Source organism: Cydia fagiglandana, chromosome 17, assembly GCF_963556715.1.
Source record: "Cydia fagiglandana chromosome 17, ilCydFagi1.1, whole genome shotgun sequence".
In the NCBI taxonomy this organism is placed as follows: domain Eukaryota; kingdom Metazoa; phylum Arthropoda; class Insecta; order Lepidoptera; family Tortricidae; genus Cydia; species Cydia fagiglandana.
The window spans coordinates 17,611,866-17,754,707 of record NC_085948.1 but is presented as its reverse complement, the minus strand read 5'-3'; the positions used below and the strand labels follow the sequence as shown (position 1 = coordinate 17,754,707).

Here is a 142,842-nt window from a genome sequence, read left to right as displayed (position 1 = left end):
GTGATATAATGTCATTATATCGCATTATGGACCCAACCATTTGCTGCGTCCTGCAACACCGATGACGCTGCTGTATGTGTCCCGGTTACACTACCTTACGAAGATCGAGGAGATCGTGAAGTATGTATACGAGCCAAGTCCGGATTCATCCTGAGGGTCGTGAAGTTGGAATCTCGACACAGTGTGAATTTTAATTCTTTTGTGCTGATCGTTCCGACTGAACATGTAGCGACCTTCACTAAGGAGGAGTTTTGGCCGAAGGGTCAAGGGTGTCAAGTTCCGGCGCACAGACGTAGATTTGACCGATTTAGGTGGCCAAAATTATTTTAGGGTTTAGATTAGTTCAAAATGGGATAAAACATTATAAAACGTGATTATATATTAAAGACAATTACTTTTTATCAATTTATAAAAATAAAAAAAATAATTAAAAAAAATTAAAAAAAGGTAAATTTTGCTCTTGTATTTACTCTAAAATATTTTTTCGAGTGAGAACTTTTCTCCCCGAAGCACTAGGTTTACCTACCTGTAAAAGATTTTTTATTTTTAATCAATTTAAAAGATAAGGAATTTTCTTTGAAAGCGTCTAAGTCCTAAGGTTGCGGCTAATTTAGTAAACAACATAAAGAAGAATAAGCATTCTATTCAAATATATACAATACACTACAGGGACGCACCCTGAAGTACAACAAAAAGACGTTTGAAAAACCAAATCTATGAAAAAAACAACATTTTGTGAAAGGTTATATTTAACTGGCTCAAAATATATGATAAACGTCCAAAATATAATATATAATGATTTAAATATATAATTTCTTCTAACTGGATTCCATTAATAAAACTTTATGAAAATACCAGAGAAAATATATATACACTTTGGAAAACATGTAACTTTTAGGAGCGTCGAGAACAGAAACGTGCGCTCTGAGCGATAGTCAAAGTTCGACTGACTGTTGTGCGGCTCAGGTTTGACGATATGGAGTGTGGAGGGTACCACAATATACCTGGGTCTATAGGCTACCCCCACGTGATAATTTTTTAATCAATATGTTGATTTTTGCAAAATCAACATATTGCTAAATCCGTCAAATCTACGTCTGTGCGGCGGTTCCGCGGCCGGCTCCCTGACACTGCGTGGTTGCGAACTGCATCGCAGCCATAATTGTTTGTTTTTTTTTAGTTTTAAAATATATTTTATAATAATATGTATGCTACTAGTGTTAAGGTATTTATCTATGGGCCAATAGTTGCCTGAAAATAAATATTTTCATTCATTCATTATTTGTGACTTTTTCAAGCACTTTTGGTTGAAAACGGTTACCACATTGTCGGTTGTCGATAAGGTTGATTTCGAATTGAAACTATATCGGAATAGCGCCTTATTGACAATAAGTACCCTTTTGATTGAAAATGATATATTTACACTGCTTGATAACAAACGTAGGTTTGTATACTTAAATTTTAATTTTTGTCGCCAGATTGGCAGCATCTCCGTTAGTAACACTCGAGGGTCACCAGAAGGGCGTCATGGCGTTATCCTGGTGTCGTCAGGACCCGGACCTGCTCCTGTCAGCCGGCCGAGACGGTCGGGTGCTTTGTTGGAACCCTAACAACACCCAGCCGGTAAGTTCCAGACCTTAACTATATCATTATGATTGCCAGTTTGAAGGTCGAAAACTCTCACAATGGAAGGAATTAGATTTTCATAGGTATAGGGAGCAATATTAGGCCCCACAAATTTAAAAGACATTTTAGTATACGGCTGGGATACATACGAAATAACGGAAGAACCTAAACTTATCCCGATCATCCGAAACTTGTACCTTATCCTAGGGATCTTAAAGTCCATAATTCCATGGTGGCTAGCTGCTAGTGGAAATGGCACGGCTAGAACAGTGGATGTTTGACGTCACATGGTGTGCGCGCGGCTCTATACATACCTATAGTACCTCTTTAGTTCAATGAAATTTAAATCGTATTCAATTGGAGCAGAGTTGCTTTTACTTTGTTTCGTTCAATTTTCCAACAACGCAAAATTAAGTTCAAGTTTTAGTGGCAAATTTTAGGTTACTTATTTGTATGGCTGGCCGTTGACCATTATCATCATCATCATTATTCTTAAGAGCCTAGCTCTTGTCGGTGGAGTAATCGCCATTCCGTTCTTCTCTCTGCCACTGTTTTGAGCTCCTGATACGTCACTACGTTAATTTTCTCTTTGGCCTGGTCAATATATGCACGTCTCGGTCTTCCTCTGCCTCTCTGTTTTTCTATTCTGCCTTCAATTATATACTTTATATAAGAATCGTGACGTATCAGGTGCCCCAACATGTTTCCCCTTCTGTCTTCAATTGTTTTTAGCAGAGATCTCTTCTCACCTACCAAATTACCACCACCATTGGCCATTATACCATTGACCATTGTTGACCATTATAGATTGTAATTTAAAAAAAAGTCTATTATTTAAAGGGTGTTCTGTCTAGATCTTTTTTAAAGAACTCCCTTCCTTATCCCTAGTACTTAAAGTCCATATTTCCAGGGTGGCGAGCTGCTTGTGGAGGTGGCACAGCAAGAGCAGTGGGTGTTCGACGTGTCTTGGTGTGCCCGCGACCCTAGTTTGCTGGTGTCGAGCTCTTTCGAGCAGCAAGTCACTGTGCATTCGCTGTTGGGCGGCGGAGGCAGCGCGAGGCCGGAGACTGTAAGTTTTAATAAGTAGTTTTGACACTTAATGATGATATTTCTGATTTTATGAAATTACCTTGTACTAACTAACTGTGAAATTTAGTTTGTTTACGTGAATTTTTTTCTTATCAACTATTTTTTTACGAATAAGTTAGAAATCGTTAAACGATGTGCCTCATTTTTCTCTTTTGATAGATTTCCAAATAAATTAAATTGTCAGAAAATTTAATTACTTTACCTATGTACAGTCATCATCAGATATATCGGAGCGGGTGAGGTGCTTACAAATATCTGAAAACGCCTCTATTGTTCAAGGCGATTTAGATATTGTAAACACCATGGCCGCTCCGATATATCTGATGGCGACCGTACAGTCAAATGTAAAATGGTTGCATACAACTTACTCAAAAATATGTTCCAAAGTTTTCACTTCGCTGACACATAAGGTATGGCACGTATTTTTGAGTATGAAGAGTGCACACATATTTTTACACCTGATTGTACCATTACGTTCCGCGATTGTTACGCTAAACGCGCTGGGGTCCTAGTTAAATTGATCGTTCCATACCGTACTTTAGCGTTTTCCAAAAAAAATTTAAATTTCATTCATGTCTTCAAAATATTGACTTCTTGGGCTCATTTTACTCAGAATCATTTGTACATTCACGCGTAAAAAATGTGGCGCAAGATTTCCTATTCAGATTGTCACATTTTTGTATGACTTTTTTTTTATTTGTATGAATGTGACGTACTGGATAAAAAAAATTTTCATACAAAATTTTGGGACATTTTTTATGTATGAGGTGTGAACGTACAAGTGATTGTGAGTAAAATGAGCCCAAGAAGTCAATATTTTGAACATATGAATGAAATGTAAATTTTTTTGGAAAACGCTCACTTACGCTACGGCATGTCCAATTTAGCTAGAACCGAAATGGCGAAACAATCTCGGAGCGGGACTGTACCTGGTCTATTTTTGGCCGAGTTCGAACGGAGATGACGGATCATGGTCGATCGGGAGCGTATGTCGGTTTGTCGGTGTATGAACAAGTAGGATTGTTGCAGAGCGGGCAGAGCCAGTCGAACATATTAGAAGCGTTCGGCGCGGCGTCGCTGGGGCGGCTGCCCGCCGTGGCGCGCCCGGCGCCCGCGCCCGCGCCGCGCGCCGTGCTGCCCAGGGCTCCCCGGTGGCTCCGGAGACCTGTTGGAGCCAAGTTCGCTGTGAGTATTGTTGCAGAGCGGGCAGAGCCAGTCGAACATATTAGAAGCGTTCGGCGCGGCGTCGCTGGGGCGGCTGCCCGCCGTGGCGCGCCCGGCGCCCGCGCCCGCGCCGCGCGCCGTGCTGCCGCGGGCTCCCCGGTGGCTCCGGAGACCTGTCGGAGCCAAGTTCGCCGTGAGTATATATACCGCCGACCGGGGTCGATAGGGATGGCCGGGGTGAATACGGACTAAACTTCAAACGTGATTTATTATTATATAATTATAGGCGAGCGGCTATTTAGCTGAGGAGCCTATGTCCATTATTATATAGTTTGTAAAGTCATATCACATCACTAGTCACATCCGTCTAACTTATTGTTTAAAAGCCCCTTGTCCGATCTGTTTTTAAACACATTGACCGAAGGAGCAGTCACGACATTATCCGGTAAACGGTTCCGAGCCGCCACGACACGGTTGAACAAGGAATAATATGCAGCTTTAGTAGTAGCGGGAGTGCGAACAATTCTTAGGCTGTGACCCCAGGTCTCGCGGCTAATGGTTCTCATATTGATTATTTCGTGAATGTCAGTGAGGTTGTAACAGTGAGTAACAATCTTAAAATTTACATAACGATTTCTTAATAACTACCCTCACGAATCGTATCATTCAAAATCTACTATTATTTTCAATCGAATATAACAATTTATCTTGGTATTTTTTTAAATTATCACGTAAACCCTATTCACCCCGATTGACGGTATGTATTTTATTCAAAATATAAAAGTCCTTTCCTTGTCCTGAATTGACGAATCAATTTTCTTTCAGTTCGGCGGCAAACTGGTCACGTTTGAGAAATGTCCTCAAGAAAATCCACAGAAAACTGTACATATTAGCCAGGTAATTGTTGTATTATTTGTTGAAACAAAAATATTAACACAATCAGTTACATTACTGTATGACTCTGCTGGTTCTATTCCGGCTCTGGAAACCTTGGCTACTTTTTTCGCGTATGACATCTATTTCAGTTTATAAGCAAGATTAAGCCTTTAGTAAAGTTTAGTGGCTTTATAATAAGAGTAAACACGTTAAAATTTGGGATTTTTATTTCACTATCCAAGAAAAGTCTAATTCTCAAAATACGCAGCGCCTAAACTTCGTTTTTTTTAGCATTAGAAATTAGGTAAACAATCTTGATGTGTCTTTTAATTGAAAAACACATTTTAAAAATAAGTTACGGCAAATATGTAACAATTGTGAATCTAATACGATCATTTATATTCTTCTGCTTTCATAAGTAATAGTTATTGATTTTTAAAAAGCGTTTTTCAATTAAAAGACATGCCAAGATCGCATACCTTCTTTCAAGTTCTTTCTAATGCTAAAAAAAACGAACTATAGTCATGAACGTATTGGTTTGTTATTCCATACATCGCTACATTTAATAGTGTGAATGTGTGTGATGCAGGTGGTGAGTGAACCAGAAATAATCGAGCTGGCGGCCGAGCTGGACGGGGTTCTCAGTTCCACTCTGAGCAACGAGCCGGGCGCCATCGAGGCGTTGGCACAGTGAGTAAATATTCCCTGAAACTACATTCTATAAAACCAAACCCTAAGCGCCACTTCCACCATTTCACTAACCCGGGGTTAACCGGTTAAACCTGGAGTTACCGGGCATTTTCATTTAACTTGTACAAGTTAAGCGCTCCAGTCGTGTTTCAGTAACGTCTAACCGTTACATTTCTGACAAAATGTATGGGATTTGACATTGACCGTCAGTTTTGTAACGATTGCTAACCGGCCGTTAAAGGTGTTCAATTAAGTGAAAATGCCCTACCATGGTTACCAGTACAATTTGACTCTGGGTTAACGGTTTAACCGTTTAACCCCGGGTTAGTGGGATGGTGCAAGTGGCCCTAAGGCTGCGTTTCCTATCTGCTATGCTATTATCTATACATCTTATAAAACAAAGTCCCATACCGCGTCTGTTTGTTAGTGTGTTTTTATGTTCGTGATAAATTAAAAAACTACTGAACGGATTTTCATGCGGTTTTCACCTATCAATAGAGTGATTCTTGAGGAAGGACACTGGTTTAGGTGTATAATTTGCTAAGGGCCCCCCACACCTAGCGTCTTTCGAGCGTCGGCGTCTGGTCAGCGCTACTCTATGGCCGCTGCTCGACGCAACGTCGACGCAACTGCGCAGCGACGTCATTTTCCATAGCGCTGACCAGACGCCGACGCTCGAAAGACGCTAAATGTGGGGTGGCCCTAACCCGTGCGAAGCCGGAGCGGGTCGCTAGTTTTTAATTGTAAACTTGGCTTTTTTTTCAAGGTTCTTTTCGATTACAGCGACTGAGTTTATAGTGTTTGGTTATCAGGTACTGTCGGCAAAAAGGCGACGCCGCGAGCGAGCAGAACGATCGCTACACGTGGTTCTTCCTGCGAGCGAACTTCTTGCCCAACTTCAGGAGCGAAGTCCTCAATCTGCTGGGTAGGACCGCCATTTTCTTTTAAGCTTTTTATTATTTATTTTCTTTTGCGTGGTTTGCGTTAAGCCATCAACATCAAAAGTAGCGGATAAGATTACACGTCAAAAGTATCTATCTATATATGTAGAATAATTTGAGTTTAGCGGATACTTTTGAACACGTTGGTTATATTCGCTATGATATTGACGGCAAATAAATTTTGTAATAAAACCCCCAGCACACAATATGGTACAGTATAGTTTTAGTAAATAGGGAAAATTTATCTATGAATGTTCTTGTATCTAACCCCAAGCTAAATAAAAAAATACTAGTTATTTGTTATCCAGGATTCAAGCAAGACGAAATCCCGTCTAAGTTCAAAAGTGGAAATCTCGCCGACCAGACAGACCACGCTGGGCTGAGCCGGGTAAGTTAATGTCTAAAAGACCAGAGAAGTGTTTAATAAAGAATTAGCAGCCATAGCTACAACGCCACGTCTCTCAGTATTACCAAAGACATATGTAACTTCGTATAAGATGAATAAAGTCTAAGGAAAAAACGTGCCTCGGAAATCAAGATAAAGTCATTCTCGGATAAATGCCGCACACACCTTTTAGTCTATCCTCGGCTAGATGGCGTGACGACACCGTTTCATATTTAACAATTTTAACACAGATATCAGTGAATGAACATGGATCAAAATGATATAAAAATAAATAAAATCATTCAACCATGTATATACATTTTTTTGATCATTTTATATGTTTTCATTTTGAGTTTTAGTCGTGTGTCGATAGATGGCGGTAAATGTACTGTGACTACAAAATGTACAATGACAGGACCCCCAAATATACATTGATTGAATAAGATGCGTACAATCTAAGACAATTTCGTGCTTCGAATTTGACAGGTAAAACAAGATGGCGCTGTACAGCTCCATACATTTAGCGACTCTGATTGTCAAAAGTTGACGTTTGACAATTCAGTGCGCGCGAAACATATGGCGCAGTACGTATTTTGCATGTCAAAATAAGGTGCCCGTTTTTTTCTTAGTCTTTACCTCTCTATTACAATAAATTCTCTTTGGTATTACTGGACAAAATGCTAGAAAAGTTGACATTATTGATGCTATTTCTTGTGTTATTAATGTATCCCCTGCTAACGGCCTAAAGCTAATGTTATATAATATTTCTGTAACTCTAATCTCAACCTTACACTCACCACATAAGGTTTACTATAACTTCTGTGTTCCGTGTGGAAATACCTAATCTTGCGCTCGTAATTAAAATTAATAAAGTCTATATCTCTTTGCACACTACTTTATACAAATTTACTGTATACAACTCTATTTGGACACCCTAGACAGACCTGAAAGGTTATATTTTTTAAGGTTTATTTTTTTATGGTAAATTTGTAATTTAAAAGCTCAGTACATAACTATAAAAAATTTAATAGTTGTTGTAAAAATATGTATTCCTAATAGAGTTGTGTATTCTAACAAAAAATAAACATTCAATACAGTAATTATCTGGAAAAAGCTGATGGATGTCATTTTTTTCTGCATAAAATGAATATCGAGTAATTTCGAAAATCACCTATAATTGCATATTCACATTTGAGTACTATTCGGAATCACCCGAATAGGCTATTATATACTCTATTTCAGACGTCTTAAAGTACAGAAACAATTAAAAACACAACCATCAGATTTCTCCATACCATAACGCCGTAACTCCCTGCCCACTGCCACTGTAAACTATACCCTGCACCAGTGTACATAAGGTCTGTTTCAACACGCGCTCAGGGCGAGTCCACGGAGACCGACGCGGAACTCTCCACTGACACCAGCACTGATCTTTCGGTGAGTTCGGGCGACGATGTAGCGTAGCTCAACGATTGTGGACTTTAAAGTTATATGCATATGGTTCAAAATTAAACTTCAGTACTGCGATAGTTTATGAATACACTTGCTGTGGGATTTAAATACGAGTTGCGACAATTTAAGCAACATGAAATACAACATTGCAAGGGTCATAAATATCTGTACAGATGTAGTTCATAATTATTATCCATCGTATTTTCACGGAAACGTACGAACATGTCTTGCTATTCCAGTCAGTCTGGGTACAAAAAGTACTGAGGGAAGTAGCATGACAAATACGAACGTTTCCGAGAAAATACGATGGAAAATAACTATGCACTACATCTGTACTAACTTTAACTCCTTGATAACCGTTTAGATTTATTGAGAACTATTTCGTTCGGAGTCAAAACATTAGTCAGCAACAGAAGACTATAGTGTTTTATTACGTAATAAAATCGGTTATTAAATTAAATATAATTTTGTCGTTGAGCTGTTACACATTGGGTGTCATCTAAATTCTTAACTAACTAATCAGGCTTACTGACACTAACAACATCTTTACAAAATTTCCTCAAAACAGTAAATAACGCATGCACATTATGACGTATATTTATGCAGTTTATTGGAAATCCTGTTCTAAACAAGTTCAATATCATGCCTAATATCGAGCCTCTTAAGATAAAAAAACCGGGCAAGTGCGAGTCGGACTCGCGCACGAAGGGTTCCGTACCACAGTGCAAAAAAAAAACTAAAAAAAAGCAAAAAAGAACGGTCACCCATCCAAGTACTGACCACTCCCGACGTTGCTTAACTTTGGTCAAAAATCACGTTTGTTGTATGGGAGCCCCATTTAAATCTTTATTTTATTCTGTTTTTAGTATTTGTTGTTATAGCGGCAACAGAAATACATCATCTGTGAAAATTTCAACTGTCTAGCTATCACGGTTCGTGAGATACAGCCTGGTGACAGACGGACGGACGGACGGACAGCGAAGTCTTAGTAATAGGGTCCCGTTTTACCCTTTGGGTACGGAACCCTAAAAACTTAAATACTTACAATCACTTTAATGTTCGTGCCCCGAGTCAGCACAGGTGTGATCATCATAATTGTATTATAATTGAGTGTGTATTCGTTGCAGGACGCACACACACTGATGGAAAGGAAACTGGCTAATTTGGATCTGGAGCCACAAGCACAAAATGTCGTCATTCCCAACGGAGAAGGTATTTCAATCTTTTATAGGTATTAGGTTATTTGTATCGTTGCAAAAACGTGTACAATGCAGGGCTCAGAAACTGTTAATTTTTCAACCGGTACCGTTCATTCGCCCGGGATTGAAAAAATTTCGTTTCCGTTTGTGGTTACCGGTTAAAGAAATATTCTATTGAGATACTTGTTTATGCCAATTCGTTCGCCTTTCGTTTTTGTGGAACGAAATCAACCGATTAAATTGAAAATATAGAAGCAAGATAGAATGAGTAAGTTATTTTTGTCTCTTTCACGCATTACCACTAGTTTACCGAGAGTCTCCGAAAGTCGAGAATAAACGGTATTATAAAATTCCGTTCCCTCTTCTTACTGGTTAGAAGAGAGAACGTAACTTTTTAGTTCGTGTTCCATCTATTAACCAGTTTTTAATGAACGAAATAATATAACGGTTTTGGAACGGAATTAACAGGTACATATTTCAATACCGGTTCCGAGCCATAATGTACGGCTGGCCTAAGTGCCGGTTACACCAAACGGTCTGTCACCATTAAAGCCTTCACTAAGGGTTGGTTGCACCAAACTGTTCGTATTGTTAAAGAGTTCGCTAAATTTTTATGTATGGAAAGTTTCATAGTGAAGCGCCGGGGCGCGCCGGCTGACGTTGATCCGTTTGTCAAATGCGGTTGATGCAACTGGCCCTAAATGTTATCGTATGGGAAGTTTCATAGTTGACTGCTGCGTGACGTTGATCAGTCTGCTAAATCTGGTTGGTGCAACTGGCCCTAAACGTGTTGAATGTTGCCAGATTCCACAAGCCTCATCTGCCGCGCGCTGGTGTGCGGGAACCTCGAGGAGGCCGTCGAGCTGTGTCTGGACGCCAAGCGGGTGGCGGACGCTCTCATCATCGCCTCTCTGGGTAAATTATTTTTGAACACATTCAGTGCCAGCGCGAGCTACGCGCTACGAGCGTAGCCGATAACATGGGAAAAACCGTATGTAGCGAAAAGCGCCTATGAACAGTGAACTCCCCTAGGGAGTCGCTGGCAGTTAAAGTGTTAACTAGCGACCTGCCCCGGCTTCGCACGGGTAGAACCTCAACTAATTATACACCTAAACCTTCCTCAAGAATCACTCTATTGATAGGTGAAAACCGCATGAAAATCCGTTTACTTAGTAGTTTTTGAGTTCAGAAGTGGAGAGCTGCCATAGGAAAAATTAACAAGCGGAGTCATGATCCTCAGCACTGAGGGACCGACTTAGAAGAGAGAGAGTTTTTGATTTAATCTCGAACATACATACATACTAAAGACAGACGCGGCGGGGGACTTTTGTAAGGTGTAGTGATAGTCTAATTTATGTCCCATGTCTGGACGAAGAATTTTTGCAGGTGTTTGAATATTCTAGGTGTACTTTAACAATTAATTTAACTACGTCCAAGACCACCGGTGGACGGGCAGCAGCGTCCCTCAAATTCGGTGTACTCGACTGCGATCGCCAACCCGCCTGCCAAGCGTGGCGATTATGGCATTCACCCCCCATAAGGGGGAGGCTGAGGCATGAGGTGATGATGACTTTAACAATTTAATTTCTCCACAGGCAGCCAAGAGCTCCTCTACAAAGTCCAAAAATACCACCTAGCGCACTCCGGCCGCGACCCCGTCGCTCTAGTAGCCAGTAGTTTGCTGAACGGCCGCTGGGAGGCGCTGGTGTCTTCCTCGAGCCCGTCCTCGTGGAGAGATGTACTGGCGGCCTGTGTCACTCACACTGAGGGCGCCGAGCTACAACATTACTGCGGTATGTACCGACTACACCATAGTGGACCTTATATGACGGTAATAAAGTCTATGTTGGCTCGCCTGTGGCTCTGGTAGCCAGTAGTTTGCTGAACGGCCGCTGGGCGGCGCTGGTGTCTTCCTCGAGCCCGTCCTCGTGGAGAGATGTACGGGCGGCCTGCGTCACTCACACTGAGGGCGCCGAGCTACAGCATTACTGCGGTATGTACCAACTGCACCATAGTGGACCTTATATGACGGTAATAAAGTCTATGTTGGCTCGCCCGTGGCTCTAATAGCCAGTAGTTTGCTGAACGGCCGCTGGGAGGCGCTGGTGTCTTCCTCGAGCCCGTCCTCGTGGAGAGATGTACTGGCGGCCTGCGTCACACACACTAGAAGGACCTACCTAAGAACCTAGGTATTCCTAAATTCGCGTGACCTATACAGTCGACTCTCGTTAATTCCAACCTGCTATAATTCGAACCTCTCTATAATTCGAAGTACATTTTTAAGCACTTGGTAATTCGAACAAAAAAATCGTCGCTACGTAACAAAACGACGCGTTAATTCGAACTCATAGGCGTCAAACACTCGACAATTCAAAGTTATCAGATTGCAGATGTAAGTGTAAGTAGTACCCTACATTTTGAGACAAGTTCAAGTTCATCGTTGCACGAGCGTTTGTTATTGTAAAATCATTTCCGGCACTAGGTATTTCTGATAAAAAAAGTTATTGATCAGCCTCAGCAATGTGCTTTGAAGCAAACTAATATTACAGACTTCTTCCCAAAGACTAGTAATTAATTCACATTATGTATGTACCTCTAACCTTTGGATATTGTTAAAAAAATTAGCAGTTAATAAATCATAATTGATTATTATTCAATAATTCGAACTTACATATTTTTTCTCTCAAAAATTTCGAACTATTTGATATTTCAAACTCTCGATAATTCGTAATATTTTTAAAGTCCCTTGAGTTTCGAATTAACGAGACTCGACTGTATTAGGAATCAACTCCTACACTAAAAAAATATCTTTATTATACAAACAGCAACACTCTTAACTGTCCATCGGTGGACCTTATGTCTTTTTACAAGCTTTTATTTACTTTCACCTGACCGTTGTCTGTCTGTCTGTCTATCTTTCTGTCTGTCTGTAATCAAATCTTGCAAGTTAAATTTGATCCACTTCCCGGTGTCCGATTGAGCTGAAATTTTGCATACATACGTAAGTCGGGTGACAATGCAATATTATGGTGTCATCGAGCTGATCTGATGATGGAGACCAGAGGTGGCCATAGGAATTATGTGATAAAACAACGAAACCTAATTGTGTTTGGGGTTTTTAGAATTGTCTCGATGAGCATTAGTTGCCTGTGGAAAGAAAAGTACAGTCAGCGATAAAAGCTTGTACCAAAAATAAAATTATGTAATAAGGTTTACGAACTGTCAGTTTAAGAGGTGGCACTAGTAATCAAAATTTCTAATACTCCCCCGTTTCTTTGAATTCCTAATTGTGTTGTGTCCAAACAAAAGACCCACTTTCGCTTGCCCTAAGGATGCTTCGACAGGTTATTCGTATAAAGATACAAGCGAATCTCGTCCTTATGGTAAGCGATGAAGTGGGATCTTTGACTAGACTTCGACACAATTGTTTTTCTTTTATTGTAGAAATGCTCGGCGATCGCCTCTCAAAAGAAACCGACCCAGCGCTCGCAGAGGCGGCAACAGTGTGCTATCTAGTGGGCGCATCAGCCGACGCCTTGTTGTCTCGCTGGGCGGCGAGGCGGCGGGACGGGGGGGCACACGCGCTGGCTAAACTGACGGAGCTGGCGCTGCTGATGCGGAGAGCGGCGGCCGCTAGAGGGAGAGACACACAGGTGAGACAGAGACAGCTACAGTGGCCAGTGCCGACGCCTTGTTGTCTCGCTAGGCGGCGAGGCGGCGGGACGGGGGGGCGCACGCGCTGGCTAAACTGACGGAGCTGGCGCTGCTGATGCGGAGAGCGGCGGCCGCTAGAGGGAGAGACACACAGGTGAGACAGAGACAGCTACAGTGGCCAGTGCCGACGCCTTGTTGTCTCGCTGGGCGGCGAGGCGGCGGGACGGGGGGGCGCACGCGCTGGCTAAACTGACGGAGCTGGCGCTGCTGATGCGGAGAGCGGCGGCCGCTAGAGGGAGAGACACACAGGTGAGACAGAGACAGCTACAGTGGCCAGTGCCGACGCCTTGTTGTCTCGCTGGGCGGCGGGACGGGGGGGCGCACGCGCTGGCTAAACTGACGGAGCTGGCGCTGCTGATGCGGAGAGCGGCGGCCGCTAGAGGGAGAGACACACAGGTGAGACAGAGACAGCTACAGTGGCCAGTGCCGACGCCTTGTTGTCTCGCTGGGCGGCGAGGCGGCGGGACGGGGGGGCGCACGCGCTGGCTAAACTGACGGAGCTGGCGCTGCTGATGCGGAGAGCGGCGGCCGCTAGAGGGAGAGACACACAGGTGAGACAGAGACAGCTACAGTGGCCAGTGCCGACGCCTTGTTGTCTCGCTGGGCGGCGAGGCGGCGGGACGGGGGGGCGCACGCGCTGGCTAAACTGACGGAGCTGGCGCTGCCGATGCGGAGAGCGGCGGCCGCTAGAGGGAGAGACACACAGGTGAGACAGAGACAGCTACAGTGGCCAGTGCCGACGCCTTGTTGTCTCGCTGGGCGGCGAGGCGGCGGGACGGGGGGGCGCACGCGCTGGCTAAACTGACGGAGCTGGCGCTGCTGATGCGGAGAGCGGCGGCCGCTAGAGGGAGAGACACACAGGTGAGACAGAGACAGCTACAGTGGCCAGTGCCGACGCCTTGTTGTCTCGCTGGGCGGCGAGGCGGCGGGACGGGGGGGCGCACGCGCTGGCAAAACTGACGGAGCTGGCGCTGCTGATGCGGAGAGCGGCGGCCGCTAGAGGGAGAGACACACAGGTGAGACAGAGACAGCTACAGTGGCCAGTGCCGACGCCTTGTTGTCTCGCTGGGCGGCGAGGCGGCGGGACAGGGGGGCGCACGCGCTGGCTAAACTGACGGAGCTGGCGCTGCTGATGCGGAGAGCGGCGGCCGCTAGAGGGAGAGACACACAGGTGAGACAGAGACAGCTACAGTGGCCAGTGCCGACGCCTTGTTGTCTCGCTGGGCGGCGAGGCGGCGGGACGGGGGGGCGCACGCGCTGGCTAAACTGACGGAGCTGGCGCTGCCGATGCGGAGAGCGGCGGCCGCTAGAGGGAGAGACACACAGGTGAGACAGAGACAGCTACAGTGGCCAGTGCCGACGCCTTGTTGTCTCGCTGGGCGGCGAGGCGGCGGGACGGGGGGGCGCACGCGCTGGCTAAACTGACGGAGCTGGCGCTGCTGATGCGGAGAGCGGCGGCCGCTAGAGGGAGAGACACACAGGTGAGACAGAGACGGCTACAGTGGCCAGTGCCGACGCCTTGTTGTCTCGCTGGGCGGCGAGGCGGCGGGACGGGGGGGCGCACGCGCTGGCTAAACTGACGGAGCTGGCGCTGCTGATGCGGAGAGCGGCGGCCGCTAGAGGGAGAGACACACAGGTGAGACAGAGACAGCTACAGTGGCCAGTGCCGACGCCTTGTTGTCTCGCTGGGCGGCGAGGCGGCGGGACGGGGGGGCGCACGCGCTGGCTAAACTGACGGAGCTGGCGCTGCTGATGCGGAGAGTGGCGGCCGCTAGAGGGAGAGACACACAGGTGAGACAGAGACAGCTACAGTGGCCAGTGCCGACGCCTTGTTGTCTCGCTGGGCGGCGAGGCGGCGGGACGGGGGGGCGCACGCGCTGGCTAAACTGACGGAGCTGGCGCTGCTGATGCGGAGAGCGGCGGCCGCTAGAGGGAGAGACACACAGGTGAGACAGAGACAGCTACAGTGGCCAGTGCCGACGCCTTGTTGTCTCGCTGGGCGGCGAGGCGGCGGGACGGGGGGGCGCACGCGCTGGCTAAACTGACGGAGCTGGCGCTGCTGATGCGGAGAGCGGCGGCCGCTAGAGGGAGAGACACACAGGTGAGACAGAGACAGCTACAGTGGCCAGTGCCGACGCCTTGTTGTCTCGCTGGGCGGCGAGGCGGCGGGACGGGGGGGCGCACGCGCTGGCTAAACTGACGGAGCTGGCGCTGCTGATGCGGAGAGCGGCGGCCGCTAGAGGGAGAGACACACAGGTGAGACAGAGACAGCTACAGTGGCCAGTGCCGACGCCTTGTTGTCTCGCTGGGCGGCGAGGCGGCGGGACGGGGGGGCGCACGCGCTGGCTAAACTGACGGAGCTGGCGCTGCTGATGCGGAGAGCGGCGGCCGCTAGAGGGAGAGACACACAGGTGAGACAGAGACAGCTACAGTGGCCAGTGCCGACGCCTTGTTGTCTCGCTGGGCGGCGAGGCGGCGGGACGGGGGGGCGCACGCGCTGTCTAAACTGACGGAGCTGGCGCTGCTGATGCGGAGAGCGGCGGCCGCTAGAAGGAGAGACACACAGGTGAGACAGAGACAGCTACAGTGGCCAGTGCCGACGCCTTGTTGTCTCGCTGGGCGGCGAGGCGGTGGGACGGGGGGGCGCACGCGCTGGCTAAACTGACGGAGCTGGCGCTGCTGATGCGGAGAGCGGCGGCCGCTAGAGGGAGAGACACACAGGTGAGACAGAGACAGCTACAGTGGCTAGTGCCGACGCCTTGTTGTCTCGCTGGGCGGCGAGGCGGCGGGACGGGGGGGCGCACGCGCTGGCTAAACTGACGGAGCTGGCGCTGCTGATGCGGAGAGCGGCGGCCGCTAGAGGGAGAGACACACAGGTGAGACAGAGACAGCTACAGTGGCCAGTGCCGACGCCTTGTTGTCTCGCTGGGCGGCGAGGCGGCGGGACGGGGGGGCGCACGCGCTGGCTAAACTGACGGAGCTGGCGCTGCTGATGCGGAGAGCGGCGGCCGCTAGAGGGAGAGACACACAGGTGAGACAGAGACAGCTACAGTGGCCAGTGCCGACGCCTTGTTGTCTCGCTGGGCGGCGAGGCGGCGGGACGGGGGGGCGCACGCGCTGGCTAAACTGACGGAGCTGGCGCTGCTGATGCGGAGAGCGGCGGCCGCTAGAGGGAGAGACACACAGGTGAGACAGAGACAGCTACAGTGGCCAGTGCCGACGCCTTGTTGTCTCGCTGGGCGGCGAGGCGGCGGGATGGGGGGGGGCGCACGCGCTGGCTAAACTGACGGAGCTGGCGCTGCTGATGCGGAGAGCGGCGGCCGCTAGAGGGAGAGACACACAGGTGAGACAGAGACAGCTACAGTGGCCAGTGCCGACGCCTTGTTGTCTCGCTGGGCGGCGAGGCGGCGGGACGGGGGGGCGCACGCGCTGGCAAAACTGACGGAGCTGGCGCTGCTGATGCGGAGAGCGGCGGCCGCTAGAGGGAGAGACACACAGGTGAGACAGAGACAGCTACAGTGGCCAGTGCCGACGCCTTGTTGTCTCGCTGGGCGGCGAGGCGGCGGAACGGGGGGGCGCACGCGCTGGCTAAACTGACGGAGCTGGCGCTGCTGATGCGGAGAGCGGCGGCCACTAGAGGGAGAGACACACAGGTGAGACAGAGACAGCTACAGTGGCCAGTGCCGACGCCTTGTTGTCTCGCTGGGCGGCGAGGCGGCGGGACGGGGGGGCGCACGCGCTGGCTAAACTGACGGAGCTGGCGCTGCTGATGCGGAGAGCGGCGGCCGCTAGAGGGAGAGACACACAGGTGAGACAGAGACAGCTACAGTGGCCAGTGCCGACGCCTTGTTGTCTCGCTGGGCGGCGGGACGGGGGGGCGCACGCGCTGGCTAAACTGACGGAGCTGGCGCTGCTGATGCGGAGAGCGGCGGCCGCTAGAGGGAGAGACACACAGGTGAGACAGAGACAGCTACAGTGGCCAGTGCCGACGCCTTGTTGTCTCGCTGGGCGGCGAGGCGGCGGGACGGGGGGGGCGCACGCGCTGGCTAAACTGACGGAGCTGGCGCTGCTGATGCGGAGAGCGGCGGCCGCTAGAGGGAGAGACACACAGGTGAGACAGAGACAGCTACAGTGGCCAGTGCCGACGCCTTGTTGTCTCGCTGGGCGGCGAGGCGGCGGGACGGGGGGGGCGCACGCGCTGGCAAAACTGACGGAGCTGGCGCTGCTGATGCGGAGAGCGGCGGCCGCTAGAGGGAGAGACACACAGGTGAGACAGAGACAGCTATAACCGCTCAAAAGAAACCGCCCCAGCCCTCGCTGAAGCAGCAAAAATGTGCTATCTAGTGGGCGCTTCGGCTGATGCTTTGTTATCGCGCTGGATGGCGATAAGGAGAGCGGCGGCCGCTAGAGGGAGAGGCATACAGGTGAAAGTAAAATGTAGACGACTAAAACGCATTTTTTTAATATTCGTCTTTTATTTTTATAATTATCATACCTTGAAAAGACGCAAATGAAACAAGCTGTTGAAAAGCAAATATCGTTAATTCTTTAGTTTATTCAATTTTGAAAGGAACTTAAATACCTACTAGAAGAGAATGATGACGTTTTTATCTTAAGTTCTTTATAGACTTTGTAACTACCTTTGTAAGGTACTTGCAAAATACATTTGTTGATTTTAACCTCGTAAAGCTCAATGTACCATATACCTCTTTTTTTCCAGAATGGCGGCAAACTAGAAGCAGTCCTTACAGAATACGCGGGACGTCTCGCGGCTCAGGGCTGCCTCCGCAGCGCCCTCAACAGCCTGGAAGGCGCGCCGCCCACCGAGCTGCACGAGCGGCTCAACACAGCCCTGGGACTCAACCCGCGCAGACAAAGCCACGTGAGTTGTTTATATCAGTAATGTTTGTGACCATCACCAGCTGACTCACCCATCTCTACTGTTTAGCCGACTGATTTTTTTTTCGAGTAGAGAGCTCGGAGAATCGGGAATACTATTTCTCAACCCACCTCAGGAGGAGTAGGTAGCTAACGTTCACGAGATTTCATTAGATACTTCTCCCTATTCATGCTCCCCCCTTGCCCGATCACGATGAAAAAAAAGGTTGTCTGTAAAGTCGGTTTACGGACGATAATTTTGCGTGATGACGTCATAAAAAAACATTACCATTACAGTACGTAACGTTACCATGGAGATCTGTCCACAACGTTACCATGGAGATCCGTCCACAACGTGACACTTTTTCGTGCATGCTACCGTTGTTCATCGATTTATAAGACGTTATCACGTCAAAAATTCAACGATGAACAACTCTGGCCAACGTGGGACTCGAATCCACATCCTTGTATTGCCGGTCCAATGCGTTACCAATTCCGCAATTCGGGATGTGGGTTCGAGTCCCACGTTGGCCAGAGTTGATCTGCGTTGATTTATTTTTCATTGTGATTGACATCTGTATTTACAATTTATAGATTGTAATAATGTGGTACGTCCCTCAATAAAAAAGGGAAACAATATTATCATTTAAATACTTAAACATAATTTTAAATAACGTACAGATGTAGTGTATAATTGTTTTCTATCGTATTTTCTGGGAACGTCAAACGTTCGTATTTGTTATGCTACTTCAGTCAACCTCAGTACTTTTTGTACCGAGACTGAATGAAATAGCAAGACACGGTCGAACGTTTCCGTGAAAATACGATGGTTTCACTATATATGTATGAGCTTGATTGTTAACTGGCTATGTTTTGTTGCAGCAGCCACAACAGCAGGGCATGCCGCAGTTCGCGCGCTGCCGCACTACCAGCGGCCACGCCAAGCGCGGACATCTTGTCGCACACAACGATGTCTCCAACACCTACAGCGCAGGTTAGTTCTCGCTGGGATTGTGTTGTGTTGCAGCAACAACAACAGCAGGGCATGCCGCAGTTCGCGCGCTGCCGCACTACGAGCGGTCACGCCAAGCGCGGACATCTCGTCGCACACAACGATGTTTCCAACACCTACAGCGCAGGTTAGTTTCCGCTAATATTTCGAAACAGATAGTTATATACAAATACAAAATTATTTACTTCATAAAAATTATACATTGATTAATATAGTTTAGCATTTCAAAACAAACATAAAAATGTGGCTAATAGAAAAATGTTTTTTCTGTATAAATGATTATTTAAGTTTATCATGAGTGTTCCTAATATGTAACCAAATATGTATACTGTAAATGTATGTACACCTGAAAAGGTAAAGTTTCGGTGTAACTAAATATGTAATCGTATATTCCACCTGCAATGTAACCTGATTCTTACATACAATAAAGAATTTGGACTTGAACTAGGTGTGATTGAAATGTTATTCAACTACTTTGTCTTCAACAGTAGCGCCATCATACGAGCCCAACCCGTGGGCGCAGCAACAACAGCCCGCGGCCCCCCTCCCCGCGCCCCCCGCGCCCGCCGCGCCCGCGCCGCCGCCCCCCCGCCCGGGCAGCGTGGGGCCCCAAGCTGGTAATTGAGCGTTTTCCAAAAAAAATTTACATTTCATTCATGTCTTCAAAATATCGACCTCTCGGGTTCATTTTACTCAGAATCATTTGTACATTCACGCCTCATGAAAAAATGTGTCCCAGAATTTTGTATGAAAAAATATTTTTCCAGTGCGTCACGTTCATACAAATAAAAAAAACATACAAAAATGTGACGATCTGGAAAGGAAATCTTAGGGCACATTTTTTCATGTGTGGGGCGTGAATGTACAAATGATTCTGAGTAAAATGAGCCCAAGAAGTCAATATTTTGAAGATATGAATGAAATGTAAATTTTTTTTGGAAAACGCTCAAATATTGCTCACTACAACCACTGAATAAATAATACTAGGTACAGAACGTTCACTCGCTAACAAAACGCGTCTATTACGAGAGATAGAACCGCAAGCGCAAGAAGTCATCCGTTCCGTTGCAGTGCGCAGCAACTACTACTGTTTACGAGTAGACACCAAAATTGGTGTAGGCCGCATGTACTCGTAGCGACGCGACGAAATCGTGTAGTGAGCCGCGCCTGCTACGACACATACGGGACCACAGGCTTCCGGAAGGGTTCTGAAATAATTTTAAAAGTTACTAAATACATAGAGTCAGATCAAGCTAACTGGGCAGCGATTTTGATCGCACAGACTGTGCAAGTATTATTATATTATGATTTAATAGAAGTTTGACATTTAAAATAACACTTGCACAGTCTGTGCTGACAAAATCGCTGCCGCACTAACTTGGTCTGGCGTATGTATTAATCTTGTATTATTAATAACTTACAAACGTATTATCCTTCCTTTTCCAGGTGGCATAACCTCCAAATCCAAATATAAAGTGGACCCCTCCGTGCAATCCGCGCCCCTCTACAACCAGTACAGCTTCAACAACCCCCAGCCCCCCACTTATGGCTTCAACAGCCCCCTTCCCGACCAATACAGCGGCTCAACAGTCCCTAGCAGTGGTAGCTACACATACAGCCAGCCGCTAAACCCGAGCCAGCTGAACCCGACGAACCCGAGTGTAAATCCATTGAACCCAATGAACCCGAGTGTAAATCCACTAAACCAGATGAACCCGAGCGTAAATTCATTAAATCCGATGAACCCGAGTGTAAATCCACTAAACCCGATGAACCCGAGTTTAAACCCCATGAACCCGAGTGTAAATCCTTTGAACCCGAGTGTAAACCCGATGAGCCCGGCGACAGTAGCGGGTCAAGTGAACGGCAACTACCACCAGGAGCGGCGGCAGGAGGCGCCGCCTGGCTGGAACGACCCGCCACCGGTTACTGCCAAACCTAAGGTACGTTTTGTAAATAGAAATATTAAAAAAACGTAAAGATATTACTGTGACGAATATGACTATCAACAAGTTACTGATTTTTGTATTTTATTTATCAAAATTTAAGGATATAATCATCTTCCTCGCGTTGTCCCGGCTTTTTGCCACGGCTAATGGGAGCCTGGGGTCGGCGTGGCAACTAATCCCAAGAATAGACGTAGGCACTAGTTTTTACGAAAGCGCCTCTCATCTGATCTTCCAACCCAGAGGGTAAACTAAAGGCTCTTATCAAGGATTAGTCCGGTTTCCTCACGATGTTATCCTTCACCGAAAAGCAACTGGTTAATAAATATCAAATGATATTTCGTAATAAACTCTAATAAAAGGTTTAAATAAAAATATTTTGCTTGTATTACAAGTTATACAATATTCAGAACAGAGCCGTCAAACAGAGCCTGGGTATAGAAAATCAGTGGCGTAGCGTGAACCGATCTAGCCGTGGGCGAAAACCACATCTGCGAGGCCCTTTTCAATGTGTTTTCCCAAGCTAATAAAGCCAACTTTGCGAGGCCCCCCTTAGTGCAAGGCCGTTAGCGAAGGCCCCGTTCGCCTACGGCTAGCTACGCCACTGTAGAAAATGAAATTGGTTAGAATTTGTCAGGTTTAGTACTGAAAATGAATGTGTTTAGTACGGTTACCACCCCGAATCCGGCGAGATGTCTGCGCTCCACGCTGGGACGAGGCGTTGGGGACACATTATAGAACATCGCCGCGCCGGCGAGGTAGCCTTTGAGACGAATGTTGTGTGTCTGATAGTGTGATCCTTTTTCATAACGATTTTTACCAGAAAAAAACAGAGTTCACAAAACATTTCACTTTGTTATCCGCTCAGTCATTAACCTCCGAGAATTTGGAAAAACCACCTCAGGGTTAACCCGTGAAAAGCAGATTGAGATTAATCTCAATGAGAATGATTAATCATTGATAATATAGAACCATTACTGAAATTAAACCCCGAATATTTCGAGTTAGAGTGTGGAATGTAATAAAATCAAAACATGACGAATCAGACCCAACCCGTAACATAGCTTTAATGTTTTATCATTCGTTCCCTTCATAATTTCATGTTTTTTGTCTCGTTATTACAATTTTGTGACTCTGGGAGATTTTTATTTTTAACCGAACGATTTTTGTTTTTGGCCCTTATGGATGTTTTTCCACTAATCAAAATTGTAAATAGAGTTCTTGCTGTATTTTATATTTCGTAAATTGTAACATTGATAGGTAATACTTAGACTTACATAAACTACAAAATATTTAAAGATGGCAAATAATCTTATGACTAATAATAAGTGATCAACAAAATGTTAAAAAAATAGAAATAGGCTGTATTTCGCCTGAGTAAATAATTTATTTATTTAAAATGAGCCAAGAGACGGAGATATATTACATAATAACCAAAAAAAGTTGTCAAAAACTGTAATCCTTACCCAAACTAATCAATTTTCAGCCAAAGCAAGAGGTCCAGCAGCAAGCACCGATCACCCACCCCCTATATGGCGTCGAACCCACACACGTGCCTCTGAACCCTGCCCAGCCATATCCTGGGCAACAACAGTACCCTGGACAGCAATATCCCGGACAACAACAATATCCTGGCCAACAACAGTACCCTGGACAACAGCAGTACCCAGGGCAGTACGACCAGTACCAACAGCAGCAGTACCCGCCTGTGCAGCAGTATCCTCAGGTAACAAACTTAGGAACCGTTTTAACTACCTACTGTAAAACCACCGAACTATTGTCCAAAATCTCCCAATTATCCATCAAAACTAACTCGTCTTCGTTTAAATAGGTGTGATCATTATTTACATAATATTTATTAACGATACAAGTGCGAAAAATAGGAAATCCTCAACGAGTGGCGAATTTTATAACACGACCGAAGGGAGTGTTATTCGCACGTGTATCGTACAACGTTTTACAGTAAAGTCAAGTGTAAAAATATGGGTGTAGACAACTTACTCAAAAATATGTCCCATAGTTCTTAATTCACTGACATAAGAGTTATGGGACATATTTTTGAGATGATTTTGCACCCATATTTTTACACTTGACTGTACATATGGCCCTTTATATTTTCGACGTGGTTACGTAATATGCTTATTATAGTACAGCAATGAGTAAAAATCGTTAAAGTTTAGATCAGTGTTTTGGTAATAAATTAATCAATAAAACTATTATTTAATTATCTGGGATATGGTATAAACCACCGCTTAGACATGCTAGCGTTTCAAAATACACCCTATCTAATACAAAATATGGTCTAATTTCAGTCGGCGTCGCCTTTACCGGCCGTCGAAGCAAAACCAGCGCAGAAGGCCGAACTACCCGAGGAACACAAAGTCATGCAGAGCGTCTTTGACGCCATTAGGGCCGAGTGCTCTAATAGAGCTGCCAACCCGGTAAGTGGACCTTAATGTGTAGTGAATAAGGTCTAGATTCCAGTGAAAGCTACTCCAAGACCGATTTTACACTTCGATCTGAACATTTCATAGCTCCGAGACCACGGGGACAACGCCGTCCTCGAAACGTCGGAGGTAAATCTTAAAACTTAAATACGCGATTAAGTCCCGTTGGGCAGTTTGATAATGTTTAATAATCGTGAAAGTTTAAATCAGTATTTCATAGCTGTTCTGAAAATTATAAACATTTTGAACAATTTTTTATTTGTGATGGTGCATCAAATGTAGGGATGACCTGCATTATTATAACATTTTCGGTTAGGAAGATCGCTATAACTTATAAGGCAAGAGCTCTCGTATTTGTAGACGTACAAACAGCAATACTTAATTGTCCATCGATGGACCTTATGCGTTTTGTAATTTACCGATGGACAGTGTGGGTGATTATTACGCTCAGACACAGTCAGAAAGGAAGGGCTTCACCAATGTTCTACCCACCTGTAAGCGGAGTAAAACGCAAGAGTTAGAAGCGACTCACTTCTCCACATTGACTTTATGTGTACCATTTTTAAAATAACTTTTTTCATATAGACTCAATTATGAATTAAAATAACTGTATTATTATTTGTTTCGCATAGCAAATGAAGAGGAAACTAGAAGACGTCCAACGGAGGCTGGAAACGCTGTACGACCTGCTGAGAGAATACCGGGTGAGTTGTAAACATATTCATAGGGGCCGTTCTGGTTAGATCTACCACTTTTTTTATGATGTAGGAGGCAACCATGGGCACCTGCAACATGGGTTGCTGGATTTTAAGATAAGGAGTACGCTCTTTTCTCGAAGGTTTAAGCCGTTTAAGGGCCCGGAAATTCTGTAGACAGTTCGTCTAACCCTATCTTAGTTACTTTAATTACCTCGTGGCCTAAAATCTTTGGGCATATGCACAAATCACATGGGGGAGGGGGGTTCCATGGGGGAGAGGGGGGTCACGAAAAAATCACGATAGATCACGTTGGGGGACCCGGGGTATAAGAAAACCTCACGTGTATTTTTCTACAGTGAACGAAACTAAGAAAAAAATACCTACCACATGAGTACATACTTTTTCTCGGTTTCGTTAAACATAATTTTTCACTCTGCACTTCAAAATAGCGAGCCTATTTAACGAAAATAGAAAGATAAACAAGATTTTCGATATAAATTACTATTTATCATAAAATTAAGTCGAATGAAAAAAAAATCAAAAAAATACACGTGACACAAAATTACACGTTGTGTGAGTTGTATAGGGAGGGGGGGTAGCCAAAAATTGTGTGAGTTGTATAGGGAGGGGGGGTATATCTATGAAAAATAATTTTTTCATAGATATAACCCAAAATAGTAATCCAAACAAACATTATTTTTGTTCTTTGGATAGGGTTGAAAAATCAATTTTTATTGAGCCTACGGATCCTCATGAAATAGGCAAATTAATAAAAACGCTGAAGAATACGAGATCCGCTGGAATCGACAACATTACTGTTAAGGCGCTTAAAACTATAGCCAATGAAATAGCGGTGCCGTTAGCTCATGTTGTAAATCTGTCATTAGAACAAGGTCATTTTCCTAGCAAGCTCAAGTTAGCAATTATAAAGCCTTTATTCAAAAAAGGGAAAACGACCGATAAAAACAACTATAGACCGGTAGCGCTTTTGCCAGTTATATCAAAAGTTTTTGAAAAGGTTGTACGGAAGGGTTTTAAAATACTTAAATAAAAATCGCATCCTCTGCTCAGAACAAAGTGGTTTCCGTAAAGGGAAATCAACTACACATGCTGCATTTAATTTAGTTTGCAATGTACTTGATTCATTAGAAGCAAACGACATGGTTGTAGGCTTATTCTTGGATTTAAGTAAAGCTTTCGATTTCGTAAATCATTCAATTATACTTAAAAAAATAGAAAAATATGGCATAAGGGGGCCCGCATTCAGATGGCTACATAGCTATTTATCAGACCGTCACCAAATAACTAGGGTTCAATATACATCATCGACCGATAATTCTAAGTTAACTGTCGACTCCGCTTCACGTATGAACCACAGTGGGGTACCGCAGGGCAGCATATTAGGGCCACTCCTATTCTTGCTCTATATAAACGATCTTCCTACCTGTATTAAACACCGCTGCCTTTTGTTTGCAGATGATACAACGATCGTTATTAGAGGTAAAAACGACAATGACCTGAAAGAGAATATAAATGCTACTCTGACTGATGTAGGAGATTGGTTAAATCGGAATGGTCTATGTATGAATGCTTCAAAAACTAAACTAGTTCGATTTGCTACAAGAAATAGTAAAATGATGCCATTAAATATAAAAATGGGTACGGAGCAAATCGAAGAAGTAGCACATACAATTTTCCTAGGCATTGATATAGACTTTGATAGAGTATTTAAATTGGAAACAACAAATAGACGTAGTTTCTACTAAAATTAATAAATTTATTTATGCCATAAAAAAATTGAAGCGAATGACTTCAGACAAAACTGCGCTACTCGTTTATCATAGCTATGTTGCTTCTGCACTTCGTTATGGAATAGTATTATGGGGTAATGGCACAAATGTGAAACAAGCTTTCATAGCACAAAAAAAATGCGTTAGGGCTATAGCGGGGGTCAAGTGGTCAGAGTCATGCAGGCCGTTGTTTAAACAGTATGGAATCCTGACAGTTCCGAGCTTATACATCTTAGAGATATATAAATTCGTTAAACGCAATTTAGAACTGTTTGATCAGAAATGTAACATTGGAAAGCGCACAGTCACACATAAAGCTTTAGTAGTCCCAAAATGTAAATTAGAAGTGAGTAAGAAAAATTGCTACTATATGGCTGTTCGTATTTACAATGCACTTCCTATGTCATGGACAGAGTTGCCAAGCAACAAATTCTTCTCCAAGTTAAGATCCTTTCTCCTAACTGAATGTTTTTACAATATCAATGATTTTTTTCTCAAGATAGAACAATTCTAACGCTTGACATGTGACTGATGCCTATTTAATGAATATTGACCTTAATAACAATGTAAATTATAATAATATTGAATTGACATAGTAATTAATAATATAGCTAGTAGGTAATAAACAATAATGTTGCTTTATAATATTATGATCGTAGGGTTGAATAGTTTTTTTTTTAAATATGTATTTTGTACCTTAGACATTTTTTTTTGTTTAATCTTAAGGTTATTTGAATTGTACTATATGTATTTTAGGAATAAGGACATTGTATACCGTAAACCGGTTGATTGTGACACTCTCTAATCAAATAATATTGTACTGACATTGCATAATCTGACAATAAATGATTACTTACTTACTTACTTACAAAAACCTCACCAAATATCACCAAGGGGGAGGGGGGCTCACAAAGTATCCGAAAACACCTCGCGTGATTTGTGCACAACCCCTATTGACTTTAACCACTCATATGCTTGATATTTTTCAGTGACCTCTATTATTATAATAAAATAAGGGTGACAGCTGGTAGCTACAGTCTTAAGAACAATTTGTGCTTTGCATTTGACAGTTGTAGTAGATGTCGCTGTACGGATCCCGTACATTATGCGGTAACTCTGGTTGGAAACAGATTTTTCTTACACTTAGATTCCTGGACCTTACACAGAATTCAGTATTCAGATCTTTATTTGCAAATATAGGCAAAAGCCATGCGTGTAAAATATCACGTAAAAACGTATAAAAAAAACAGTAACAAAAAACAAACAAAAAAGAGATCAACATTTTCAGATCAGACATTTTCTGCAATCAGTAACTATTTGCTTTAACTAATATTCTGTTATCATTGTTTAGCTATCGGAGACAGCATTAAGCTCGCTCCACACGTGCGTGCAATACGTGCAGTCGTCGGACTACGAGAACGCGCTGCACGTGACGACTTCACTCGCGACTGGCGCCGACTTCGCCGCCGCGGCGTCCTTCCTGCCCGGCCTCAAAACGCTGTTCCAACTCGCGGGCCAGCTGCAGGTCTACGTGCGGTGAGCGCCAACAACGCCTATGTGCGTTTGTCGTCACTGCCAAGAACGCACATGTGCGTTCCCTTGTAACACTGCAGTGAATGTGTCAATCTAACGTGGCCCACGATTCTACCCATATTTAAATTATATATGATTAATGATTTCTTACATAGTATGATAAATTATTTCCAACATAATTAACTTTTGAACGCTACAGAACAATAGCTGTCATAAAATTCAACCTTTTAAGTATTGATATTAGGTACCTACCTAACTCATATATGTACTTATGTTCTGGCGTCTATTATAACACTTTGGCGACTGGAGTCCCTAGGATTAAGAGGAAAGTGGACGACCGCTTCGTCATTCAAACGTAGTCCCCATTTTCCTCTCTGAATATTAATTGACATTATGGAACGTATTTTTAGACAATTTGATGTATATTAAATTAACCATAGCTGGCCCTTCATTTATCTTTTTTCAAATTTTCTTTTTCTTTGTGTAAAAAATACATAAATTGAAACGACCATATGTACTGTAAAACGTACAATACACGTGCGAAAAGCTAATTCGCATTTGCTACTTGTGTAGTAATGTACTATATATCGAATTCAGAGTCAGGTATAACTGGGATAAGGTACCTTGTATGTATCGCAATTAGTTATTACTCGACTGAGAACTTGAGAAGTTAACACATTCATTACCACTAAGTGCTACGGGTTACGCTCGTAGCGCGTAGCCACGGTTTCGCCGTATGTAGCGCGTAGTCGCTACGAACAGTGTACCCGACAGTCGGGTTCTTGGTGTTGAATGTGTTAATGTTTTGTGCATCTACCTCATTGGATTCCAGTAGACCCTTAAAATGATCCCTTATAGTAGGTCTATACAATACTTGGTATTATTACTGATTACTATTAACGACCATTAAATACAATAATATAATGCGCAGACTTTCCATAAAAGTGTTCATTATTATTTTAATAATTTATACATTATTTTATGTTAGATTGTTTGGAAGGTATCGTCTTGGGTCGTCCCATTAGTTTTTCGTCAAGTTCTTAAATTAGTCTTATTCTGTTTTCGTCACCCATTCTACATTCGTCACAATCGTCGGTGGCTTTCAATATAGAATGAGTGACGAAAGCAAAATAGGACTAATTTAAGAACTCGACGAAAAACGAACGGGACGACCCAAGACGATACCGTTTGGAACTTTACACACATTTAAAGTTAAAAATTGTGTTAAGTATTGTTTTTTTTTTAATATTATCCGATAAGATCTATCGAGTCGATGATGTAAGTTAATATTATTTTGTGCCTTATTTTAATCTTGCTATTAAAAAAATCTACTAATAACAGTGCCACACATGACTATTTCGTCAAGTGACAAGCAAAACTCATTAATTACTACCACAAGTTCTGAGCGATATTGAAAATGTATGGAAAATCAGAACATGCAAAATTGTTTAGAAATTGAGGCCAAGTGCCAGACAGATACAACTCAACTCAAGAGCAATGAAATTAGGTCATTGTAGAGATTAATATTATGTATAAAGTGACCGAATTACTATACTGTTTCGTGTAAAAAAACGCATGCTCGCGTTTAATTTTCGATATCGCTATTAGTTAACCCGTTCAGCGATAATCACGACGCGTTGTCGTTTGGCCTCTCCGAAGCATTTTCACTACATACCGGGAAATCCATGTTATCGGCTACGACCCTACGACGTAGCGCTATAACCGTAGCTCAGCGGCGCATGTGTTAAAACGTTATTTACTCGTATCATTACTAATATTAGATAGAAATTTGTGCATTTAATTGATTTAGTTAGGCGTTTGTTAATCATAAAATTTACTATTTGTTCCTTAATTAATATTTATTTTATTGAATTCTAACAATTTTATCGTACACCACTCCTAAAGGGTAATATTTATTCTCCAAAGCCACGAATATAATGGATGCGAGTGTACTTTTGTACTGAAGGACGACTATATTATTTAAATGATGAATGTATTATTGTATAATATAATAATGTATTATAGATTTAATATAACAATGAAATATATTTTTAGAAATTATTGTGTATTTCATTCTTACCTTATACCAATATTAAATCTCGGCGAATGTGATACAAACGTCTGAACATGTTGTCTTGACTTTAGAGACTTATGGTAACATTCCATTTCTAACCGCAGCTGCACTACCGGTACTGAACGCGTCGCTGTCACTGTCAATTTCCATAGTAAAATTGACAGTAATGCAGCTGCGGTTAGAAATGGAATGTTACCCTAACTCCCTTATTTATAAGCGTTTACTAAAGTTGACAAGCCGATAATAATCGTTTATCCCTTTAAGACGTATTAGTATGATGGAAAGGGACAAACTGTTATTATCGGCTTGTCAACTTTAGTAAACGTTTATGAATAAGGGGGTTAGTCGCTCCGAATCTCCGATATATCTGATGCAGGGTGTTATAGACTAATCAATACCTTAACACATTCAGGGCCAAGAAGTCTAAGAACCAGACTGTCGGTAACACAGTTCGTAGCGACACTAGCGACTACGCGCTCCATACAGCGAAATCGTGGCTACGCGCTACGAACGTAACCCGTAGCACTTTATGCCAATGAATGTGTCAATATCGATTTCGCGTGACCCGATGCTTTATTTAACTAAAAACCTATTACTCATTCTCATGACCTTGGGCAATGAACGATAAATTGTATAGCAACAGCAGTTGTTAAACAAAAACAGACTATATTCCTTAAGGTTTAAATCCAATGTCGGTTGACAATACCTATCGTACGACTTATCACCTATTTGGAATGTTCCGTACACATGACTCATGAGTCATGAATGATAAAAAGAGGATAAAATTGGTTGTGCTCAAATCGAACAACGTAATTTAAACCATGACGTGAAAAAATAAGGTTTATTTTAGTGTAAGTATCCCTTAGATTTAATAGTCTTGATAAAATATTTGGCATACTTCTAAATAAAACAAACAAGTAAAAATATTCAGCTGTATTTAACTTAAAAAGATAACATTACTGCTCAGGCTACACACATAACATATCCTTAAAATATAATACTACATAACTTAACACAGTGATCTTCAAATGCAAGACTAATACTCGTACTGGAACGTTGAACCACAAATTCGGAACAGTTAGATAGAAATCCAAACTGATAGAAATTCGAGGGTAATAAATATAAAATTGTTTATACGACAACGGTTTCACTCACTTAAATTTTTAGTCGCTATTGGCGACTTAAAATACTATTGCTATTAGCAATAGCGACAAAAAATTCAAGTGAGTGAAACCGTTGTCGTATAAACAATTTAAAATATGTCTCACGAAAGTTTAATATTGGGTAATAAATATATCTTATGTTTATCACGTGTTAATTTTAAGAGCACGTGTTTATTTACTCGGTGATCTCATATTTCTATACCTGTAGCATTGTGCTTTCAGGCGACGTGACAAAAAATATAAAAATATCTGATCGGTGCTGGTTCTTGCTAAATTGGAAATTCTTTATCCTCCTAAGGCCCAACCATACAAAAGAGAAATCCAGAATTTCCTACTGAAATTTGAACCTTTAACGCAGGGAATAGAGTTGATTTTTGTTTTGTTTGAAAATTGAACGAATCAAAACAAATGCGGCTCTGTTCCAATTAAATATGATTTAAATTTCATCGAACTGAATAAGTACTATAGGTAGGACCTTGGGCCATGTAAGTAATGTCAACCAATTTAGCTAGGACCCTAAATGGCGCAACGATGACGGAGCGTGATGGGACATTGTACTGTTCCGATCGCCTTAATAGTCGGTCTTGGGCGCGGCGTCAGCGTAGGCCTTGACCTTGGGGAGGGAGTAGACGGTCTGCTCGAGCTTCTTGAAGGCGGGGAAGCGCTCGTCAAGGTCGGGCGCCTGCAGCATCACCTTAAGGTAGGCGTACATGCCCGCAAACACGAAGTCGCCCCAGGTCAGCTGCAATAGAGTAATGTATATATATATTAAAGAAATAAGCCCTTTTGAATTGACTCCTCAAATGTGGGACAAGCACATAAAATGTATTCCTGAAAAGCAAGAAAAAAGCTTGTAGCCGGACTTCCCTTATAGACTGTCTTAGCCACATTTGGTGCACGGTACACTAAAAGACTTGTATTGCAGGTAAGCTTGAAAAAATAATCGGATGTTCCGTCATCGGATCGGATCGGACAATGCTCAAACAAGCGTGATGTGGTCTTCTGTAAAGTATGCTGACCTTGCCGAGCGCGAGGTGGCCGTTGTTCTCCTTGAGGATCTGGTCGAGCTTGGCCAGCATGCCGGGGTACAGGTTCTTGGAGAAGTCCTCGTGCTTCTTGGCCTTGAGAGCCGCGTCGGGCTCGTACTGGACTTGCGCAGACTCTGTTGGAAGAACGTTAAACATTAGGGGGTTTCAGAAAAAATGGTATCATTTACTTTCAAATACCATCAACTTTTGGATTATTTAGACTCAGAATCACGAGTACTATTGAATGAGACAAAGAAAAGTGTCCCCAGTTTTTCATACAAGTTTTGGGTGTCAGTTTTGCGACGGTCCATACAAAAAATGTATGTGAAAATGCGTCACGAAACAGGCACATTTTTTTGGGACACATTTATTGAGAGAGATGGCCATGATCTGTGTTTGTCTATACTTACCTACTGGACCAGAGGCGCTACCGCGAAAACCGAAATTCGCAAATTGCGGGGATCTTTCTCTTTTACTCCAATGAAGGCGTAATTAGAGTGACAGAGAAAAATGCCCGCAATTTGCGAACTTCGATTTTCGCGGTTATAGCCCTGATGTCGTTAACGAACTATCTTGAAAGTTAATCGTATCGGTCCGCAATTACCGCGGGCGACAGTTCATTCCAAAGTTTAGCTGTGCAAGGCAGGAAGTTTCCGAAACGCACAGTTGAGGACTGCCAACCATCTTAGTGGTGAAGATGGAAATGTTATCGCGGGAAGAAGCGGCAGGGATTAATCTGACCAAATTCCTCGGAGCACTGAAGCAAGAGACCTGTAAATCCGTAAACTTACTGGATCTGATGTCGTTGAGGAACTCCACGTTCTGGTCGATAAGGAAGTCCTCCTCGATGTTGGAGCCGGCCAGGCCGTGCTTGCGGCCCAGGTAGCGAGACAGGGGGATGCTTTGAGCGTACTGCTTGCCGTCAACCACCATCACTGGCATCTGCCCGAATGGGGTTTCTGAAACAAACATACATTATGAAGTCTTTAATCATTCATGTTTCATAAAATGTAAACACAACTGAAAAAAACTCATTCAAGTCATTTTTAATAGTTTTACTGAGCGCCATTTTCTCATTATTTTTACTAATACCATGTCGGTGGCAAACATGCATACGGCCCACGAAATGGTAAGCGGTCACCGTAGCATATGGACGTCTGCAACTCCAGGGGTGCTACGCTACATACGCGTTGTCGACCCTCTACAAACCTGTACAGAAGAAGACCTCGAGAGAACTCTCAGGAAGTTCATTCGTTGGAAATTCCCTAAAAACTCTTTTTAAAATAGGTAACACCGAAAAATAAAATACAATACAAATACTTTTTATTGCACACATCATTACAGAAAACAATTGTCGTGAATAAAAAATAAGCATTGTAAAGTGGTGTGGCATTGTAGTGTATAAAAAATAATAGGGTTTTTAAAATGTTTAAATAGTTAATGGGAAAAATGCCTCGGATAAGATCCGCAGTAAAACATTGGACTATTGGAGTACAAGGGTCCTCTTGTTATTCTAACCTGGTTAATGGGGAGACTTGGTAGGGTGTTGAAAAGATAAAACCAGATATATGACATGCAATTTAATATTCCCTACTAAATCAATACAAGGCACTCCGCTTCAGGGCGGGCGCTGCTCAAAATACAATCTGTTTTATAAACCGTTGGCGGTTATGGGGTGACACCATAGTAAACCTTAATCTACGGTCGCGAGACGGACGGAACGCGGAGTTTTGGCCAAAACCTAAAACGAAAGTCTAGTGCACTCACGGATACCGGGTGTAGCTTTCATCCTGGAACTTAGCGTAGCAGACAGATCGACGTAGATCAGCGGCGGGCGTTCATCGAGCCCCAGCTGGGACAAGCTAAGGCGAGAACAACCCGCGGCGCTCGGACTTTCACGGGAAGGACCCGCACGAAGACACCTTGGAGTCGTCGGACGGCAGCATAGCCATCCGACACACGGCCTGCAAGTCTAGGCCGCGTCCTACGGCGTAGAGGCAGCGCCAGCATGACGCTCAGCAAAATCGGGGACGCGCAACAGCGCGCCAGGGAACCCGATCACCAGCCGTGCTCATGTCCATCGGCGACACGGGACGCACTAAGTAAATCACGCGCACAATTCACGCACAGCGATATACGCACTTTACAAATCGGTCTCCCACCAGCCGGACCAGGCGGCGGAAGGAGACGAGGCAATCCCTCTTAATCTTTAATTAGAAACCATCTACATCCTAGCGTATTCCCATTCCAAGTCCAAGTGTAAGTGACAGTTCGAAATAATCCCCTCCCGGACACGTTGCGTTTCGGTTCACATCAACACATTAAACGTCAAACCAACTTAAATCTTTTCTAAATCAAATGATTCTCGAAAAATATCAATGCTCATTAATACTTGTAATATTTTAAGTGGTTAATAATAATTTCTAATAATTACATTTATATCGTACGTTTCTACTTTGTTTCCTTTGGAATATATCCTTGCCTATGCCTGAACAAAACGCCTATATTCTTAGCTGTCACCGGGCTGTCAAACTTACGACTACCCAACGAAAGTCTTTTTTATGTTTTTATATAATTTCATAAATGATTCTAAAATACAAATTAAATTAGGATGTGACCTACTTGGGCAGTTAGAGTAGACCACGAGGATCGTTTTGATATGCATGAAGCCAGGTTTGGTCCAGCAATCTCTGCACAATCTGGGTGACAAGTTCCGTTCGAGTGGCATGCTCTTTGGACTTGTCTCCTCGAAGCCAGTTAGCCAGGAGGCAAGATATGTTAATCAACCTACAGCTGAGAAGGTACATTACAGCTTTACATAAGTGTCATACTCTGGTGTATGTTATTCTGTCCAAAATGCGACACTAATGTTGTACAGGTCACATTGTATGAGAAAGTACATGTTTGGTATAGGAAACCATGTAGCATCGCTACAATATCCCCTCTCTCGGCAAAGAGGTTAAGCACCGGTTAACCGAGGCAGCCGGGGTAACCGGAGAAAAAAAATTAACCGAATACCTAATCAACAAGTCCGTTAGGACGTTAATTATGCATGCAGATATGCTAAATATTATTATGTTTTAGTCTACCTAACTAAAAAATATTTTTTCAATTCAAGTAATCCTATATTGACTGGGCTAGCCACTATTCAACATAAATAATAATAAGCTAACTCCCTATTCTAAGATTCACTAAAGTATTTAAATCCAATTTAAATATTAAGTATTTTCAACTATATTTATAAATTCTTACTATTTAGTATATTACAAGTAGTCATATACCTAATGGAATACTAAGAATTAAGTTTTAATATGGCATGCCCTACTATGTGCATGCCTATGACTACAAAATTAAATTACTAGTACCTTAATGTAATGTGGTAACTAGTTGCTAATTTATATCTACAAATAATATCAATAATAGTGGAGGCTAACTTGTAGCTCACACTCAAGTCAAATCCCAATGTGTAGCCAGCGGGCTTACACTAAGTGAAAAAAAAAAAAAACTTAGTTTTCTTTTTCATGTCTAAGTCAGTGAATTATATCCAATATAATTACATCACCCTGGACCCTTAGGGTGTGTAGTCACAAAAAAATTTGGTTTCCCTAGAAACGCTTGAAAAAAAAAACTTGACCAAATGAGTCAAGGAGGTACGCGTACTCAAAAAAATGGGTTGTTACCTGAGTTCACCCAAATAAAAAAATAAGTTACTAACTTGAAAATACACCTTGTAAAATATAATATTGAGCATAATGTCACTGAACCAATGCTTTAAAATTAAATGGTAACTGATTTTTTTCAGATTACCTTAACTACAAAGCGGTTTGCTCTAGCAGTCGGAAATTCGGAGGTTGTGTGACGAATCAGGAATACTACTCCAAATGGAATGCAGCATGCCGTTCAACAACATGTCCCTACCTTTAGCGAATACAAATGGTGCTTGTTTCAGCAGAACTTTAAAAAAATGCTATGCTAAGATAGCCGAAATTGAGGTTGATTCTAAGACCAATTTCCTCAAATTTCAAAAAAACAAAAACAAATAATATGAACATTTAAGTTCTATAAAATAGTTCTATTTAGAACCGAATAAGTCAAAAACAAAGAAATTTAGAGTGTCTCGTCTATCATACTAAGTCTGCGGAATGAAAAGTTTGAGTTGGTTTGAGAAATATAAATGAATAAATATTTTAATACTTTTGAAATGGGTGGGTCGGGCGGGTGATTGTCTAACGCGGCACCCCATGGTCGCGTATTAAACAATGAGGCATTAGGCATGGGTAGGGGTGAGTAGATAAGGTATCCCCCCCCTCCTACTTCATAAAATTCCTCTCCTTCCCCGTCCGGCATGTCGGTAGAAAAAAAATGGTTTGCTTGTGTCAGGGTATGTAATAAAGTATAATAAATTGGTAACACTTCACTTTATACAGGAAGTGTTAAAATAAATTACCTACCTCTCAAATGGAGCATGGTGAAAAAATAATATGTGGCTGAGCGCTATGCTAATTAGTCATAGTGTAGCCTAATAATAATTGTAATAATTGATGAATTTGCTACCCTGTCACAAGTAAACTCACAAATTAATTAATATTATATTTTTAAAACAAATAATTTCACTCAATTTTTTAAATATTAAGTTTTTTTAAATGACAAAAATTTTATAAATTTATGTTATCACTCTCCCAAGCTCACAGTAACCAGGCTATATATTGAATTCAGGTCCCTGTTCGGGCGCCATTGTCGTGAATAAAAAATAAGCATTGTAAAGTGGTGTGGCATTGTAGTGTATAAAAAATAATAGGGTTTTTAAAATGTTTAAATAGTTAATGGGAAAAATGCCTCGGATAAGATCCGCAGTAAAACATTGGACTATTGGAGTACAAGGGTCCTCTTGTTATTCTAACCTGGTTAATGGGGAGACTTGGTAGGGTGTTGAAAAGATAAAACCAGATATATGACATGCAATTTAATATTCCCTACTAAATCAATACAAGGCACTCCGCTTCAGGGCGGGCGCTGCTCAAAATACAATCTGTTTTATAAACCGTTGGCGGTTATGGGGTGACACCATAGTAAACCTTAATCTACGGTCGCGAGACGGACGGAACGCGGAGTTTTGGCCAAAACCTAAAACGAAAGTCTAGTGCACTCACGGATACCGGGTGTAGCTTTCATCCTGGAACTTAGCGTAGCAGACAGATCGACGTAGATCAGCGGCGGGCGTTCATCGAGCCCCAGCTGGGACAAGCTAAGGCGAGAACAACCCGCGGCGCTCGGACTTTCACGGGAAGGACCCGCACGAAGACACCTTGGAGTCGTCGGACGGCAGCATAGCCATCCGACACACGGCCTGCAAGTCTAGGCCGCGTCCTACGGCGTAGAGGCAGCGCCAGCATGACGCTCAGCAAAATCGGGGACGCGCAACAGCGCGCCAGGGAACCCGATCACCAGCCGTGCTCATGTCCATCGGCGACACGGGACGCACTAAGTAAATCACGCGCACAATTCACGCACAGCGATATACGCACTTTACAAATCGGTCTCCCACCAGCCGGACCAGGCGGCGGAAGGAGACGAGGCAATCCCTCTTAATCTTTAATTAGAAACCATCTACATCCTAGCGTATTCCCATTCCAAGTCCAAGTGTAAGTGACAGTTCGAAATAATCCCCTCCCGGACACGTTGCGTTTCGGTTCACATCAACACATTAAACGTCAAACCAACTTAAATCTTTTCTAAATCAAATGATTCTCGAAAAATATCAATGCTCATTAATACTTGTAATATTTTAAGTGGTTAATAATAATTTCTAATAATTACATTTATATCGTACGTTTCTACTTTGTTTCCTTTGGAATATATCCTTGCCTATGCCTGAACAAAACGCCTATATTCTTAGCTGTCACCGGGCTGTCAAACTTACGACTACCCAACGAAAGTCTTTTTTATGTTTTTATATAATTTCATAAATGATTCTAAAATACAAATTAAATTAGGATGTGACCTACTTGGGCAGTTAGAGTAGACCACGAGGATCGTTTTGATATGCATGAAGCCAGGTTTGGTCCAGCAATCTCTGCACAATCTGGGTGACAAGTTCCGTTCGAGTGGCATGCTCTTTGGACTTGTCTCCTCGAAGCCAGTTAGCCAGGAGGCAAGATATGTTAATCAACCTACAGCTGAGAAGGTACATTACAGCTTTACATAAGTGTCATACTCTGGTGTATGTTATTCTGTCCAAAATGCGACACTAATGTTGTACAGGTCACATTGTATGAGAAAGTACATGTTTGGTATAGGAAACCATGTAGCATCGCTACACAATATTACAAAATGAAATACCCATAGCCATAGTGTAGATACCTAGTATTTAGGTACAGTCACCTGCAATAATATGTTACTCCTCGGAGGCCGTAAAAATATGTGACACGCTCTTAATATGGCTCTACAAATAAAATTGTGTCAGATATTTTTGCGGCCTTCGTTGTGTAACGTATTATTGCAGGTGACTGTACTACATATTAAAAAAACACTACAGGTAGGTAGGTATTTGATTAGTTTGATGATTATAGTAACATAATTTTACGCTCGCTTAGACAGTGGTACTACATACCTACAGTCTAATCTAATCCCTCGTCATCCATAGAATAATTATGTCGCAATCATTGCACAATGATTCCCTGACGCCGCCGTATCAACAAGCAATTGAGAATTTATCCGACATATTTTTGTTATCCGACCTCGAGATCTAACTGTCAGCATGACTTGCAAATCCACCGCCAACGCCTACTCACAACACTGAGTATTGGAAAATAGACCTCACGCCGTTGGAACTAGGTCTACGTACGAATGATCAGTTAATTTTGAATATATGTACATCATTCAATTGACACAATTGGTACTATTGTAATAGTAGACTAACAACGAATGAGAAACGTCAAAGGATTCTGCGAACTACGTACAGATGTGCATGTTGCCAAAAGTTTGGAAAAAGTTTGAATAGTTCTCGGAAGTTACAGGAAAATTTCACAACAAACTTTCATCTTGGAAATGGAGAATTTGGAGTCTCATAAAAAAACTATAAGATGCAGCTGATAACCAATACAGGGGAAAATCCAGGGAAAACGAAAATGTGGAAGACCTCGTAGCTCAAAAACCTCAGGTGCTGGTTCAAGATGAGCACCAGATCGCTCTTTCGAGCTGCAGCGTCAAAAGTGAAAATAACTTAATGATAGCCAACCTCCGGCAGGAGACGTCACCATAAGAAGAAAATAAAAAAATATGAGAAGATTTCGAAATTGTACCATGTGGAAAATGCTCACAAAAAGATCACATGTATGCCTGAATGATTAAACTTCAAATCGACGTTGTGTAATCATATCTATCTAAAACTCAAATTATGGATTAGGTTAGGTACAGTCACCTGCAATAATAAGTTACTCTTTGAAGGCCGCAAAAATATCTGACACGAACTTATTTGTAGAGCCATAAGAGCGTGTCACATATTTTTGCGGCCTTAGAAGAGTAACATATTATTGCAGGTGACTGTACATCATCATCTTTGTAGTTATCTATCCAAAAAACTGCAAGGCTACCGTTTTTGCAATCTTGGCCATGAAACTAAAAAATCAAGCCACTAAAATTTCCTGTTTTAACACATGACGGTGCAAAGTTGTCATATGTAATGGTTCGAGGTACTCAAACAATGACTTGCACGTTATTTGCAATAACATCCGTGAATTGTGATTTCACAATTCATGCAACGTGATATCGTTATCACTATTGTAAATATTGTAGGTACCTACCTAAGAGGTACCTTCTTCACAATTATCACATTCTAGTTAGAAAACGTTTCTAGAACAAATACCTATACGAGATAAGAAATGGGGGCGTGACGTGATTATCATATGGCTATACTTTGTGGGTGGACTGAATAGATTCTTGTTGTTATTTTCTCTTAGACCAGGGGTCGGCAAACGGCAAACCGCGGCTCGCGAGCCGCATGCGGCTCTCAGCCATACAAAAAAATGAACAGTTGAGAGTTCTCAGACCACTGAAAGCAGCACTTGGGGCCCTTTGCTCTTTTTCTAAAAAGTTGACCCCTATCTTAGACTTTGCATTTTTTCTTATCTCTCTACGGGGAGTTTCTTCTATATCAAATAAGCCCCCCCCCCCCCCCCCCGTTATCACGCATAACAACCGCGCGCTAAACAAGAGTATTACTATAGTAGGTAAATGCCTACGTTTTATCGTATATTGCCCCTCGTCAGTGTTGTTATCGCAAACACAATATTTTTCATTATGCCCCATTATCGATTTTATGAATGACTGCTATGACTATCATTCATATTTTATACTGTGACGATTCATTATGGTCGGCGGAAACCGTAATGATACCTAAAGTCATTTATTAAAAGTGATATAATTCCATGGACGTCTGTCTCACGGACAACGCACCGAACCGGTTGAAATTAAGTGCGTGAATTGTGAATCATAGTTTATAGTCTTGTTATTATTCTGTACAATAGTAGTCCAATTTGCTAGAAGGACTCTTGTACCACGCTATATACCTAATAATTATCATGCTTGGTAACAAGGCTATATCTGCGAGGAAAAGCACCCTCGAGATGGTCTGATGTTGTGAAGAGGGTGGTTGGCGGCAACATGCAGTGCGTGACCCATATGGCTTATGATCGCACACTGTGGATACGTAGCATACATGGTCGCGAGCAATGAGGGACCGAGGAAGAAGAAGAACAAGGTGGAAAGGGCTTATACCTAATTACCACAAAAATGCATATTTCTAAGAGTGATCCAGCAACGTTAATGAAAACGGGTCTTAATATGCGGTGCGTGGTGCGTAGGATATCAATGATGTCAATCGGAAGTCGCACGGAGAATTCCTTAGCCCTGATGCTTAGATGCCGCGTGCGGCGTCCCCCCGAAAACGACCACTCCCGAGCATTCCCGAACATACCATTCAGACGCCGCGGGCGGCGGGCCGCTGTCGGCTGCGGGCGGCGGGTGAAAACGACTTAGGCCTAAAGGGTAGGAACTTACTGGGCTTGAATTTGGGCCAGTCCTCAGGGGCGACCCTGTTGTCCTTCCAGTCCTCGCCGCCGTACGCGAGCAGCAGGCGGACGGGCTCGCCCAGAGCCTTGATGGGGAAGTAGTACTTAGTGTGAGGCATCCAGAGCTTAGTGGAACTTACTGGGCTTAAAATTGGGCCAGTCCTCAGGGGCGACCCTGTTGTCCTTCCAGTCCTCGCCGCCGTACGCGAGCAGCAGGCGGACGGGCTCGCCCAGAGCCTTGACGGGGAAGTAGTACTCAGTGTGAGGCATCCAGAGCTTAGTGGAACTTACTGGGCTTGAAGTTGGGCCAGTCCTCAGAGCTGATCCTGTTGTCCTTCCAGTCCTCGCCGCCGTACGCGAGCAGCAGGCGGACGGACTCGCCTAGAGCCTTGACGGGGAAGTAGTACTCAGTGTGAGGCATCCAGAGCTTAGTGGAACTTACTGGGCTTGAAGTTGGGCCAGTCCCCAGAACTGATCCTGTTGTCCTTCCAGTCCTCGTCGCCGTACGCGAGCAGCAGGCGGACGGACTCGCCTAGAGCCTTGACGGGGAAGTAGTACTCAGTGTGAGGCATCCAGAGCTTAGTGGAACTTACTGGGCTTGAAGTTGGGCCAGTCCTCAGAGCTGATCCTGTTGTCCTTCCAGTCCTCGCCGCCATACGCGAGCAGCAGGCGGACGGGCTCGCCCAGAGCCTTGACGGGGAAGTAGTACTCAGTGTGAGGCATCCAGAGCTTAGTGGAACTTACTGGGCTTGAAGTTGGGCCAGTCCTCAGAGCTGATCCTGTTGTCCTTCCAGTCCTCGCCGCCGTACGCGAGCAGCAGGCGGACGGACTCGCCTAGAGCCTTGACGGGGAAGTAGTAGAACTCGGTTTGAGGCATTTTGGCTGTGGAAGAGAAAGTTATGATCAGAGTAGTACAACCTGTGACAAGCATAAATTGAATCCAAGGAAAAAAATTTCTCCCAAAATTTATGCACACCTCCTGTGGTGGAGCAAACTCGGATTACACGCATTTAGAACCAAATGAAGGTATCAAGACGATTTCCAGGTTGCTGGGAATTAATTCCTCAAAATGCTTATTTTAAATTGGATCTAATTTGATTGGCTTACTGTTACAGCCGGTGATAATAAGTTTTCAGTTAAGGAATTAGTGTTCTAAACTGCTCTTTGTGCTTAACTAACTGACCCGCTTCCCCTATCTATGAAGAAATTGAAAACCGGCCAAGAGCATGTCGTGCCATGTTCTGGATAGGATTTCCGTATTTGCTCAAAAACAGAAAAGTGACTTGCAATTTGAGCATGACGAACAGTTTTAGAAGATAAGGGCTTATCATGTCAGACCACTCATGAAATCAAAACAACCTGCCCAAATTCTTATCATTTCGTCATTATTTATTTAATATCTACAAAAAAACTGGTGGGCCAAAATGGTTACTGAGTGGGAGGCGTGGGAGCCACGGAACACGATAGACGGTGCAGGTCGGCGTTCAGGCAGACCGAAAAGAAGATGACGAGACGGCTTGGACGCATTCTACCTAGCAATGCACGCACGAGAACTTTCCAAAGTTGCGAAACTTTCCACATGAGAAATTCTCGGTAACTTCTGAGAATGTTCTCGAGAACGAGAATTTATTTATTTATCGTAGTTTATACCATGAATATTCACGATAGTTTAGGTGTAGTCCTTACCCCCAGAAAATCCCGACTTTTGGTAGTCCGCTTCCGGTCAGAAAAATGTATGACGGCCCGGCCAAACGGTCAGACTTAGGTCGGGGGTGCTCGACCAAATGTCATAGAGGGACCCTGGCAGTTTTTGACGCCGCCATTTTTTTTCAATATGGCCGACTTTTTTTTTAAACTTTTTGAATTTTGTCCTAGCGCGCTGAAATTTTGGTCACGGAATCTCGGGGTCCCCTAGATACCTATGAAAAAATTTTTTTTGGAAAAATTCTACAATTGCGGGAAAAGTGGCCACTTTTATTTTGTATGGCAACTTTTAAACGGTGCGTGATAGGTGGGGGGTGCTCGACCAAATGTCATAGAGGGCCCCGAGACAAAACAAACTGCATTAAAAAAAAACAAAATGGCCGACTTTTTAAAAAAAAAAATTCAAGTTGGTCCGAGCGCGCTGAGATTTGGCATGGCGGGAGATAGAGGCCTCTAGATTCTAATGAAACTAAAAAAAATTTTGGAAAAATTTGTCGAAAGTCGAAATGTTCTCTGATATAAAGTGAGAATTTAAGCAACTTATTGGTAAATTTATCACATCAACAAAATAGCTAACTGTAATAGACAATAATATATGCATAATAACATTTAGTTTTAAGTTATGCCTATTTAAACTTTATTTCAAGTATATTCTCTTGTTTAAACAATAATTTCCATGTTGCAGGAATGTTCTGAGAACATTCTCGAGAACGTTTCCGCTTTTTGGGAATGTTCTGCAATTTGTACATTGCTAATTCTACCCCAAACCAAATGGCAGGAAAATGCCGATGACAGTACCTAAACGAGGGGAGACCTTTGTTTAGAAGTGGGACACCAAAGTAGGCTAGTAAAAAAATGTTGCGAATGCAACCTTTCATCTGTCCAAAACCATACGTGTAGCTTTAACATAATTTTACCACAAGTCTTTATCATCTTGGAAAAACATTAAAAAATGAAATATAACTTATACAACACAACACATACTTACCCATGTATGCCTGTATGGGCAAACATCGTAAATGCACTGTTATTGGGAAAATTAGAAAGTACCTACATGTACTTACGACTCTTACGAGCACCCTGCCTATAATCGGCATTTAACATTACAGGTTTATTTTATAACTACTTTACCAACTGCCTAGATTAGTGGTATGCCTATTAAATACTAGCAGCTTCGATTTGATATGCACACACCAATGTCTCACCACAATAACGCGTCTACAACAACGGTACAAAACTACGACACCAATACCAAGCCAGAAAATTACTTCTAAACCACAGTAAATGCCATAAAACGTGTCAACACTAAATCTCTGCACACAAAAGTTAACAAAAATAGGTATTCGACCAGAAATACTTGTAGGTATTCATGCAAAATACATGTATCAAAAATAACTTACAAGAGTTAGGTTAGAGAACCGGCCGGCGCGAGAGAAACGGTCGACTGACGCCCATGGCCGACCACATGGCTTTATATTAGTGAGTGATAAAAAGATCATTGTTTATCACTAGATAGTAGGTATATCTAGCTAGAGAAATGCTGAATTTGCTGACTCACGCTCAAACGTCATCACTTATTGGAAACGGGATTATTATTAGACTAAGATAGATCAGCCTTTTTAGTGTTCCGTACAAAACTTTGTATACGGAACACTTATTTATGATAGGACGTCGCCTGGTGGTAAGCTATTACCGTCGCCTATGGACACCGGCAATAGCCATACCAGAGGGGTTGAAAGTGCCGGCATTTAAGATGGGAGCAGGTAATTAGAATTACGCTGAATTAGGTATGAAAACTAGAGCTGGACGGAAACATGCGCAATGACCCTACCATACCTACAAAAAGATGCGATGCGGAATGCAATTAGCCATGCTGGGCTTCGTTACTATGAGAGGGCTTAGTAAAGGTATTATAGAGCTAGCAGCTACGAATACGAAACCTTTGCGACGGTAGCGGAGACTTGGCAAGTCAACGGCGTCTCACTAGTTTTTTGATGCGGGATCTAGTGGCGGGTAATCTATGGTTTAGGCTGGGCACAGTGGGCACACTGTCTATATTTATTAGTGTCCGACCGAAGGTTCGGTTTCGGTTTCGGTTTCGGCCAGTTTCGGCCAAAAAATCATGTTTCGGCCGTAGTTTCGGTTTCGGCCAAAATACGGCCGAACCTTTCGGCCGGGCCGAAACTTACGAAATGGTACTTCGGACAAAGACCAAAAGTTGGGGAATAAGTAGGACAACAATATTAATATCTAGGTACATATACTGATTCATGTATAGGTGGTATAGGTACCTACATAATTTAATTGGTTTATTATAAAACACAATTCCACTAGTGAGGGCGCCACTGGACGGTCGACTCAGTCTTAAGAGGCTGTCAATACCTATAACGCGCACACTGTCTGATTGTATCGGAGTGAATGAGATAGCCGTTGGCCGAGTATTCGCTCGGCCCGAGTCGAACGATGTCTTTTTCGCTCTTATTCAATCACTTATTCAGTCATTTTCCTATCTACCTCTAATGACAAATTTTAAGCGAGGCTAAAGGTTACGCTCAACTAGTGCTGCAAAGTTGATTTTCTCAATAGTTAATATTTTGCGAGGCTGAACAGCTGACTATTGATTAAAACGAAGAAAAAACCCTTAAAAGTGCCCCCAGTACAGTTTTTCATACGAATGCTCAACCTTAGCCTCACTTTTTACCTCAATTTACCATTGGTTTGTGTTCCACATGTCCTCTACTTCAGCTTAGCCTTTGGCCTCGCTGCGCCATGCTCAGCCTGCGGTCTCGCTTTTTAATACAATGGACATTGGTTGGAGTCTGTGCTCAACTACTTATTTTGAAGCCTGAAGCACGGCTTTGACTTCGCATGAAAGTTCGCCTCACTGGGGCACTTCGGACTTTTAGGCCCAGGTGAAGATCGGTACCCGGCCTTGCGATATTATTAACAAAAAATTTCGCGCTCGCTGCGCTCGCGTTTTTGCTTGACCCTGTATCTACATGTTAGCTTGACTGGTGAATGAATAGAGTTACACCAAGAAAATTCTGCAATGATTTTGATAGCATACGCAGTGCAACTAGTGCAAATGTTATTTATACGTCTTATTTCATAGAAGTTTTGACGTTTAAAATAACACTTGCACTGCGTGTGTTATCAAAATCGTTGAAGAATTATCTTGGTCTAACTCTAGTAATTTTCTTAAAAAACTGCTTAAGTAACATAAATTTCAAGGACATTGGGTGTTGACAGCCCCATAATATGTGTGTAAAAGCGGTTTTATGTCATTTTTTCAACGATTCTAACAAGTCTACAAAAGTTTCGGTTTCGGTTTCGGTTTCGGCCGAAACTAGAGCCAAAGCCGAACATTCGGTTTCGGTTTCGGTTTCGGCAAAAAAACATGTTTCGGTCGGACACTAATATTTATGCCTATTGGTATGCCGGCTTAGTAGATAAACTACGTGTATACCGGTTGGTTCTAAATATATACTTAGAACCTTAAAGTTTGTACCTACCTAATGAAGAAATTAGATAGTTTCCAAACATTGAAACTACAACATATTTACATGCTTTTAAGTACTTACTACTAGTTTTATTATAAACATAAGACAATAGGCGATGCGCTAAATCAAATGTAGCTTATTCTGAAAGTTTTAAAATACCTATAATAAAACTTAAGTTTTGAACACTAACCTAATTTAAAGAAATTTCAAGCCATGCCAGCGAACGAACCGGTGTTAAAGTCAAATCTAGTCCATCAATAATACATCAAATATTTAACAGCCGCATTAAATATCTCAAATTCTTTATACTTACTTTTTATCCAGAACTTGAGCAAATGTAAAAAAGAATCAACTGAATAACCGACTTTCTTTGGTTAGAACCATAGACATAATAGTCATAATAACTTTTTTTGAACCTCAGATATATTGCTGAATCACAGAACAGAACAAACCTGTCATATTAAAGCTACAACAGACTGGCGTACCAGACTACAACTTTGGTCCAGTCAGCATATGATATTTCTTTCTCGCTCTTGCTACGCCCTTAGGCCCCATTATCACGAGCGCTTTTACAACGCGCGTTATAAAGCGTTTGAATAACACAAATGGATACATGTGTATTTATTCACACAACGGCGGTGGCGCTTTTTATCAAGCACATGCCGCTTATGCCGCCCCTACTGGCGGATTGCACTTTGTTTTTTTCCTTGACTTCTGTGCCGGCGAAACACATTGGCAGCCAAATTTCTGATGATAAAGTAATAACTTAATTATAGTCTTTTAAAAATAAGCATAATCTGGCAAGGCAGGGGTACTAATTATTTTAATTAAGCTTTAAATAAAGACAAATGTAAATGTAAATAATTTATTTTCATCACAAAGACAGGTAGGTATTCAAAAATAATCCATTGACTTATATCTCAGGACGGGTCTTGCGGGCACTAATAGTAATAGTGCTAGTTCAGCCGTTCAGCGGTGTTGAACAAGTCTCAAAAGGTAGTATAAGCAACTTACGAATTCGAGTTAATTGTGTAGTCTAACGCAACTAGTTGCGACCAATCGTTCGCGTGATGTGAACTCATCAACCAAACGCGTTGTAGCGATGTCACACCGCTCTACTAAATTATGCACCATTCTTATTACTGCCCGTAAGGCCAATCCTGAGATATACGTCAATGGAATAACCGCATTAACAGTTTTACAGTAAAATTCTCTCTCAAAGTACTAAGTACAATAATTTTGAACAAGTCTCAAAAGGTAGTATAAGCAATACATTACACTTCTACTTGGCACCCTTTGAACGCGAAAGACGTCAAAATACGTTGATGAAAAGGCGTTTCTCAAGCGCCAAAAACGACAAAAGGCAGAAAATACATACAAATATTTATTATAAGTATTATAACGGTAGATGTCGCTACTCGCATCCCTTAGGCGTGGAAACAAAAAGGAACGAATGGAATTTGCACGCTTCTGGTAAGCTTCGGTAGCTCGGTTGGTTAAGAGAGTTCGGACCGGGGTTTCGAATGGTCGCAAGTTCGAGTCTTGCCCGAAGCGATGATTATTCCATTTCTCTTATAATTGCAAACATAATTATTTGTTTAGCAATAAAAACAATAATTAGTTTGTTACAATACGTCATAATTGGCTTCATGCATGAAGCCAATTTGGCTTCATGCATGAAGTTTAAATTTCAATCAAATATTTTTTATTCGGATGATTGTTACTATTATATCATGTTACAAATGCATTTCCGTTATTAAATTATCATTTAATTGTTTAAAATAATAAATAAAAAGTACAAAAATTTGCCCGCGAAAAGCTAGTGAACGAAACGCAACGCCATTGGTCGAAACGTCACGTGACGTCACTCGTTGAGTTTAGTGTCATTTTATTTACGCATTAAGCATATGACCCCATATTAGATCCAATACACTGCATGTGATATTTCTGAAAACATGAATAATAAAGATATCTTTTATTTATAATTTTTATAACAATGAAACTTTGTAAGTATCTGAACGGTTAGTGCTGTCATCTAACATGTCATTGTCATGCGCACGGGATACTCAAAGCGCGCCATTTCAATTTTATCAATGCAAAATATCCAAACAACAAAGCGGTGGAAATTTAAGTGAAATAGAAAATATAAGTATTTATCAAAGAAAACGACGCCACCGAGACGATGACGGACAGCGGGTTTGTCAAAGCGCAATCGGACAATCTACCACACATAGATGCTTTCATGATGTCTGCATATTTCGCCAACAATAAAAATTTCGTTTCCGCTGAGATGAAAGGAAAGAAAGCTGAAATGTAAATATAATAATATAATGAATTTTACTGTGTGTGTGTGTGTGTGTGTGTGTGTGTGTGTGTGTGTAAAGCTTAAAGTGATAGCAAATGTATAGTTACCATACTAAATAACCTATAAACTGTGTATGTATATTTTGCTTTGAAAACGCAAAGGACGAGTAACGTTTTATGAGCATGTATGTATCAACATTGTTGTAATTTTACAACAATGAAAAGTAGTTTTGGGGTTTAGTTTTCCTCTTTTCATAAGTTTACACCATCGTTTGCGTACTTTCGCATCTCTTGGCACATCAAGAAATATTTTCTCGGGTGCATTCATGGTAGTGTTTCTACACATTGGTTCTAAACAATACCTATTAGAAGTATAAAATGTTTTTTTAGGTTCTTCCATGTTATTAACAACAATACAACGAATAAACACAGAAAGAGCGGAGTTGCTTGCATAAGTTTCATAGAACAGTAAATAATAACAAACGTCAGTTAGTTCACGAGTCCAACGCGTGACGTCATCGCGTCATCGAGAATTCGCGCCAAAAATTATGAGCGTTTCAACCGCTCAAAATTTTTCAACATTTTAAATATTTTTTAATAAAATAATGGGAAACTTTATAAAAGAATTTTTATATTTTCCGGTGTTCAAACGATGTAAATAATGATTTGAAAAATTAAAATAAAATCACGCATGGGGCTAATTATATTATGCGTTTATAACTCGGCGTTCTAAAGGGCTTATCACAAAGTTATACATTTTAAGGAATAAATTTCAACCACAAATATTTAAAGGTAACGATAAAACTTTTCAATAGATGGCGCCGCTTATCTTGACTTCTAATTGGTCAATTCTAATCTCTGTCGTAACAAAATTCATGATAATATCCATCCAATCCATTAACTATAAAAAAATCTAAGTATACCACAAGTACCTATTGGCGAATTATGTTATGAAATAAAACATTAGTAAGTAATTAAATAAATACAAAAGTTCTGAAACAATCTTACACAAATCGATCTAGTCCCACATTAAGCTTTGCTAATGGCGGCCTTAACCAACTAGGCCGTGAACAAAGTAATCACTAATCAAGTAATCAGTGATAACTCAGATTTGATTTGGTTATTTGACTTATATATTACAGCAAACCTTTTATGGATCGCTTTATCCACATTTATCCACATGATAAAACAACTGTCACTTTTTAACTCTGCGGGATAGAAAGAGACGGACACCGTTTTATCACGCTGTCACGTAGACAAATACGACCATCATATCCGTACAGGTCACATCTTATATTCCAGTGATAAATGTTACAATAAATTCCTTAATTAGGTTTCATGGCACAAGTATTTTGTTAAATTTGGTTACTTAAAGGCGGGATTTCACCAGTGTGCGGCACAAGCATAATTATTCAGTACAAAAATGCTTGTGCACTGGTGGAATCCCGCCTTATGGCTCCTCTACACGATGGGCCAACGCCGGCCACGCCAAGAGACGCATTTATGCGTTAGAGGGAGCAAGTGATATTGCTATCTCATTCTACCGCATGGCTGCGTCAGTTGGAGTGGCCGGTGTCGAGGAGCCATTAAGACAGATAACAATAACCTAAAAACATGATAAAGCTAAAGCCCGCTCCACACTCGCGTTCGCGGCTCAGCGCCGCGATTCGCGCATGAGTATTGAGATGGCCGAAATGCATAAAAAATTACATTTGTTTTGAACAACAGAGCAATCTCTTAGTTGAATAAAGTCTAAGTGCTAGTTTCGTTGTGCAATCTCGATGTTGCAGATCAATTACTAGCTACGTCCAGGAAATTCTTCACTTTACGTAAATAGTGAAATCTAAAACGTCGTCGGGCCATTCGCCAGATATAACTGTCCATCCTAAACTAAAAATGAATTCTATTCACCTATAAACAGAATTCATTTTAGTATAAGGTGGCTATAGTTAGTTTTTTTAGCATTAGAAAGAACTTGGAAAAGGTTTTTAATTTAAATAAAAAAAAAAGAAAAAAAAATTTAAAAGACACATCAAGATTATACTTGGTCAAGCAAATCTTGTCAGTAGAAAAAGGCGGCAAATTTAAAAAATGTAGGCGCGAAGGATTATCATAGAAAATTTGAATTTCGCGCCTTTTTCTACTGACAAGATTTGCTTGACCAAGTAATATTTACCTTATTTCTAATGCTAAAAAAACTAACTATAGTTATTAAAGGCTGGCCAGTTATTGAAACCTTATACTAAAAAGAATTCTGTTTATAGGTGAATAGAATTAATTTTTAGTTTAGGGTGACCAGTTACTGGGGAATAACCTACTTAACATAACTTCAAGTGTACGGCGGCGGATAGACTCATGTGGCTTTTAGAAGTACCTAGGGTAAAACCTTAATAATTTTGTCTTTAAATTCAAATGTATTATGTAGGATTATACAGGGTGATCAATCCAAATGGGTCAGTATGGAGAAGTCAGAAACTATGAGAGATAGCAAAACCTGTTCTTAGGAACCATGGCTTCGATTTTAGATTTAATAATAATGGCATAAATTTTTTTTTTTAAATCTATCATACATAACCGGGATTCGAACATGGTCAATATTCTTGTTGTTTGTTTGTATGGCAACTTTTAAACGATGCGTGATAGGTGGGGGGTGCTCGACCAAATATCATAGAGGGCCCCAAGACAAAACAAAGTACATTAAAAAAAATCAAAATGGCCGACTTTTTTTTTAATTTTTTCAAGTTGGTCCGAGCGCGCTGAGATTCGGCATGCGGCGAACCTGGGGGCCCAAGATTACAATATCAAAAAAATATTTTTGGAAAATTTCAAAATGGCGGCGGACACGGGCAAAGTAAAATTTTCAAGTAGGTTAAGCGAGCCCGAAGGGCGAGCTTCATGCCGGGAGGCCGAAGGCCGACCCCGGTGGAAGGCCGAATGCCCTGAGCCTCCACCCCGACTCCCGAAACGCGAGGCCGAAGGCCGAACTGCGTGAATTCGGTGCTTCCAAGTGTTCTACCAAGTCAACTGTCTTAATGACCGAAGCCGTCGAGGCTTGCAAAGGCCGAAGGCCGAGCTCTGCGTAGGGCCGAAGGCCCGAAGCGCCACACGAGAGGGGGAAGTTGGATCTTAAACACGACCCAACACTTTTCCTATTGGGAGTCAATTTTTGGGCGTCGGCTCCACCCCGACGCCCTTCGGCCCTCCACCGGGGTCGGCCTTCGGCCTCCCGGCCTGAAGCTCGCCCTTCGGGCTCGCTTAACCTACTTGGAAATTTGTCTTTGCCCGTGTCCGCCGCCATTTTGGATTTTTCCAAAAATATTTTTTTGACATTGTAATCTTGGGCCTTCAGGCTCATCATCATCAGTCGTTCCCTCAATGCTGAGGATCGTGACATCATGTCCTAATGTTGCTGACCAGTCTCTTCCATAGGCTTCTGTCACCCGCCATATGTACGGCTTCCTGCAGATGTAGATGCAACGGTGTAGTAACTTGTGCGCTCCATCTAGCGGGTGGTCTGCCGCGAGTCCTCTGGCCCTCAACTTTGCCCGTCATAGTCGTCATTTCTAGGCTATCAGGAGAACGTCGTGAGAGGTGGCCAAAATATGCAAGGATGCGGTCTTGACATATGGTCGACAGCCGGCGGTTTATGCGTAGCTCTACTAGAATGGACTGGTTCGTACGCTTTGCAGTCCAAGGTATTCGCAGAAGTCGACGCCAACACCACATTTCGAAGGCATCGATGCGACTTTTCATTTTGGCTCGGATAGTCCAGGTCTCTGAGCTATACATAAAGATCGAGAATACTAGGGATCGCACTAGTCTGATCTTTGTGCTCCTCTGGATAGCACGATCCCTCCAAATCTTCAGGCTCACCGCATGCCAATTCTCAGCGCGCTCGGACCAACTTGAAAAAATTAAAAAAAAAGTCGGCCTTTTTGATTTTTTTTAATGTACTTTGTTTTGTCTCGGGGCCCTCTATGATATTTGGTCGAGCACCCCCCACCTATCATGCATCGTTTAAAAGTTTCCATACAAATAAACAACAAGAATATTGTCCATGTTCGAATCCCGGTTATGTATAGATTTTAAAAAAAATTGAATGCCATTATTATTAAATCTAAAATCGGAGCCATGGTTCCTAAGAACAGATTTCGCTATCTCTTATAGTTTCTGACTTCTCCATACTGACCCATTTAGATTGATCACCCTGTATAAAAGCTTAGAGGATATAACCAACGGAGACGCCATGTCTATAATTTTCGGTACAAAATAGTCTGCCGTTTTTTGCGGGGGAGGGGCACATCAAATGTATAGGTACGTCATGTCAGATAAACGTCAGTCCATACATGTGGTTGACATGTGGTTGACCATTGGCCTCCTATTTTCGACAGAGGGGAGCGCTTGTTAATGACCACTCCGTTTGGTTATATTCTCTAAGTATAAAAGTGATTACAAATGAGTAAGAGGTGTTGAAATGATTACATATTACAATTGACTTCTTTTATACAATTCATACTAACAACCATAAATCTGAAAGAAAATTAAATTTTCGGACTTGATAATAAGCTAATGAGATCACTATAAATTAAGGGCAACTTAAAAGGCATTTATTTTTAGAAAAAATCATATACAATCAGATTAAGAACAAACACATCTGAGAATGTATTAATAAATTCAGGAGAAATAGTTTGACACAATTTATCAAATTGTACCTATTCCTTTGACCGCTAAATAGTGATGGGTCAAATCGAAAAATTTTCAAACCGAATAAGTCTACTCCGATTTAAACCCAAATCGGTTTGCAAACCGATTTGGCCGAGTCGATTTAACTTCTACTTTTTAAGTATCAGTAGTTCAAACCGCTCCATAGTCACTTGGTTTTGAATTGAGGAAATTGAATTGTCAATTTTACGCTTTGTTCCATCCTTAGAATCCTTAGACTTACACGACAGCAAAAACTTTGACTTAAAACTTTTGTAATATTTTTTTACTTTTCGTTGCGCGGTAAATCACAATTTTATCATTTCTAAAGCTAAAACGGGAAAGCACTATACGAACAAGCAGGAAAGAGCATGCGGTCTCTTGCGATTTCGTGTCATTGCCGCGAATTCGTTGAGTTAGCAAATCGACGCGGCGCAAAACTGCCAAACCGATCCAAGTATACCGCAAAATCAATCGCTTTAAGCCCATGCGAAATTGAACCTTACAACTTAAACAATAAGTTTCATTTTACTTTACCTGTAGATACCTAGTTTCGACTTGACTCGTCTCAATAATGGCGGCAATGTGCATGGCAACATTTTTCTTCGCGGTTTAAAATCGATTTGCGTACATTTTAATCCTCAATATGTCAAACGAAAGTGACCCATCAACAAATATGAATGGATGAGTTTAGAGCGGGTGAACGTATCTTAAGTCGATTTACGGAACACTCACGTCGATTTAGTCGACTTCAGACCTAAATCGGTTTGAACCGATTTGTGAAGTCGAATCGTAACATCGCTACCGCTAAACACATCAACTGATGCGCGCGGCTACAGTTCATTATTAACCTTTGGCCCTTTGCGCATTCCCATATCGTTCACGATGACGATACGAGTGGCGTTTAAAGGGTTAAAGAATGAAATTTTGAATGAACAAGCAATAGACATTAAAACTCTGAATCCAGATGTGTATGCCAACCTTAAAAGCCGTAACAGACTACCTCACCGCACCGCGACCTTGCTGCGGTGCGGCGCACGCATCGATAGTGTGTAAGGTGATGGTCGCCGTACGTGAGTTAAGGACGCAGCTATAAGTTAGAGCGAGAAAGAGATATTTTGACCGCACCGAGGTCGCGATGCGTTGCGGTTGTCTGTTACGGCTCTAATTAAAAAAAAAAAACAGGATTCGTTCAGAAACAACTAAACGTCTATGTACTGTCATGCGTTCGTTCTAAAGCCGTCTTCACAGCTGGCACCGCAGTCAGTTGTTGAACCAGTAGTTCGATGTTGGCAAACTGGTCGCTAGACAGGTCCAGCGCCTGCCGCACGTGCTCCCACATACCGGCCAGCAGGAAGTCCGCCCAGGTTAACTGTAGGATGGAAAACGCCTTTGTAATCACATCTTCTAATGCCGGATACACACGTTAACTATAAATCGTAGCGATTAAACTGTGTAGTCCGAATTGCGCAGTTTTATCTACCGTGTGTATGACAAATCGTTACGATAATCGACAACGACCCCCCGCCGTAAGCCGGTGTAAGCGACAGTACACTAATGACTCTCTTTAACACCTTTGCCAGATAACAACACGACTACGATACGTACCATATATATATAACAAGAGTCTACCTTGCTGAGTGCCAGATGGCCGCGGTTGGTGGCCACGACAGCGTCTAGTTTGGCGAGGCACGCTAGCGCCATCTGTTCGTCGAATGGACTAGCTTGGGAATCCAACTCTTCTGCGCCTATGGCTTGTATCTCTGAAATAAGACAAAACATATTGGTGTTTTTTTTTTAATTTTTACTGAACTAATGATGACTCTTATTAGTATATTAAATACATATAATTGGACGAGCGAGAATAAAGGTCTCTATTTGAACTTGGGCAAAAATGCATTTTTATATCTGTCTGTCCAGATGTTCTCCTCTACAGAACCAATTCTCAATTGATTCACGTCAAATTTGGTGAGCAGGTAAGATAATTGGTAAAAACAGGTAAATTATAAATGTACAATTTTTTGTCAATTCACTTTTTAAGAGTTCGCAAGATCTCAGACCCGCTAGTCACTTTACAGTAGTTAATGAACTGACACAATTAAAAGCCCTGGAGTGCCACAATTTAACTGTTGATTTATGTACATGTTTTGAGGCATTGTATAATCAATGTCAAAAATATGTAAGTTTACACTTTTGCACCTTACCCCTTTGTAATAAGGCGAACAATGTAAACATATCTTTGACGTTGACAGTACCCACTTACTGTTCAATAGGTCGATGAAAACATCAACAATCTTGTCAATCTCTAGGTCTTCAAAGGGGTCTGAGCCCGCAAGGCCATGGCTTCGACCCAGGCAGCGGAGCACCGCCACGCTGTGAAGACCACAGCCGGACGGGCTGTCCAATAACACTGCAAATAAATAAATATTATATCATTTAGATTTCCTACTAAAAACGTTGATGCACCATTAAGCAGTTTTAAACAGACAAAAACAAGATATCATTGATACCGCACCTTCCCTGTTTTCCGAGCCAGCTTCGGTGAGATGTTGCCCGGAGTAAGCCAGCAACATCTGAATACTCTTGTGGAAGCTTTCTGCGGGCAATGAGCTGCAAATATATAATATTTTTTATTATAATGAAATAATATTGCATTTGGTCATAATAATCTCTTTTATTATTTAAGATACATTTCACAGGCTAACAGATGGCTAAGATTTACGGACTTTATGTCAGCCTGGAAAGGACCCTTTAACGGTCTGGATAAAAAAAAAACAATATTACAGCCTCATCACCACAAAATAAATAACATACAATGACACAGTCTAGGAGTATTACAGTCTTGGAAATTCTGCATAACAAAAAAAAAACACAAAAATGATGTTCATTTATTTTGGTCATTTTTGTCGTATAATACCAAAGTATGCCCTACAAAGGGTTAAATTGAATAGTATAAGCGAAATTATGCATAACATTGTGAACTTTAGCCACTTTAGGTGAACTTTGAGCTACATATTTTTGTCCTGAAATTAAGTTCTAGGGTTTCAAGGACACGCCCGCGCCGACGCAGTAGCGAGAGGAGTCCAATCCAAGTCCAACACTTGTTGCATGTTTATCACCTTATTTACTTACATTTCTTTGCTCTCCTGTTTATCAGTCTTTTTCGTTTTGAATAATTTTCCTAAACTGCGAAAAGACATAATTGGCTATAAATATCGATGATTCTGAAATTGCACTCTATCGATCGACCCTATTTTAATAATTGATTTTTGTTAATCAACAAAAGTAATAATTATCGCCGGTTTTATATGACTATTTTCTTACGAAAATTATATCGATTTATTTTTATGTGATTCATCTCTGCGGAACTCATTATCAATGTGTAGGAACTTGCTGACGCACTGCACAATTTACAACTTATTCCGCATTGTACGAAATTAATTAAATCTATTTGAAAACCAATACAAAAGAAAACAATTTCAAAACATAATTCAATTAACCGAGTGACATTTCTCGAGTCGAGAACCCACAGAAAACAAATTTCCGTGTGAGAACCGGAGACTCCTTTCCTCGCGACAGTTGGAAATTGAAATTAAAATCAGGGCTGCTAACATCAAAAAGACAATGTTAACCAATTCTCTAGCTAGTCTGTGGTTAGCAGTCTGACATTGACGTTTGTGTTTAAAGTGGGAAATTCACATGAAATGTACGTTGTTTATTAGTTTACTACCGAAATTTATTTACTACAACGATTGTTTCGCAAACATGAGTAAAAGAAAACATCAGAAGTCTTTGCCGCCCACACAAAATGCTTCATCAGCTTCGCTAGATGACGGATCGGACGAGGAGGACCATGGTCATAACATGCAGAACGCCGTTAAGGAGTGCGCTCGATATATTCTTCATCGGGAAGGAAGCAAGATCCCTATCAAAAAAGCTGATATCGCCAAGCATTTGGCTACGGCTTGCCAGACTCCATCGCAGTACGTCTCCAGTGTCATAAGTGCTGCTGAAAAATTACTTAAAAAGGTATGTTTACAATTTTATACCAATAACTAGGCTGCCTAGCCAAGGCGACAATCGCTTGCGCTTCGCCATCGAATCGCTTTGTGTCTCTCCATCACTCTTCCATATTACGGTAACAGTGACCGGTTACTGTAAAGCCGCTACAGGAGGTCTTTGGAGGGTTTTATTAATCACTGGAAGGCACTTTAGTTTGTAAACATCTTGTTTATTTATTTAATTGTATTTACAACACATGACTTGCCATTACGGATGATTGAAGTAGAGTGATTGACAATTCTCAAGTTTGAATTCGAACATACTTCAAACTTGAGCTTTCTATATTCAAAGAGAATGTCTCAAGCCAGTGTCGATTGCTATATACAGCCTCTACAAACCAACAGTTACATTGCGTTCGCTACGTAGCGTTAGCGATTGTCATGTTGTCTACTGGGCCATGGGCCAGTCTATTTTTGAAAACATATTGTAATTTTTACAGCTATATTCAAAGTGATTTTGTACGCTTCATGATGTAAGATATCGCAAGCATTGTATGTATTCATTTGATCGATTTACTTTCAGGTATATGGTTATAAGCTGGTCTCGATAAAAGGTAAAAGTGGGGTGCAGTACATAGTGGTGTTGACAGAGGAGTGCGAGTCTCTGCCGTCCAATGTGTCGGAGCCGGAACTGAGGACCATGCTCATGGCTTCGCTCACACACATATTCATGTCTGGTGGCAGTGTTAAAGAAGGTAAGTAGGAGTAGAATCGGAAAGAGAGAGAATTTATAATAATTAGTTATTACTAGATAAACAAATTGATTATTACTAGATTTACTCTTTTATCTAAAAAACATAAGGATTCTGGAATATGAGTGGTATAATAAGAGAGATGGTGCATGGATCTACATCTAGCACAAAATAAAAATATCCCTTCGGGTGGCAGCACCTCCGGTTGAACGGCAGGAGAAATGGCGCGGCCATTTTTTTAAATATGCCTTTGCGTGGCAGAAGGTTCGGTCATAACAAGCCCGTAATTGGCAGAGACCGTCTCACGGCATCTGTGCGACGCTGCATTTCGCGCCTAAAATAAAACCGTTAAAACTATGCCTTGCTTGCTCACTCTTGCAAGATGCATTCGTCAATAAACAATGATAGTATTCCCTAACGGTCGAATTCCCGCGTAAAACAAAGTCACGCGCCAAATTCGCTATAATCACCTGTTGAGGCCCCGCCACTTGACGTATATTTTTCCAAAATGGCTGCGCCACTCAACTGGATTGTTATGTCTGTCCGTCTCGCGGCCACCGCCACTTACCGTAGAGACCTCGAGGAGGACAATGCCACTCGAAGGGATATGTACTTATTTATTTTCAAAATAATTTTATATAGATCTATAAATGATATTTGTATTTTTGTTTTATAAACTTAAGTTTATAAAATTGAGAATACTTGTGATTAGTTTAATTGTTTGACTTGATGTAATCTTTTCTTCCAGACGACCTGTGGAAGTTCCTGAGCGAGGCTGGTCTGCTGGAGGAGAATGACTTTGCTGGCAGGAAGGCTTTCATTGCCACCTTCACTAGACAACTGTACTTGTCATTCACAAAGGTACATGTTTTATTTATGATACCTATTTTAACAGCCTAAGGATTGTTATTGTAACTTAAAAAAATGCAAAAAATCAAATTTTTGACCTCCAATAATTAGAAGTGAAGAAAAACTTAATCAAATCAGAAATGGTCAACCAACGAATGTGGGTGGTACAGTCATCAGCAATAGTATCTAACACAACTAGGGCCGCAAAAATATGTGATACGTTCTTATTTGGAGCGCAATAAGAGTGTGTCATATATTTTTGCGGCCCTAGTTGTGTAAGATACTATTGCTGATGACTGTACCCCACCTGTCCAATATCAAATGTGCATTGCGTCTCACTCTCTTATCAAACAAAATGTGAGACGCAAACACAGATTAAATATTGTACAGGTGGAATAGGTACCATCGCCCACACTGTTAACTGTAGGTACAGTCACCTGCAATAATATGTTACTCTTCGAAGGCCGCAAAAATATGTGACACACTCTTATGGCTCTACAAATAAGATCATGTCAGATATTTTTGGGGCCTCAAAAGAGTAACATATTATTGCAGGTGACTGTACATTGGTGGACCTTATGCCTTTTGCAATAAGGTCCACCGATGTACAGTTTGTATCTTCTTAAAATATTTATGTTTTATGTAAAAAAAATAATTTTGATACAATCTTTTTTTTACTTTTTATTTTGATAATGAATGGTTCTCAGTAGTAATTTCGTTTTCAATTGAAATGTTTCAGGTTGGCGATGGCGATTTAGCGTGGAACGTTTTTGAATGGGGCCAGAGAGCTCACCAGGAAGTGCCCAAAATGTTCTTATTACAGAAGATGGCAGAGGTACCATAATATGTTAAATTATTATTTACTTATCATTTTCCATATCTTTGTGCAAGAAACGCACGTCTAGATATTGATCCTGTGGAAATAAAAGAGTCATATATACATATAGATACTACAGCTAGATACAAATACGGCGGTGGCAGAATAACAGCGTCCGCTGCTGGAGGTCTTTAGGGCCGCTGTGCCACGAAGCCCAAAAACCGGGCAAGTGCGAGTCGGACTCGCGCACGAAGGGTTCCGTACCATAATGCAAAAAAACAAAAAACAAAAAAAAAGCAAAAAAAAACGGTCACCCATCCAAGTACTGACCACTCCCGATGTTGCTTAACTTTGGTCAAAAATCACGTTAGTTGTATGGGAACCCCATTTCAATCTTTATTTTATTCTGTTTTTAGTATTTGTTGTTATAGCGGCAACAGAAATACATCATCTGTGAAAATTTCAACTGTCTAGCTATCACGGTTCGTGAGATACAGCCTGGTGACAGACGGACGGACGGACGGACGGACAGCGAAGTCTTAGTAATAGGGTCCCGTTTTACCCTTTGGGTATGGAACCCTAAAAATGACCTTATTTCAATTTGGAGTTGAATTTTGATTGCCATCGCTTCAGAATACTAGAATCGCGTCCGTAATGCTCAAGGGGTTTAGGGTACCTTTCACTAGTATTGACTTTATGTTTGTCCCTTTCTATCATGTAAGTGTGTTTGTTTTTGTTTCAGGCATTTGAGAAAACCCCAGAGCACTGGGCCGAGCAGTACAAACAAGCGACCGAGAGTAACACCGCGGCCGCCTCATAAAAAAATAAGCTTATTATTATCGTAAATTACTGTTCCAGTCTTTAAATGTTGTCATTATTGTTATTGATCTATAGTCTGACAATAAAGAGTAGGAATTAAAAAGTGGCAATACTATAGTGTCGTCCCGTTTTCTTATATAGATTGATTTGAAAGAGACGACACTACAGTGTGGCCACTCTTTAATGTCTACTCTTTTTTTCAGACTATAAAGTACACTTGCATTAGCCGACGGTATGCAAGCGAGACAGCGCTGTCTCGCTCGCACACCGTTGCCGCATCTGTGGGTCTACTACGAACCCATCCAATCGCCCGTCCGTCTATTCGCCTGCCTATTGCCTGAATATGCAAGACAGGCAGATAACGAAATTTCAATGTTCAAGGTAAGGGCTCTGATTGCGGCGACAGTGAAGACTGCTTTATTGCCCTTGTCTTAAAGCCGTAACAGACTACCTCACCGCACATCGATAGTGTGTACTCGTAAGGTAGCCGTACGTCGCTTGACCGCACCAAGCTCGGGGTGCGGTAGTCTGTTACGGCTTACGGCTTTTATACTTATTAAAAGTCGGGTAGATAAATAAATAAGGGTACAGGCTAAGAGGCGAGTGTTCAGTGGCCTTTACTGTTTCTTCTAATTAGATCATTATAGGTTTTAAGTCGTTTTATAATAAATAAAAGTTGACATGCGATCTCATTTTCATGTTTTATTTGTTAGTGTTACTTTAGGATGCTTTAGGTGTTCTCCCGCACCCCAACTCATTATACATAGTACAGAGAAATAGTGTCTATAACTATTTAATGAAAAATGTAGCCCCCGTACGAGCCAAAAATGCCTTTCATCATTTTTTAAAAGAACTTACTTTTCAAAATTCTGGAGCGGTTTTTATCAAACAGCTAAGAAACACCGTAAAGAAACTCTCTTTCACGTAAAAAACCGCATCGAAACCGATCCATCCGTTTGAGAGATTTCGATCAGCTGATGCTTTGGCGCGAACTAAACTGAGAAATCGCCGAGGCCGCCGAGAAGTTATGCGTTACGTCAAGCGCCATCTAGCGAAAATCTGCTCACAGAACATAGAAGGTAGGATCGTATAGAAGTGGTATACGCGTGCCTCGGTGAGGGACAAAACATACGCAAATGCGACACTGTGATTGGTCGAATTCATTTGTTGCCCACCATTATCCATACTAAAAAAAAGGTGGGGAACAAATAAAATGTGAGACTGTGACAAGGACAAACAATAATAGCTCTTTCGCTGCTACTCCTACTGAAAGATACATAAGACTATCCCGTTCTGTCAGTTACCCCCACCACATGCCAGATCCAGGTATATTCTAGATTCATGTCACAGAATCAGTCTAATAAAGTATGTAAATGTAAATAACTGGAAATTAAACAACTGTACCGCTATTCGGAACCTAATAATAATATTGAGAGTGGCAACACTGTTGTCGGTCGTATTGTCCTTTTCTAGCATATACATCCCTCTCTCTCCCACACTCCCACCACAGCAGTTTGCTTTTTGGCGGTTGTCGCAAAAACAAATTTCCAACACATTGGCTTGCTGTTTTTCCATCTGGAAGGTCGTGAAGCTAAACTGCTGGTGAGTTTTTGAATTTGTACCCCAGTTTAGCTGACTATATTGAAAAACAGTTTCTAACGGCTTTTGCCGTTCGAAATAAATATTTAAATTTAGTGTCCGTTAAACTATCTAGCAAATAAAAACGATCCGGAATAGTAATGTGTAAGTTTTCAAAGGCTGCCTGCGCGCACCGTGGCTATGCTAATGAAAATACTAAAACACATAATGTTAGAAAACACATCGAGCTGGTAAAGCGTGCACTTGTCACCATTAGAATTTAATTAATATTATACCTACATTAAGTATCTCTTCTGAGTCTTATTACTTATTACTTTAAATCTTTGTGTGTCTATAATAACGGTTGAAATTAGGTATAACACTTAAATGGTGATGTGTGGAGGCATACCCTTCAGTTTTCAAGTGATTTGTGTTTTCGAATACGAAAGGATCGGATAGTTTAATACGTGTTACGTAGAACCTACGTATTAAGGTAGAAGCTTATAGACGTGTAGGGTTTATCTGTCCAAGTATCTATCAGCAACTTGTCGGTTTATCCCGTTCCGGATTAAATATAATATTCCAAAATAATTTTTTTGGTAATATACTTGCTGATAAATAACGTGTACCCGCTTAGGAGTCGACGAAGCCCCGCTTCGCGGGGCTTCTATTTCCGCTCTGAGGGACACAAGGTAACGAACAAACCTACATCGCAAGCATTGCATTTATTTTTGTGGAAAGTGAGTACTTCGGCAGTACGTAAACTTAAGTCTGACTAGATAACGAGAGAGATTAGCATGGCTCTGCGCAAGAATGACATGGAAATCCTTAAGTCTTTCACTCCTTATGTACCAATTTATATCTCTCCAACTAGATCTTTGATTAAAAAAAAAAAAAAAAAAAAAAAAAAAAAAAAAAAAAAAAAAAAAAAAAAAAAAAAAAAAAAAGATGGTTAAAATGTAGGTAGATAGGTATCTCTTTAAAAAAATAACAGGTACTAACAGCTTAAAAGAACTCTTGAATGTAGTTGCTATATGTGCTTGTATTATTTTGGATTTGAATAACTTGATTATTCATTCTATATGTAACTATAGGTACATACAAGACGGTCAATCTTTAAGCCTACCTACCTACCTACATAAATAGTACCTACACTTGTAAACGTTTTAAATAAAATCGGAAGCCTGTGACTTGAAAGGGCATTAACGATATGGGAATGTTTAGATTGATTCATTGACGAAGACGCATGGTTTGCTTCATAATTTCAAATTATATTCGCTAACTGTAGAGTTAAAGTTTAGTTATGGCAAATCTCGTCACCGTGAATGACACTTTCTAAAAGTGCCTATTAAAGTAAATCCTTTCCCCTTGTCGAGCGAAGAACTCGCAACTAAGGGAATATTACCCATAAACTTCATTTGAATGATATTCTTAAGCTATGTCTGTTATGGTTCCACCTGCGTAAGGTGTGCCTAAGAGAATCTTTTATTCAGGCACAAACTAACGTCATGTTATTTGTGATGAAACCAATATGTTGTGTACCTATTTAAGCCTGCGCAAGGCTGCCATGTTTCCACCTGCGTAAGGTGTGCCAAAGAATCTTTGATTCATTCACAAACTGATATCAAGTTATTGATGATGATATTACAACCTATATAAGCCTGCGCAAGGCATGTCAGAAATTAAATGATATGGTCATAACACAGGCGAGCGAGTAGGCCACAATCATAAAAATATAACAAAGATGAATATGTAAATACATCCTTTTGGACAAGTGAAAAGGGTTCTAACAAAATAATGTTGTGGGTAAAAATCAGTCGAAATAGGCTTCGTTATTCGAGGTTTCATTTTAGTTTACCAATCTATTTTAAGGGTCCCGGACACCCTATTGGCTAAACCCAAAATTGGACTAATTAACATCTCTAAAATTATAATATAATAGGTATAAAATAACCTAAGATTCCAGGCCTATCTCGACTCATTTTTATTTTAAAGATGAAAAAATCTTTGCACCCTAATATAAAATTGTGGTCTGGAGACGCTAAGCCTCATAACGTGGGTGGCATGGATAATACTAAGAGATTTAGTCACCTAAATTCGACCATAAGCCCAGGCAGAATATTGATATTTAGAATAAGGTGTGGTCAATCCTCCAAGGTCCAGATAATCTGTGGACTCTAATTAAATCAGGCTCACTTAAGCTCACGACACAACATAGCTTACGGTTCAATTCTGAAATAAGCTATGTTTAATATCACTCATGGTGTGAAAATAAAATTACAAGAGCACAAACAGCCTGCTCAAGGTGTACAAAGGGTTCCGTTTAGCGGCCCAATGAATATCTAAAAACCTTTGAAGTCTATGCCTGCTATGACAGACTCGAAATTAATATAAATTATATTTGCCTCGAGAGCACTAGTCTTTCAGTTAACATTTTTACGAGTACCTACCTATGTAGGTACACGACATAACCAAGGTTACCTATTTAATTATTATATCCCTGACTGGCATGGTATAGGAAAATTGTCATGTGCTGCACAAGCATGTTGGAAATAAAAATATACAAAACTGACCAAACTGGGCGTTTATGAATGCTTTATTTTACACCCTTATGTCTGCCTTGTGAACCTTGAGGATTCGAATCACCTTGATCGTAAGTGCTCCTATGCACAGATTAAGTTTATTTTAAACTACCCATGCACTAATCTCAAGGGCACGTGCTTCTATGCACGGACCAAATATTGTTATCACTTAATTCACTTATCATTATTCGTCATAGTTTGATACTATACGTTTAACAAATGTACCCACCGTGGAATGTAATGTACCCAGTCATAAGGTTTTTAATAAACAGTGACTTAATGGTTTGCACGAACGATTCTAGTATAACTTCTGGGCGGTCACGTCTAGGGCATGACCCTCTAGTTCTCAATTTATACAAAATTATAGCATTGCGATACTGTTTGCTTTGCACAATGTGAAACAGCAGCAAGCCTTGCGAAAAGGCGAAGCTATTTTGAAAGGCGAGTACTTTTCAAAAATACATTGTAATATATATAAATATGTTTTTGTCGTGGAACAAGTACACCCAAACAAATGCAGTCATTTATTATAATATGTTGGCAAAACTCTGCAAAAGAGTTATATAGTCTGTCTGTACAGTGTAACTTGAAGGCATCAATGCACATGAATCTCTTGAAACATGGTGGATCATTAATTTACACCCCGTCTGTGTCTTGCTCCTATTACCAAATCCACAAGTTAAGGACCTCAACCTATATATAGGTACCCTTCTTGCTCGAGACCTGTAAAAAATGTGCACAATAATTTCATGCAGTCAAGTGTCGGAAAACTAGGTCCACACACTTAGCGATATCGTGAATATATCCAAGAACTCTGTATATTGCCTCTCAGGAGGCGGGATGTTATTAGACTAACCTATAGTAGGTAGTAGGCCAGAGATATAGTATACAAAAGTACACTGGCCCAAATTAAGTAATATTATATTTCAGAATATAAAATAATTTACAATCTTGCTATTATTGGAATATAAACAAGTAACAATTATCCTTAGTTCATAAGGAGGATAAGTATACCTAAATATATAATAGATTCGACAAAGTGTTGATTCTAGCATTGGATAAAATAGCTCCCTCTTAAAGGGCCTCTGCGCTGTTGGCTTTGGGGCCACAGGCGCCCGGCAAATGGTAATAGGGAACCCCCTGGTTTCCCACAGCAAATAATGTAAAATCACGAAATAAGCACATAAATTTGTATTTCGGTTAAAAGCACCTATGCGATGAGCTAGGGTTTCGAATTAAGTATCTGATTCCTTATAATTTACACACTGAATAGAGAAAACTGAATATTCAGAATTAAGCAATGTCTATGAATAGTTTACAGAAAATTAGCCACTTTAGCGGTCAGAACCAATAAAGGCTTATGTCTACCAGTAGGCACCAGATAAAGTAAACCACTAAGAAACTACTCTTACTACATATATACAAATTTTTGAGTAAAATTAAGGTTATGATAGCTAAACATGAATTTAATTAGAATGACTCTGCAAATATTATTGATAAAGTTCTGTAGCAATTCTACACAAAAACACCACAAAGCGTCATAACTAGTGCCACAGCGCAGTGAACACATGAGTGTTGTGGCTTAAGCTCTCATAGTAACCTTCACACTTTTAAGCAAGGTTTATTTATGTACACTGACTTGCGTTCTCGTTAGTAAAGCGTTTAAAAGGGTTAAATGCATTTTATAGCTATAACTATAACCTATAACCAAGTATATGGCTTACAGTCTTTAAATAAATTTAGTGATTCCCTATGACATTTCAATAAGTACCTAATTTTATTAACTCTGTTTGTGGTGATAGTGATATATAACGAATAATTAAAATATTCGTCTACTTAATCCCGAGGGATTCTGGAAATAAGAAATGTCCTGTCCTTGTTATATTCCTGCAACTGCTTACTTTAATATTATAGATAATTATTATCAAATTTGATAATAATTGCGACTTATAAATAAAAACTACTCTAGTACTTTATTATTTTTATCTTTTCATACTTGAATTACATTACTCCTTATAACAGATGTGTATGCTCCTTGAAGAGTAGACTGACTTATCACATCTTCTTTTACCTAGTTTTCACATACATTTAAGTAATTAAGTATAGCACCCTTGTGGTGACTCACTTATTCTTTTTGAACATTTATAAGTACATTAAGTACGTATATAAAATGTTAAGTTAGTATCATAATATAATGGAATATCAAATTGTATGCTTTACTAAATACCTCTCTCCTCACAGGTGTTAAAATAAAGGGTGTACTGCATAATTAATTAAACACTCATAATATAATAATATTACATATACGAGTACATAGTTAATAAGTACATGTATAATCACATTGGCTTGGCGTCTTCCCACCACCAGGCGATAACAAACACGTCTCAATATTATTATTAGGTTCCGAATAGCGGTACAGTTGTTTAATGACAGCGTTTTACACAAAAATAAAACGCTAATTAAATAACTTACCCTATTCGGAACCTAAAGTTTTAATCCTGCCTGGTGTAAATATGTATAATTTTGAGACAATGAGTTGGAAATTTGTTTTTGCGACAACCGCCAAAAAGCAAACTGCTGTGGTGGGAGTGTGGGAGAGAGAGGGACGTATATGCTAGAAAAGGACAATACGACCGACAACAGTGTTGCCACTCTCAATATTATTATTAGGTTCCGAATAGGGTAAGTTATTTAATTAGCGTTTTATTTTTGTGTAAAACGCTGTCAATAGTGAAATATCTAGCAAATAACTAAATTGTTCACTTTTCATACAAATATTTCAAAAATCTTACAAACTATAAACTTTGTATTCGTAATACGTTTCGGAACGTCCTCTTATTGTTTTCACTTCGGCTGTCAGTGTTGCCAACTTGGCATAAATGATGCCAGATCTGGCATATTTTCGCTCGCTTTAGCACCAAATTTTCCATTTAGCATCTGGCATATTTTTAGCATAATTTAGTCTAAGCCAAATTTGCACCAACTTGGCAGCAACAATATGCGCCATCCTGGCGCCATCGCCTTATGTGGTTCATATTTTCATATGAATTTTGACTTTTGTGGACGGATGGACGTCAACAGACTATATAAAGTTGGTCAAGCAGATCTTGTCAGTAGAGAAAGGCGGTAATTTTGGAAAATGTATGTGTTTTAAGTGTCTAATTTCAAGTGATATTTTAGCATTTTTTTAGCATAGGTGTTTCAAAAATCTTTGGCATAATCTAGACATTAGTCTAGCATTTTTTCAAAATCCGAGTTGGCAACACTGTCGGCTGTCACTACAACGCTGTTCTGTTCGATTCGATTTAGGTTCGCGGGTATAATTAACAGGTAAGCGTTAATATCAATGGTATAATCGATTCTTTCACTATAGATTGTGACCCTGTTTGAATTCCATTGTATTTTACTCATATGTGTAACATTATTTCGTTAAATTCACTTCCAGCCCGAGCATTGCGTTACAAAACGCAATGTGGCGAAGTCCCGGTTTTAACGAAGAATTGCTAAAAAGATATGGGTGCCTCGAAGATATATACAATGCTATGCGAAGCAATGACTTAGCAGATGTTGTTTATACAGCCTTAGACATAATAAAGAAAACAGGCAGCGTGCCACTATTGTTAACAGAAAAGAAATCTGATTCCAAGTCAACAGAGTTTCGACAGCTAGGTAACCAAGCTTACAAGAAAAAGAAATACCATGAGGCGCTCGTACTGTATAACAAGGCTCTAAAATATGCCCCAAACAAGTCTAATGCAATGAAATTAGCTTTTAGTAATAGATCTGCTCTTTTTAAAACAGTGAAGGCTTATTCGGCGTGTATAGACGATCTTGACACTTGTTTCGAGATGGGCTATCCCCCGGAGATCAAGACTAAGCTGAACAATAGATATAGGGAAGCTTTAGAAAGCTTGGGCACGGATGAGTGGCTGCCGGTGCAAAAATTTGCTAATGGTTATTTTAAAATGTTGCATGAGCCACATAATCCACAGATATCCAGTGCTACAATGGATGTTGGGGTCATAATGGAGGACAACTGCCCCAAGATAGTTGCCGCAAGAGATGTGAAAGTTGGGACTGTACTGGCAGTTGAACCAGCCTTTGTTATTGATATGAACTCAGAAAATTTAAACATAGCTTGTTACAATTGCCAAAAACTTGAATATAACTTGATTCCATGCGAAGGATGCTGCCATGTCATGTTTTGTGACACAGTCTGTATGAAAGAATGTATGGACCAGTATCATTCAGTAGAATGTAAGATTATAGACCTTTTTGAGACTACAGGATGTACTGTGGAATGTACAGAGAAAATGAGACTGGCTATTAAAGCTGCAATCAAAATGAAATTTCATAGCACATGGAAGAAGTTAATTGACGATTCAAAAGTCTATGGCATGGAGCGAATAAAGAATAGTTCTATAAATGAGATTTATGACTTCCGGGAGAACTTATCACTGCTATGTTTTAAAGAGAACAGGAACTTTATTTATGGTACTATGTATAATGCTAGTTTCATTCTAGCAGCAGTACTGTACTACATGGCTAAGACGAATTTCTTGCCATACGATTACAATGAAAGACAGGAAGCTATCAAATGTCTTGGCAGGGTTATGATGTATCTAACATTATTTGGGACTCCTACAATAATACGTGATGCCGCTTCAATCAACAACTCTTCAGAGATTGAGTTTCATGATTGGGAGAACTTTGGGCTGTTCCCGCTGGTGGGCAAGCTAAGGAACTCCTGCAGGGCTAACACGCTGACAGTGGGCTTGAATAACGAGGTGGCGCTTGTTGCCCTGGAGCCCATTTCTCGAGGAACCGAGATTACCGTTACTTACCTGTAAGTCTGTAATTTTTATCTTTACAGTTTTATAGTTATTCCTAATAATTCCTTTACTATTTTTCTTTTCGTTCATATTACCCACACTGTCAGGTTTATAATGTTTCACAGGCTTCTGTTCTGGCTTTGGTCACCTTAAGGTAAAATCTTCACCCTACATGTGTTCATCACATCACATAAATAAATGCTCTTATGGGGTTTCAAACCCAAGACCATCGGTTCTACAGGCAGGGTCACTACTCACTAGGCCAGACTGGTAGTCAATAATATGTTTAATTTTCTATTTGCAGAGGTCACTGGCTAGACAAGGGAGCAGACTGCAACTCGGTAAGAAACAGAAACATGTACGTCCTCTACACCTCCGTATGCAACTGCATCATCTGCTCCGGCGACTGGCAACACCGACGTGACACCCTCACGCCCACACAGCTAGCCTGCTACAAAAAACTCAAACTCCAAGAGATCGACTTCAATAAGATATCAACACCTTATAAGAATATATGTAAGACTTTATCTGAGTTACATAATGTGCCTTTTTCTGAAGAGTATACTAAAGTATATAAGTCGTTGCGTGCGTGTATTTTACATTTGCAGCATGTGAACACAGAGAATGTGGTTTTAGAGAAAGCGCGGGCGAAAGACACATGTGCCCATGTCCTTTGATGGCATGAAAATGTAATGCCAAAACTAAATGTTGATTATTACATAATAATTGAATTATTAAGTAGTTTTTTTATTTCTTAGTTTCGTTTGTAACCACGTACCTTTCTTTATAACTGAAACCAAATGAATTAGGTAACCAATAAAAAATTAAAGAATGTGTCGAGTGTCGACCAGTGATAATTATTATTGGGAGAATTGCACTGTACTTACATATTAAATGTAAGAACTGTAAATACTTAGTTCATTGTTCTGTATGTAATGTACATTTAACCTTCGATACTTTTTGTACCCTTTTTCTGCAAATAAATTATTTCTATTCTATTCTATGAATTAGACAATACAATCTTTAAAGTTATATTTTTTAACACAATGCAGTCAATAAAATGTGGTCGGATTACGACTCCAAAAGGCCTTAAAATTAGGTACTTATTTGTAAATAATCGAAATAGGGCTTTGAATAGTTGTTTATAAAGGAACTGCATTTAAGTGGTGCCATCTATGACAATAATAATGCAGATTTGTATCAAAATCAACAATCTTTATTTCTTGCTTATGACGAAAAATTCCAAAAGATTAACAATCTATTTATGACAGCCTACTTTACTAGATAACTATTGATAATCATAAACAGTCTTAGTTTTTCATTGACTATAAAAAAGCAGGAGGTAGATTCAAAATAAACAATGTGTTATGGTTTTAATATGACCTTGACGATTGTATTGCTCGCGCATCTCAGCCATGACTTTTTTTCACGAATCAGCATGAGTGAATATTTTAGGTCGTAACAAAATATAAGATCATTGACGTATATCTCAGGACGGGATTTACGGGCAATAAGAATAGTGCTAGTTCGCGGTGTCACTCACGAATTCGAGCCAATCGTGCAGCCTAACGCAACTAGTTGCGACCAATCGCGCGCGTGATGCGAGCTCATCAACCAATCGCGAAGTAGCGATGTGTCACACCGCTGTACTGTACTAGCCCCATTCATGCACCATTCTTATTGCCCGTAATAGCTCCTCTACACGATGGGCCAGCGCCGGCCACTCCAAAGGACGCAGCCATGCGGTAGAATGAAATAGCAATATCACTTGCTCCCTCTAACCGTTTCTAACGCATAAATGCGTCTCTTAGAGTGGCCGGCGTTGGCCCATAGTGTAGAGGAGCCATAAGGCCAGTCCTGGGGGCCTACAACACGTTCGACTTGTTGCCTCCCTGTCACTTACGTACGAATTTACAAGTGCGACAGAGACATCACGTCCGACGTGGTTAGCGGTAGGTTGAGATATACGTCAATAAAGATCATTTATAAGGTTAAAGGCCTGTGCATACCGGCAGCGTATGCGTGACGTGTGCGTGCAGCGTTGTAGTACACAGATCTTTATTAGAGACGGCACACCGCTTGCGTGACGTGTGCGGCTCCAACATTTTAGCGCACGTGCACGTCACGCACACGCAAGCCGTGCAAGGCCTTTAAGGCCGAGCCACACCGGCTTGCGTGTGCGTGACGTGCGCGTGTGCGTGCGCTGAACTGTTGGAGCCGCACACGCACACATCACGCAAGCGGTGTGCCATCTCTCATAGAGATCTGTATACTACAACGCCGCACGCGCACGTGCACGTCAGTCACGCACACGCACCCGGTGTGTACAGGACTTTAATCTTATTCGGGCTCCAATTTTCTTTAGCGATTAATCATAATATTATTAGTGGCAGCGAACTGCGCCAGGCTGAGCTGCGTGCGGAGCTCCCTGAACACCGCGTAGTGCTCCTTGGTGTTGGGTAGGTCGTCGAACAACGACAGCGTCCTGCAAGTCTCGCGGAAGTAGGAGGGGTCCCGCTGGGGCATTACGTGGTTCTTGCGCATGTTGTCCCAGGAGGAGTACGCCTGGAAACGGGGAATAAAAACGGGTTATGAGCCGTAAAGAAATGTGCCATTCTCAACCAAGCCTTATTTAAGGAAATGTCCCAGCGTCTCATCGACACCACAAGTGACCAGAGGGCTGGCAGCTACCTCGGCCCGAGAATAAGCCTGGCCATCTAAAAAGGAAACGCTGCCAGCCTCCTGGGCACCATAATAAACCCCACGGACCCAGGGTCTCGACGCCGAAAGGAACGAAAATGTATTCGGCGCCGAGACCGCGATACTTCCCAACCTTTGCGTTTTCGGCCGCCTCCGCAGCAGCTGCCGCCCTCGCAGAGGTTCCGTGGAGATGTGACGGGGCCAGCGTGTCTACGCAGGTTGCGTCCCACACTAGCACCCGCCCCATACTCCACGGAATCAAGGACATCCCGTCAGGTCTCTTGCCGTCACTTCTCAATATGCCGGTCGGCTCCAATAGAGCAGGCACATTGACCGACGCAAGAGACCGACGGATGATGTCGTTAAGGGCGGCATGCCTGGAGAAGCGGCCCGCGCTCCGCTGGCAGGAAAGACCGTGGTGGCCTAACTGGTCTACGTCCGCACCGCAGGGGCAACGATGAGGGCCACGCACCGGGATACCCAAACGGAGGCAAATCGAGAGCCGGAGTGTGTTGGGCTCTAAAAAAGTTCCAATTTTGTGTTCATCACATAAATAAATGCCCTTACCGGGATTCGAACCCTGGACCATCGGCTTCGCAGGGTCAGACCGGTCGTCTCATTGTCGTTTGTCGATATGGCGCTACTTTCATATTAAGTAGCATCTATTTGAGATCAACCTTACGGACAACCTTTTGATTGAAAACGTCACAAATAATTATTTGTGTCATAAGGGGAAAAAGTCGTGTTTAATCTCTTGTGCTAATATTTCAAAATTGAACCACAAGCATAGCGAGTGCTTCGAAAAGTGGAATCCTGAGCGTTGCCAGTGTTTTACAGCACTACCAGAAGGGAGACTTCGGACGGACAAACTCCTGACTTCGGGAAAACTCAGCTCCGTTCGGCTCAGCATGGCTCCAAGCAATTATTAGGGTTGGCACCACTTTCGTCTTTTTGCATGCACGACCACAGATAAGATAATCACTTGAATTTTGACAACCCTAAATACCCGAAAGGGATGGTGCCATACATTAGATTAGAAGATAGCATGATTCGACCCTCAATCGCTGTCAAACTTCGGTTTTGTAGGAAGTGTCCTTTCTGTACGGTAGTACTATTATTTATTCTATGACACTACTGACCTTTTTCAGCTTGGCGTCTAGATCGCGCCGCCGGAAGCTGTGTATGTCCCAGCCCTGGGCACACACGCGGCAGGTGCACACGTTCAGTATGTTCTGGTACAGTTTCAGTCGGCGCTGGTCTTCGTATAGGTTCTCGTACCAGTGCCCACTGAAACATAAATTTTGGTTTAAGGCCTGTGCACACCGGCTGCGTGTGCGTGACGTGCACGTGCGCGTGCGGCGTTGTAGTACACAGATCCTTATGAGAGACGGCACACCGCTTGCGTGACGTGTGCGTGTGCGGCTCCAACATTTTAGCGCACGCACACGCGCCCGTCACGCACACGCAAGCCGGTGTGCACAGGCCTTTAATAATCAACTGTAAGTAGGGTAATTCGTCAGTAACTGGCCACCCCAAACCAAAGATGAATTCTATATGATTCTATTCACCTATAAATAGAATTCATTTTAGTATAAGCTGGACAGTTATTGAAACCTTGAGGCCCCTGTACACAATGGGCCAGCGCCGGCCATTCCAAGGGACGCAGCCATGCGGTAGAATGAGATACCAATATTACTTGCTCCCTCTAACGCATAAATGCGTCCCCCAGACTGGCTCACGCTGGCCCATAGTGTACAGGGGCCTTTATACTAAAATGAATTGTTCATAGGTGAATAGAATTCATTTTTAGTTTAGGGCGGCCAGTTACTGGCGATTTACCCTATAAATACGTGTAATATACTTTTACTTAGCGTAACTATTCAATTACCACAAAACAAGGCTCTATACAACGCCATCTTCTTCAGCTGACAAACTAATTTAAAATACATTATCTATAAAAGGTGGACTAAATGCCAAATAAATAGCATTCTTTAACACAGGGCCAAATTTATACAAATAATTGATGCAGATTATTATGCTAAAACAGCTAAGTATATCTTGACAAACCTGGGATTTACTATATCTTACTTTTCATTGTAAGTGAAAAAAAAAATTGTAAGTTAAATTTTCCTAGGCATAAAGATCATGTTATTTAAATTTAAACACATAACTTAGGTACTTACACATAAGAAACTGTTAACTCGGATGCCTTCTTTATAGGTCTAACAGCTATCAGTGCGAGGCGGTCATCAAGCCCCAGCGCCAGCAGGTTCGCTTCGCAGCAGTGCTTCAGTTTCCCGGCAAACGGGAACCAGCCGAAGTGAGCCGGCATGTCCGTCACTATCTGACCAACAGTCAGCTCCTCGGCAGATGTCACAAGTTCTGTAGCCGGGCAATTTAACTGCAGAGTGAGGCAGAGCTTTCCGAAGCATTTCTTTGCTTCGAGACCTTCAGATTTTGATTGAGGAAAGAAACCGAGGACTTTTTCCAATCTATGCAACACTGAGGCATAAATGAAGGCACTATTATACAGTGTACCAAAGACAAAACGCCTATCTTCCTTGAAGCATAATATTGAAGAATAGTTTTCAATATTGTATATTTCACTCAATGAACTCTCATTTAATCTGCTGGTCCCAATGTTATTTGCTTCCTTAATCAGTGTAGTCCAGTCCTTGCAGAGTGACTTTAGCTTCAGGAAAGTCTTGATTGCCAAACGGAATTTGTGGCCAGCGTCAATTGTGAGTAGAATGTCCATGATCTGACATTCTATGTTGTGGTACTCATTCAGACAGCGCTCCTTGCATTGCAAGCTGCAGAAGAGTGCGACACAGCAGTTGTCACAAGGCATCAAATTGAAAGTCGTCTTTTGGCAATAATGGCAAGAGACGAGACATTTATCCGGGAGAGAATGAGTTACAAATGCAGTATCTATAGCTACCACTGTACCAATCTTTAAATCCTTAGTAGCAACTATCTTTTGTTCTCCGTCTTCAGAAACTATATCCACATCGGCACATAGGCAAGATATATCAGGATGTTTCTTAACATCAAACTTGAAATACTCTTGAGCCCAACTGCACAGCAATATATTGTCCTTAAGATTTTCTTTCCACATTGATTCCATGCATTGTTCATATCTCTTATTTAGTTTCTTTGCTAGGTCCCCAGTGCACCCAAGTTTGCGACAAGTCTCAATGTCTTTGAGGCAAGCAGAATATGCATTTAAATGGAAAAGTAGTGCTGATCTATTACCATAAGCATGCAGCATTTCTATGGAACCTTTTGGAGCAAAGAGTAGAGCCTTATTATACATTTCCAATGCCATCTGGTAGTTTTCCTCCTGGTAATAATCATTCCCATGACTTCGAAATACGCAGGATTTGTCGTTACTTTTAATATGGGAGTGCATGCGAGGAAATCCCTTAGTTATACTCAGTACTTTATAAGCTTCTAATACAGCTGATCCGTCTAAATTGTTCACTGCTTTGTAAATATCACCCAAAAGACCTTTTCTCAGCAGTATCTCGTTATAAAGCATAGGGTTTCCGAAGCTCATTTTGGCCCTAAAACAGCAGGAAAATGACGGTTGATAATGATAAACTAAATCATAGCTGGAGTTTGTGTTAAATTAAAAGTACTTAAATGATGTAAATAATAAAAAAAAAAACCGGGCAAGTGCGAGTCGGACTCGCGCACGAAGGGTTCCGTACCATAATGCAAAAAAAAAACAAAAAAAAGCAAAGAAAATCAAAACCCATCCAAGTACTGACCACTCCCGACGTTGCTTAACTTTGGTCAAAAATCACGTTTGTTGTATGGGAGCCCCATTTAAATCTTTATTTTATTCTGTTTTTAGTATTTGTTGTTATAGCGGCAACAGAAATACATCATCTGTGAAAATTTCAACTGTCTAGCTATCACGGTTCGTGTGATACAGCCTGGTGACAGACAGACGGACGGACGGACGGACGGACGGACGGACAGCGAAGTCTTAGTAATAGGGTCCCGTTTTACCCTTTGGGTACGGAACCCTAAAAAGGTACTTACTGAATCACTGACTTGGTGGGTAGAACAAGAACAATAGAACATATGGTGGAAGTAAAGTTTTTTGTTAAGTTCGTTACTTCAGCAGGAAACAAACAAATTATTGTTGCCGCTTATTTAATATTTTGGTCAATTTGCAGCGTTATCAAATATTTTTGTCACTGATAAACATTAAACTTCCGAAAGGATTTGCTGACCACGCAAAGAATTATAAAAACGCGCGAGACCGGGGCATGGGGGACGAAGAGCTAGGGGGGTCGGGGGATGTTCCGAAATTCAAACAGGTCGCAGTTGAATGGGATAAACCATAGACTCGTCTGTAAATAAAAATTTGGTTGGCCGCCTTGGTTTTTATTTTATTTTAAGTAATAAATTCAGAATTTAATAGCTCAATAAAATTACAATTACCAATCCTACGTAAAAACCAATGATATTGTAAATTTTATAAATTCGGTATTTACTCCTTTTGTGATTATTTATGAGAGATTTTTGTTTCATTCTGGTGGATTCCGTTCCTTGTAGGTTTCACAGCATGTGTTCACATGTTTCACGTTCCACTCTAGCAAGCTTTATCTGTAATGTAACCCTCCCGTCAAATTGAAACGTCAAAGTCAAAACCAGCTGCAAAATCCGACAGCGCGGCGACGGAGGCAGTCTGTCATTTTCAAGTTTTGGTGCAGTGTTTTAGATCGAATTTATTCTTAAAACTTGTAACAATTGTTGTGATTTAAGTGATAAATATACACCATGAGCCAGGCCGCAACCGAACCGCCCAAGGAGCGGTACATCCCCAATGGACTCAAGTTCGCCTTCGGTGGCCTTGCAGGGTACTGTGCATATTATTAGAAACCTAAATTTGTCCTTTATTTCAAAATCAATGTCATTAACGCGTCTAGGTTCAAAACAAAGAGTCCGGTTAATACACGACCAAATAATGTACAGCCCAATAATAGGCGTCCACTTTTTTGGATGCGTATTATTGGGTTGTACACTACTGCCCTGTTCAAAGAGTGGCTTCGTATTATTGGCACGGACCGAGCTTGTACACCCTGATAACGCTCAACCCAATAATACACGACCCAATAATACGAATCCATTTAGTGGACGCCGAATATTGGTCGCATATTATTGGCCCGTACCGATAATGTTCGACCCGGGATTGCTCAACCCAAGAATGTACAGCCCAATAATTGGCGTCCACTTTTCGCTCCACACCACAGACTATAAATATTTGACACATAGAGTGATATTCTAGGGATGGGGCGACGATTTTTAAGGTTACGATTCAGTAATGTTGCCATGCGCAAAAAATAAGCAGATAATGGTAAGGTTAAGTTGCTAACACACTATCGCACCGCACCAAGGTCATTGTGGGACGCACCCATAAGTAAGAGGGAGAAAGAGATATCGCTTTCTCCCTTTTACTTATGGGTGCGTCCCACAATGACCTTGGTGCGGTGCGATAGTGTGTTAGCAACTTTAAGTAGCTAACATATTATCGCACCGCACCGCGATCTTGGTGCGTCGCGCCCATAAGTAAGAGCGAGAAAGAGATATATTTTTCTTCAGCCCGCTCCAGACTATGCGCGTGAATCGCGGGCGAAGCCGCGAACGCGAGTGTGGAGTCGATTTCGCTGTCTGCGAACATCGACGCCACACTTGCGTTCGCGGCTTCGCGCCGCAATTCGCGCAAGAGTGTGTAGGGGGCTTTCCAGACGGAAACAATTGTTCGATCCATGAAATGTATACTTGGTCAAGCAGATCTGGTCAGTAGAAAAAGGCGGCAAATTTGAAAAATTTAGGCGCGTAGGGATCTCTTCCCATAGAAAATTTGAATTTCGCGCCTTTTTTTATTGATAAGATTTGCAAAACCAGCTATAATTAGAATAGAATGACAGAGAAAGGTGCCTGCAATTTGCACGCACCGCGACCCTTCGCACCGGTAAGTGAGGGCGAGAAAAAGATATCTGTTTCTCGCTCTCATTCATGAGTGCGACGCACCAGGGTCGCGGTGCGGTGCGATAGTGTGTTAGCTACTTTAAATGAGTATAGTTTTCCTGGTTCTTAGGCCCCGTTCGCACGACAGCTTTTTCAACGCGCGTTAAAAAAAGCGTTTGAATGACACAAATGGATAACCATTTATGTATTCACACGACAACGGTGACGCTTTTATTCAGTGTTGTTGGATTTTAGACTTTAAGCTTTGGTCGTTAAGTCGAATTTAGAGTGCGACCAGATTCAAGCGCTTTTTTAACGCGCGTTGAAAAAGCTGTCGTGCGAATGGGGGCTTACTGACTGTCAAATTGGTTTGACCAGAGATACATATGTTTGACGAACTATAATTAAGTCTTCGTCACACAGGCGCGTTTTACGGGTGGCGCGCGAGCGGGGCGTGAGCGTTTTATATGTAAAGTAGCCATAGGTGGTCAAGCAAATCTTGTCAGTAAAAAAAGGCGTGAAATTAAAATTTTCTATGGGACGATATCCCTTCGCGCCTACATTTTTCCAATTTGCCGCCTTTTTCTACTAACAAAGAAAAGAGATATACGTTTCTCGCTCTCACTTATGGGTGCGACACTCCAAGGTCACGGTGCGGTGCGATAGTCTGTTAAGCCCCCCATTCACACTCTACCTTGTAGTTCGCCTCGTAATCCGCCTCGTTGGGTAGGATCGTGTATGGGGGTTGCGGACTACGAGCCGTCCTACAAACTCAAGTAGGATGCCATAGTACTGGTGATGGACGGCAAAACAGAGGGCCTACCGCGAACCACGTTCGACGTGTTGCCCCTCCGTCGCGCGTGTAAATTCGTACGTAAGTGTGACAGGGCAGGGGTGCTGCCTAGCACGTCCAACGTGGTTCGCGGTAGGCCCTTAGTACCGTGTGTAAGCTATTTCTTGCTCCGTAGTCCTGTGAGGCGGACTACAAAGTAGGATGGTGTGTGAGCTATATCTTACACCGTAGTCCTGCGAGGCGGACGACAAGGTAGGAGTGTGAATGAGGGGCTTTAGTTACGCGGCGCGCCCCGCTCACGCGCCGCCCGGAAAACGCGCCTGTGTGACGAAGCCTTTACAGAGAATTCTTATTAATAGTTTTTAACAGAAGTAGACCGTTGGATCTGACCTAAGTTTCTGAGTTACACACTCTCTTTTTGTATTATTTAACGAAGACTTCCTTATTCCTTCGGGACTGATCGAATCGGTCGATTTGATCAGTAATGAAATTGGCGTCAATCTCCAATTTTAGATTTATGGTGATATTAGAGCCCTCTTAATTGAATAAACGGGTATGTCCTTAAACCACGTCCAAGACTACCGGTGGACAGGCAGCAGCGTCCCTCAAATTCGGTGTACTCGACTGCGATCGCCAACCCGCCTGCCAAGCGTGGCGATTATGGCATTCACCCCCCAAAAAAGGGGGAGGCCTATGTTCAGCAGTGGACGTCTTATGGCTGAGATGACGATGATGATGATGAAATTGAATAAATGCCCCAGAACGAAAATACTAACCTCACAAATTGGTATTCTTGCGTCCGCACCTCATTTTATCGGTAATATCGGTCATTATCGGTCATTATCGGTGGTTGAATTCGGTGAGCCAAATTGGTATTTGCGTCCGCACCTCCTGATTCGATCGGGCAATTGAATCAGATTGGCGAAAAATTGACTAATCTGGATATGCCTTTAATTGACAAGAGTTTAAAGGATATCATACAAATACGACGGAATTAAAATAAAAGGTAACTTGCTTATACTGTTGTGTATTGCTATTGAATATAGTTCGTTTTTTTTAGCATTAGAAAGAACTCCACAGAAGCAAGCGTGCAGTCTTTATCGGGCTCTTTAATTGTTAATAATTATTGAATTATCTAATGTAGCATGGTCAATACATATAATTTACTTCAAATTATTACCGCTGAAAGTGCCGGATTTGGAACCAGAAGCTTACTTCTGCGAAGTTCTTTCTAATGCTAAAAAAAACGGACTATAGCTTGGATTGCTCATGATAAAATTAATCTTGATTGAATTTCTTTCAGATCAAAAATCAAGCCTCAACATCGCAATCCCTCAACTCAAAAAAAAGATTCCGATTGTTGACGCCAGAGATATAATTATTTCCAAAAAGCGTGCACAAATAACAGATGCACGTGAAATATTAGCTGAACTAGCTCACAGATTAATAATATGTGTCTACAGATTAGTATAGCCGCCCGTCATACTTTTTTTTTCTATTTATTTTTAGAGCTTGTCACTGAGGTGAACATGTCGCTCCATAAAAAACTACAAATTTATACATTCTTACAACTAACTTATTCTATATACTAAAGCCTTTCGTACAAGCTGCAATAGCATCCGACGAAGGAGCAGCCAGGACACTATTGCAGCCCCCAACATAGCATTATGGCTTACGCCCGTCATACTGGGTCATACTGAACAACTTTTTCTATCGGACCAACCCCGAAATCCCAAAAAAAATATTGGCCTTCCCATAGAAAACGTCGACATCCACTCGATCAAAATGTATGAAACGGCCAAAAAAGCTTAAGAGCCGTAACACACTACCGCACCGCACCAAGGTCATTGTGGGATGCACCCATAAGTAAGAGGGAGAAAGAGATATCGCTTTCTCCCTTTTACTTATGGGTGCGTCCCACAATGACCTTGGTGCGGTGCGATAGTGTGTTAGCTACTTAAGTGATTACGAAGTTGGTCCCATTATAAATGTCATAACTGAAAAATTTGAATTTGATTAGCCTAGTAGCCAATCAGGTAGCGGTGATTGCTAAAGGGGCTTATACATAGAACACGGACCTAATGTAAAGCGCCCTCCAGACTATGCGCGTGAATCGCGGGCGAAGCCGCGAACGCGAGTGTGGAGTCTAGTTCGCTGATATGCGAAATCGACTCCAGACTCGGCTTCGCGCCGCGATTCGCGCACGAGTGTGGAGCGGGCTTAACGATGCATTTTTACAAATCGGTCGTTACAGCCGGTCGCAACGACGGACTCTAAGCCCCCATTCGCACGAGAGCTTTTTCAACGCGCGTTAAAAAGCGCTTGAATCTGTCCGCACTCTAAATTCGATTTAATGACCAAGGCTTAGGTAAGTCGAAAATCTAACAACGCGTGATAAAAGACCGTAGTTCTGTAGAAAGCGACCAACTTTTTATATTTGTCAAAGTGACTTACACCCTAACTCAGTAGCTTTGGTCTCTTTCTGCATTGATAAAAAAATTGAGTTGGTCGTTTTCTGCATAACTACGGTCAATTTATTTAGCGCCACCGCTGTCGTGTGAATAAATACACATGTATCTATTGGTGTCATTCAAACGCTTTTTTAACGCGCGTTGTAAAAGCGCCCGTGGGAATGGGGGCTAAAGGCGTATCCTGACCAGATCCTGACTAGTAAATTTTTCGCCAATCTGATTAAATTGCCCAATCGAATCAGGAGGTGCGGATGCAAACACCAACTTGGTTCGCCGAATTCAACCGCCGATATTGACCGATATTACCGATAAAATGAGGTGCGGACGGTTGAATACCAATTTGTGAGGACTGACGCCACACTGTGGGCTGAAATTAGGCTGTCATTGACATAGAAACCGAAGTTATTTTTATGTTTTCTTGATTGAAATCGGTTTTGCTAGGCATTGTTATAGTAACCTATGAATTTTAGACGATTAGGTATGAAAGTTGTGGAATGAGAGTTACGAATTAAAAAAAAAATCGGGGTGCACTCCTGGGGGCCGATTTTTTAAATTCGACTACTCGATTTCGTGTATTAAATTTCGTTCAATAATATCTCTACTACTAGGCATTTAAATTCTACTAATAGAATTGAAAACGAGTGGTCAATACCACTCGATTCCCAATTTCTATCGCTAGTATTTCAAAAATTAGCATTTCGCCGTTTTCCACCGATTTCCGAACGATCGAACGATCGAATTTCAAAAATCGGCCCCCTGGAGTGCCGACAGAAGTGAAAACTCAATGACTAGTCCAAAATGTCTGCAGCACTACCTATGTATAATTGACCCATCCTCCTTACTATTGAAAAACTTTAGTTCCGAAATTGCTGGCTAGTGAGCTTAAATTTGTAGCGTTAATTGTTTAAAATTCGAATAGAAATTGTAAAGTTACCTTGCAGACCTCGCATCTAAATATATTTGGTCATGATATTCTGAGTTTTCACTTTTATTAGCGATTTTATCAAGATGCAGCTTTATTGAATTATATTTGAATACCTAAAGTTAGAATGTAACTGAGATTCTCGTATTTCAGCCCGTACAAGATTAGAACATTGAGCTTTATTGCTTAAATAATATAAAAGTTCCAGTTTTAAATAATTCACCTGATTATGATACGTTATGACCTGGTTATGACTAAAGTTCTTTGGTGAATAACATTGTGCGTGACACATGACGTCAGCCGTCGTCGTCGTCCGTCGTTACGCGTTATGTGTTACGCTGTATCGAGTTTATCATTTTTTCCCCACCTCAAAAAGTGCTCAGCGCCGCTAAAGAAGTTTTCACTTCAAAAAAATGTATGGAGCAGGAACAAAAAATCATTATTACTTAGTCAAGAAACAAAACAAACCGTAATATCTTCGCAGGTGGTTATACTACGAATTATTTGTGATTTTTTGGCATACTACATATTATTATATCCGTCACGGGTGCGGCTTTTTTTAAAATCATTAATTGTTTCTATGGGAAAAGCACAAAAACCAAAGTCAACATAATATATATTAAGATTTTTTTTGACTGAAATGGGTCTTGCCCAGTATGTTTATGCTAAGTTGTAAGTTTCAGACGATTTGAGTCGAAAATACTAGTTATGATTTTTTTTCAAACAAAATGTATTTAGCCGGTACAAAAAATCAAAATATCTCACAACAGTTGACTTTGGTTTTCGTGCTTTTTCCATAGAAACAATTAATGTTTTTTTTTAAAAAGCTGCACCCGTGACGGATATATGTAATATGCCAAAAAATCACAAATAATTCGTAGTATAACCATCTGCGAGAATATTACGGTTTGTTTTGCGGTTCTTGAGTAGGTACTTATAGCGGAAGCAGTTATAAAGTTGACCCAAAAATTTTTTATTAAGCTATGAGCTTCATCACATATGTTCCTTGAGTAATTCTAAGCATTTCAAGCCTGGGAGCCAATAAGAAATGTGTGTCTACTCGGATTTGTAATGGATTCAAACTTTCAACCCCTTTTTAACCCTGTTAGGGGATGAATTTTACAAAACGCTGAAATTACTTTTCCTGTCTTTTAATAATATCCCCAAATACAAAGATTCAAGTCCCGCGTTCGAAAATTTTTTTGATATCCATACAAACTTTCAACTCCTTTTTCACCACCTTAGGGGATGAATTTTCAAAAACGCTGAAATTAGTTTTCTTGTATTTTAATAATATATCGTTTTACGAAGTTTCAAATTCCTAGCTTAAAATAAAACTTGAACCCCATACAAACTTTCATCCCCTTTTTAACCCCCTTAGGGGTTGAATTTCTCAAAATCGCTTCTTATCTCTTGTACACTTTATAAATGTAATCTAGTGTGCAAATTTCAACTTTCTATCTTTTGTAGTTTCGGCTCCGCGTAGCAAAAATCTCCAACCAAATTTTTCACCTTTTTACGTTTTTCTTGTAAAATTACTATGAAATTGAAAAAACAAATATCAGCAATGAATTCTACGTCTTTGGTTTATACGAAAATGATACCAAACTTGCCCTAGTACCCACCAGGATCAGAGTAGATTTTTTTTAAAGATGACGGATGGCGGCCGTCTTTGTACCCCACCCTCCCCCCCACTTCACGCTAGAAATGCTTAGAATTACTCAAATATCAGATGTGATGAAGCTCATAGCTTAATAAAAATTTTTTGGGTCATGTATGGCAGCGTTACATAACTGACTCCAGTATTAATAATGATTTCTTGTTTCTGCACCATACATTTTTTTGAAAAAAATTCGTAACTCGACAATTTTCATTCCAAAGCGTGTAAAATTCATAGAGTCGGACCAAAAAAAGTCTGCAGCGGATTTGATAGCCCACGCCATAGACTTAATAATATATAAAGACGGAGCCTCAGCGAGCTGTCACTGTTGCCACTTTTGTTTAGTGTACGATTAACAATGAGGCCCACGTTGCTGTAGCCATGTCGATAAAGTCATATCGATAAACTATCGACATTTCTTGCAATTTTAATTTTACTTCAAAGGCTTAACGATACCTAAAATGACCAAAAACGCTTTTATTCTTTATTGTGGTTATCAGATCACAATTTTATAGTCACGCCCCAGCAGGGAACCAAGGGAAAGTTCCGATATTTAATTAAAATACATAAATACCTCCTAAAATAGGTGTTCCGCAATAATTAAATTATATTATTATATTATAATATATTCACTAGAGTCTGGCTACTGCAATTTTACCTAAATTATTGGCGGGAAATTCAAAAAATCTTGGGCTGGTCACACTTTGTGTAGTAGGAATTATAGTTTTGATACTAGATAATATTTTTGGTATTCTGTGTACAAGTAAGGTACCTATGGAAATAAGTTAAATAAACGTTTACGTGCACTCAAAGCCAGCTTACATAATTTCTACCACTATTTAAAGTACAGTCAACGACAAACACATGTTTACGTTCCAATATTTAGATTTTATAGATATTTTTCAGAACTTTTAGTTTATCCGTTCCTTTATACACTTGTCCTGTTTATGAGATTCAGGCATTAATAAATTCACGTACTTAATCAAAGTAATAGGCAAATGTTAGAACTAGTACTTAAAGTATCAAAATATTTATAGAGCACCAACCTCCTAATTTGTTTACATTTGGTTAGGAGTTGTAAACATTGCAGTTTTTCGTTATACAGCGCTACACGTCGACTTCGCACATTGTCGTTATTATTTACGAGCTTAAATAATAGTTTGCGAACATCACTCAGTATAGAAATTATTAATATTATTTACAATAAACCCTTATAAACCGCAAACAATTTGAATGAATGACATAAATTGTCAACTCACGTTTAGCTTTTTTTTTAAATCATAGACAATTGGTGATACAACAACGAAATATCTGTCAACAATTTTTGGCTAGCCAGACTCTATCTATTAGCATTTCAATTATGTTTATGTTTAACGAAGATATTGAAGCTTCAATTAATCGCTATTTCGTTCCGCTGTGTAGCGTTTATCGATATATAACATGATTAATATCGACTTTTGACATCCCTAAAAGAGCACACATATACGCTTTTACGCACTAATACACAGCCTGGGCGCATCAAGAAAGGCAACACTTGATTTGAAGTCCACCTTGTCAACAGTATGGTTGTCCTTTTTTGACAAACGGCATTTTAAAAGAGCGAGGAGAGAGAAATGATACTAGTTGCTGCGTCGTGAAAGAGAACAGAAAAGGTTGGGCCCTTGGCCCACGCAGTGCAAGTGTCATTTAAACGTCATAATTTCATAGAAGTTTGACGTTTAAAATAACACTTTCACTGCGTGGGCTATCAAATCCGCTGCAGACTTGTATAGTACGATAGCTGCCTTTTAGGACAGTAAAAAAAAAAGTGGTCGGCCAAATCCTGTGTTGGCAGGTTAATGTGTCCGACCAATTTTGTGGTACCACGTAAGAGCTACAATTTACCTCATCGAAAAATAGAATGAAACAAACGGATTATAATAGCTTAATAAGCCTGTTGACTTATGGCTTAGTCGGCCTCACCTTAGCCGGGCAGTTTTTGCAGTCCGACCACATTTATAAAGAATAATAATTTCTTTATTGAAAATATGGTTTCTTCGCAGCTTGAACTTAACTTAATAATGCTAACTGAAAAAAGTCATAAGTAAATGAGTCCATGGAGGTCTTAGAGGGCTTTAAAAAAAAAGAAAACATTCAGTTCAAATTTTATTCATAAATCTATCTACTTAATATCTAAATAACGTTTTCTAACTACCGACGTGGTTTCAGAGTAACACTTACGTTGAGATGATGTCTCACAGGTGTCAAAAATAAACAGGTTTTCATCGATTTTTGACAAGTTTTGAATCGTATATCCTACTTTTCCACTACAGATAGAATGAGGAGGCATAACTGACATTTTATCACGCCAGGTGGCGCCTCCATAGTGGAGTTGCTGTCACTGTCAAATCACATACATTGTTTCCAATAAATTGTAAACATTCTCCTTTTTTAACCGACTTCCAAATCCCAAAGGAAGAGGTTATCAATGCGGTTGTATGTTTTTTTTCTCCACAATACTGCAATAGTGTGCGACAAATTGTGGAAATATACCTATAGGATCTCCCTTTTTTCCCAAGGACCCGATATGCATAAATCGGTGAGAAAAAGCTTTGAGTACCAAAAACTAAGGCAAATGACAAAGACCGTTTGTGTAGGCTGCAATTTAAGGAAGATAAATATTTTGGAAAGAGTAAATACACAGGTAAGCTAAGTTTTAACGAAGTAGTACATAATTTAGGGCATAATGGCTTGGCTACACATGCTGTATTCCATACGCATCATGACTTTGTGTACCTATCTGATGGGCGGGCGTATATGAAACGCCTTCTTGTACATGCAGGTGATCTAGGTATACACCAAAGCTTAGTTTTCAATCGAACACTTGTAATATAACAGGAAAAACTGCACGTGAGCCTTCCAAAATTTTAATAAATGGTAAAATACACAAGATAACCTCACATATATTAAGTGATTATCTTTGTATCAAATCAGCCTTTTTTCCATCAACTGTAGCATTTCTCCTTCGAAGCTCGGTTAGTAGAAAAAAAATTCCCACCTTTTACCAGTGGTAACTACTGGGAATAAAAATTCCCATTAGGTACCACCAAACCGAGTTGGTGGTAACTACTAGGATTTTTTTTTCTCAGTAGTTACCAGTGGTAAAAGGTGGGAACTAGTGGAAATAACCCTTTTATTGTTAATAATTACTGTTAATCATAATCATCTTGTTATTTCTTCGACTCGCAAAGGCGTTATGTGCCCTTCAAACCATTTTATCTTATACATTTCATCTCTTAATGTCCAGTCACAATGTGTGGCATCAAATTTGATGCAAGTGGATTCTGCCGCACACCGCCACATTGAATTTGTGAAAGCCATCCGTAACAAGCCATACGTCAACAGGTTTATTTTAGCTATTATAATCCGTTTGTTTCATTCTATTTTTCGATGAGGTAAATTGTAGCTCTCACGTGGTACCACAAAATTGGTCGGACACAGGAACCTGCCAACACAGGATTTGGCCGACCACTTTTTTTTTACTGTCCTCAAAGGCAGCTATAGTACCGTACAAGTTTCATACGATTTTTCGATAAAAAATTTTTGATGATTTTTTTATAATTTTGGTCGGACTGCAAAAACTGCCAGGTTAAGGTGAGGCCGACCAAGACATACGTTAACAGGCTTATTTTAGCTATTATAATCCGTTTGTTTCATTCTATTTTTCGATGAGGTAAATTGTAGCTCTCACGTGACCCAATAAATCTGGTCGGACTGCAAAAACTGCCAGGCTAAGGTGAGGCCGACCACTTTTTTTTTACTGTCCTCAAGGTCAGGTATCCTACCATACAAGTTTCATTCTATTTTTCGATGAGGTTTTTTTTGATGAATTTTTGTCCAACGTTTTTGCCATTTGTACAAAATCTGCCAGGTTAAGCCTAGGCCGACCAAGTGCGTTGGAAGCTAGGTAGTCATTGCCTACATTAAATGTACTTAATCTATGCTTCCATAAATATATTTACTATCATTATCAATATATTACAAGACGTTGCACATATGTCGTTGTTTCACTTATATGCACACCAATATAGCCTAATATAACTGGAAAGCCTGGCAGGCTAATCTTTTAACACGTTGGCTGCCATGAACATTGAACATCACCGTTGGGATCACGTAATCTTCTCTGTGTGCCCATGAGCATCACCAGTAGAATCGAAAGCTCGTTACCTCTTTATTGACCTCAGTAATAAATGTATAGTCAGATGCTGGGATCACTAAATTTGTAAGGGGCGTGGGAGATACACTTTAGGTGAAGGAGGTGGTGGGCAGCCAATGTGTTTAATACTTCGTTTATGTTTGGTAGGCTTAATTTTGCTGCCCTTTTTAGGGTACTTACCGTAGGGAACTACTACGTTAAAAAAAACCTATGCTAAAATAAAAGGTAAAAAAACCTATTTCTATCTAAAGAGTTTGTATAGGTGTAACTGGGTCACAGCTGAATTCTTATAATGCAAACCGAAGGGCTATATGCAAGAGTACATGTTAGGTCCTGGTTTCAAGACTTGGCCCGAAAACGAGCAATAAGACATATATGTGCGATGAGGGTCGCCTTAATGCGAACCAGGTATGTTGCGGATGCAGATTTTTTATGACATCCGCGGATGCGGATATTTAAAGCCTCACATCCGCGGATGCGGATGCGGATGTCAAGATTTGGTACTCAAAAAACGTCAAATGTTACATATTTAGTATTTTTTATTTAAAAAAAAACGAACCGTTTAGTATTTGAACAAGAATATAGGTGACGTTCCACGGCAAAAGGTACCTTATGGCGGCTGGCGCTTACGTCGCATGGCGCCGCAATAATATTGGAGCGGCGTTAATAATAGCGTAAGCGCCAACCGCCATAAGGTACCTTTACCTGTGGGACGTCACATAGGTGTGTTTTATTTAATAAACAATAACTTGGCCGGTTTTTCGGGATCTAGACGATTTCGTTATATATAATGACGAAATTACCTAAAGGCCCCAGTACACAGTGAAGGATGGGCCATGCCACACCCTGGCCATTGTGTACAGGGGGCTATGCTATGGTATGCAATGGCGGACGACTGCCGTCAGTTGTATCAGCCGTGGTGAGCAATCGGGGAGTTGTCGGTTTTTTGGCACACTTCAAAGGAATCGTGGCGTACCGTGGCCTGTGGTGTTCACACAGTCGCCATTGTTTGTTTAGTTTCTTGAATTTTTGACCGCTTGATTCAATGTTAATAGCACAAAATGTCATCATTGTGGAGCAATGAAGAGACTTATCAGTTTATTATAGATTTATATGAATCAGAGTCTGCAATTTTTTTTTTTTTGATGGACCATTGTGTGATCACCTACGTGATATAGGCCTACTGTTGCGCATTGCAAAGCATGGCTTGGCATGGACCATCCTTGACCACTGTGTACTGGAGCCTTTACACTTACGCCAGCGGTGCCGTCTCTAATACGTTCCTGTTAGGTACCTACTTGGTCGACATCCGCATCATGCGGATGCTCCGCATCGATTTTATGCGAATGCGGATGTTGAAAATAATGCGGATGTTCCGCGGATGCGGATGCGAATATTCGCAACATCCCTGGTGCGGACTCTCGTATTACTTGACAGAAATGTGGACGATTATGCCGTTCAAAAATTGTGTCATATATATATATATAGCCACGAGCGGTCCTGTCGCTAGATCACAGATGCTGCTTAATTATTTTAATCATCTGTAAATATATAAAAGGCCTGATGATGATGCTTTACGCGGCCATTGCCAAGATGAGGGGGGCGAAGTGCACCTGCCGTGTTAATGCGTCGTTTAATTGTACATAAGCCCGAAGTACGGTAAAACCTAGGATTTACCGGAAAACCCCAAGTTTTACCGATGCTGATCGGTAAAAGCCCGAAATGTCAATCAATAATACCGGTAAATCAAAGAAAAATCCGGTAAATTGAGGGCCGCAAGAACCGTTACGGGTTTGTATTTGTAACGTCATAGAAGCGTCGGTTCCGCCAGCATCGTTGTTTAATCTCTCTCCTCACACAAAACTAGTGTCCGACCGAAGGTTGGAGTCTGTGCTCAACTACTTATCCTGAAGCCTGAAGCACGGCTTTGACTCCACATGAAAGTTCCCCTCACGGGGGCACTTCAGACTTTTAGGCCCAGGTGAAGATCGATACCCAGCCTTGCGATATTGTCAACAAAAAATTTGGGGCTCGCTGCGCTCGCGTTTTTGGCTGTTTTGGTTGACCCTGTATCTACATGTTAGCTTGACTGGTGAATGAATAGAGTTAGACCAAGAAAATTCTGCAATGATTTTGATAGCATTATAAGCAGTGCAGTGCAACTAGTGCAAATGTTATTTATACGTCATTATTTCATAGAAGTTTTGACGTTTAATAATAGTCCGGTGGCCGGCTGCATGAAACAAACCTCATCAAAAAATAGAATATACCTACCCTGTAGAGGTACCTGACATTTAGTAGGTAGTGACATTCATTTATACAAATTAATAATAAAAATATCATTTAAAGTATATAATTATGGTCCTATTTTCCCGCACTAGTGCGTAAAATAGCACTTTTCGTGCGTATGTCAAAAGCTTAAAGGGCCATGTACTGTAAAACGTTGTACGATACACGTGCGAATAGGTAATTTGCAAATCGTGTGGATTTAAAACACTCCCTTCGGTCGTGTTTTAATTTATCGCCACTCGTTCGAATTTCCTCTTTTCCGCACTTGTATCGTAAATAACTATTCGCCGCCCTAGGCCCCAGGCCCTGTATAGCCGCCTCTTTCAATAGCACTTGAAAGAGGGTTCTATGAGGTTCATGTTGTTCTAACTAAACAGTGATAGTGATACGTTTCAGCATTAGAACATTATATTTTTCACCACACCTACTCGGAAAGGCTCTCTTAGCACTTCAAAAACTGATAGCAAAGTTGCATTTTATTCACATGTGAGGCAAAGTAATCAAATGCAAATTTTGAGTTGTTTTCTTATGTTTGCCGGTAGAACTGACTTTTATGATGATTTTGGATGATAAATATTTAATAGGTAACATTAATTTGGATTTGATTTTGTTTGATATTTTACATTTAATATTTGCTTCGGGTCGGTGTGGTGAAACATTTTGTGTTTCACTCGGGAGCAAATTTTGTTTAACCCTCGCGCTTTGAAACCCTCGCAACGCTCAAGATTCCATTTTTTTAACCACTCGCTACGCTATCGGTTCAATTTTGGAATCTTTCGCTTGCTCGGGTATCAATATTAGCACGAGCGATTGAACAACAACTTTGCCCCCGAGGGAAACAGATAACTGTTACTGCGGGGCGGGGGCGGGGGCGGGCGCGGGCGCGGCGGGCGGGGGCCTGGCGACAGGGCTGTTGACATGAATCGCGAATATATAACATGTTATATGTTTACCATACCATAATATTAGAATGCTGCAAGTGTATATTTGCAAGTGTAAATATGCTTAACAAATTATTTAAAAATATTAATCAATAATTATCATGATAGTATTAAGGTTCAAATCTATGTAACGGCTCATACGAGTTAACATGTTTTGGTAATGTATTTAGGACGATCGACCACCTCGATGTAGACGAGTTGAATCTTAATACTATCACGATACGGGATACGGATTTAAAGGACATTGTTGCTTTAGCACGTGGCTAGGTATAATAGAGGTAGGTACGGGAGCTAAACCGCCCGTAGGTATAAAATAAATAATGGTTTTTGTTAAAAGCTTAGGGTCTTAGGCGTAAAAATAAGGCATAGGTATATACTATAATAGTAGATGCAAATAATCCAATTAGCTCCAGGATGGTAGTGTAATATGTGGTTCGTATACTTCGTATGCGTGCATGTGCCTCCATCAATTGGTTGAACAAGACAGATTCGAACTGTCGACCTCCGTCTGTGGTGATGTGAAGAGCATCAAGCATGCCAAACCGAGAAATCTACCAAAACCAAACCAATCTACTAAAAGTTTGCAAAGCTCACCGTTTCTACTACTGTTTTAACATTGTTCTATTGATAAATTACTTGGCTATCGGCTACCATAGTATTTGCGGATTCCTGAATTCGACGCCACTTTTATTCTACACGTCGTGAAAAATATTGCGGCGTCGATTTTGGCGTCCTTTGTGTGACGTAACACAAAAAAAAACACATACATTTTCTTCATTTTGTGTTACATTCTTTCATATTTTTGTGAATATTCCATTGTGTTACCTACACTTTTTTGCAATTCACTCGTTTACGGGTTTTACTAGTGCTGCACTCTGGCAACAGAACATTGTATTCTCTATCGCCATAATTTGTGACGTTTTCAACCAAAAGGTTAACATTGTCGGTTGTCGACGAGGCTGATTTCAAATTGAAGCTTTATGGAAATAGCGCCTTATTGACAACAGATAATAAGAACCCATTTGGTTGAAAATGATACATTTGTCCCTATTAACATAATTTAGCCATAATTTCATGAAAGCATTTTTCAGCTTTAGGATGTGCATATGCAGTCATGCACATCTAAAGCTGTAAAATACAGACTTATAATTCGAAATGTAATAAGTGACTTAGGAACATATTCCGATTGATCAAACTTTAATTATTCTATGTGCGGCAATTAGCACTGTACGTAAATACATACCTATTTCGAAAATTTAACCGGCCATATGTAAGTACTTACTGCAACTACAAAACGTTGTGCGAACAGTTAAGGTGGTTCGCTTTCCATACAAAAAACAATTGCGTTATATTAAGTAATTACACACTATTAGGTACTTATGTAATTGTTTTTTTTTTGTATGGAAAGCGAACCACCTTAATTGCCAACGAGAGGCGATAAATTGAAACACGATCTATAGGTCAGGAAATGAATGCTCAAAAAACGTTGTAGAGGGAAATGCTAGGAACAGTTTTTGACTCCGTAACTTTGTTTGGACTATAACTAGTCTACCCCCCAGCACCGGGGCTACAGCCGGGGACTTTTGATATGTTCACCTCCTAACTAGTCCAAACAAAGTTACGTAGTCAAAAATTGTGTTCCTAGCATTTCCCTCTATAACTTCTTATTGCTTGGCCTACTAAGGGAGTTCTACTTTTCGAACATGTATGTTTGGGACTGCTTCTAACTCGACCTAGCAGAGATACTATTTTCTTGCGCATGATTGCCAGAAAACTTCTAGCTTCGCAAAACATGCCAGATGCACTACATCTACGAGGTAAGCCCAACAGCATTCTGAATGCATTGTTATACTGCACTTTTAATGCATCGTAGGCTCGCTTCGTATAGTTAACCCACAGGCCACTCGAGTAAAAGGAATGGCAATATGCTCTAAAGAGCGTTGTACCTTGACATTACTGATATTATTAACATAAAAGGTTTACATTTGCTCCATGTGAAGCTGTTGGAGGAAAGAAAATAATAAAACTCATGAACTTTCCTTTTCAATATTTTACTGACAGGTGAATAGGTTCTAAAAATGTAGTGCAATTTCCTTTACCTTCGTATTTTCTCGGATACGTCCGAACGTCTCATATATGCTACTTGTATTTCAGTCAATACAAACAGTACTGAGGCGAGGTTGACTAAAGTAGCTTTTATACCTAACTATTCGTATCTTCCCCTGCAATTGGCGACTCACACGAAGACGTCAGTCGCCCGAGGCGCGCGACGCACGTCCGGCGCCGGCGACTCAGCAGAGACTCATTCTGGCTGCTTGTATCAGCTCCTGAAATTTGAGAATAATTATATTTAGAATATTTGTTTAAAATGATTTTATCAGTGCAACATGAACTTTAATTCACTTTCATAACTTTCCTGGCTTATTTTATATAGGCCCTACATACATAGATGTCGCTAGAAATAGGTACGTAACTTTTCTGAAAACCTAAATGTTAAATGTTTTAAAATTATGCCTGCTTATATGACCTTGTATTATCGTAGTTTATATAAACTGATATGTCGTTTTTACAAACACTCCCTCAGTGGACTTGTTGTACAAAGTAGCAACAAAGGTCTTTCAAATTCTGAAAGTGTCATTACGGGATTGTCCATATGAGTATGACACCAACGAAACGGCCAAGCCGTACTGTTTGACCAAGATGTTGGCTTTATACTGTTAGAGCTTATAAAGTTAGGAATGACAGAGTAAAAGTCTTGGTACCTACTACGGGATCTGATAACTTTTTTAGTGTAAAAGCTTTATGCAACTAGTCTTGGCAACACTTTACATTAAATGTTTTCGTGGGTTGTTCTAACCTCAAAAGTAGTAAGGTTGTCTGGAAGAGATCGCTTTTTAGCGATAAGACCGCCTGTTGTTTAATCTCTTCTTCCTGTATTATTTGTATTGTTTTCTGTAATGAGGTGTGCAATAAAGAGTATTTGAATTGTATTGTAGTATACTGTAATTGAGGTAATCTGAAAAAAAAACCGGCCAAGTGCGAGTCGGGCTCGCGTTCCAAGGGTTCCGTATATTACACAATTTTTAACAATCAGTGCCGGATTAAGATATTTTGATGCTTTAAGCATTTCTAGACCATGGTGCCCCCTCTCCCTAGGGTCATCAAGATTACATTGATTTTTTTTGGTAAATTGAGAGAAGTTCAATGCCGCATTACAGCTGAGAATGGAAATCAGTCACATCATTTTATCACGAAAATTGACAGTGCCGTTGCAGTAATGTTGCAACAGATTACCTAATACTGCTGCAGTCGCCACCCGAATGTCACCTTTATCATATCTAAGAAAGTGATTGAAACGCGAGCGAAGCGAGCGCGAAAATTTTTCGATATAAAAACGCAATATGATAGACAGTTGTACATTTTTACTTTTAGTATGGAAATCAGTCACATCATTTTATCACGGAAGTTTTAATTATTTTTTATCATTTTATTTGCGATAAAAAAGGTTATATACAAGTTGTTTCTGTAAAATTATACATTTTTAAGTCCCATCTTTCTTAACTGACTATGCAGCATGCAAATTTTAGTGTAATATATACCTAACTTAACCTACTTAAACTAGTTTAATACAAATTAATTATCAACAACAATAGAAATAAAAATACACTGTCAATTATGAAATAATAATATATCATGTATCTATCTCAAACAAAACCACTTCAATTAACATAATTTAAAAACTATATTGTTGATTTACAAGGTATTCATTAATAGAATAAAATGTCGAAGACAGCAGCCATTGAAAAAGTGCTCTTTTAAATTTACTATTGGGCAATTCTCTTATGTTGTTGGGTAACTTATTAAATATATTGACACACATAGCATAACAATTTTTCTTAAAAGTGGCAGTTCTTTGCATTTTATTTATGACCAGCCTGTTAGTGTTCCTAGTATTTCTTAGGAATACTTCGTTGGCTGTTTTAAACAGGTCTATATTTAACTTAACTAAGTTGACAGTACTTTGCAACAGAGTAATGTTGCTGCAGTCGTCACCCGAATGTCACCTTTGTCATACCTTAGAAAGTTATTGAAAAGGCGAGCGAAGCGAGCGCGAAAATGTTTCGATATAAAAAACGCAATTTTACTTTTAGGCCGAACCAGGCCCGAATCCTGGCATTTTGGTGCTCCCCCCTGAACGTGGTGCCCTAAGCACGTGCTTGTTTTGCTTATTGGTTAATCCGGCACTGTTAACAATGTATTTTTTATGTGAAACGTGAGTGAAATCTAACACTTTAAACTCTCGCGTTTTGTACATATATTTAATTACACAAACGGGTCTACCGCGTTTGGACGCGCGTTTGGTTGGCGTTTGTGGGTTTGTTGGGACGTCAGTCTTTCCGTGACCACAGCTAGTGCAACTCAGCTGAAACGTCGGAATTAAAGGTAAAAACAATGAAATTATATCGCGGTAGACCCGTTTGTGTAATTAAATATGTGATTGAAATCTCTTTAAAAAATCCGTAGGGGTCGGATCTAAAACTGTAATTAAGTCCGACTCACGCTTGACTGTACATTTATAATAGGTTTTCCTGTCATCTATAGGTATAGACCTATTTTATGTATTTTTTTCAAAATTTTGGACTTAGTAGTTTCGGAGATAAAGGGGGGGGGGGGGGGAATGGTCATTTTTTGCCTATTTTCTTGAATAACTTCTAAACTGTTTATTCGAAAATTATAAAAAAAATATATTTGAGATCCTTACAATAAGCTCTTTAATTTGATATGTAACATGATATAATTTGAATTTTTTTTTTTCATTTACCCCCCAAAAGTGGCCCCCATGTTTAAAATTAATTTGTTTACGTTACATGTCCATATTTGGGTCACAAACTTACATATGTGTACCAAATTTCAACTTGATTGGTCCAGTAGTTCCGGAGAAAATCGGCTGTGACAGACGGACAGACAGACAGACAGACAGACAGACTGACAGACAGACGCACGAGTGATCCTATAAGGGTTCCGTTTTTTCCTTTTGAGGTACGGAACCCTAAAAAGGACTATAATTATTAAAATCATTTAAATTAATTAAGGTAAATGTGTGGAAGACTGTCAGGTAAGACGACAAGCTCTTTCAATCCTTCAACTCTTGCACTTGTGCATTCTCTACTTACAGAAGTTTTGTAGAGCAGAATAAGCGAATCCATGTAGATGTAGTGTAGGGACGCTCGGCAGGAAGCAGGTGGGCTGTCGATCACGTGTTGCGTTCATTCAGCCCAATTCCCTAGAGTTGGAGCTGCAGCTAGGTTACTGTCCCGGCGGCATTAAGTGCCACACCATTCTCCTCGAATCTTCTTGTTTTCCTGCAGAACAGAAGAACATCTTTAAGTTCGTTTTCTTTCAGTGTGTCTTTACCGAATGTATTATATCGCGGTGCCGCATACATGAATTACATGATAAGTTCGCCTTTGTACTAATGATGTGTGTTCTTTCATGTTTTATGTTTCTTTTTGTACAAGGACTATACCAAACAAATTTAAGAATATCCACAGATGGCTCAAAAACAAATGAAGGGACCGGATGTGGTGTCTTCTCGGAGGACCTGAACATATACATCTCAAAACCCCTGGGTTACACTGGGAACACAATACGGGATTCCAAGCTGAATGTGTAGGAATAATGGAAGCTTGCAAAGCGATAAAAAGACGAGAAGTAAAACAAGAAAATATACTAATACTGTCAGACAGTAAATCAGTACTGCAAGCACTAGGTAGCTACAAACTTACATCGGAACTCATACTTGAATGACATCGAGGCCTCACTGAAGTGAGCAAAGAAGGCAACAAAGTAACAGTATAATGGATAAAGGGGCATAGTGGATCAAGAGGAAACGATGCAGCGGATGAACTGGCCAGGAAAGGTTCAGAAACCAGCTTCACAATAAGTTGTTGTTGTCCTAAGGCACCCCAGAGGTGCAAAGGGCCTTCACAAGCTCGCGCCACGCCTTCCTATCTTCAGCGACCACTCTGGCCTCGCTCCAGCTCAACCCGACCGCTCGTAGTTCATTTGTGACGGACTGCTGCCAAGAGTGTCACAATAAGTACTGGACTAAAATGAACACCTGTAGGCAGACCAAAGAACAAAACTACAAGCTTACACCAAAATATTACTAAAAACACCCAGACACGTTTTACGATTACAGTGAGTTTTTTAATATTCCACTAGTAATTTAATAATTAATACAGGCGTGACATTTGTATAGTACCGATATAAATTACATTCTCATTGTTAATAATAATTTCGATATATTGCAAATTTTAACGATTAATTTTATTTATATAATTTGGATTATGTTTACAGGTATATGCACATAGAATACTAGACCAATACTAGTACTTATATGGAAAAAAAGACATGTAACAAATTGTTATCAATAAATTTTTCATTTCATTTCATTTCATTCATTTCATTTCATTTCACACCAACTACGCAAAATAGTAGGATTAATCACAGGTCATAACAGACTAATCCAGCGGTCGGCAACCTTTTAGCAGCCAAGGACCAAATAGTAGTTACCGAAGTTGATGCGGGCCTTCTTCTTCTTCTTTCCATCCTGTTACCCCCTGCTGGGGTGTAGGGCTCGAATCTTTTTCTTCCACTGACTCCGGTCCTGGGCAGCTTGGGTAGCCTCCTCCCACCCCATCCCCAATACACCCAGCTCTTGCTCCACAGAACGGCGCCAAGTCGATTTAGGGCGACCATGTTTCCGTTTGCCGGGCATCTTCCAGGTCAGGGCCACTTTGGATAGGTGGGTGTCAGGTTTCCTGAGGATATGTCCAATCCAATGCCATTTCCGCGTCTGGATCTCCTTGTGTACGGGGGCTTGTCCGGTTATTCTCCATAAGTGAGCGTTTGTGATCCAGTTAGGCCAAAAGATATGTAGGATTTGCCTTAAGCATTACTTGGAGTTTTGTCATTAGGTCTTTGCGGACAAACCAGGTTTCGCACCCGTACAGTAGCACGGCCTTTACATTGGAGTTGAAGATCCTCACTTTAGTTCTTCTCGTTAGGATAGAGGAGTTCCACACAGGTTTAAGCTGGCTGAATGCAGCTCGGGCTTTGTTTATTCGAGTTTCAATGTCAGCCTCCGTTCCTCCATTCTGGTCGACAATACTGCCCAAATAGCAAAAGCTCGCCACTTGTTCGATCTGGTTTCCCTTAATCAGCAGCGGAGTTGAATCGGTGGTATTCTGGCGCATTTCCTTTGTTTTCTTGTAGTTAATGCGCAACCCTTCCTTTTCAGCCTCCTCTGCTAGATCTTCCGCTTTATCTTGGAGTTGCTCACGCGTGGTTGCTATAAGACAGAGGTCATCTGCAAAGTCGATATCCTCGAGGTCTTTTTCAGATGTCCAAGGCAAGCCTCTTCGACCTTTGCTGGTAACCCTGCACATCACGTCGTCGAGCACCATCAAAAATAGCAGTGGGGAGAGCAAACAACCCTGTTTGACGCCTGCTGTGACATCTATACTCTCAGTGAGTTTACCCTTGTGGAGCACTCTACATGACGATCCATGATAGAGTGCTTTGATAATGTTGATCAGCTTATCTGGCACACCGTTAAGCTTCAGGACCCTCCATATGCTTGCCCATTTTACCCTATCAAATGCTTTTTCAAAGTCCACGAATAGGGTAAAAACCTCACACTGCATCTCCCGACATTGTTCTAGGACCATTCGCAAGAGGTTGATCTGGTCCGCACATGAACGCCCCGGCCTAAATCCTGCCTGCTCTTCTCTGAGCTTGCTGTCGATCACTTTTCCTGCCGCCGCTGCACTAATCAAACACCTACATAATATGGGTAAAACAGACAGCCCCATGTGCAGAGTGTGCATGGAAGAAGAAGAAACAGTAAAGCATATTCTCCTACACTGTAGGTAGAAGGTAGAAGTATACAGGAACCAATACCTAGGGACTCCGTGCACATTGAAGGAGGCAGTTAGCGACCTGAAGACACTGCTAGGTGTCATGGAGGAGCTGGGGCCACCCCATAAACACAATTTTTTTGCTCTTAAGTAGTAGTTTTTGATGGTGTTTGACCCATTGATCAGTGACCCAGTCTCAGTTTTTCTGATAAACAGCTGTCTTAATGGACTCACCAATATGTTTTGCAGAAACCTCCACCTTGTAGCATACACCTTGTTTTCTCAGTCAATCTCAATATAAATAAATATATTGGGACATTTTTACACAAATTGACCAAGTCCCACGGTAAGCTCAAGAAGGCTTGTGTTGTGGGCACCCAGACAACAATATAATTATTCAATATACAAATATCTGTCTCATCAAACAAATAAATTCCCTAACCAGGATTTGAACCCAGAACCATCAGCTTCACCGGCAGGGTCACTAGGCTAGGCACCCACTAGGCCAGACTGGTTGTCAAATATAACCAAGATATTCTTTTGAACAAACTGCCATGTCACTGCTGGTTTCAATCTGTGCCCTTCATAATCTACATACTTACTGCTGTCTGTCTCTCATGCAGTCTAAAAAAATTAAGTGTGGGGTACAAACTTGGTGTCGGTCGAAAGTCGAAACCCTCTTGCCTTATCTCCTGATCCACCTTTCAATACTGGTCATCACTCAAGTAATTTTCCAAATTTCTGGGAATACTTCTAGCTCGAGACAGAGGTTAAATATGTGCCATAGCGGCTCCGCCAGCACCATGCTGTACAGTCCATACGCACGAGGGAATACCATGCGGACACGAAGATTTTTTTAGCTTAAGTTGTTGAATTGCGGCACTTACCTCCAACTTCGGCTTCTCCATTAATTAATATTTTTTCAGTACCTCGTACCTCTACTGAGTCTACTGTTTCTTTTTTTTTTTTTTTTTTTTTTTTTTTTTTTTTTTTTTTTTTTTTTTTTTTTTTTTTTTTTTTTTTTTTTTTTTTTTTTTTTTTTTTTTTTTTTTTTTTTTTTTTTTTTATGGCTTTCCCCTCTTGTGTGTATTGGCAGGAGGGATTTTGCCAATGACGACGTTTTAAGACGTACCACGCACGTTAAGAATGTTCGGTGAATAATTTTGATTTGGTGATAGGAATTGTGCTGGGAACCTAAAACAAAAACATTTATTGTTATGGACATCACAGACAACACAAGACATAATGTACAGTTTATTAGAAAAAGAGCGGGAAAGGTGATAGTTTTGACAGTTAGGTAGCATGCCAACATAAGGAGAAAAATAAGAAATGGACAATAGATATAAGATGACAAGTATTATAGAAAGAGTAGAGCAAGTAAAGCCGTTAAAGTTTTATATTATTTTCTTGTATGTGTTTAAGAATAATTCCAGTGATGGGAGGATCCATGAGAACCAGAAGCGTTTGAAAATTGATAGGCCGCGGAATATTTTTCGGTAAAATATCATATAAAGAGTGGTTAAGTCTGTTGCAAGAAAAGAAAATGTGTTCCGTCGTTCCTTCGTCAAGACCGCACTCGCATAAAGAGCTATCCCGCACCCTAATTTTTGCAAGGAATACAGGAGTGCAGACGTGACCCAAACGAAGCCGGCAAAGTGTAGACGTGGCCCATTTACATGCAGAGCGAAAACGGAAGAACCATGGTTTATGAGGTATAATTGGCTGTATATTTCCGTAGTGTTTCCCTACATGTCGTCTAGAGGAATCCCATAATTGTTGCCAATCATCCCTTAAGTCACGGCGAGCTTTAATCATTAAGTCAGATGCGAGAACCATGTTGTGAGTCTCCGATCCATTGAGAGTGGCTTGCTTAGCCCACATGTCGGCATCCTCATTGCCGTTAATCCCACAGTGACCCGGAATCCATATCAATGTTACCTGTAAGCCTATTTCTTCACATCTGTATAGTAATTGTTTAAGCTTCAGGATGAAAGGGGAAATCATTTTCATTTTGAGCTGGTTACCAGATACGGCTTGGAGGCAGCTTTTGGCATCAGAGAAAATGATAACTTTGGGAATTTTGTGAGACTCAACGTATGAAACTGCTTCCATTAAGGCAATTGATTCCCCAGTGAAGACGGAGGACTGCGAAGGACATTTATATGATAAAAGAATGCGGTATCTAGGGATCCAGATTGCTGCTCCTACACAGCTATTGGGGTTTAATTTTGATGCATCTGTGTAGATTGGTAAGAAGTCTGGCCATTTTTCTAATTCTTTGTTTAATTTAATATTAGCTCCTAGATCATTTTTATTGATATTAAAATCTAAAATTACATTTGGGCGGAAAGTGAAACAATTATATTCAAATTCAAATATTGGATTCTTGTCGGTGCTATAAAGTGAGGAAGGGAGGTTTTCAATTTTTCTGAAGCTGTTAATGAATCTTGGTGTTTGTTTATGAGTCCAATATGCATTTACAGATACCAAAGATGAGAGAGCCTTTAAGCGAGGAATGAGGGGGTGGCTGGATAATGAACAAGCCCTCAAAACATATCGGTCTGCAAGGAGTTGCCTGCGGAGACAAAGAGGAGGATCCACACACTCAACCTGCATGCCATTCTTTGGTGAGGATCTCATGGCACCAAGGATTATCCGAAGACATTTGGCTTGGATAGCATCTAACTTCTTGAGAGCTACTTTATTGCATGGTTCTAGAACAAATGTACCATAGTCCATTTGGCTACGAATTAAGGCATTGTAAACAAGTTTTTGGCAGTAGGGATGAGCACCCCACCAGACCCCAGAAAGGGATCGGAGCACATTAATGCCTTTTTCACACTTATCAATGACATGCTTTAAATGTGGAACGCCAGTCATTTTGGAGTCAAAAATAACACCCAGAAATTTTACACTGCTGCTGTTGGGAATAATCTGGTCTTCATATTGAAGAATAATATTAGGAATGGCATGGCGGCGGGTAAAAGTGACTGTGCAACATTTGGAGGGTGAAAGTGAAAGACCATGCTCATCCAACCAGTCTTTGAGGTACACGAGGGCCTCATTCAATCTAGAAGACGCTTCATCTAAATTGTGAACTGCGGTATAGACAACCAAGTCATCGGCATATTGCAGGATGTTGCAGAAGGGGAGGACAGATTGCTCAACATCAAATGTATAAAGGTTATATAAAAGAGGGCTGAGAACGGAGCCTTGGGGGAGGCCTTGCCATACTGTTAAAGGTGGGTAGAAGGTATTCCCAGTTCTAATTTTAATGGTTCTTCCCATGAACAACCTGCAGACAATTTGTACAATTCTCGCAGGTATGCTCAGCTGTAGCAGTTTTGCTCTGAGCAGAGGGAGTTGCACATTGTCGTAAGCAGATGAGATATCTAGGAAGCACCCAACAAGTTGCTGCTTCTTAGAGAGGGCCAGTCTAATATCAGAAGTTAAAATGGTTAAACTGTCCAAGGTACTTCTTCCCTTGCGGAATCCAAATTGGGTATTAGCTAGAATTCCTTTACTCTCAACCAACCATTCCACTCTGTTCTTCACCAAGTGTTCAAAAATCTTTCCTATCGTTGCAGATAATGCGATAGGGCGGTAGGAAGATGCTTGGCGAGGATCTTTGCCTGGTTTCAAGATTGGGATTACTACTTGGGACTTCCAATCCTCAGGGACTTCGCCGGACATGAAGAACAAATTGAAGAGTTTTAGAAGGTGGTCTTTGGAAGGGGGGCTCAATTTTTGGATGAAGCAATACGGGATTCCATCTTCTCCAGGTGAGCTGTTACGGAGACCGGTTAGAACCATGTCAAGTTCTGAGATAGAAAAGGGGTTGTCTAATGGAACTAGATGTGAAACGGAAGCTGGATTTATACACCTCTCTTCTGGGACAGATGGAGGGGCAAGTTTGTTTGCAAATTCCTCCAGCCAGGTAGATGGATCGCAAGATGATGAGGGATCGGACTTAAAAGATCCTCGAAATTTTTTGATATTTCTCCAAACCAGTGAAGATGGGGTTCTAGGATTAAGGCTTTCGCAAAATCCTTTCCATCCCTTCTTTTTTGTTTTGTTAAGAAGGCGTTTGGTTTGGGCAGAGATTTTTTTAAAAGAAGTAAAATCTGCTGTGAGTCCAGTCAAATTATACCTCCGTTCTGCATCGTCTCTCTCCTTAACTGCTGCAGTGCAGTCCGAATTCCACCAAGGTGGGGATGGTAATTTAGAACTAGAAGATTTTTTCTTAGGAATATGATTATCAGCTGCTTCTAGAATTATAGATTTAAACAAGGAATACTTTTCAAGGGGACTTATTGTATGATCTAATACTTTTAATTTTTCCTCAACTTGAGCTGAGTAATTGGGCCAATCAGCCTTATCAAGCTTATATTTTAAAAGAGGTTCCGGAGATGGAAGAGGAGATACTGAAGATGGCTTAGAAATTATTATAGGAAAGTGATCACTTCCGAAAGATTGATTTAGAACCTGATAGGAGAGCAGACTAGAAAGATTAGGAGAGCATGCAGACAGATCTAAGACCGACTTGGGGTTCTGCCCAGGGTATACTCGGTGAGTGGGAGTACCATCATTAATAATTATTACATTGATATCATCAAACAGGTCAATGAGAAATGAGGAGAAAATATCGCTGTATGAAGAACCCCAAGAGGTGTTATGGCAGTTAAAATCGCCTAAGATCAGGAGGGGATGAGGGACAGAAAAAAAGAGAGTAGAGAGATCAGGAATTAAATTTAAATTTGGATGAGGAATGTAAACAGATATAATATTTATACCCATGACGTTAGCTGCGACAGCGTTAATTTCATCGGAGTGGGGGGGAAGATGAATTTGTGTGAAGGGATATTTCCTATTAATCAGTAATGCACTACCTGCACGACCGTCATTGCGGTCATCTCGGAGGCATGAGAACCCAGAGATCTTAAAACGAGATCCAGGTCTCAGCCATGTCTCCGAAATGGCCGCAACGGTCACAGAGTGCTCGTTGATTATGTTGATCAAATCAGATTTTTTTTGATTTACACTACGACTATTCCACTGTAGGATATTGGCCATAGGGACCTTTGATTGAAGCTAGTTCTTTTCTGATGGCAGCAAGATGATGGGCAACGTTGTTCGGTATACAGTCGCTAATCATGGCGACCCAGTTCTGCATTAGAGCTAACATAAGTGACACACTATTGTCATTAGAGGGCTCGCTATCAAAGGGGGGAAGCGAAAGAGCGTGTCCATTTGGTAGTTGAGACGAGGGAGTAGAAATTATATTTTGATGTGCAACGCGGTCATAACCGGGGGACAGAGGAGTCCTTGGTCGAACGGGTCGGTATATAGTCTGGCGGCGGGATTGAGAAGCAATCGGTACGGCTTGTGAACCAGAGGGAGCCAAATCGGAAGAGAGAGAGTGACGAGGGGCTTCTGGAGCTACAGGGCTGAACATGGTGTTTGTAACATCAGAGTATGTTTTCCGAACGGTGGGAGTACGTGCCGCAGCCTCCTGATAAGAAATATTTTGCTCTGACATTAACAGTTTAATCGCCTTTTGTCTACCAAATTCTGGGCAGTTTTTATCTGTGGCAAGGTGGCGACCTGTGCAGAAAAGGCAGGAAATATGTTCCGGAGCAATGTTGCAGGTGTCACCGGGGTGTTTTTTGGCACATTTGTAGCACCGCGCATCTGATCTGCATTGTGTTTGAATGTGACCAAATCGCAGGCATTTCCGGCATTGAATAGTTGGCAGCACATATACTTCCACATTTAGTGATGTGTAGAATGCATAAATCTTAGATGGCAAATTTTGTCCTTCGACTGTGACAACCACAGATTGGGTCGGGACCCATGATGGTGGACTGCCTTCTTTGAGGACCTTGCGCTGAAGGCGGCGAGCTTTTAGAATTTTGCCAGTTCCCTCTTTTAAATCAGTAGCCGAGACAAATTCCTCCATTGACCATTCTACTGGGACTCCGCGAACAAGCCCCATGCGGGACACGTGGTATGACGGGATCGACGCTGTTAAGTTATTACGAGCTAAACAGGGGTTTTCAGTTAGCTTATTGGCAGCATCTGCCGATTTGCATTCGACCGCAACGCGATTACGACCAAGAGACTTGATGCCATCTTTTTTGATATCCGGAACACTGTCCTTTGCGAAAATTTGACCTATTCTGATGGGTTGGAGAGAGGACCCCGCATTAGGAGATTCAGTTACTCGTGAGATATGCACTATAAATGGGCCACTATCTTTAGTGTCGTACTTACGTGTTTCGTTATCAAGGTCGGGGTGTTTATATAAAGTGGAAATAGATGCATTGCTCATGTCACCCTGTGTTGGTCTTTTTTCATGTGGTTCACGGGACAAGTCGGTTGGTGTCAATTCCAGAGATTTAGCGTTTCTTTTCCTTGTTTGAGTGTCAATATCCATTGCTACAGAATCATTCGTCAAATCCGTGGAATTGCCACCACCGGGGTCCGGCGGCTTCTCCTTCTCATTCCCTGACATCACTGTGTTACTGACTCTCAGGCCAGGAGATTTGTATGTGTTACAGTTTAGAAATAACTAATGTTGTTAATAAACCGTCACCAAGTATACGTAAGGAAGGAAAGTTTTATTTATAAGGATAATAACCTAAAAACCGTACAGACTCACTCAATGCGCTTCTGTCAAAAAAAAATCTACTGTTTCTTTTATTAGAATTCATTTTATTGTATTTGTAAACCAACAAGTGTCAATACAATACTGTCAATGTCACTGAAAGATGGCACTAGAAAAAACCGATTATTTTTAAATTGTCAAGAGCTAATGTCAGAACGTCCCTACTAATTTTGACAGCTCCCTTAAAAAAAAGAATCTCTCTGGTTTTTGGCTTCCTATTATTGGGTCGTACATTATTGGGTCGGGCTTTCTCGACCTGTACCAATAATGCGCAGCCCAATAATTGAAAGCCAAGGGACTCAAATTATTGGACGCGAATTATGGGGTCGTACATTATTGCCCTGTGAAAAGAGTGGCTTCGTATTATCGCCCCGGACCAATATTGCGCGGCCCGAGAATGCACAACCCAGGAATGTACAGCCCAATAATACGCGTCCACCATGGACGCCTATTATTGGGCTGTACATTCTTGGGTTGAGCATTATTTGGTCGTACATTAGTGGCTCCCAAAACAAACAGGTGTTTTCTTGAATATCTGTTTGTACACTGAATGTGTATTTTTAATTATAATTTTATAAATTCAAGGTGCTATTTTCGTAACTATTACAAAACCGTACTTATCTATAAGTTAAACCTCAACTAATTTTTCGAAAGTTTAACGACCTTGCCTAATAGTACTTTCATTTTAACCTAAATATATGAACCATACACTTTGGTCGTTACTATAAGTATAGTTTATTACATAATCTATGGTATACTCCATGAGCCTAGAGTAGTACCTAGACTGGCTATAAAAAAACTAATTTAATACTATAGTTCGTTTTTTTTAACGTTACAAAAAAGGAAAACAATCTTGATATGTCTTTTAATTGAAAAACACGTTTTAAAAATAAGTCACGACTCACGGCAAATATGTAACAATTATGAATCTTATACGATTATTTCTATTCTTTTGCTTTCATAAGTAATAGTTACTGATTTTAAAAAAGCGTTTTTAATTAAAAGACATCTCAAGATCGTTTACCTTCTTTCTAATGGATTTTTATTCGAAATAAAAATATTGAATTGAATTGAATTAATGCTAAAAAAGAATGAACTATAAAATATGGCTTTTTTAGTTTGCAGTTTTAATTAAATATCTTTTCAAAACATAGGTTCAATAAAAATCCTATATTATGGATCTATTTTATAAACAAATCACAAAAAACTGTAACAAATATGTGAAAAGGCATAATGAAAATGATAAATCCTTTTAATATATACATAATGTACTTAATATTATATGAATAAGTTTGTTTTAAGCAACATTGAGACAGGAGATTTTTTTTATGAAGATACTTACCCATAATTGGGTTTAAGTTCTTCAATAATTTTCTGTTTTCAGTTTTCTGTACCAAAATTTAGCTCTCAAAGCAATTCAAATGCACACTAAAGTATTAATTTGTCTACAGCATGGCTGCCACCTGTGTGGTCCAGCCGTTGGACCTCATCAAAACTCGGATGCAGCTGAGCGGAGGCGGGCGCTCCTCCTTCACAGTGGCCGGAGAGATAGTCGCCAGAGAAGGCTTCGTGGCTCTCTACACTGGTCTGTCCGCTGGTCTGTTGCGACAGGCTACGTACACTACTACCAGGCTTGGAGTATATAATATACTCTTCGACACATATAAAGAGTAAGTGTTTAAATTATGTTATGAACTGGTCGTAAGAGTCAACGTGATAGGGCGATTAATGAAAGTGTCTTTCTCTTTGCACGGTTTCATAAAGTTCCTTATTATAGTTATTATCATGTCGTTAATCACGTCCATCAATACTGGCCACCGACCAATAACGGACCACTCTAAATTAAAAATGAACACACTCTAAATTACTTATATTCACCTATAAACAAAATTCATTTTAGTATAAGGTTTCAATAACTGGCCAGCCTTCAATAACCAGCCACCTTATACTAAAATGAATTCTGTTTATAGGTGAATAGAATTCATTTTTAGTTTAGGGTGGCCATTTACTAACAGGTGGCCAGTTACTGGCGAATTACGCTACATCAATCTTTTTTGTTGTCTGTCAGTTTTGAATTCCATGACACCAACATATGATTTAGTTAATGGGATTGCCTTAAGGCCTTAACCCCTTCAGTGCTAGGTACTCAGGAGTCGTTGTCGTTATAAAAGCACTTTACCTAAACGCTATGTTATCCGCTACTGCTACGCCGTACTGCTACAAGCGTAGCTCAGCTATGAATATGTGATTTAGGGCTATATGATTTTAATTAAGTAACTGCTTTTTTGTAAAAGAAACATACCTGTTCAGATGAAATGATTCAGTTTCATGACATGATATTGCAGGGAAATGTCCGTTTATTATTTTTAAAGTAACTACCTATTTTGTAACTATAACGATAGTATTTATAGGTACTTTACTGAGATATACAGCCATTTAAGGTGCAGTGGGTTCAGAAAACGAAGTTTTTAAAAAGCCGTAGCATTCAAAAGCATTCAATTAGCAATCTTGAGGGCTTTTTCTAGTGATTCGAATCCTAAGAAGTATTTACTGGACAGATATACAGTATGTAGTGCATAATTGTTTCCCATGATATTTTTAGGGTTCCGTACCCTAAGGGTAAAACGGGACCCTATTACTAAGACTTCGCTGTCCGTCCGTCCGTCCGTCCGTCTGTCACCAGGCTGTATCTCACGAACCGTGATAGCTAGACAGTTGAAATTTTCACAGATGATGTATTTCTGTTGCCGCTATAATAACAAATACTAAAAACAGAATAAAATAAAGATTTAAATTGGGCTCCCATACAACAAACGTGATTTTTGACCAAAGTTAAGCAACGTCGGGAGTGGTCAGTACTTGGATGGGTGACCTTTTTTTTTTTGTTTTTTTTTTTGCATTATGGTACGGAACCCTTCGTGCGCGAGTCCGACTCGCACTTACCCGGTTTTTTCAGAAACGTTCGTATTTGTTTGCTACTTCAGTCAACATACTTTTTATCCGCGACTGACTGAAATAGCATGACACGTTTGTACGTTTCAGTGAAAATACGATGGAAAATAATTACCTATGCACTACATCTGTACCTACTTATTATTTCATTAAGAATTGACAACAATACGTAATATTTTACGATACTTTGGTGTAATGAATTCTTGTAGCCAAGGCCGTTTTCGTTGCATAAGTTTACATGCCTATTATGTTATTTTTACTTGCAACCAATCATGTGACGTGAGTTAATAATGTACATATTTACTATGGGGCTGTCCATAAATTACGTGTAATTAATATCTCGTCCAGTCGCTACTAGATATATCAATATAGGAGCGGCGAAGGTGTTCACAAATATGTATTTGAACAATATCTATATCATAAAGACGTTAAAGTGCGTGTTCATATTTTTTGAGCACCTCGGCTGCTCCGATATATCTGATGGCGACTGTACTACCTACTACTCGAAAACATACGACATGATCATGAATTCATGATAAAATAACTGAAATTATTAACGACAGCGTTTCTCAATAATTTTTCATCAAATTAAAAACTATAGGGGTTTTATTTAACATTCTTGGTTTAGTAATTAAGTCACTATACTCACTATCACTAATTTCGATATTAGCTATCTCTATCCTATCGATCACGCCACTATAGTGTGATCTGTATTTTCAGATATTGGTAGATTACAAATAAACATAACGTAACAAATATGTAACATGTAGAAATTAACTGGTCTGTGGCTATGAATATAGCGGGGAGGGAGCGGGGGCGATTTCTAGAGTTAGACCAAAGTCTGCAATGATTTTTATAGCATAGGCAGTGCTAGTGTTATTTATACGTCATAATTTCATAGAAGTTTGACGTTTAAAATAATATTTGCAGTGCGTGTGTTATCGAAATCGTCGCAGACTTGTCTTGTTCAAAGTGTTCCAACTCTAGGTTTTTATTGACGTTCTAATGGCATAAGAAGACATGTTTGGCATGCCATTAGACGGAATAAATTTACCACTATTTTGGATGGCGCTATATATAAATGTACCGAAATAAGACTATTTTATATTCCAAATATACTAAGGTAGAGGAGTAAGCTCCTCTTTATCTTACGTTTTTCCAGTTGCATCAGGTGTTCGGTATCCGCTTTGGCAACGTAATCCTGAAAATTGGCGCAAACATAATATACTTACCACAAAACTAAATGGCGAGTCAGGTCATAATGCTATCTATTTCACTCTTGGTTAATCTGAACAAGGGTAAAGGAGATAGCATTATAATCCCAGTCGCCAAAAGCGACTGTCATGCGCATTCGGGATTAGTTTAATCTTTGGGATTAGTACGGTTTGCTTTAGATCTTGATACTTGATATATCTATCTCCTGTCATATACTTATGTTGGACTAAGTCTAAAATCCGGATAAGCTACGTCATTTCAACGCCATTGTGGCATTTGTGGCCTGCTTCATGTTCACGACGATGAACCGCTCCGTTCGAAGCGTGACCTTATCCAATTAGATGTGTGTTGATAACAGCTTGCGTCACCATGAGATACCATAGCAATGCCTCTGGAAATTGACACGCTAAATGCGCGAGGGTCGAGCGATCATTGTTATCTTATGGTCGCCATCTTAATATACACAGGCTTGTCCAATTTCGATATCTTCAGCTTTTTATAATAACACTTATTCACTAAAACAGGGTTTCCAGGCCATAATCCGGAAACTGATCGCTTCCATTATGCGCAATGTACGTGGGAGCTGCAACCTGGGTCTGGTAGCAAACAGGCTATTAGATTGTCCGATAGCTAGTCTACTTATGTATATTTTTAATTTAATGTTTAATTTAAGTACAATCATGGTCCCTAATACTAGGGCGTATTAAACATTCTGATAATAGTCTGTTTGAAGACTCTTCCCTCGCCTTTGCCTATCTAATGGCGACTGTAAATATTAATATTAGACTTTTATTGAATAATAATAGTAGGTTCCGAGTTAAAAACATATAGGAAATACATATAGCAAGTTACATACACTTTGTTTTTATGTAATGGTTAATTTGTTAATTATAAACGTCACAGCGTCTAATTCTATAAATATAGTAAATCAGTGCCGCCGCGTTGGTCTGTCCGTCCGTTCCATCTATTCTCAGAATCTGCTGATGTTTCCTAATCTTGTTGACGTGGCATTGGTCTATGAGGCCGATTGCGAAAGCAATTTTCATTGTATTCTTGATTATTGCAGTAAGTATTATATATTCTTTAATTCTACCATCAGGCGGGTGGTATGCTTGTTTGCCACCGACGTAGAATAAAAAAACTATAGTGTGACTATAGTGTTAATACACACTACACCTGTGGTCCGCGAGTATATGTACGGGGGTCCGCCGCAGTCTCACCGGTCTGAATTACTCTGAAATGTATTGCTGTTTTTTTTATTAAGGGGTCCATTCCATGGACTTGTGCTTGATTTCCTAGGGGCCCGTTGATAGAAAAAGTTTAAGAACCGCTGGAGTAGACAATGGTAGGGTAGGATAGGTACATTTTGCCGACTCGGCGAGTCTACAGGACAATGTAACTTGACGGCGAAACAAGACCGCAATAATGGTTTCTAAGGGTGTCTAGTTTACACATACGTACACATAAGTCTGTAAGTGTCGGGTCATTGTGCGCGAGTTGATATGATACATAAGTAAGTGATAATATTATAGAATCAAATGAAAACAACATGAAAAGTAGTGACTCGAATACATATAGGCTTCTTATACAGTTATACACGTATTCAACAATACGTTCACGCCTACTGTTAACGTTTCGACCCGCCGACCTCTGCGATAACAGTATTGTGCAATAAAATAAGATATAACTTAGGTATATCTCGCCGTAAAACATGATTAATACTGTTGATACACTATTTATAAACTTGAATCGCTCTCGGTTTCTGTTGAGTAAACATCACGACTCACTCATTCACGTCTTCTGACCGAATACCGAATTTTCTATCTATTCGATTGACTGACAATCATTTATTAATTTAAAAAATCAAGTTACAACTTGGTCCAGTACAACACAGAATCGATGACTTCTCCAAAACTATTTATCGACCTACGAGACGGAAACGTTCCGATTGGATCCGAAGCAAGACCAAAGTTAGAGACATCATGGCCGTCATAGCTCAGACAATGGACATGGGCGGGGCACATTACGAGAATGGATAAGAGTCGATGGACAAGACAAGTTCTTGAATGGGGGCACAGACCGGACACCCGAGGGAGTGGTAGACCACCGCAGCGCTGGGTGGACGACATCCGACGACACGGAGGTTAGGACAGGGTGAATCGGGCACTAGATCGACAGGAATGGAAGAAGAGGGAAGAGGCCTACATCCAAGATTGGATCACCAAAAGGCCACCGTGATGATGATGATGATTTATTTATGTGAAACAAATGTAGGTACCTACATGGGGGTGAAATCGGTAGCTCTTATGATATATCATTATCCTTTGCTTGATCCGTACTGAAAGCGACACCGTGCATAAATGCATAAGAACAGCGGTGAAAATGGATTCAGCCTTCATTGCGCTCATTCAGTTGATTGCCCACTACCTATATCGCTGGACCTATATATGGCAAAGCTTGCAACCGTTAGGAATAATTCTATCTGCTTGGTAATTTCTGTAACGACTCTCTATGGATGTCTTTTATGAAAAGGTCTATTTGGTTCGGCTCGACAGTACCTATCTCATCCACTAAGAACAATCTATGTATCAAAAAGTGTCAGTCAAAAAACCTTAAATATGTGGCGCCACAATACCTAAAATATTTGATAAAACATTTCAAATCATTGACAGCGCACTTCACTCCGTTATAACGGCTACGTTCTTAGCTACTCTAGCGCTACTCTGGAGAGATATGGAACTGTTATTTATAGCAGACAGCTGGACATTTGCAAATATTCTCCCATAGAGTCTGTTCGGAAGGAGAAGAGTCGTGGAATGTATTGGGCCCCATACATTTCACGACTCTTCTCTTACCGCACAGACTCTAAAAGAGTTTTCTCCTTACCTCGGTACCCACGAGATAGGCTACCCGTTTTTTCAATATTTTAGATTTTGACTGTAAGAAGGAATGAACGAAAAACGGCCGACCATGAGTTAGCCCAAAAAGGTTCTATGTTCTAAATGTATTTTATCATCGTTTCAGACGAAATGCCGGCGCCGCCCCTGGTTTCGGCATGAAGACCCTCCTGGGTGTGGCTGCGGGCTCCATAGGCGCCTTCGTGGGCACCCCGGCTGAGGTGGCCCTCATTCGTATGACGGCCGATGGCCGCCTGCCCGCTGACCAGCGAAGGAATTATAAGAATGTGGCTGACGCCCTCATCAGGTACATATGTTAACACCGATAAAACCCCTGTGCAATCCCGTCTTCCGGGATAATAAATATCCTATGTTTTCAAGGCATCCAAAACTAGTGAAAATTATAATGATTTCAGAGTTTTCACGACAGGTTTTTGCCACTTTACTTTTTTTCTAATATCTTCTTCGGTCACTCATTGCTGAGAATCGCGACAATGTATGTTCTGTCTCCTGTCCCCATAGTGTGCGCTCATAAGCCATATGGGTCACGCACTGCATGTTGCCGCCAACCACCCTCTTCACAACATGAGAACATCTCGAGGGTGCCTTTCCTCGCGCGCGCTTGCCATTTATTTAACCCTAGATAATCTGCCAATATAACTCATCTTCTATAACCTTCTCTTCTAAGTCGGTCCCTCACTGCTGAGGATCGTGACTCCGCTTGCTAATTTTTCCTATGGCAGCTCTCCACTTCTCCCTGTCGGTTGCTTAGTGGAAAGCGTTGCTTAGTGTGATGTCCATCTGGGCGGATATTTGGTCACACCATCGCGTTGGACTTGGTCCTCTAGGCCGCCTATAACTTGTTTTATTGCACTTGTTTACAGGATAGTACGCGAAGAAGGAGTCCTGAAGTTATGGCGCGGCGCCACACCCACCGTCGGGCGAGCCATGGTCGTCAACGCAGCTCAGCTCAGCACATACTCACAGGTCACACATATTCTTCTTTATATTTATTCTTTACCTCAGCTTCTTGTTATTGTTTGAGGTGCACAACACTCAAACAGAGTTATTTATATTCTTCTAAATTTAAAGGACACCAACTTAACAAGTGGCGCGTACAGTTTTTTCTGCTTTATTTGCTATTCTTCTCGCTTCTTCCTCGCGTTATCCCGGCATTTTGCCACGGCTCATGGGAGCCTGGGGTCCGCTTGACAACTAATCCCAAGAATTGACGCAGGCACTAGTTTTTACGAAAGCGACTGCTATTTGACTTTTCAACCCAGAGGGGAAACTAGGCATTATTGGGATTAGTCCGGTTTCCTCACGATGTTTTCCTTCACCGAAAAGCGACTGGTAAATATCAAATGATATTTCGTACATAAGTTCCGAAAAACTCATTGGTACAACAAGCCGGGGTTTGAATCCGCGACCTCCGGATTGCAAGTCGGACGCTCTTACCGCTAGGCCACCAGCGCTTCGCTATTCTTCTCGCTAATTGCACAATATACGCTATGGAATTTTCGGATAACTTTTTTGCAAGTTAGCTGGAGATCTAAGGTCCCGTTTTCTAAGGGGACCTTGCATTTTGGAGACAAAGCAAACCGCTTGGAACAGGTGTTCCTGGGGGTGATCTGAGCTGATTAAGCCCGGTTGCCAAGAGGTTCCCCCCAGCAGGTGGGCAGGGGAGGGGGGGGGAAAGTGCCTCCGGCGCGCCTCACTCTAAGCTTTATATCTGCATACATCTCGCTACTATATCAAGTTTGGTGTCTTTTTCGTGTAATTCGAGGATGAAGAATTCATTTCTGTGACTAAATTTTCACTCACCCATACAAAAAATTAGAGAAATTCAACATTCAAAAAATTTCATCTCATTTTTTTCCGAAAATCTTCTACAAAATTTAAACTATGAGGATGTGCCCTAGAAAAAAATACCTGTGAATAGCCCAGTTATTCTACTATACAGAATAGTAAACATGTCAAACATTTTTTTCATAAGTTTCTTAAAAAAAAATGTTTTGTGTCGCGCGGCGTACCTGCATTGTAAGAGCGGTATGCAGCGTTTAGGATATTTAAGTATGTTTAGATGATTTCTGATAAGCTGTTATTCTTCTGGTTGTAGATTACAATAATAAATTACTTCTGGACGTGATATACCTATATACAAATATAAATTAAATATATAAATAGAGATGTTGGGAAAACTTTCGCTAATAGAGTTAAGTAATTATAAATGTGATAAAATTAACATAGGAGATGTTTCTTGACAAAAAATGCTGGTTAAAATAAGATATATATTGTTCGCAATTGCAACTAAAAGCCCATTGGTCCGTGCATTTTAGTTTTTTTTAACGCAGTGCGCATTTTTTTTGGTAGCGGCAACGAATAAGCTCTAAATAAGCAGCAACCGCCGCAGGTAGGTTTGGATATATGGGCTCCTAATAACCATTTTGTTTGGACCTGCCCCAGTCAGCAGGGCATGATAGCTGTTGTTGAGGGGCTATAATCTGTCCCCAAACATAGACCAAATCATTCACCGAAACATGCAACAAAACTGAAAACCGCCGTTTCGCCGAAATAATTTTTAAGTTATAAGATTTTACTATTGAATGTATGTTAGTTTATAAGATATGTATCTATAGGCCTTAGTTGCCTGATAATAAATGATATTTGATTTATTTTGATAGCCTCCTTGGTAAACTGCACGGAGAATATGTCTACGTAGGTAGCGCATCTTCCATTGAGGGCAGATTCTCTATCGGAGATTTCTTTTTGTGAAAAGTACTTTTCGGCACTCTTTTACACTCGTAGTTGTACCTGATCTAAAATCAGTAACAAAATACTATGCATTTTTTTAAATAACGTCTAGGGGCCAATTCACACCTCGTAATTCAAATCTGTCCATACTTACTATTGTAAGACTCTTACTTGTCATACAAGACAATAACAATATTGGCAATGCCTGCTCAATATTGCCTCGTTTGCCGTATTTAAACCCCTCCGTTACGGCAGGAATGGCAGGATTGGGATTCAAGGTTGAAATACGCTTTTTTCCCTTTCCACACAAAAAGAAACAGTGTCGCAACCTGAAAAGGCATGGAAGACTGGCAAGATTTCTGACCTTTCTGGTCCTGTAAAATAAATAATATATCTATGCGTTTCAAATAAAATCATATATTTAAAGAAAGTTTGACCTATTGCCCAGATGAGCTGCCTCGTACTGCGATGTATATTTTACAGGACCAGAAAGGATAGTAGTCTTGCCATTCTTCCACGCCTTTTCAGGTTGCAACAGTGTTTCTTTTTTGTGTGGAAAGGGGAAAAAAGCTTATTTCAAGCTTGGAGCGCATATGCTGCTGTAACGGAGGGATTTTTTCTTTGTTACACTCTTGGAGTGGTTGTGGCCATTATGTAAACTTTTGAGCGACTCATTTAACGACACGTTGCCATTCCTCCCGTAGAGCTGCTTTCCGTGAGCATTCGTTTACTGTGGCCATCTGCATGGTCCAGCTCATTAGAGATCTTCTTCTAACCCTGTCACCTCTCACTCTTCCCTGCACAACTAGACGTTCTGTGGATGTTCCGTCTCGCCGAGACGCGTATCTAAAGAAGTTGAGTACTGAGTTTTGCCCGTAGAAAGCAACCGCTCTAATTGATGCATTGGTCCAGAACTCAGTCCATGATATGCCCAGCATTCGTCTCCAGCACCACATCTCTAGTGCATTCATTTTCTGTTTTTCGGATGCCCTTAGTGTCCATGTCTCAGCAGCATAGAGAAAAATGGGAAATATGAGGGTTCTGACAAGCCTGGTTTTAGTGGTCCTTGTAATGTTCCGGAGGGATTTAAACAACAACAAGGACAAGCAGGCAATAGGTAACCAAGGAGGCAATATTGAGCAGCCAATTTTGGTAAAATTTGTTATTGTCTTGTATGACAAGTAAGAGTCTTACAATAGTTACAATATTAAATCTGAACAGATTTGAATTACGAGGTGTGAATTGGTCCCTAGACATTATTTTAATACTATGCATTTTGTTACTGTGTTCAGATCAGGTGTGTAAATAAATGAGTGTCGAAAAGTACTTTTTACAAAAAGAAATCTACAGTTAGAGAATTTGCCTCCAATGGAAGATGCGCTACCTACATAAACATATTCTCCGTGCAGTTTACTAAGGAGACTATGTTGAGGGACAGATTATAGCCTCTCAGCAACACCTACCATGCCCTGCTGACTGGAGCTGGTCCAAATAAAATGGTTATTGGGAGCCCATATGTACAAACCTACCTGCGGCGGTTGCTGCTTGTTTAAAGCTTATTCGTTGCTGCTGCAAAACAAAATGGGGAGGGCAGGGGGGTGCATCTGCGTTTAAAAAACTAAAATGCACGGACCAATGGGCATGTAGTGGCAATTGCGAACAATATATATCTTATTTTAACCAGCATTTTTTGCCAAACATCTCCTATGTTAATTTTATCACATTTATAATACTTAACTCTATTGGCGAAAGTTTTCCCAACATCTCTATTTATATATTTAATTTATATTTGTATATATATATCACGTCCAGAAGTAATTTATTGATGTAATCTACAACCAGAAGAATAACAGCTTATCAGAAATCATCTAAACATACTTAAATATCCTAAACGCTGCATACCGCTCTTACAATACAGGTACGCCGCGCGACACAAAACATTTAACATTTTTTTTTAAGAAAGTTATGAAAAAAATGTTTCATATGTTTACTATTCTGTATAGTAGGATAACTGGGCTATTCACAGGTATTTTTTTTCTAAGGCACATCCTCATAGTTTAGATTTTGTAGAAGATTTTCGAAAAAAAAAATGAGATGAAATTTTTTGAATGTTGAATTTCTCGAATTTTTTGTATGGGTGAGTGAAAATTTAGTCACAGAAATGAATTCTTCATCCTCGAATTACACGAAAAAGACACCAAACTTGATATAGTAGCGAGATGTATGCAGATATAAAGCTTAGAGTGAGGCGCGCCGGAGGCACTTTCCCCCCCCCCCCCCCTACCCTGCCCACCTGCTGGGGGGAACCTCTTGGCAACCGGGCTTAATCAGCTCAGATCACCCCCAGGAACACCTGTTCCAAGCGGTTTGCTTTGTCTCCAAAATGCAAGGTGGGGGACCTTAGATCCCCTACTAAGTTTGGACTCATCTATAAATTTTATACAAGTGTTTGCATACATTGAGTCTACAATGTTTTACTTCATTTGATAAATGGTATTGTGTTGCAGGCGCGCGAGATGTTCGTAGGCTACGTCCCTGACGGCATCACGCTGCACTTCTGCGCGTCCATGGTGTCCGGATTGGTCACCACCATCGCCTCCATGCCGGTCGACATCATCAAAACAAGGTGAGACACATTTTGTTCAACAAAGTTACATCGTTTGGCTACGTGGTTAGAAGGATATCATAGTATAATCTTAGATGTAGGCCAAGCTGACAAATAATCTTTGAAATAAATGAAAAATTTAAAAATAGGGTAATTCGCCAGTTACTGGCCACTGTTAGTAATTGGCCATCCTAAACTGAAAAATGAATTCTATTCACCTATAAATAGAATTCATTTTAGTATATCATCATCATTAGGCCTTGTACATCTTTACAGATGATTTAAACAACATCTATGACTTACCTATGTAATCTAGCGACAGCATCGCTCGTGGCTATATAACCCGAGTATTTAGTATAAGGTGGCCAGTTATTGAAAGCTAGCTAGTTATTGAAATCTTATACTAAAATGAATTCTGTTTATAGGTGAATAGAATTCATTTTTAGTTTAGGGCGGTCAGTTAGTGGCGAATTATCCTTCTACCCGATAGTTTTAAATCAACGGTACGGCCTGTAACATCAATAAGATGATGGTTTAAACAGCGTCCATATTAAGAGTGCGGCACTTCCACAAATGACTATTAAGTCCAACGCGAGAGCGGCAGTCGTGACCGTACGTACGTACGTACATATAATCACGCCTATTTCCCGGAGGGGTAGGCAGAGACCACGGATTTCCACGTAGGTAACAATGTTTGAAATGTGAAAGTGAAGTGAAAATTAACTCGAACACAAAAAGGTCGAAGACGACGCACCCTTCAACACGCACGTACTAAAAAGTATGTTTTGTATGACAAGTTGTAATTTTTCAAAATCTTTTCAGAATCCAAAACGCAGCCAAGGGCCAGAGCCAGCTGTCCGTGGTGTCCAACCTGCTCAAGAAGGAAGGCGTCCTCTCCCTGTGGAAGGGCTTCCTGCCATATTACGCGCGGCTCGGCCCGCACACCGTCCTGACCTTCATCTTCCTAGAGCAGCTGAACGCCGCTTACTTCAAGTACCTGTAGGGAGTATTTTAAATATTAAGCGTACAGTGAAAAATCGGAATTTTGATGAATTGTTTTGTGAAAGTAATTTACATGGTACGAGTTTTTAAGTTCGACATTACTATATTCTGTATCTTTAGGTATTTAAATAAAAGTAAACATATGATATCGTCGGGTGACAAGCAAAAGTCACTAACTAACATTGAAATAATTGGATAATAAACCGTGTTACAAGTGTAAAAAAGTGCATTGTTACTTTAATTATTATTATTATTTTTTTAATACTAATAAATCTTTATTCACTTAAAACCTAAAATAGTACAGAGTGTCGATATTATGCTAGATACAGAAAGCTTATAATTAGGTTTGTGACAGTTTCACCAAGGTCGAGCCTCTGTCTCCCGAACTAGGTCAGAGCCTAGATAGTGCCTTTTGATAGTACTTAGTGATTCGACTTTTGCTTGTCACCCGACGATATGTACATTTTTGGGTAGTTATAACATTTATTGGTTAACCAACCAAATACAAAACCACCTGGATTTGTCACTGAACGACCTGACTTTAACGTACATTATTTGATCGTGTGATGTTTTCATCTACCCTCAACTGGTTTGAGGAGCCATTTGAGAGTAGATTTTTTTTTACTTTTATTTAAATACTTAAAGATGCAGACTATAATCAAATATTGGAGAGGTGGAATACCTTCCAAAGCAATTTTCGGCTGTTTATTTTTGACACAACATAATTTAGCTGTAATGTAAGAAAATCGAATGTAGGTACGTTCAAAAAAGCAAGAATCGATGTAAGCTCGGTATAATATAATCTACACCTTAAAAACTAACATTGCAAAATTTTACAATATAAATGTTTTGTAAATTCTACAATTGTAGAAATATTTATTATTGAACCATGAATTAGTAAAATTATATCATTCAAGTGCCAAAATTATCAAAAAGCAACATTTTCATTGTGATTAAATATTCCATTTATTTTTCTGAGCATATATTTGTTTTTGTTTTATATTATGTTTATTTTCTTACATGGATTCTATTAAGTTTATTTTCATAGTTGTTTTCGCTTTATGAGATTTTAGTTTTGATTCATTCTGTACAGTCGCCATCAGATATATTGGAGCGGCCAAGGTGCTCATAAATATCTGAACACACCTCTATTGTCAAGGCGTTAGAGTGCGTGTTCAGATATTTTTAAGCATCTTGTCCGCTCCGATATATCTGATGGCGACTGTACCATATTTACACATTATTTAGATTTAGGGATAATGTGATATGAGTGATGGGATATTTGTATACGATGCCCTACTTCATATCTAAAAATCTATTAAACATACATTTTTAGTTTTACATTAGGGGAAACTCGGACAATTACGTGACATGCGAAATAACGTGATACTATTTGTTGTCAAGCGGACCCCAGGCTCCCATGAGCCGTGGCAAAATGCCGGGATAACGCCAGGAAGAAGAAGAAGGTACTATTTCTCATGCTTATAAGATCTAAACACTATGCGTAATAATAACATTATTTTTGAGTAATAACCTTACTAAAATACTATTGATAGTGTAGCGACTGAAATGAAATAAAATGAAAATTGGAACGAGAAAACGGAATGAAATTATTATTTGTGTCCTACTGATAGTGTCCGAACTGCATGAATTACATTTTGTGACGAGTTTACCAAGTTGACCCAACGTGTAACAGTGATATTACGAGTTACGAGTATTGTGCAGTATCACTCATGTAATGTTACCCATGTTATATCAAAATTTAATTCAAAATAGTAGATAGTATAGATACGCACAGTCGCACATTTATTGTTAGAATCGGATCGTACAAATTTATTAAACTTTTTGGATATCTTTACAATTTTTATAGGTTTTTAAACTATTCTCGGCATATGATCTATACACAAATCGATCTGTAAACAAAATGCATTGTTAGAAACACTTTTTTAATTGGTAGAATAGAAACACATATTAAAATTTAATTAGGTACGCTTCAAAAACTGTCTCTAGATTTTATTCACCTCAGTTGACTAAACATTAAATGTCAACGAATTGTATTACGGTAATTCTCCAGTAACTGGCCACCTGTTAGTAATTGGCCACCTGTTAGTAACTGGCCACCCTCAACTAAAAATGAATTCTATTCACCTATAACAGATTTAATTTTAGTATAAGGTGACTAGTTATTGACTGGCTGGCCAGTTATTGAAACCTTAAACCAAAATGAATTCTGTTTATAGGTGAAAAAAAATCATTTTAAGTTTATGGTGGCCAGTTACTGGCGAATTACCCTGCCTAGTTATGATTAATTTTGTCACTCGAGCTAAAATAGAACTATATTGTATAATGCCATCCAGGGCACAGTAAATGTATCTCATAACCATTGCATTTTAGACCTCATAATTTTTTTTTATTATATGATAAGATTATCATACCGTCTGTGACATTCGAGCTGAAAAGGATGGCTTTATGCAAGTGTTATTTTTACACACCATTGAATTCAAACAATTCGATTTCAACTTTATGTATTAAAATAATGAAATTAATCATGGAGATTTCTGGTTACCATTTTGCATAAGACCATTATTATGAAATATTCTGTATGATGTTGAAAGGTGTATGTATACAGGGTGGCCCAGAACTACCATGTCATAGTGACACCGAAGGTAGGTCAACTCAAGAGGAACCCAACCAGCCTAACATGACCCCAGTAAAAATTGTACCGTTTTCGAGTTATTACCGAAAAAAAATTGTGGTAGTTCTGGGACATCCTGTAGTATGTACTTATATATTTTTATAAATAGATTTATCTGTGACTAACATAGTGCAGACATGAATGTTTTGTTAAACGAACGAACGTTATTAAAGATTTTTGTTGTAACTTTGCATTTTAATGTAACCTCAAATTTTTACCGCTACCCCGATTTACCTTTAGCCCGGGCGTAAAAATACGGCTACGGTATCCCCTGCCTGTCGTAAAAGGCGACTAAAAGAGGTTCCCGGGGTCGGAGACGGTCGCAGCTAGGGACTGCGACTGAAAAAAGAGGGGACCCACAAAGGGGCATAACGCTAGGACGGCACTGGCGCGTTCATTGGAGATCCCAGAGCCCTCTGAAATGCGCCGAGGAGGACTGGGAGGTTTTTAGTCGGTCCCTGCTGTGAGGAGGTATCCATAACGGATTTCCCTCCCAATAAAAAAAACCGGGCAAGTGCGAGTCGGACTCGCGTACGAAGGGATCCGTACCATAATGCAAAAAAAAAACAAAAAAGCAAAAAAAAACGGTCACCCATCCAAGTACTCCAGACCACTCCCGACGTTGCTTAACTTTGGCCAAAAATCACGTTTGTTGTATGGGAGCCCCATTTAAATCTTTATTTTATTCTGTTTTTAGTATTTGTTGTTATAGCGGCAACAGAAATACATCATCTGTGAAAATTTCAACTGTCTAGCTATCACGGTTCGTGAGATACAGCCTGGTGACAGACGGACGGACGGACAGCGAAGTCTTAGTAATAGGGTCCCGTTTTACCCTTTGGGTACGGAACCCTACAAAGGTACGAGTAAGTACAAACAGCAACACTCTTAACTGTCCATCGGTGGACCTTATGCCTTTTGCAATAAGGTTTACGAACGGTCAGTTAACAGTGTGTGAGATGGTAAATATTTATTTTGAAGGTGTCATTCGATTCCATGCTGATCGGCGCAGGTAACCAGCGCCCCAACAAGTTTAAATGCACCGTGTGCACAAGTAGCCCGCGAAAATACATGCCCGTTAAGGCCCCTGTACATATTGGGCCAACGCAGGCCAGGCCAAGCCGCAGCCATGCGCTAGAATGAGATAGCAATATCACTTGCTCCCTCTAACGCATAAATGCGTCCCCCAGACTGGCTGGCCTAATATGTACAGGGGCCTTACATTCACGACATACGAGCACTCGCGAGAAGCCTGTGCAATTGTGCATGTTGCTTCATTATGCATTGTATTTCTAGGGACAGTCGCGTCTATTTTTTGCAGCCAAGCTTCAAGCGCCGTGTGTTTATCAAAAATACTCCGGGACCATGGAACTTTTATCTAGACTAGTAAAACTCCTTTATACGTAATGAAGAACTGACGTAGAAAAGTCAGTCGCAGAAATGTCATGAGAATAAAACATGCCAAGCATGTTTATGCAAATTTACAAGTAATACCTAGACAAATATAACTAAAAACATGGCTTTTAAACCTGGCGCTCGGAATACTCTCAACAAGATGACGAAACGCAAAAACCAGTGCACAATGTCATAATGCCGATGCTTCATAAAATTGGTCATGAATTCTACACGCCATAAGAAACTCAACCCCTATCTGTATCCATTTAAAATGAAACCGAATGATATCTTAAATCCTCCGAATATTCAGACCCCAGCGACACAATGTTTGAATAAAAATATAGGCAGCCTCTTTCAAATAGATGCGAAAAAAAATTGGTTCTTGCCAACGAACTATAAGACAGAAAACAATATCTTCATGGTTACAACGAATTCTGATACAAGTATACCTCTAGTTATAGTAAAAACCAAGGCTAGAACAGATACCAGCACAAAACCGGTTATTAATGAATCAAATCCTGTAGCGCCACAATTTGGACAACATTCTAAAACTCTCAAAGAGCCAAAAACTTCTGAATCATCTCTTTCCATACCAAAAATGACTAGTTATCTTACAAATCTTTATGTAAGGCCAAATCCTATGTATATAGTATTTGAGAGCTCAAAATCTGCACATATTTTCGGAAGACCAGTACCGGAAGACGTGGCATGGACTAGGATAGATCGGGCCCAGAAAAAGCTGGACATGATACCTCCTAGGTTAAAAGTGGCCATGGGAGTTGTTTCTGGGTAAGTAACTGGAATGTTGAAAATCATTATTTCTTGTTATCATCAGCGAATTTTTTGTCACAATTTCCCGCTCCTAATTTTTTGCCGCCCTAGGCTAGGCTTTGGGACTAATCCGCCGCTGCCATTCGGGCATCTGAATCAACCTAGCGAACCTATCCTATCTATCTATAGGTTTAATGTGACTACCGTCAAAACATTGCACAGGAAATTTACGATAGGACGCCGACATAGTCAAAACCTTCCTTTAGGAGGAAGAGGCTGAATTAGGGAGTTCCGAGTATTTCTTATTTATAGCCTGAGGTCACAACCCTCAGCCCAGAGAACGACAGTCACATTTCAGAATGGTAGCCACCACAACCGTCCATCCGCTCGACGTGATCAAGGTCCGTCTGCAGCTGTTCCCGAAAAAGGTGGCGACGATGACGATGCTCCATCGCATCATGGTCTGTGAGGGCACTCGCGGGCTCTACGCCGGGCTGACAGCGGGGCTACTGCGGCAGCTGACCTACACGGGCATGCGGCTTCGCGTCTATAATGCACTCTATGATAAATATAAGAAGTAAGTTAGATAGGCAAGCTTCGGACAGCTCTTGAACCAACGCTTTAAAAGACCAGGAATGAAGATGGCTTGCTTTATGATAAATATAAAAAATAAGTTTCTGATTACGTACCTGGTATCTGTGGCACATTTACGTCTATACAAGTTTTATTTATTTATTTGAAAAAATGTTTACATGACCTTACAGACAGATCCAATGCGCTATGAAACTTAACATATACCATTCAGGTACATATAGGTAACTATGACAAGATTTATCCAGTATTTTTCCAATTTGATCCAGCGCTGTATTCCGCTTCTGATGTATCATCGCCCACACTGTTAACTGTGGACCTTATTACAAAAGGCATAAGGTCCAACGATGGACATTGGACAGTTAAAAAGAGTGTTGCTGTTTGAACCACCATATTTTATAGAATTCACAAGTCCTTCTGTTTCATCAGAGACTACGACAAGGACCCTGACTTCACATCGCGTCTCCGCATCGCCGTTTTCGCCGGACTGATTGGCGCGTTCATGGGCACACCCTCGGAGATAGCGCTGGTTCGCATGATCGAAATAGGGCGTCTGCGGCGCTCGCGCTGCTCCCCGCCCTGCTCTGTGTCCTGCAAATATGTACAACGACCCGAAAACGTCATTTTACAGCTACTGAGGTTAGCATACCAGTGCCTATAATATCCTATATGTATATATATATAGGTATGTAGAAACCCGGCAACGCTGATTGAAGTGCGGAGTTTGAAGGGTGGGGCCTATTCTGAGGCCTGCAAATATGTACACCATCCCGAAAACGTTATTTTACAGCTACTGAGGTTAGCATACCAGTGCCTATCATATCCTATATGTATATATATAGGTATGTAGATACCCCAACGCTATGATTAAAGTGCGGCGTTTGGAGGGTGGGGCCTGTTCTGAGGCCTGCTAGTATGTACAACACTCGGAATGCCGCATCTTACAGCTACTGAGATATACTACGGATAGTATCCTCAAAACATGTTTAGATCTTAGGCACGTAAGCGATTAGCCCCAATTTTTTCCACCTGATCTGTAATTTTGATCTCGTCATACAAGCATATGCAGCAACTTGAGGGAATCTTCTACCAGCTGTTGAGGTCTATAAATCTAGAACGATTTTGATCACTAAAATTTGCATCCACCCACTCGCGACTTCGTACATTTGGAGTCGTACAAAACTGTACGGATATATCTGCAAAGTAACGTCTGTTGCAGAATAGCCCACAGAGAAGGCGTGGCGACGTGGTGGCGTGGCGCAGTGCCCACGCTCATACGGTCCATCTTCGTTACTACAACACAAGTCGGCGTTTACGCCGAGGTAGGTACATTCTCAATTACTCTTTTCTCTCTCCCTTAAGAATCACAAGTGCCGCTATACAATAAATAAAATAAAAAATATATTAGTACGCTCAAGAAGGCTTCCGAATATACAAATATTTAAATAGGTACATAGAAAACATCCATGAATCAGGAACAAATATCTGTGCTCATCACATAAATAAATGCCCTTACCGGGATTCGAACCCAGGACCATCGGCTTCGCAGGCAGTCACTTCCCGCTAGGCCAGACCGGTCGTCAAAAAGTTACGCACTCATTTTAAAATTACACCTTTGCTAAAATAGCATGAAACATTGGCATCAACATCAAAGTAACATCTTATCTTTTTACCTATATAAGTGGTGCAATGCGACACCATGATTGGTCGAATTTATTTGTTGCCCACCATAATCATAATAAAACGTGAGCCTGTGACAATGACAAACAATAATAGCTCTTTCGCTGCTGCTCCTACTGAAAGACATATGACTACCTCTCATATTCGGTCACTTCCCCCCACCTTTCATGCCAGACCCAGTTATGTACTAGATTCATGCTTTTACCCATGGTATAATAATATACTCCGCCTGGTACTCTCTTCCCGTGTTTTCTAGGTCACCTGACTGACACAAGCCTACGTCATCATGTGACAGCGCTATATGATAATATGCGATAGCGCTATATATATATAGCGGCCACGTTATTGTGACGTAGGCTTGTGTCACTCTGGGAAGAGAAGACCATGTTTTATTAGACTATGCTTTTACCCTTATGTCACCCACTAGGTCCGGAAAGCGTTCACCCGGGGCGAATTTGTGGACACCGGCATCAAACTGCATCTGTACACCGCTGCCATCTCCAGCCTCTTCTCTGCCTTCCTGTCGCTGCCCATCGACCAGGTTAAGACCAGGTACCGTTATGGCTATTTTAGGGGTTCGTACACAGACGGTAAAAACGGGACCCTATTACTAAGACTCCACTGTCCATCGAGGGAATCTTCGAGGATCTTCTTCTCGGGGCACTGACTTTCGACTTGCGCCTTTACTGCGATGGCACCGGTGGCACTGGTCGAGCGCACGATTGGTGAGTTTAAAATATTATTAATATGATCTCAAATAAATGTCATATATTAAGAAAAAGTGACCAAGGCCTCCATTGCCCCAGGCGGACCAGCGTCCTTTGTTATCGCGGCAGGTGCGCGGCAGAGCGGCTACCGCGAAAACCGAGATTCTCAAATTGCGGGGATCTTTCTCTTTTACTCCAATGAAGGCGTAATTAGAGTGACAGAGAAAAATCCCCGCAATTTGCGAACTTCGATTTTCGCGGTTATAGCCCAGGCCACAGCAGCGGCATAGGTCGAATTTTTCCAAGTATAGGTATATATGCACTTCTTACTGAAGGCTTATTGCGCCCCCTTCTTAGTATATGACATTTATTTCAGTTTATAATATACAGGGTGATTCATGAGACGTGAGCAGGACTAATCCTGAACACTCAGTAACTGATAATTGATCGATCACCGTCGTATTTAGGTGAAACAACCACACTTTTTCCTATTTTTTTACTTTTTGGCGAGAGCAAATTTAATTCTCTACAATCATGGTCACCCTACAAGACCTAATTAAAACATAAAACCTCTTTAACCGTAATGACAGCATTATGATTACGAAGAAAATAAACTGTCAACTTGAGTGAGATACGAGTTTTCAAAAGTAACCAGACCGTGATGACATTCAGTTTGAGACAGAATAGCGGTAGATTAGTATGCTAATTGTAGGGTGACCATGCATGTCGTAAATAAATGAATAACTTTTTTTTTTCAACACTACTAGAAAATTAACGTTATCCTCACTAATACTGATACGAAACAGTTGCTTATAATTTACGAAATGCGCTGTGTTAGTCCTGCTCACGTCTCCTGAATCACCCTGTATATAGTAGTGTTTCTACTTGAAATAAAAATAAATAAAAATATTTTCTAAAATACCGCCGTGACGAGTGGCGAAAGACACAGGCCTTTGCCCAGCAGTGGGACACAATATAGGCAAAAAATCTAAAATACGTATTAGAGCAAATTACTCAATGAATAGTTATTTGTACAACAAGAGATCAAAGTTTGATATTTCTTCGAGTGCTTACTTTGAGTCCCGTGCAAGCGAAAGATTCTATAATAGATTCACGAGTGTAGCGAGTGAATCTAATTTAGAATCTTGAGCGTAGTAAGGGATTCAAAAGCGCACGAGATGTAATATAACTTTGATCTCGTGTAGTACACAAAATTTTTCACCCTAAGCAGTGAGAACATACCTAGAGGGACAGAGATAATAGAACCCAAGTATATCGAACTTGTATTAGACCCCGCATGTTGAAATGACATTTGACTATAAAAGTCACTTGAATGACATTTTGTCTCACTCAGTGAGCAAAATGCGATTTTGCTCACTCATACTGTCTCACTAAGTGAGCAAAATGCGATTTTGCTCACTGCGTGAGACAAAATGACTCAGTGTGCAAAATCGCATTTTACTCACTGTTTTTAAGAAGCAAAGTACCCTTGTTCGAGCTGCTGAGGTGAAATAGTATTTTAATATGATGTTGAAAATTATATTTATCTATTTATTATTTGTGACGAAGATTCCATTTTCAGATTGGCAGAATTTTCATAAATACTTGTATTTTGCTCTAGATATCAATCATACCAAGAGCGTCACCGGCGCATCGTGGACATCCTCAAAGGCATGCTCCGCCAGAAAGGCGTGATGTATCTGTGGAAAGGTTTCCTCCCCTACTACATACGGCAGGTCGTCCACACCGTCATCACGTACGTCGTACTGGACGAACTTATCGACGAATACGTCGACTTCCGAGAAGCGACACTGCCCAAGAGATAGACTTCTACGCTATGTCTGCATTTCAAGTGCTACCTCAAGTATGGCACCCCCTTAGGTGCTTTTTTCGTAAGTCCCAAGGCGTGAAGTATCCATAGACTAGGAATCCTCTAGACCGAGTTTAGACCAATTATTTCATGCAACCGATGATGCCAAAAATGCGGGGGTGCGCGGGACGAGGTGAGCGAAGTCCCGTGCCGTGATTGGTCCGTTCAAAGACACGGACGTCACACAAAGACCTTTTCGACTCGAACATGGAGTAAAATTACCGCATGCGTGGCAGAGGGGGTAGCGTAAGACTTTCCGCAACTTCTTCTTCACACTGCACGATCCGATGTTGGATGTCGGATATAATCCTTGGCGAAATTTATTATCTTTATTTTATCTTTTATCTTTTACAATGAACATTTATACAATGAATAAATAATTATAAAAAGGCACCTTTCGAAATCCGATATAGCATCGGACAGATTCGGGGTTTAATTTAAATTCTGTCGCCGGAATCTTTCTGCCATCTTGCTCCTACGAGGGACAGGGAAACCTTTCTCTGCCCCCTTAAGTAGAAATAGAAAATGTTCTGAAAACGCCTATCGATGCGTTCCTTTGCGTTTAAGAGTTCTCTCAAATCTGATGTAATCCCTGGTACATTGAAGAGCGTTTTCACATTGTCTGATCCGATATCGGATGTTGGATACAAAGAACAAAAATTAAAAAAGTGCGTCTTTATATATTTTTATACATTTAACTATTGTTTGTTGTTCAAAAGAAAACGTTAAGATAGAAACAAAGGCACTTGATGCCATGGGGCTTTTTCTAGCAGCTGTTTTTCTCTAAAGCTCGTCCGATATCCGATATCGGATCAGACAATGTAAAAACGTTCCAAGGCTTATAACATATTGTTCTAATTAAAGTAGGTAATTCGGGGTAAGGGTCTCTTGAAATAAGACAGTGTAAGTTTTTAAGAAAAGTTGGGTTTTACCATGTACACAAAAGTTTTTGACCTTTAATTTTGATAAATTATATATGTGTGTTTTTAAATGTTGTCGAAATACATACAGAGCGCGACGCAGCGCCGCGTCCGCGCCGCGTCCACGCCGCGCGACCGCGGCACATGCTAACAGGTTACCGACGTCAAACAGACTGCGTCCCGCCGGTATCACGCCCCGCTTCTGTCGCGCCCCGCGCCGCGCGGCCCCTTGCGTCCGCGCGGCGCGTGCGCAGCGCTGCGCCGAGCGAACGCGGCGGCCCGCCGCGTCGCGCAAGGTCACATCAGTAGGATCGGACGTTAGGCAGCGAGCGGTGCGCCGCGTTCCCGCGCGGCCGCGCCGCGTTCACGCGCGCCTTGAGGGCGTGTTGAGAGCGTGAGGCCGGCGCGATCGGCGCGCGCCCTGTTTGACCAGGCTTCGCGTCGGCATCACGCGGCGCGGACGCGGCGCTGCGTCGCGCTCTGTGTGTGGCCAAGCCTTTAAATAATTATATTGAGACAGAGTACCTACATATATCTAATTATTTTGTATTTTATGATAGTTAGCGTCAAATATATAAACTCATGTGATAAATTCTATTTTTTTATTATTACTTATAGTTTTTTTAAATTTTAATTACACTCATATAAAACTACAAAAGTGCGATTGACACCAATTTCTACCACCTACATTCAGTAGGTAGGTGTTTAGAGAATCGGATTAGTCGCGGGTACAAGTACACATCAAACAGCATCGAATGGGTGTTTACGCGGAATTAGTCAATACTGCGTACAACTGAAAGCGCTTATTATAAATGGTAAACAACAATAGGTATTTATTTACCGACCGACGACGACCGGTCTGGTCTTGTGGGTAGTGTCCCTGCCTATGAAGCCGATGGTCCTGGGTTCGAATCCTCGTAAGGGCATTTATTTCTATGATAATACGCATCTTACTCTTAGTATCTTTGCAAATACATGTTTAAATTCAAGTCAAATTCACTGAGCTAGGTGGGCGCTAGGATAGAAGAGTGGAAAAAAGGTCTTCCTCTTTTCTCTGTCTATTTTTAGTGGATTCTAGATACTGCTTTTGATAAGCTACGTGCATACCGCTACGCCGTAGCCCGTAGCTTATTAAAGTTCGCATGTAGCCACTGATGTTTCACCTCTACGAAGCATTTTCGCTACATATCGGAAAATCTGTTATCGGTTACGATGTAGCGCTACGACCGTAACTCTAACTGGTTTTGACACGACCTTGACATCTCGCACGACTTTCACTTCATTTCGCATGCACCAAGCTAGGGATCAGAACCAGTTTTTCGCAAAAACTTCGAAATAACTATGTTACATATATTTCGTATTGTTTTATACTACAAATGTAGGGCTCAGTTTGCGTTTTTAGGTAACGAAGTCGTATTATTAGATTGCTCAATTAGAAGTAAAATAATTAACAAAGAACGAAAAAATACCGTTTTCGTTCACATACAAAAAATACCGGTATCCGATCCCTGCAAAAATCAACAGGAAGCGTCCTTCAAAGTCATATCAAAACCACATAAATTTACAACCGGATCTACTTATCGCGAATTTATTTTAAAATTACCTTTATTTAGCGACGTTAAGTGATTGATGTGATTTAATACGTGTTCAAAACGCGAAAGTTTTAAATGTTATATATCAAAACCATTTCAAAACCCTAGCGAATTGTTAAAATATAAATTCAGGTTCAGTGAAATAATCTGAAAGCGTGCGCGCGTTTTGGATGTCAAAGACAATGGCGGATAGCTGGCGTTTCTGAATCACACAGCACTTTCTAGCATTCGTACATTAATTCCACGGTTATTACTACGTAGATGTTCAATAGGTCGGCCAAAGCCTCGCTTGTACGGTTTCAATTAGCCACGATCCCGCTGACACACTTCAGTGGTCGACACTGGTGTACAGAATACACGTTTTACATATTACCTAATACCCTTTTAAATAAAATTTACGCCTTGATTCAGACGGTTCGTAGACTACGGTGTGGTTATGTTTGATTATGTAATTAATAAATTAAATTAAATAATCATTTATTTCGGAATTTAAATTTGTGTTGTGTTTAGAAAAAAAATATATAAGTACCTACTTTTGTTTACCATATCCGCTTGTTAAGGTTGTATTTTTCTTTGAATTCAGCGTGCAAAGTTAATACTTATTCCAGATTTTATATTAACGGAAAAAATTGAAAAAATGAAATGGAATGGTTTTTTTTTGCAAAGTTAATATTCAGAGACTTTTTTGATGTAAATGGAGAGGTGGATCACTGTGTTTCACTTAGCATGCAAGCAGCAAAGTTTAGTCAACGGTCGTGGCTTAAAACTCTCGCCACGCTCTAGTTTCCACTTTTGAACCACTCTCAACGTGGTTCTATTTTGGAATTTTTCGCCTGCGCGGGTTTTCAAATCAAATATCGTTTATTTTCGGGCAACTAAATAGTTAATTTCATCTTTATCTCATTTTAAATGAAGTCTCAAATTCAATACTAGAAAATAATTTTCTTTGGCTTTCACGAACCGTCTGATTTAAGGGTCTGCTATTTACTTTACAGTGTTTTTAAAAAAATGTTATATCTTCGAAATGTGAGGTGTTAATTATTCAAGTTTTAATGAAATTCAAGTTTGACAAGCTTAAGCATTATCTCCATCGCAAGTTCAAGATGTTTAACCTGTACAAGCATATGCAACAGGCCAATAATGGCGAGAAGGAGCAGAAGGAACCGGAATACACGGGCCACGACCGATTCTGTCAGGAGCGGCCGAGATCGACTTACAGGTGAGTCACCTTTTCACCTCGGCAATCAATCAATCAATCAATCAATCAACATTTATTCAGCAAATAGGCCACAAGGGCACTTTTACACGTCAACGGCAAGGCACAAATCATGGTTGCGTAATCCATTAAGCCCCACTTGCACTATCCCACCTAACCCGGGGTTAACCGGTTAAACCGTTAACCCAGTGTCAAACTGTACTGGTAACCATGGTAACTCCAGGTTTAACCGGTTAATCCGGGTTAGTGGGATGGTGCAAGTGGCCCTAAGTCTTTTCTGGTAAAAGACGAGGTGTACTGCTGGGCTAAATTTTGTACTTTTTGGGCGCTGTACTTTTTATTATGTTCACGAAATGATCTTGTCAAAATAGGTGTATATGTAATGTAGTAATAGTACCAAATGTAATTTAATAATGTATGCTGATGATAAAAACACTGTTATAAATGCTAAATGCAATAGATTTTAATGATGCATTCCCGTAATCCTTAAATAAGCGCGCTCTTACATACAGGGCACCCGCGGCACCCTTTACGCTGTAAGGTCGAGCGAAGCACGATATTCAGAGTATCTTTTGGATTTACAGTACCCTACTATTATGAATGGTTGACGCTGGACAATTACTGCACATAGGAATTTGGAAGAAATGCCTATAAAAAAATATGTACCTATATTTTTATGAAATAAAGAATTTTGTATTTTTCTATAGGAAGAAGAAACGTCGTGGAGCGTGCAGGAGAGCGCAGTCCGCAGCCGAACTGAACCCTGAGTCCATAGCGGCGGCCAACCGGAGGGACGCGTTCCGGATCCGATCCGTGTCCACGGACAAGGATGAAAGCGAGGGTACGGGCCTGTTAATAATTTTTTTAAATTAAAGTGACTCACAGTCATATTCTGATTTGAATAGCAGGTTATGAATTAGATCTAGATTTCATTTTTTTTTTCATTTTGAGTAGTGGATGTGAGTCGTCGGTCCTCGTTAGAGATAAGGGCGGCCGGTTGCTAATTATTTAATAAAAGCTACCTATATTTGTTGTGTTTTGTGGTGACTTATTTGGCCTTGTTCCAAGTTTTCAATCCCTCGCCATGATTGGCGGTTTTAAATATCTGGATTAGTTATGGATTATGATCTGGTAAGTGTTATGAAAATCAGAATAAGCCTGTGAGCCGGACAACGTAAACCACAAAGCATTGCCAGCTTTATAAAATTTTACGGTTCATCTCACATGTTTCACGAATTTGGTATACCGATTAATTGCTAAACAAGTTTTCCGTGTACAGAGGAGAACTCGGAGAAGACCCCGCTGGTGGCGCAGAAGATCGACTCGCTGGCCAAGCTGTTGTTCAACAAGTCCATCATTGGTTCTGGCTCCGGCAAGTCTTCGCCTTGCACTTCAGAACCCCCTTCCTCCCCGAAGTAAGTTTGGTATGGTAAAACGCATTCACTGCCACTCTCTTTTCCTGGAAATTCACCAGGTGCCGCACTTTGCTGTCACTATATACCTAATATGAACGCATCTGTGCGTCAAAGGCACAGCGTGAAAGTTACGGTGACGCATATATGCGTTGGTGGCAGTAAATGCGATAAGTACCTACCTCAGAAACAAATCCCTTAGGCCCTTTAGACTAGACAGCTGGTTGTCTTGAGATAGTATAGAAAATTCCAGAAAACTTTGTCTTCACTAGTTAATTGATGTTTTAAACTTGCAGAGTCGGCGAGAGGTCCATGGAGAACTCGGCAGCATTCATAGTTTGCTCGGAATATTTATCACAGACTTCACGGTAAGTACTGTCGCCATTAAATATGATCAGCTAAGGTGCTCAAAAACATCTAAATACTTTAACGTCTTCATAAGCTTTGTTAAGGCATTTGTGAATTCAATACCTTGACCGCTCCGATGTACCTACCTGATTGCGACCGTAATCGTACCTACATACTCGTATACTAAGTCCATCTAAGGATTCTAAGGTATCATGTTTTGTTGTTTCACGGTCGTTCAAGCTTAGGTATACCGACGGACAATTGGCCTACGCAGTCCCTAGTACGGACAATTCAGAGATTCGACTTTGCATTCTTTGCAATACCCATGCTGGGATGTGTCGGTATCTTAATATCGACGTCAAAAGAATATACATATAACGTTTGCACTCCAAGAATAAGGTATAGTTTCTGCCAAATCTGCAAACTTAGCGTACATGGACAATAAAGCGGCTAAAGCTGTTTGTATGTAAGTATAAAAATATTTAAAATTGCCTATTTTTCAGGTATGACCTAATATCACAACTGAGCACGATCGGCTCGCGGCCCAACAAGTACTGGTTCGCAGTGCACGACAACTCTATCAAAACCGACCGTCTTCTTTCTTTGGTAAGGTTAAAATAAGTTGTCCTTTTAGGTATACTGCAAGTTTTACTGACATAAAAGTGGATATGTTCTGAAAAGAATAAGGGAGAGGTTTTGTCTCACGACGATTTCGATGTACATAGTCACCATCCGATGAAATCTTATTAGAGCCTTATAAAAAGATCGTGGCATGCCTTCTAGTTCAAGTCTCCTGTGAAGCAACGAAGAAATGTGAAGCCTCTACAAATAAATACCAAAATTCCTTATATTATAAATATGGCGTTCATAGTGAGGTCTCCACATTTTGTCACTGTATTTTCCTAGCACCTGTTTTAGTTTCTGACACCTTTTCTTGTATTTCACAGATGCCTCTGCCCAGTAAATGTCCCATCGAGTTCAGCGAGCGCTCCCGAGCGCTCATCGTGGAGCTATTCCGTTCTGTCCACCACCCGTACATCTACCCGGTCTTGGACTTGGAGGCCTTTAGTGGACATGCACTGACAGTAATGCCTTTTAATGCGCGAGGCAGCCTAAAGGACCTCATTTACAAGGTTAGGAAGCTTATAATACTTTCGAGTGAGCATGAGTGTGGCATACGAACACGTTTAGTTTGCAACTGACAATGTTTGACGTTGTATCCAGTTGTCATGTCATAACAGTGAATATTTCGGCACCATTAGCCATGGTTCACGTCGTTAGACGGAAATTTCTGGATTCTGGAACTCTGCCGGCTCAGATTTGGCAGTCTAAACCTGAATTGAGCATTCCCTCCAGAAATTATCCAAATTATGTACCTAGCTATGTGTATTATGATTTAGTCTGGATCACCTGATTTGGTTTTATACCACCTGATATTACTTTCACTAACTCTCTTAATTTTTCTCAACATTGTAGAGCACATGGAACGAAGACTACAGCCGCAAGTACGACTCGGGTGGCACTGGCCTCCCGGCCTGGCAGGTGGCCCGCTTCGGCCGGCAGATACTCGAGGGCCTCACCTTCCTCAGGGAGAAGGGATTCCCGCCCTTCCGACATCTGCACTCGGGGAACGTGATGGTTCAAAATGGCGTGGCAAGGTGAGTTACAAGGATAGCATGATTTGAGAGATAATAAATAAGTGGCGCCCAACGTGGGGCTTATACCATACTAGTTCAAATGAATAAAAAAGGTGGAGTATCCAAGACGACGCCACTTTAAGAGCATAAGGAATAAAAAAAATGTATCGCTTCGCTGCGATAGATGCGCATGAAAGGCCAGATGGTAATTTCCACATACCTACTTTTCGAATGGCGTTGATTATACTTGCCACCTTGTCTACGTCTCTAGGATTCCTAAAAGCTTTTTAACCACGTCAGTGGCAAATAAGTATACAGGCGATGGCTTGTATGTGTATAGTCCTGGTGTAGGCTATGGCATCAGATGTGATATTTTTTCCACGAGCAAAATCCAAGACCTGTACACAGCGTAACTTAGCCAATTTTATTTTTAAATACCTGACAAATTAAACTGAACTCCCCAGGATATGCGCTCTAGAGAACACATTGATCGGCGCCTCTCCCCGCATCCCGGCGACGGCGGAACACGTCGAGGCCCTCAGCTTCGGCCGCGTGCTGTACGAGATGTGCGCAGGCACCGACCTGGATTTATCGCTGCTGCCGGACTTGATACCGAACTATCCTCATGTAAGTATTGGAATGTTTTGTAATTTTTTTTTAAATATTAATTGAAACTGAGAGTCGTATTGGAGATGTTCCGAAACATAGTTCTATGATGTACATTGTCTGTCGAATTTAGATTTTTCCATATACTAAGCATTTTCCAAGCCGTTAATTTGTTTTGTCCGAGTGGATTTTCTTCTAAAACTGAACATTTTAAAACATGTGATTGTAATATGATCGAAAGCCAGTTTTTATTTTCCATGCTCTAAAATAGCTGAAAATCCTCTTTAAATTGACAACGGTGACGGTTGTTTTAATTTCGCAGATAGTGGAGATGATCGAGCTAATCTTCGGACCCCGTACACCGAGTCTCCATGAGTTGCTGCTTTGCGAGGTGTTCCGCAAGATCGATCTGCGGGAAATGAAGGGCTCTTGTCTGCCGGTGAGTCTATCGTAATCCTACTGTTGATTGAGTTAGTATTTAGTCTGCGAGCTAGAGCTGCGAGCTTACACGAGCTGCTGCTTTGCGAAGTTTAATGTTGGTCTTATTATTTCCAGAACTTCAACCAGCGGCTATCCCGCTCCTGCCTGTCCCTCCTCAGCGAGGTGGCTCGCCGGCAGCCCGGCTGCCGTACTCCTCCGGCGCGATCTTTGCGTGGCTCTCCTTGCACGCCGCCCGCGAGAAGGTATACTCTGGCACACCAGCTTTGTCAGTAGAAGCAGGCAGCTAATTTGAAAAATGTAGGCACGATGAATTTGATCACGCCTTTTCTACTGACAATGTTGGCTTGCCAGTTTATAGTTCAGAAGTTTCAAAATAACGCACGGCTAATACAAGTTGACTCTAGCCTTAGAGTCAACGGTACAGACGGAATGCATCCCGACTGCAACGTGTATGGAAACTGTACGCCGATGTTGCAGTTCCCACGCAAGTGTCGTTACCGGGATGCTGCTTAAAACATCTGACACCTGACTAGTTCTGTGGCTAAGATAGAGATTACCAACAAATTCGCGCAAAAAAATTGACGAAACGTATGGGCCCCTGGGGTTTATATTATTTCACGATTTTCATATCGCTCCCTTGGTAAACCTTGTTCAATATGACTTAATAACACATTAAAATTAGACTAAATAATTGATCTTAATAAAATGCTAGCTATAAAGGCTGATTTATCATTATTTTAGGAGTATTTTCATAATCTTTTTATTTCGTTTTCAGGAGACATTTTGCGGTCGATCAAGATTATACTGAAGAGTGGCAGTGGTGAATTTTGCTTTATATTTGTCCGTTTTACTTTGTACGCATGTATTTTATTTGGCAGTAATTTAATAAAGGATTGGAATAATTTATTTTTGTTTTATTTGTTTAACTATTTATACAGGGTTACTTTTTTACCAGTACAATAAATCAACATACGTAATTGTTGCCAAAAATAAAAAATACCAGCATTCTTTGTTACTACTATTTGGGAACAAAAAAACAAAAATACCAATGCCCGAACTTATCCGCTAAAGTACTAGAAAATGTGGATGCCTTACGCATCAATTAGCAAACGCACGAACTGGCAACTGTTTGTTTACGTTATCGCGCGCGATTTAGCGAGCGGCTTAGTGCAACCAGAAATTACTAAATTGGTGAAGGATAAATTAATTAAAGCGAAATAAAAAATAAAAATTTATTTGTGCAATGTGATCTATTATTAATGATGTGGTAAAATTTATTGTACCGGTAAAAAAGTAAACCTGTATATGGTGGTGGTAAAAAAGTGGGTTCAGACTTCGGTTGTCGCCAGACACAGCACTGTATCGTGGTCTGTTGAAAAATTGGGGGATCCGACAGGCTCCAATTAATACTTAAAAAATTGGACTTAAAAATACATGTGTATGTAGAGACTTACCTGCACTCCTGCAGGCAAACTGTAAATACCGTTTTGCAGGGACCTGTAATACCTGTATTATCACAATCCAGATTCTATGAGATATAACCTATGGCTGCGATGTGAGATAGTTTATCCAAAGACATATGTAACTTCGTATAAGAAAAAAACGTACCTCGGATATCAAGAAAGTCATTCTCGGATAGATGGCGCACACACCTTTGGCCTATGCTTGGCTGCATGGCGTGACACCGTTTCATATTTAACAATTTTAACACATAGATATCAATGAATGAAGACGGTTCAAAATGATATAAAAATAATAAAATCATTTATCCATATATATAATTTTTTTTGATAATTTTATATGTCTATATTTTGAGTTTCAGTCGTGTGACGATAGATGGCAGTAAATTTACAGTGACTACAAAATTTACTATGACAAGACCCCTCTATACTATCTATTCTCTTTGGTTTATCTAAATGTATATTGATACCAATGTTTACATACAAATATACTCCAGTGGATTGATAACATCTAGTCTATTGACTTTTGATATTGGTAACACACTAAGTGATTGCGAATTGTGATTGATTCAGTAGCCATATGATTTCGAAATCTATTTGTTAGGTTTTAAAGTCGGTTTTAGGAATACATGTAGGTACGAGTACCTACAGTTTAAACTAATGGTCAGTTGTACTAGCTACAGTAAATTGATCGATTGATTATTAACGTCTATTGCGTCTATCAATTGTGAACTTTGAAACTTCGTGTAGGTACCAGAATTTAGTGAATTTATTAGGTGTAAACAAGTTGTTTACAAATGTAGTGTGTATACAGGTTGGAAAGATAAGTCGGGCCCTGGAGGGAAACTACCTTATATCCTTAAGCTGGCTCATTTTACTTAAAGGAGACATTCCTTTATTTTTTTAAAGAAACAAAACTGCATTTAAATATTGTTCTTTTTTAGGGTTCCGTACCCAAAGGGTAAAACGGGACCCTATTACTAAGACTTCGCTGTCCGTCCGTCCGTCCGTCCGTCCGTCCGTCCGTCCGTCCTTCCGTCCGTCCGTCCTTCCGTCCGTCTGTCTGTCACCAGGCTGTATCTCATGAACCGTGATAGCTAGACAGTTGAAATTTTCACAGATGATGTATTTCTGTTGCCGCTATAACAACAAATACTAAAAACAGAATAAAATAAAGATTTAAGTGGGGCTCCCATACAGCAAACTTGATTTTTGCTTTATGGTACGGAACCCTTCGTGCGCGAGTCCGACTCGCACTTGCCCGGTTTTTTTTCATTTTGGCTTGTCTAAAAAAATCATAAGTACTAAATACTAGATTTTATGGATATTTTGTAAGACAGACGAATGTAAGACCTTATGTTTCTTGGAGAAATATTATCATTAACATTAACTGTATCGACTAGTAGAATAAAATTGCGAGTCTTTATTTTTTGGAATTATTAGTCGATTTGAGTCCCGGGCGAGGCAAGCGAATTTTAGAAAATCTTTGAATGCAGTTTTGTTTCTTTTTAAAAATAAAGGAATGTCTCCTTTAAGTAAAATGAGCCAGCTTAAGGATTTAAGGTAGTTTCCCTCCAGGGCCCGACTTATCTTTCCATCCTGTATATTACCATACTATAACTACTATAACATACTATAACCATGTCATATTATTTTAAATTTTTTATTGTATTTTAATGTAATAAACATGATGATGATGATATCATTGTGAGGAATGTTAAAACGTGCTTTTAATTTCTTCGCATTGCTTACTTAAGTTATGTCCCTCATATTACGGGTTGCTTGCATTTGGGGATTCTATATATTATTATACTCTTTTGCTCTAGGTATGTAATGTAGAGTCCGTAGAGCTTGAATATGATAACAAAAACCGGGCAAGTGCGAGTCGGACTCGCGCACGAAGGGTTCCGTACAATAAAGCAAAAAAAAAATGCAAAAAGAAAACGGTCACCCATCCAAGTACTGACCACGCCCGACGTTGCTTAACTTTGGTCAAAAATCACGTTAGCTGTATGGGAGCCCCACTTAAATCTTTATTTTTTATTCTGTTTTTAGTATTTGTTGTTATAGCGGCAACAGAAATACATCATCTGTGAAAATTTCAACTGTCTATTAGCTATCATGGTTCGTGAGATACAGCCTGGTGACAGACAGACGGACGGACGGACGGACGGACGGACGGACGGACGGACGGACAGACGGACAGGGAAGTCTTAGTAATAGGGTCCCGTTTTACCCTTTGGGTACGGAACCCTAATAGTGTCTGTTCTCATCGTACCAGTACCTATTTCCTACTACCTACTCTTTGGACTCTATATCGGGGATCTCGGAAACGGCTCTAACGATTTCGATGAAATTTGCTATATGGGGGTTTTCAGTGCCGATAATTCGATCTAGCTAGATCTTATCTCTGGGAAAACGCGTATTTTTGAGTTTTTATGCGTTCCGGGCAAAGCTCGGGTCTCCCAGATATTTCCTACATATATTCTACCTACTTTCTCTTATTAGTCTGTGGCATGGTCTGTGGAGTGTAGAAGTAATGCCTCTACACTCCATAGTTTGAACTATGATTTTTGAAAGATCTGTTGTCAGATCTGTTGGTGAAGAAACGTGTTATTTTCTCACTATTTTGTTGATGTATTGTTGTGTTGTAATTTATTAGGTCTAAATTATTGTATTTTTGAATAATGAAAAAAGTATGCTAGTGTTATCGAAGACTCTATAATATTTCATATATCTCGACCTCCACAAAAACTAAAAGATGAAAATGCACTAATTGTGCAACATACTTTATTTTTCTTCGATTAAATGATCAAAGAAGAAATGGGAATACAACCTGCGTTAATTTAGGAGCATAAGTAAATGCTCTCAAAGCAAACAATAGAAATAAGCAGGTAAGTTATTGAATAGAAAATAATATGTGATTATAATACCTATTGTGTTTTATCAATATATAATTTGAAATAGTTCAATGTCATTCACAAACGAAGAAATGATAAAGGCCAGAAATGATAAGGCTGCCTTATCACAAGAATTGGCACTAGTTTTATGAGAAAAAATGCCATCTGACCTTCCAAGCCATGCCTAGAGGAAGCTAGGAGCACGATTCTGCTTCAACAATTTGCTACGGGTTTGATCTTATTTCGATACGACCTTAATTAAATATCGGCCACGCCACGCTGATTTTTAAAACCTATATAAGTACTTAAATCTAATTCCGGAATTATCGATATTCAGTGGCATCAATCCCGGAATTATAATATCGGAAAATTTGTCCGAGATTCCGGAGTTTCGAAATTCCGGAATTCCGAAATGCAAGACCTACTGATTGGTGCATACGAAATTAATAGTGAAAGCCGTGCGTGCGTGCCAGCGCCAAAGGACCTACCCTACCGTGAACCACGTTCGACGTGTTACCTCCCTGTCACACTTAAGTACGTATTTACAAGTGCGACAGAAGGGCAACACGTCAAACGTGGTTCGCGGTAGGCCCTCAGTCACCTAGAATCTAGGTCCAATAGTTCGTTGTTTGAGCATTAGAAAGAACTTGCAAGAAGGACAAGAAGGTAAGCGATCTTGACATGTCTTTTAATTGAAAAATGCTTTTTAAAAATCAAAAGCAGAATAATATAAATGATCGTATTAGATTCATAATTGTTACATATTTGCCGTAACTTATTTTTAAAATGTGTTTTTCAATTAAAAGACACATCAAGAATGTTTACCTTATTTCTAATGCTAAAAAAAACGAACTATAGATGATCGCCGTGGTCGTATCAAAACCAGTTTAAACCACAACAAATACTCAACCCTAGGTTTTATTGGGATTAGTCCTATTTCCTCTCGATTTTTCCTTCACGGATCACGATAAGTTCCAAGAAACTAATTGGTCCGAGTCCGTAAGTTGGTATACGAACCCGCGACCTTCAGTTTGAATGTCGCACGCGCAGCTTTACGAATTCGGTACCGTTGTTTTGGTCAAACGATAACCTTTGTACCACAATATAATGGGCCCCCCTATAATGGACATTGCTCTATCAGTATAAAATATTGAAATAGGTCATCAGATCAGGTCCATATGTTATCATAATATTGCAATATCATCCGATTTGCATACTTAATTACGAATACAAAATTTCAACTCAATCGGAAACCGGAAAGTGGCTCAAATTCAGCTACCTACCAAGATTTGACCCACACTAACTAACAGGACAAGTTAAATGAAAGTTTGGAAAAACGATATTAATTTATCCAAAGTCCGAGCATACCTCCTGGTTGACATATTTCGTAACTACATTTTACTTCTGTATTGTTTAAAC

General features: G+C 40.8%; 9 protein-coding genes, 1 long non-coding RNA gene and 1 other non-coding gene across 14 annotated transcripts in view; 7 read left to right on the top strand and 4 right to left on the bottom strand.

Annotated features, from left to right (window-relative positions):
- LOC134672910 (protein transport protein Sec31A) overlaps positions 1 to 29,501 on the top strand; it is a 33,105-nt gene extending 3,604 nt beyond the window's left edge. The window contains exons 7-36 of the mRNA XM_063530860.1: positions 1,479 to 1,623; positions 2,537 to 2,695; positions 3,745 to 3,900; positions 4,705 to 4,776; positions 5,345 to 5,445; positions 6,258 to 6,370; positions 6,695 to 6,774; positions 8,152 to 8,208; positions 9,351 to 9,435; positions 10,227 to 10,337; positions 11,018 to 11,215; positions 12,867 to 13,075; positions 13,129 to 13,230; positions 13,517 to 13,687; positions 14,137 to 14,307; positions 14,602 to 14,772; positions 14,912 to 15,082; positions 15,377 to 15,547; positions 15,997 to 16,167; positions 16,351 to 16,479; positions 16,774 to 17,403; positions 17,857 to 18,018; positions 18,900 to 19,004; positions 19,042 to 19,153; positions 19,515 to 19,643; positions 20,473 to 20,969; positions 22,459 to 22,698; positions 23,285 to 23,413; positions 24,052 to 24,123; positions 27,259 to 29,501. Of these exons, the coding sequence (XP_063386930.1) occupies positions 1,479 to 1,623; positions 2,537 to 2,695; positions 3,745 to 3,900; positions 4,705 to 4,776; positions 5,345 to 5,445; positions 6,258 to 6,370; positions 6,695 to 6,774; positions 8,152 to 8,208; positions 9,351 to 9,435; positions 10,227 to 10,337; positions 11,018 to 11,215; positions 12,867 to 13,075; positions 13,129 to 13,230; positions 13,517 to 13,687; positions 14,137 to 14,307; positions 14,602 to 14,772; positions 14,912 to 15,082; positions 15,377 to 15,547; positions 15,997 to 16,167; positions 16,351 to 16,479; positions 16,774 to 17,403; positions 17,857 to 18,018; positions 18,900 to 19,004; positions 19,042 to 19,153; positions 19,515 to 19,643; positions 20,473 to 20,969; positions 22,459 to 22,698; positions 23,285 to 23,413; positions 24,052 to 24,123; positions 27,259 to 27,447 (5,008 nt within the window). The 3' untranslated portion in view covers positions 27,448 to 29,501. The remainder of the gene's footprint in view (positions 1 to 1,478; positions 1,624 to 2,536; positions 2,696 to 3,744; positions 3,901 to 4,704; positions 4,777 to 5,344; positions 5,446 to 6,257; positions 6,371 to 6,694; positions 6,775 to 8,151; positions 8,209 to 9,350; positions 9,436 to 10,226; positions 10,338 to 11,017; positions 11,216 to 12,866; positions 13,076 to 13,128; positions 13,231 to 13,516; positions 13,688 to 14,136; positions 14,308 to 14,601; positions 14,773 to 14,911; positions 15,083 to 15,376; positions 15,548 to 15,996; positions 16,168 to 16,350; positions 16,480 to 16,773; positions 17,404 to 17,856; positions 18,019 to 18,899; positions 19,005 to 19,041; positions 19,154 to 19,514; positions 19,644 to 20,472; positions 20,970 to 22,458; positions 22,699 to 23,284; positions 23,414 to 24,051; positions 24,124 to 27,258) is intronic.
- A 931-nt stretch (positions 29,502 to 30,432) lies between these two features.
- LOC134672641 (glutathione S-transferase 2-like) lies at positions 30,433 to 40,892 on the bottom strand. Its single transcript, XM_063530598.1, has 4 exons — positions 40,763 to 40,892; positions 32,497 to 32,664; positions 31,697 to 31,839; positions 30,433 to 31,419 (listed from the first exon to the last, which is right to left on the bottom strand). The coding sequence occupies exons 1-4, from the start codon at positions 40,890 to 40,892 to the stop codon at positions 31,249 to 31,251; spliced, it is 612 nt and encodes a 203-aa protein (XP_063386668.1). The 3' UTR covers positions 30,433 to 31,248.
- Positions 40,893 to 47,454: 6,562 nt separating this feature from the next.
- Positions 47,455 to 47,531, top strand: Trnap-ggg (transfer RNA proline (anticodon GGG)). Its single transcript has one exon. It is a non-coding gene; the product is annotated as a tRNA-Pro (tRNA).
- A 6,504-nt stretch (positions 47,532 to 54,035) lies between these two features.
- On the bottom strand, positions 54,036 to 56,515 carry LOC134672823 (glutathione S-transferase 2-like). Of its 2 annotated transcripts, none has more exons than XM_063530779.1 (5): positions 56,115 to 56,515; positions 55,498 to 55,578; positions 55,246 to 55,392; positions 54,615 to 54,745; positions 54,036 to 54,354 (listed from the first exon to the last, which is right to left on the bottom strand). In XM_063530779.1, exons 2-5 carry the CDS (start codon positions 55,553 to 55,555, stop codon positions 54,193 to 54,195), a joined length of 498 nt encoding a protein of 165 aa, XP_063386849.1. In that variant the 5' UTR covers positions 55,556 to 55,578; positions 56,115 to 56,515; the 3' UTR covers positions 54,036 to 54,192. The 2 variants fall into 2 exon arrangements, with proteins under 2 accessions (XP_063386849.1, XP_063386848.1); XM_063530778.1 differs by having other exon boundaries at positions 54,040 to 54,354; positions 55,498 to 55,592.
- Positions 56,516 to 56,661: 146 nt separating this feature from the next.
- Positions 56,662 to 60,912, top strand: LOC134672822 (non-structural maintenance of chromosomes element 3 homolog). The gene is made up of 5 exons (XM_063530777.1): positions 56,662 to 57,011; positions 57,567 to 57,738; positions 58,484 to 58,596; positions 59,324 to 59,419; positions 60,144 to 60,912. Exons 1-5 carry the CDS (start codon positions 56,682 to 56,684, stop codon positions 60,219 to 60,221), a joined length of 789 nt encoding a protein of 262 aa, XP_063386847.1. The 5' UTR covers positions 56,662 to 56,681; the 3' UTR covers positions 60,222 to 60,912.
- Positions 60,913 to 67,677: 6,765 nt separating this feature from the next.
- Positions 67,678 to 69,950, top strand: LOC134672640 (uncharacterized). The gene is made up of 3 exons (XM_063530597.1): positions 67,678 to 67,710; positions 67,826 to 69,226; positions 69,517 to 69,950. The coding sequence occupies exons 2-3, from the start codon at positions 67,851 to 67,853 to the stop codon at positions 69,887 to 69,889; spliced, it is 1,749 nt and encodes a 582-aa protein (XP_063386667.1). The 5' UTR covers positions 67,678 to 67,710; positions 67,826 to 67,850; the 3' UTR covers positions 69,890 to 69,950.
- Positions 69,951 to 71,550: 1,600 nt separating this feature from the next.
- Positions 71,551 to 76,234, bottom strand: LOC134672639 (SET and MYND domain-containing protein 4-like). The gene is made up of 4 exons (XM_063530596.1): positions 75,963 to 76,234; positions 74,096 to 75,478; positions 73,052 to 73,199; positions 71,551 to 71,777 (listed from the first exon to the last, which is right to left on the bottom strand). Exons 2-4 carry the CDS (start codon positions 75,469 to 75,471, stop codon positions 71,574 to 71,576), a joined length of 1,728 nt encoding a protein of 575 aa, XP_063386666.1. The 5' UTR covers positions 75,472 to 75,478; positions 75,963 to 76,234; the 3' UTR covers positions 71,551 to 71,573.
- Positions 76,235 to 76,555: 321 nt separating this feature from the next.
- LOC134672657 (mitochondrial 2-oxoglutarate/malate carrier protein) lies at positions 76,556 to 122,063 on the top strand. Of its 2 annotated transcripts, XR_010099362.1 has the most exons (7): positions 76,556 to 76,786; positions 107,209 to 107,427; positions 112,949 to 113,128; positions 113,706 to 113,808; positions 118,083 to 118,201; positions 119,003 to 120,565; positions 120,646 to 122,063. XR_010099362.1 is itself a non-coding variant. In XM_063530615.1 (6 exons), the coding sequence occupies exons 1-6, from the start codon at positions 76,707 to 76,709 to the stop codon at positions 119,181 to 119,183; spliced, it is 882 nt and encodes a 293-aa protein (XP_063386685.1). In that variant the 5' UTR covers positions 76,556 to 76,706; the 3' UTR covers positions 119,184 to 122,063. The 2 variants fall into 2 exon arrangements, 1 of the variants encoding a protein (XP_063386685.1); XM_063530615.1 differs by having other exon boundaries at positions 119,003 to 122,063.
- Positions 92,701 to 100,077, bottom strand: LOC134672638 (uncharacterized). Of its 2 annotated transcripts, none has more exons than XR_010099359.1 (3): positions 99,978 to 100,077; positions 96,343 to 96,531; positions 92,701 to 94,120 (listed from the first exon to the last, which is right to left on the bottom strand). It is a non-coding gene; the product is annotated as an uncharacterized LOC134672638 (long non-coding RNA). The 2 variants fall into 2 exon arrangements; XR_010099358.1 differs by having other exon boundaries at positions 92,701 to 93,495.
- A 1,849-nt stretch (positions 122,064 to 123,912) lies between the features above and the next one.
- On the top strand, positions 123,913 to 128,847 carry LOC134672909 (mitochondrial 2-oxoglutarate/malate carrier protein-like). Its single transcript, XM_063530858.1, has 6 exons — positions 123,913 to 124,061; positions 124,402 to 124,620; positions 125,037 to 125,273; positions 125,854 to 125,956; positions 126,742 to 126,866; positions 128,643 to 128,847. The coding sequence occupies exons 1-6, from the start codon at positions 123,913 to 123,915 to the stop codon at positions 128,845 to 128,847; spliced, it is 1,038 nt and encodes a 345-aa protein (XP_063386928.1).
- A 3,519-nt stretch (positions 128,848 to 132,366) lies between these two features.
- LOC134672908 (slowpoke-binding protein) lies at positions 132,367 to 137,887 on the top strand. Its single transcript, XM_063530857.1, has 11 exons — positions 132,367 to 132,622; positions 133,327 to 133,460; positions 133,899 to 134,034; positions 134,328 to 134,399; positions 134,883 to 134,985; positions 135,327 to 135,512; positions 135,856 to 136,037; positions 136,481 to 136,643; positions 136,945 to 137,061; positions 137,178 to 137,305; positions 137,839 to 137,887. The coding sequence occupies exons 1-11, from the start codon at positions 132,456 to 132,458 to the stop codon at positions 137,885 to 137,887; spliced, it is 1,437 nt and encodes a 478-aa protein (XP_063386927.1). The 5' UTR covers positions 132,367 to 132,455.
- Positions 137,888 to 142,842: the final 4,955 nt, after the last annotated feature.

Excerpts from the sequence above, each read along its gene's own strand:
- LOC134672641 (XM_063530598.1), bottom strand. The coding sequence starts at position 40,892 with ATGCCTCACACTAAGTACTACTTCCCCATCAAGGCTCTGGGCGAGCCC. Across the intron at positions 31,840-32,496 it reads CCTCAACGACATCAGATCCA|AGTCTGCGCAAGTCCAGTAC; the intron begins GTAAGTTTACGG and ends TTCTTCCAACAG. Across the intron at positions 31,420-31,696 it reads GCCACCTCGCGCTCGGCAAG|CTGACCTGGGGCGACTTCGT; the intron begins GTCAGCATACTT and ends ACTCTATTGCAG.
- LOC134672823 (XM_063530778.1), bottom strand. The coding sequence starts at position 56,182 with ATGTCTTTTCGCAGTTTAGGAAAATTATTCAAAACGAAAAAGACTGAT. Across the intron at positions 54,746-55,245 it reads TTTCATCGACCTATTGAACA|AGATACAAGCCATAGGCGCA; the intron begins GTAAGTGGGTAC and ends GTCTTATTTCAG. Across the intron at positions 54,355-54,614 it reads GCCATCTGGCACTCAGCAAG|TTAACCTGGGCGGACTTCCT; the intron begins GTAGACTCTTGT and ends TCCATCCTACAG.
- LOC134672822 (XM_063530777.1), top strand. The coding sequence starts at position 56,682 with ATGAAATGTACGTTGTTTATTAGTTTACTACCGAAATTTATTTACTAC. Across the intron at positions 57,012-57,566 it reads CTGAAAAATTACTTAAAAAG|GTATATGGTTATAAGCTGGT; the intron begins GTATGTTTACAA and ends ATTTACTTTCAG. Across the intron at positions 58,597-59,323 it reads TGTACTTGTCATTCACAAAG|GTTGGCGATGGCGATTTAGC; the intron begins GTACATGTTTTA and ends GAAATGTTTCAG.
- LOC134672640 (XM_063530597.1), top strand. The coding sequence starts at position 67,851 with ATGTGGCGAAGTCCCGGTTTTAACGAAGAATTGCTAAAAAGATATGGG. Across the intron at positions 69,227-69,516 it reads GAGATTACCGTTACTTACCT|AGGTCACTGGCTAGACAAGG; the intron begins GTAAGTCTGTAA and ends TTCTATTTGCAG.
- LOC134672639 (XM_063530596.1), bottom strand. The coding sequence starts at position 75,471 with ATGAGCTTCGGAAACCCTATGCTTTATAACGAGATACTGCTGAGAAAA. Across the intron at positions 73,200-74,095 it reads GAGTTAACAGTTTCTTATGT|TGGGCACTGGTACGAGAACC; the intron begins GTAAGTACCTAA and ends TTTATGTTTCAG. Across the intron at positions 71,778-73,051 it reads TAGACGCCAAGCTGAAAAAG|GCGTACTCCTCCTGGGACAA; the intron begins GTCAGTAGTGTC and ends CCCCGTTTCCAG.
- LOC134672657 (XM_063530615.1), top strand. The coding sequence starts at position 76,707 with ATGAGCCAGGCCGCAACCGAACCGCCCAAGGAGCGGTACATCCCCAAT. Across the intron at positions 76,787-107,208 it reads GCCTTCGGTGGCCTTGCAGG|CATGGCTGCCACCTGTGTGG; the intron begins GTACTGTGCATA and ends ATTTGTCTACAG. Across the intron at positions 118,202-119,002 it reads GTCGACATCATCAAAACAAG|AATCCAAAACGCAGCCAAGG; the intron begins GTGAGACACATT and ends AAATCTTTTCAG.
- LOC134672909 (XM_063530858.1), top strand. The coding sequence starts at position 123,913 with ATGTATATAGTATTTGAGAGCTCAAAATCTGCACATATTTTCGGAAGA. Across the intron at positions 124,621-125,036 it reads CTCTATGATAAATATAAGAA|AATTCACAAGTCCTTCTGTT; the intron begins GTAAGTTAGATA and ends CATATTTTATAG. Across the intron at positions 125,274-125,853 it reads GTCATTTTACAGCTACTGAG|AATAGCCCACAGAGAAGGCG; the intron begins GTTAGCATACCA and ends CGTCTGTTGCAG.
- LOC134672908 (XM_063530857.1), top strand. The coding sequence starts at position 132,456 with ATGAAATTCAAGTTTGACAAGCTTAAGCATTATCTCCATCGCAAGTTC. Across the intron at positions 135,513-135,855 it reads TAAAGGACCTCATTTACAAG|AGCACATGGAACGAAGACTA; the intron begins GTTAGGAAGCTT and ends TCAACATTGTAG. Across the intron at positions 137,306-137,838 it reads TGCACGCCGCCCGCGAGAAG|GAGACATTTTGCGGTCGATC; the intron begins GTATACTCTGGC and ends TTTCGTTTTCAG.